General features: G+C 42.0%; 4 protein-coding genes across 9 annotated transcripts in view; 2 read left to right on the forward strand and 2 right to left on the reverse strand.

Moving 5' to 3' along the window:
• LOC133384977 (P2Y purinoceptor 8-like) overlaps positions 1-4,197 on the reverse strand; it is a 19,441-nt gene extending 15,244 nt beyond the window's left edge. For all 3 annotated transcript variants that reach the window (XM_061627022.1, XM_061627016.1, XM_061627021.1), the window contains exon 1: positions 4,131-4,197. The gene's annotated coding sequence lies outside the window, so the exon portion shown is untranslated. The remainder of the gene's footprint in view (positions 1-4,130) is intronic.
• Positions 4,198-39,375: 35,178 nt separating this feature from the next.
• On the reverse strand, positions 39,376-53,560 carry LOC133384978 (P2Y purinoceptor 8-like). Of its 2 annotated transcripts, XM_061627025.1 has the most exons (3): positions 53,347-53,560; positions 41,774-41,855; positions 39,376-41,119 (listed from the first exon to the last, which is right to left on the reverse strand). In XM_061627025.1, exon 3 carries the CDS (start codon positions 41,076-41,078, stop codon positions 40,011-40,013), a length of 1,068 nt encoding a protein of 355 aa, XP_061483009.1. In that variant the 5' UTR covers positions 41,079-41,119; positions 41,774-41,855; positions 53,347-53,560; the 3' UTR covers positions 39,376-40,010. The 2 variants fall into 2 exon arrangements, with proteins under 2 accessions (XP_061483009.1, XP_061483010.1); XM_061627026.1 differs by lacking the exon at positions 41,774-41,855.
• Positions 53,561-73,881: 20,321 nt separating this feature from the next.
• Positions 73,882-82,723, forward strand: AKAP17A (A-kinase anchoring protein 17A). Of its 3 annotated transcripts, none has more exons than XM_061627029.1 (5): positions 73,882-73,986; positions 76,493-77,650; positions 80,036-80,184; positions 81,032-81,272; positions 81,790-82,723. In XM_061627029.1, the coding sequence occupies exons 2-5, from the start codon at positions 76,889-76,891 to the stop codon at positions 82,684-82,686; spliced, it is 2,049 nt and encodes a 682-aa protein (XP_061483013.1). In that variant the 5' UTR covers positions 73,882-73,986; positions 76,493-76,888; the 3' UTR covers positions 82,687-82,723. The 3 variants fall into 3 exon arrangements, with proteins under 3 accessions (XP_061483013.1, XP_061483011.1, XP_061483014.1); XM_061627027.1 differs by lacking the exon at positions 73,882-73,986 and adding an exon at positions 73,998-74,154; XM_061627030.1 differs by lacking the exon at positions 73,882-73,986 and adding an exon at positions 74,332-74,907.
• Positions 82,724-92,000: 9,277 nt separating this feature from the next.
• Positions 92,001-107,764, forward strand: ASMT (acetylserotonin O-methyltransferase). The gene is made up of 8 exons (XM_061629417.1): positions 92,001-92,081; positions 93,910-94,084; positions 97,781-97,910; positions 99,805-99,873; positions 100,193-100,311; positions 102,921-103,061; positions 104,834-104,956; positions 106,762-107,764. The coding sequence occupies exons 1-8, from the start codon at positions 92,010-92,012 to the stop codon at positions 106,971-106,973; spliced, it is 1,041 nt and encodes a 346-aa protein (XP_061485401.1). The 5' UTR covers positions 92,001-92,009; the 3' UTR covers positions 106,974-107,764.
• Positions 107,765-144,179: the final 36,415 nt, after the last annotated feature.

The following is a 144,179-nucleotide window of genomic DNA, read 5'->3' on the forward strand; positions in this document are numbered from 1 at the left end:
GACTAAGGTCTTTTCTGTCCCATCCTGTGTACACAAAGAGATCATGCTCCTTGTGAGAGAGCCTGCACACTTGAGCCTTGGAGTGAGGCAGGCCACAGAATAGCTCTGTGCTAGGTGCTGAAAAGCCTCACATTCCTGGTAATAGCTAGAAGGATTGCACTATGCCCAGCTGATGGACAGTGGGGTAGGAGGGGCTCCATGTACTTATTTATTTATTTTTATTTATTTATTTAATTAAGCTTATATACCGCCCGACTAGCAACAGCTCTCTGGGCGGTGAACATTAAAAATACAATAAAAATAACACAAAACTGTACACAAAACTGTACAGTCTAAAATCAAAATATAATAATTTACAATTAACAGGAATTAAAATGCCTCAGAGAAGAGAAAGGTTTTAACCTGGCGCCGAAAAGATGATAGTGTCGGCGCCAGGCGCACCTCCTTGGGGAGACCATTCCATAGTTCGGGGGCCACCACTGAGAAGGCCCTAGATCTTGTCACCACTCTCCGGGCTTCCCTATGAGTCGGAACCCGGAGGAGGGCCTTCGTAGTAGACCGTAGTGTACGGGCCGGTTCATATCGGGAGAGGCGTTCCGACAGATATCGTGGTCCCGCGCCGTATAAGGCTTTATAGGTAAGTACCAACACTTTGAATCTGGCCCGGAAGCATATTGGAAGCCAGTGCAAACGGGCTAGCACAGGTGTTATATGCTCAGACCGCTTAGTTCTTGTTAGCAGTCTGGCCGCCGCATTTTGCACTAGCTGTAGCTTCCGAATCGTCTTCAAAGGTAGCCCTACGTAAAGCGCATTGCAGTAGTCCAGACGCGAGGTTACCATAGCATGTACCACTGATGAGAGGTCCTCCTTACTCAGATAGGGACGTAGCTGGGCTACCAACCGAAGTTGGTAGAATGCATTCCGGGCCACCGAGGCTACATGAGCCTCAAGTGTGAGGGAAGAGTCTAAGATGACTCCCAGACTACGCACCTGTTCCTTTAGGGGGAGTGTAACCCCATCCAGGACAGGGTATATATCCACCATCCGATCAGAGAAACCATCCACCAACAGCATCTCAGTCTTGTCAGGATTGAGTCTCAGTTTGTTAGTTCTCATCCAGTCCATTGTCGCAGCCAGGCAACGGTTCAGCACATCGACTGCCTCACCTGAAGAAGATGTAAAGGAGAAGTAGAGCTGCGTGTCATCAGCATACTGATGACAACGCACTCCAAAACTCCTGATGACCGCCCCCAGCGGCTTCATATAAATGTTAAAAAGCATGGGAGACAGAACCGAACCCTGCGGGACCCCACATTGGAGAACCCACGGTGTCGAGCAATGTTCCCCAAGCACTACCTTCTGGAGACGACCCACTAAGTAGGAGCGGAACCACTGCCAAGCAGTGCCTCCAACTCCCAATTCCGCAAGCCTCTCCAGAAGGATACCATGGTCAATGGTATCAAAAGCCGCTGAGAGGTCAAGGAGAATCAACAGAGTTACACTCCCTCTGTCTCTCTCCCGACATAGGTCATCAAACAGGGCGACCAAGGCAGTCTCAGTGCCAAAACCAGGCCTGAACCCCGATTGAAATGGATCTAGATAATCGGTTTCATCCAATAGCGCCTGGAGCTGGTCAGCAACCAGCAACTTCTTTGGAGGTTCCTCCTCCCTCCCCCTCTGGAAGGCATATTGAGGGCTTTGAGGAAGAAGTATGGTACATTTCCTAAACTCCATTCTCCAGTAAATCAGGAGCTGGGTTTTGAGACAGGTGGGGAGAGAAAAATACAGTATTGAGCATGTGGGTAGGAAGATTTTGAGTGGAGAAGCAGTTTGGGTGGGGTGCTCAATCCTTTCCCCACCTGCTGCTTCCCCTCCTTCACATAACCTCATGCCACTTTGTTATTTGTTGCTGTTAACCTGCCTTTTGAACCCTATATAAGCAAAAGCCAGTGTGTGTGTGCGCGAGTGTAATTTGACGTAGAAAAGAAGCTTCTCTCCACTTAAAATGCCCCTAAAATAGCCTTTCTTTTCTTTCTTTCTTGATAGCTCTAGTTAGCCAAGATGAATATACAACTATACTGCAAAACAAAGAAAGCTAGTAGTAATGAATGAGACAACCACCATGTCTCTGGCAGTATTATTACTGAGAAATCTCCACGCTCCTCTTCCTTGATGATATGTCAAAAAATATGTAACAAAAAGATATCATGTTTGATTGTAGTTCAAAAAGAAGAAAACTCTTCTTTGACTGATATCAAAGAATAAAAGTAGGGTTGCTTCCAGACCAACTGTTTACGGAGCATTCATCCTGATAGTTTGTAGACTAAAGTTTGCAGGGAGATTAGAGGCCATTAGCTATTTATTGGGCATTCATTCTGATTTATCTGCTGCATAGAGGTTATATGACATTGAGTCAAGGAAGTGTTATTCCTCACTTTTCAGTGCATTTCCCCATCATTTCCCTATTGCAAATAATGAGGGTGGGGCAGTGAGCAGGGTTGTTGCATAAAAGCACCAAATCAACGTTAACTGTGCAACCTGAATTTACTCATATGTTATGGAATCCCACCCCAAAACAGTGACAATCTATAAGTGCCCTAAAAATAAAAAACTTCAATTTTGACGCACATACAGCAGCTGCTATGGGAAAGCTGCAATGGTTGGATGATTTCCTCCACAGCACCATAAGAGCTCATCTTTGAGGTCCAGTGGTGTCACACAGGAAATTTCCTGGTCTGTGGATGGCATCACTGCACAGAAAGAGCTTGCCGTTTGGAAGCAGTCACCATGTGGCGTGATTTTAAAGTTGCCTTTACATGATAGCTGCATGGGCTCAGGCCTTTAAATGCTGGAGGTGTTGTAAAGCAGAATTTCAAGCTGTGAAACAGGGGAAATAAGGAAGTGGTTGAAATGATTTCCATCAAAGGGTAGTGCAAATCGGAGAGCACATTGCTAAAACTTTAAAAATATGTACAAACAGTGGAGCAGAAATTTGAAAGTAACCTTCAAACACTGTCCAGCTAATAAATATGGCTATAAACTATAGCAGTAAAGAGAAAACACCCTACACACACCCAATACTATAGGTGACATCCATTGTTAGTCATATTTAGAGTACACCCATTGAAATCAGTGGACTTAAGTACATTTATTTCAATGGGTCTATTCTGAGTATCACTTTAGTTGGATAGTACCCTATGCATGTTAATTCACAGGTGAATGCCATTGTGTTGAATGGGACTTATTCCAAGCAACTGCGTATAGGATTATAACCTAAAAGCACAATTCTAAGCATCCCTACTTCGAATAAAGCATCATTTAAATAGGTTTGGGCTTATTACACATATTCACACTTAGAACAGTTGTTACTCGATTATAGTGGCATAAGCTCTTGAATTTAAACATTTTTGTAGATTATGTTATCACGGTTTAAATACCACAAGCACTCAATGATAATGAAAGAGATTTTGTTAATGTGAATTACATTTTATATAAATCAAAGCTGTAGTTTCCTAAACCACAGAATGAGTGGAGATCTATTTAGCCTTTTCATCTCAAGTGGAAATTCTGAGGCTGGTTCTAGATCAGAGATGTTGAACCTCAGGCTCAGGGGGCGAAAAGCAGCCCTCTGGGCCTCTTTAACCCTCAGGACTCCCCCTAGGCCACATTAGCTCCTTGACCACACCTCTCAGTGGTCTTGCTCCCTATCCGCTAGAACAGCAATTTCAAAATTACTCCAAGTCATCATATTGTGTGTCGGCCTGTCTCAAGTACAGAAACATTTTTAATGAATTCATTTGTGCTTTTAACTAAAATGCAACTTCACTTAAACATAGGCAGCTTATATACAACTCACTTCTAACAGTCATTGCTAATTTAACTTTTAATAATAGTTATAGTTATTTCATAACACACCTCCTCTCCCCGAGTTAGTTGTTGCTAGCAAGCTGTTAGGCGAGCAGCTTTGATAATAATTTACAATTGGTTAAGCAATCAGTAGTGGTCTTACATCAGTAGGTACAATATAATTCATTGTAAAAAAAAATTAGAATCAAACAATGACCTTGAAAAATCACACATATTTTACAGAATTCAAATATTATTCTGACGAAAGATAAAGTAGTAGTTACCTGCTCCAGTGTGTAATTCATAGCATGCAATAACCACATGTGATGGGATGAGAAGTCTGCTAGAAGATATTGTTTTGGCAGTACGTGTAGCTCAGGAAATGACCATACATATGCATATATTTTGCAACGGTTAACTGTTTCCTCTTACGTGCTGATCAGAAATAACGTAAGACCCCAGTCTATTTAGCTTGCTACTAGACAGGACCTCATCACCCATAAAGGACAGAATGTTGATTATCAAAGTAGATCACAATGTTTGGTACAAACTTTGAAGGAGGAAGATGATGGGCAAATTAATGTTTTACTGTACAAAAATGATGGAGCGAACCTAATATTTTGCAAAGTCCCCAACTATTCCCTGTATAATAGTGATTTAGGGTAGCTTCAGATGTGTGTTTACTTTGCATGTATCTGATCTTCTGATCCAATACCTGTCATTTAGTGGTGCATTGCCTTTAAGGGTGTCACTAGAAACACCCTTCAGACATGTATTTGAATGCATGGTGGAGAACCACATACCAAAACATCAGAGACTCCATCATTTATTCATTTAACAGGATTTATGTACCTTGTGAGCATCACAAACCTCTAAGTACTTTAATATTCATTAAAATAAAATGACAAACACAAAAGTAAGCCTGTCTTTATTGAGTGACTTGATTTCCTCACAGACAAAAAGGTTGATGGAAGAGGAATGAGACATGGATAAGCCTGACACATAATCAGCAAGCCTTGAATTTGAATTTTACCCACTGTGGTTGAGTTTCTGTGCATTAAGAAAGCAGGAATGGAAGGAATGAGAAGGCGGGTAGATATAAAGTATGATGTTCATCAGGCCTTCAGTGATATGCCACAATCTGCAATATATTTTGGAAAGTGATGTGCTGGTTCACTATGCATTTGGTCACCTCTTAAGATATAGTAACCATATAGTAACATATATTAACCAAATTTGGCATGATGGTTCCTGCGATCAAGGAACAGGTTTTGCTCTATGTTTGAATACAATTGGATACTATTTTGAATCAAGGTGGTGGACTGAACCTTTCAAAACTGCACTGGTTGTAACTACTGATTTCAAAACTACACTGAGTTTTTGGTTTCTTAGAATTCCTGAGCAACATTGCAAACAAGGTTACTAGTACTACATACAGTAGGTATCTGTCATGATTTTGCTAGAGGTGTTGATGTTTTTCTTTTTTTTAAATTTGGATCACTTGTGTCATATCTTGAAGGTGGTTTTTATAAAAATTAAAAAAAAATTAATATAATCAAGGAAATTAAACAATAGTTGTGATCAAATCAAGCAGTTAAAAGACACAGTGGGCAGATATATGACCTTACTTTGACTTCTGCTGCTGAATGTAAGGCTTCAGTCTTATGCACACTTACCTGAGAGAGAATAAGGCCATTGAACTCATTATAAGATTGCACTGTAAGAGATTTTAGTGTCTTCAGTTTTGAACGTCACTATGATTGTTTATGCAGCCTTCTATAACATGTATACAGTCATAGTTGTCAACTGAAGGGTTCCTTTTTTATCACTTCACTGCCCTGGTTTTGCAAAAGAAAAAGAAATCAGTGAATCAACTCTATATACCGTTAAACATGAGTTACTCTCCTTTAGCATCACTGTAGAAGTACCAATTATTCTGATAAAGTAGCTTGAGTCATGGGAACTTAATTTTTTTCAAGTCATATTTCCAGATCTCAAGACTACAACATTAAAATCCTGAAATTAATGCACATTGTGAACATTGTCTTAGTTTCTTTCAATAGAAAATGCTTGCATTTTACAGAATTAAGGCAGGATTTCTGGTGATCAAGAGAACAGGATGTAGTTATTTGCACTGCACTGAAAAGGGTCCACATATGCATGTTAGAGACAAAGCAAAAAGTCTAGCAGCCATGGGTGAAATGTTTATGAAATGCAGCCATTTGAGCATCAGAAGATCTACACAGATCATAGTATACCAGAATATATTTTTATCAGGTTCTCAAATCTTTTAAAAAATGGCAGATTCCATCTCACTATTCTATACGTGTTACAGTTCAGATTCCAAATCTGACAGATTGGATTCCATCAATCAGATGAATTCTGCATATTTTTTAGATAAATGTTTATTCATTTCCATAGCAAACACTGAGAAGAGAGGGAGGAAGTAGAATTGTTTTCTTTCCAGTTGGGTCAGACTTAATTACATTCACTGAGAAAGAGTGGAATGGTTTTAGGGTGACCTTAAATGGAGTGTGATGGTTGTTGCCTCCATTCAGTCAGTAATTTCCAAGAGGGATTCAAGCAAACCTGGGAAATTTAGGTTTGCATAATTAAAGTGGATTAAAATATTCTGTCGTCCTAGCACAACAAACCCACTTTAAAAAAGAGACAGACTTTCTGCGGTTAGGAAAGTGATGGGGAAATGCACTTAAAAGTATGGAATGAATAAATGATGAATGGGGAGACATATAAACACCCCAAAAGCAAATCAGGATGATTGTAGCATGAATGCTGATTGTCATATAACCTCCCTGCAAACAAATTAGAACAAATGTTCAGTAAAGACTGCATACAATCTAATTTCAGTGTAAGCTTTGTGCAAGCAAATCAGGACAAATGCTCCATAAACAGGTTATCTGAAGGAGCCCTGTACCTCATCTCGTCCTACCCACTTTAAGCACTGGCAGCAATGAATTTTCTTCAAGATCCAGTCTGAGGAGAGTTGGAAGAATGGCAGGCCAATGATCTACTCAAAGATGGCCCGAGACATGGTGCTGCCTGAAGCAAAACAGAAAATAGCAATCCCTCATCCCAGTCAAGGTGCAGAGTACTCAAAGGCAGTCAAGTTATTTTGGCACAAGAGACAGAAAATGCCGCAAGCACCTCTCTTCCTTCCTGGCAGTAAAAGTACAATAATAATAAACTACCAATTTGGTGCCCAAGGCAGCTACCTTACCCTTCCTAATGGTAGGAAGAGTGTTACCATCACAGGTGGATCTGCTGCATGTCTTATGACCATGTCACCTGTTTACTTCTGGATTGGCAACTACGAGCTAAGCAGCATTCCTCTGGGCCTCCAGCTGCTGCTATAATAAATATACTTATTTTGTAGATATAAACAGTTTTCTCAGGGTAGATTACAAATAATTTAATATGTTTATTTAAACAATCTTTGAGGTTAGAAATCTCAAAATGCGTTGTTATAGACTTTGTTGGTTTGTCAGTTCACAACAGCCCCGTGAGGTGAGCTAACGTTGTACTGATTTTACTGAGGAAATCTGGGTACAAATGCCTGGACCAAAGTATTCCACACAACCCTTGATGAGGTGTGCTCTCTCTTTCTAAGCTGCAACAGTCTGCTGGCACAACCAGTGAAAAACTGGTGTGAGTTTACACCTTGGCAACAAATTCAAACAGCCTTTAAAGTTATAAAACATTCAGATAACAATTCTTGGTTAATAATACTTTAAAAATGTTTTTCAAAATAATACACAAGGTAGTATACAAGATAAAATGATCTATAAAACTTTTCCTTTAGTGTGCCTTCTTTCAGATTCATCAGTATAAACCCCTAACTGTGCTGCATTTTCCTTCCTGAGCAATTGCTAGCCAAGCCAAGCAGATTTCAGTTTGATAAACCCACCACCTGCTGAAAATTGTAATAGTTATTTCCTTGACTATTTTTAGTACATATCAGAGGCTGTGAGTCTCATTTTCACCCAATTCCCTTTTCCATGCTTAGCAACTGCAGAGGGACTTGTAAGCTGTGACAGTAAATGCTGATCTTCCTATATTTGTTGTAGATATTTTATTAGTTATTTATGTTATCACTCCCTCTATTAGCAATGTTTGGGGTGAGTGCCAATCCTCATGAAACAAATGCCCACATGCAGCAGGGAAGTAATAGCAGGCTCAGAAGCATCCAAGAGTTTGCAAAAGTACAAAAAATGGGGGGGGAGGCAAAACAATTTAAAAAAAAGCTAAGTGAGGACTGAGCATGCTCAGTGGGCAATGCTGGACACAATACTTATTGATTGTTCAGGGAGGAAAATGGAAAAATAGAGGTGAGGTGGAATGGAGTTTCCTAGAAGAGGGACGCTTCATAGAGCAACATTTTGTTGCAGGTCCCACTTAGTATATTTATATCACCCAAAAATGTTCAATTTTTATTTGAATGTATGCTTTCCGCAAAAAGCTACCATACACTGAACAAATGTAGAGAAGACTACATTTCCTAAATAATCTAAGGAATTAGCCACTCTAGTGTCACAGGAAGAAACAACTCTTCAGAACTCTAGGATCTTCTTGGAAATTAAAAACACATGACACCCCCCTTAATGCTATGTGAAAAGAATGACGAAGCGGTGGCAACACAGAAGATGCACAAACATACACAACTTTAATACAAATAACTTCAGTAGAAATTGTGGTGGTGAAACTCATGCAGCAACGTGCTACAATACAGTGCAGAAACTAAAAGCACAGAGCCCGAGAGCTGACTCAGGCAGTTCAGATATGGCAAGCCAGGAGGCCCTATACGCTACACTTTACTGAAAATGCCTGTTAATGGAGGGCAGTAGTCTTGGTACAGTGGGATAACCTGTTCTCTCAATCACGTCCACACACCTCTGTGTGTCTGGCTCCTGATGAATCCCTAGAGAGACAGCTTTAGAGTTCTGAGGAGACAAAGCACTTGGGTGAATGGGAATGGGAACAAAAGAAAATTAGGATAATATTGGAAGAATGTATCATGAGCAATACAACCAAGTGGAGAAACTCAGGACCTAGAAAGGAAACAGAAATTGCTGGGACAGGAAATCCAGGAGAGCCCCCCCCCATGTGCTCCCTTCAGCTTCCTCAGTGCAGACTGATGTGTGAGCCCACTCAGAACTGAATAAAGATCTTACCTCTAACCTAAAGCCTGCAAATGCTTTGTCTTAATGAAACAGAGAGAACTTGGAAAAGAAAGAAGAGCCATCCAGAGAAGAGCTGTGAGAAGAGGCAATGAAGGAGACAGAAGCTGCCTTCTGACTTGCCTTTGTCCAGCTTACAGCCTGCAGGAGGAACTCTACAGCTAGAAATGCTGGAGGTCTACAGCAGCATCTACCCATGGATTCTCAGTAGTCTCACATCTGAGAAGCCACACTCACTTCTAAGCTTGAGAGAAAATACTTTACTAACTAGTCCTCTCTTGTTATTATTAACTAGATCTTTATTTTTAACTAGATCTTTTTTATTCTTCCTCTCTCATCCTACCCCTTGTTTTGTTAAGTAAATCCTGTTTATTCTGTGATCAGTGTAAAGGGGATAAACTTGAGTTGCCTTTTTAAACCAGGATTGAGTGAAAATGGCATCCCCCAAATTACCACCCTGTTTGTGTGTGGTGAGATCAAAAGAGGGAAGAGGGAAAATATTTTGCTAAATAGGCCGGGGGGGGCAGAATTCTCCAACAGTTGAAGGAGGGGGGGGAAATTGCCTCAGAATTCTGCATAAAACTATATGGCAAGTTCATACTTGCAGTATGCTACACTTTACTCCGGAGCTGAGAGCGATGAAACAAGAGAGGAGGAGGCTGGAGTGCAGATGGAGGAAAACTCCCAGTGGATACAACTATGCTTTGGTAAGTGCCACCAATAAGTTGTATACAAAAGCGGTAAGGACAGCAAAGAAGCTCTATTTTGCTGCCTCTATTAGATCATCTTTATGCCGCCCAGCGGAGCTTTTTAAAGTCGTGCGAGGGCTCTTACACTCTGGCCCCCACGATACTATGGAAACATCTGAGACCCGCTGCAACGAAATTGCTGGACACTTTCAAGATAAGATCGCATGTATCCGCAGGGACCTTGACTCTGATGTTGTGACAGATGAATCCATTGAAGTGTCCGGAGCACAGCCTTGTCCTTCTTTATTGGATGAGTTTCAGTTGATGCAGCTCGAGGAAGTGGACAAGGTGCTTGGAATGGTTCGGGCAACCACGTCTGTTCTGGATCCTTGCCCATCTTGGCTAGTGAAAGCTAGCAGGGCTGGGACCACCGGTTGGGCCAAGGAAGTGGTTAACACCTCCTTGAGGGAGGGAGTAGTCCCTGGTAGCCTCAAGGAGGCAGTAGTGAGACCTCTTTTAAAGAAACCCTCCTTGGACCCAGATAATTTGAATAACTATAGACCGGTGGCGAATGTCCCTTTTTTGGGCAAGGTTTTGGAGCGGGTGGTTGCCAGCCAGCTCCAGGCGCTCTTGGATGAAACCGATTATCTAGATCCGTTTCAATCCGGTTTCAGGCCCGGTTTTGGCACCGAAACAGCCTTGGTCGCCCTGTATGATGACCTTTGTTGGGAGAGGGACAGGGGGAGTGTGACTCTGTTGATTCTCCTTGATCTCTCAGCGGCGTTTGATACCATCGACCATGGTATCCTTCTGGGGAGACTCGCGGAGTTGGGTGTCGGGGGCACTGCTTTGCAGTGGTTCCGCTCCTACTTCGCGGATCGTCACCAGAAGGTAGTGCTTGGGGAACATCACTCGACACCATGGACTCTCCATTGTGGAGTCCCCCAGGGATCGGTCTTGTCCCCCATGCTTTTCAACATCTACATGCAGCCGCTGGGTGCCGTCATCAGGAGTTTTGGAGTGCGTTGCCATCAGTACACTGATGACACGCAGCTCTATTTCTCCTTTTCATCTTCCTCAGGTGAGTCTGTTGATGTGCTGAACCGTTGCCTGACCGCGATAATGGACTGGATGAGAGCTAATAAACTGAGACTCAATCCAGACAAGACCGAGACATTGTTGGTGAACGCCTTCCCTGCTCAGATGGTGGATGTTTACCCTGTTCTGGATGGGGTTACACTCCCCCTGAAAGAACAGGTACGTAGTTTGGGGGTTCTTTTCGACTCTTCCTTGTCTCTCGAGGCCCAAGTGGCCTCGGTGGCACGGAATGCGTTTTACCATCTTCGTCTGGTAGCCCAACTATGCCCCTATCTGGACGGGGACAACCTCGCCTCCGTTGTCCACGCTCTGGTAACTTCAAGATTGGATTACTGTAATGCGCTCTACGTAGGGCTGCCCTTGAAGACAGTTCGGAAGCTTCAGCTGGTGCAGAACGCAGCTGCCAGATTATTGACGAGGACCAGTCGGTCTTCGCATATAACACCTGTCCTGGCGCGTCTGCACTGGCTTCCTATTTGCTTCCGGGCGAGATTCAAGGTGCTGGTTTTGACCTATAAAGCCTTACACGGCGTGGGACCTCAATACCTTGTGGAACGCCTCTCTCACTATGAACCTACCCATTCACTTCATTCAGAATCTTTTTTTTTTTACAATAATTTTTATTCAAATTTTCATAAAACGAACAAAACAAAATCATAAAACATTCAAAGACAAAAAACAAAACAAAACAAAAATGATTATACAAAAAAAATAAGATGTTGACTTCCCATTTGTCGCAGATCAGTTATAGATCTACAATATATAACAATCCTGTCTCTTAAATTATATTATAAAATCACTTTCCTCCAGTAGTTATCTTAATTAATCATCAAATCTCATAAACATTACTTTATTCTTTCCACAAAAAGTCAAAGAGAGGTTTCAATTCTTTAAGAAATATATCTATCAATTTTTCTCCAAATAAACATGTCAATTAATCCATCTCAATAATAATAATAATCTTATTGTCATAACCATAGTCCAAATAAACATATCGATTAATCCATCTCATCAAAATCTGTTAGGTCCAATAATTTCAATAGCCATTATTCCATTATCCATATTAATTCCATCTTCTATCTTCAATAGTCCTGTTAAGTCCAGTAATTTCAGTGTCCAATCTTCCATTATCAATATTCCATAATAATCTTGCTGTCATAGCCATAGTCATATAATAAGAGTCTGATGGGAATTTCCTCTATCCCAAATATTTTCTTGCCATCGATTCTGAATAAGTTGCTGAAATATTGTTGTAAAGTCATATCTCTGTTCTTTTTTACAAAATGCACTGGCTCATCTCTTGACAGTTTTTCCATTGTCACATGGCTGCAGTTAATTCCATAGATTTTCTCTATATCAAGCTCCATCACGTCATTCCAGTCCAGAAAATTATCCAAGCCATTGATAACTTTATCTCTAATATCTTCATTAATTTCTTCAGAGATAACGTTAAATTCCAAACAGTAGATTTTATTTCTAATAACCATAAACTCCAGATCTTTTTCCAATTCCACATTTGTTCCAATCTCCAAGGCTTGTATCTTCCCTTTATTTTTTCTTTTCTCATCTCTGATCTCATTCTCCTCTCTCACAGGATCCCCTATTTCTTTAAGCTCCTGCGTCATTTTGCTCAGTTCAATTTTCAGCTCCTTACTGCCCTGTCGCAGGGTTTGTTTCGTTATCTCAATCTCATCCATTATTTTCTGAAACATAATTACTTCCAGATTCTCAGCCACTTTCTTGATTGCCATTTTTAAAACCACGAAAACAAAACAAAACAAAAATAAAGAAGAACCACTTCTTATTTCAGCAACAATTGGGTTAATATTCCAGGCTTGATGACATCACAGTATAAACAGAGCAGCCTGCCTTATCTCCCTATGTTCAAGAATACAAAACAAATTTAGTTCCCAGCATCAAAACAGTTAGTGGCGTCGTGAAGAAGCAGATTCGTCAAAATAAAATAGACCAAAAAGAGAATAGTCCCAGACAATATAATGTTCCAAAGTTCATATTTTTTATTTTTTTCTCCTCGGAATAGAAATCCCTCTTCTGTTTATATCTTTAGAATGCACTTCCAGGACAGCTTTTTGCAATAGAAACAGAGATAAGCTGTTAATTTCGTGAATAACAGAGAAGAGTTATAGCTCACCCAGAAGTTCTTTAAAGCTGATTCATTTGACAAATCTCTTTTTGCTGCAACAATTTAAACCAAGTAAAAAAAAGAATAGAAAGAAGGGTGCTTGCCTGTTAGTCCGTTTTCTCTTTGAAGAAAAGATAAACGTGTCGCATTAATCAGATAGAGCTTGTTCGGAAGTCTGTCCGGCATTGCTGGCTGGACCTTTTCTCATAAATTAATGAAATCCAGTCCTCCCAACAAAAACAGGCTTTTGAGGTTGATCTCTACGTTTCTCCCTGCCCGGGAGAAATTTCATCAGTCAAAAAAAAAAAAAGTTCTGACTGATTTATATCTGAATAAGCTTCTTCTGAGGCGGGAGCCCGTCTCAAAAGCAGGCACAAGCAAAGTCACCCTTCCCGGAAGTCCTCCACTTCGTTCAGAATCTAAGGCCCTCCTCCAGGTACCAACCTATCGGGAAGCCCGGAGGGTGGTTACGAGATCCAGGGCCTTTTCTGTGGTGGCCCCTGAGTTGTGGAACAGCCTCCCCGAAGAGGTACACCTGGCGCCTACACTTCCATCTTTTCGGCGCCAGGTAAAGACCTTTTTATGCTCCCAGGCATTTTAATCTTCTTAACTTTTTAATCTTTTAATCTGTATTTTTAATTTTTGTAGTATTTATTTTGTTTTTGTTGCGTTTTTTGTTGTTTGTTCGTATATGTTTTTGTATTTTTATTATGATATATTGTATTTTATCTCGTCTGTTCACCGCCCTGAGAGCTATTTTGCTAAGGGCGGTATATAAATTGAAATAATAAATAAATAAATAAATTTACTAAGTTCAATGTGGATGAAGAAAGCAATGGGCTAATTAAAGAAGACTCAAGAGGGCAAATTTAAGAGGCAATTTCATCAAATATTCTCTGTGGTGGGGAAGAACTGAAATTCTCCAACAATTAAGGAGAACCTCAATGAAGAACATTTTTAGAAAATTAATCTGAACATTCTTTTGTGAGAAATTTTGCCTCAGTTCTAGGTGTTTTACCCCAGTAATTCCATTTCACTGGTTAATCATACCTGTGTTCAGGCATTATAGGGATGAAGCATGCACGCAGGCCCTGTCTCTAATGTTTCTGATCATGAAGAGAATTTATGTGTGTTTAATCAAAAGTACCTAGATCCTCTTCAGCCCTTCCCACTAATTGTGTGAAGATCTGAAGACCACTCTAAATGCCAGGAGACATTGGGGTAGGGCTTGTGTGTATGACCCTGCCCCATCCACAATTTAATCCTTGGGATGTTCAGAAAAATACCTGAATACAGCTAGTGTTTTCAGACATTCAGACTTGGGTTCTGCACAGAAAGCAAGACAAGTCTCTGTGTCTCTTTTCCAACTGCAAATCCAAATCACTTGCAAAAATTGAAGGTTTAGTTTGCTGCCTCCTTCTGGCCAGGCCCAGGAAGAAAGGATGAGCCATTTCCCCACATTTCTTGTCCATTTGCAAAGGTAGCAGCTGAGTGTAAACACGCCTGGACATCCCTGAACAAAGATCTTGCCAGACCGTATCCTATACCCTTGCTAGTTGCTCACCCTGAGCCTTTACAGTCAGAACTACTGAGTTGAGGGGCAGAGGTTCTTTCAGAGATCATTCAGACTCACCCCCAAACCCCAATATATCTTCTTCTCCATCTCAGTAAATAATGCATCCTTGAAAGTACCAGCATTCTGTAACTGGAAACAGTGTCTGAAAAAGCAATGCTATTTTGCAACTGTTAAGAGTTGTCATTCTTCAAGATTCAGCTCCCTCACCAGAGTTGCTAGAAGTTTAGATTTATGTGAGAGCTTGTGGATGTACCTTGTATTTATGTAAGTGTGTGTATATATAAATACTAGAGCAGCATGCAGTGCATAGTCTACCATTTCAATGCTGGTGAAACCGATTTGAACTTCTGACAACATACTATAGTGTAGAATAATTATGCTGTTCAAATGTATATTTACCCAACAGAACAAATAGCCTCTTGGATTTTAAATCTATGCGGCAACAAGACAAACTATTGCAGGGCAAATAAACATAGCATGTAAAATGGAGCCTTCAGCAGCACATAAATAGTGTGTGAGGGAAGGAGGCAGTATGGGTCACTGATCCTTGGTACTGGAATTGGGGAGCTACAAGCATTGACTTATATGCATCTATGAAATGTCTGAAGTTAAGATTTAGCAATCCATACAAATGAAGTACAAATATAAGTATCATTATTTACATTACTGGAACTGAATCTTGGATCTAGCAGTTTTGCGGTAGCGTAATTGGCTGTAAAAAGTGTTTCACTCAGTCTGACAGAAAAACACACACATATGGGTCCTCCAAAACAATTAGGAACAGCCTGCTTTTTTTCTAGCCACCCCCCTTTTTGCCAAGCAATCAAATATTTAGCACTGTCCTTTTATTGTAGGATTCTGCCTCAGTACCAGATTTGGGGGAGGGGGATCATTCAAAAGGTAGCAACCATATGACATTGCCAGTCCCACCTTCTGACATCATCAGGTCCCACCTTGTGGGGCTCAAGGACTGGGGTGCTGCCGACTTGACTATAGTAGTTAGGAAAGGTGGAAGCCAGTGAGCTTAGCAGTACAATGTGTTAATTTTGTGGGCCTTGGACATTATTCTTCTGGCCCACCTCACTTGATTAATGGATCCAAGTTGCATGCTTCCTTCACAGCAAAGGTTGCAGGTGGGGAGAGTGAAGACTATGTTTCCAGCCTTCAAAGTACTAAATCCAGCAAAATGTGTATTCATTGTGTCAGAGGACAGGCAGCCTTACTGTGTTCCATTTCTTTAAACAAGGATTACAGAGCATTTCATTGCTTGAATAGTAGAAGCAGTGCTCTTCCTCTAAAGCGGTGGTGGTGGTGGTACTTTTGGCCTGCAGGCCAATTTTGGCCTGCAAAGCCATTCCCCCAAAACCATGCCCACCTGTCTGTCAGCTGATGTAACTGAGTGATGTCAACTGATGGTCAGGGGACAGGGTTCAGTCCTCCGGGTGCTGCTTCACTAGTGCATTTCCTGTGGGGAATGTGCTTGTAAAGCAGACCTCTCTCCCCCCCCCCGTGGGTGACATTTGACGTTAGAAGGGGATGTGGAGGGAGGGGTGAAGGAAGGGTGAGGAAAGTGGCAGGAGGGAGGAGAAGGGATGGTGGGTCTGATCATTTGTATACTTTTTGAGTTAAATGGGATTTTTTCTGTGCAATCATGTTTAGGATAGGTGAAACTGATCGATGGGAGGGGAGGAGGAGGGGAGGAGGAGGGGAGGAGATTGGGTGTGTTGGCACTGGGCAGAGGGGAAGCCCCTTTCCAAAAGGAAAACATTGTGAACAGTTTCATTGCTTTTCAGGGTTTCCCCCACCTTTGTATTCTACAGCAGGCACATGTAGCCTCCCACCCAAATTTAAACCAATCCTGGGAAATGTAGTTAGTGAGTGGTGCTGAAATCAAAGTCTAGTGTGAGTGTGGCCCCCTGATTAGCCAAGCCAAGCAGCTGGGAGTCTGGCTTTTAGAACACTGACAGTTGGGTTATCATTGAGTTCAAAGTAATTTTTCTTAAATTAATTAAAAATCATCCAGGCATTTTTTAACTTTTAAAAGTTGACTGCAGTAGATGAAGGTCAGAGTATAGGTCAACATCAGTAGGATTACAAGTACTCAGTGAATATGGCTGATTTTTAATTAATTTCAACAAATTATGAGAACTCTGACAGAAAAAAGTCCAAAAGAGGTCTGGGTTTTTCCCCCTCTCTTTTTACACTTTGAAATCTCGATTCTCTCTGACTGTTTTGTGTATCACCATGAAAATTTAGAGGGCTGTTAAGCAAGCATTTCTGAGTTCAGGACTCTAAATTTTGTAAGGTTTTGTTTTGAAATGAGCTTATGGGAAGCATCAGAATGGCATGGGGGTATTTTCAGTTTAACAATTCGGAATGCGAAAAATCCACACTGGTTATAGTATAAAGCCACTCTCATGGCTGTATAATTTATTGAAGAATGGTGTGTCCTGGATCCATCTGCTCTTCCACCTGTAAAACCATTCAGAGGTAAGCTCTTTCTTCCTATCACCTTTTTTTGCTCCTTACCTCTTGTGGGTTAGACTTTCAATACATATTTCATGTGATGTACCATGACTACCCCAAGGAGACGTTTGTATGGAGGAACAGAGCAAATATATTGTAAACCGCCCAGAGAGCTTTGGCTATGGGGTGGTATATAAATACACCAATTAATTAAATTATAAAATAAATATATTGTCCACAGATGGTCCACAGATAATCACTTGCTAGTAATGATTCACACAGTCATGGCTGCATATTGTTCAGCTGCTGAGATCACATAGTCATAGACAGGCCCAGCTTCGCAGTCTCAATGCGTGGATGAGATGATGGTGTCGGGTGAAAGGGTTCAGATTTGTTAGGCACTGGGGAACATTTTGGGACAAGCCAGGACTGTACAAAAGGGACGGGCTCCACTTGAACCAGAATGGAACCAGACTGCTGGCACTTAAAATTAAAAAGGTAGCAGAGCAGCTTTTAAACTGACTGAGGGGGGAAACCCGACAGGAGCTGAGAAAGGTCCGGTTTGGAATAAACCTCCCCCCTGGGATAAAAACCAAAGAAATGATGAAATTTTAAAAGGGGTAGGCCTAGAAGTAGGCATTGTGAGAGCAGGGGCACAGGATATAAATTCAGAAGAGCAAAATTACCACAGGCCTAACCACAAGTGCCAAAGACACTTGAAGAGAGACACTGCTTACAAGTGCCTGTACGCTAATGCTAGGAGCCTCCGAACCAAGATGGGAGAACTGGAGTGCCTGGTCTTAGAGGAGAGCATTGATATAGTGAGCATAACGGAGACCTGGTGGAATGGAGAAAACCAGTGGGATATGGTTATCCCTGGATATAAACTATATCGGAAGGACAGGGAAGGACATATTGGTGGCGGAGTCGCTCTATACGTGAAAGAAGACATTGAATCCAGCAAGCTCGAAACCCCAAAAGAGGCAGACTCCTCCACAGAATCGTTGTGGGTGGTGCTACCATGCCCCAGGAGGGACTTAATACTGGGAACGATCTATCGTCCCCCTGATCAAAATGCTCAGGGAGACCTTGAGATGAGATATGAAATTGAGGAAGCATCCAAACTAGGAAATGTGGTAGTAACTACCTGGACATAGACTGGCTGCATATGTGTTCCAGTCATGACAAAGAAGCAAAGTTTCTAGATATTCTAAATGACTATTCCCTAGACCAGTTGGTCATGGAACCGACCAGAGGGATGGCAACCCTGGACTTAATCCTCAGTGGGGACCGGGACCTGGTGCGAGATGTAAGTGTTGTTGAACCGATTGGGAGCAGTGACCACAGTGCTATTAAATTAAACATACATGTAACTGGCCAATTGCCAAGAAAATCCAACACAGTCACATTTGACTTCAAAAGAGGAAACTTCACAAAAATGAGGGGATTGGTAAAAAGAAAGCTGAAAAACAAAGTCCAGAGGGTCACATCACTCGAAAATGCTTGGAAGTTGTTTAAAAACACTATATTAGAAGCTCAACTGGAGTGCATACCGCAGATCAGAAAAGGTACCGCCAGGGCCAAGAAGATGCCAGCATGGTTAACGAGCAAAGTCAAGGAAGCTCTTAGAGGCAAAATGTCTTCCTTCAGAAAATGGAAGTCTTGTCCGAATGAAGAAAATAAAAAAGAACACAAACTCTGGCAAAAGAAATGCAAGAAGACAATAAGGGATGCTAAAAAAGAATTTGAGGAGCACATTGCTAAGAACATAAAAACCAACAACAAAAAATTCTATAAATACATTCAAAGCAGGAGACCATCTAGGGAGACAATTGGACCCTTGGATGATAAGGGAGTCAAAGGTGTACTAAAGAACGATAAGGAGATTGCAGAGAAGCTAAATGAATTCTTTGCATCTGTCTTCACAGTGGAAGATATAGGGCAGATCCCTGAACCTGAACTAACATTTGCAGGAAGGGATTCTGAGGAACTGAGACAAATAGTGGTAACGAGAGAGGAAGTTCTAGGCTTAATGGACAATATAAAAACTGACAAATCACTGGGCCCGGATGGCATCCACCCGAGAGTTCTCAAAGAACTCAAAGGTGAAATTGCTGATCTGCTAACTAAAATATGTAACTTGTCCCTCGGGTCCTCCTCCGTGCCTGAGGACTGGAAAGTGGCAAATGTAACGCCAATCTTCAAAAAGGGATCCAGAGGGGATCCCGGAAATTACAGGCCAGTTAGCTTAACTTCTGTCCCTGGAAAACTGGTAGAAAGTATGATTAAAGCTAGATTAACTAAGCACATAGAAGAACAAGCCTTGCTGAAGCAGAGCCAGCATGGCTTCTGCAAGGGAAAGTCCTGTCTCAGTAACCTATTAGAATTCTTTGAGAGTGTCAACAAGCATATAGATAGAGGTGATCCAGTGGACATAGTGTACTTAGACTTTCAAAAAGTGTTTGACAAGGTACCTCACCAAAGGCTTCTGAGGAAGCTTAGCAGTCATGGAATAGGAGGAGAGGTCCTCTTGTGGATAAGGAATTGGTTAAGAAGCAGAAAGCAGAGAGTAGGAATAAATGGACAGTTCTCCCAATGGAGGGCTGTAGAAAGTGGAGTCCCTCAAGGATCGGTATTGGGACCTGTACTTTTCAACTTGTTCATTAATGACCTAGAATTAGGAGTGAGCAGTGAAGTGGCCAAGTTTGCTGACGACACTAAATTGTTCAGGGTTGTTAAAACAAAAAGGGATTGCGAAGAGCTCCAAAAAGACCTCTCCAAACTGAGTGAATGGGTGGAAAAATGGCAAATGCAATTCAATATAAACAAGTGTAAAATTATGCATATTGGAGCAAAAAATCTTAATTTCACATATACGCTCATGGGGTCTGAACTGGCGGTGACCGACCAGGACAGAGACCTCGGGGTTGTAGTGGACAGCACGATGAAAATGTCGACCCAGTGTGCGGCAGCTGTGAAAAAGGCAAATTCCATGCTAGCAATAATTAGGAAAGGTATTGAAAATAAAACAGCCGATATCATAATGCCGTTGTATAAATCTATGGTGCGGCCGCATTTGGAATACTGTGTACAGTTCTGGTCGCCTCATCTCAAAAAGGATATTATAGAGTTGGAAAAGGTTCAGAAGAGGGCAACCAGAATGATCAAGGGGATGGAGCGACTCCCTTACGAGGAAAGGTTGCAGCATTTGGGGCTTTTTAGTTTAGAGAAAAGGCGGGTCAGAGGAGACATGATAGAAGTGTTTAAAATTATGCATGGCATTGAGAAAGTGGATAGAGAAAAGTTCTTCTCCCTCTCTCATAATACCAGAACTCGTGGACATTCAAAGAAGCTGAATGTTGGAAGATTCAGGACAGACAAAAGGAAGTACTTCTTTACTCAGCACATAGTTAAACTATGGAATTTGCTCCCACAAGATGCAGTAATGGCCACCAGCTTGGACGGCTTTAAAAGAAGATTAGACCAATTCATGGAGGACAGGGCTATCAATGGCTACTAGCCATGATGGCTGTGCTCTGCCACCCTAGTCAGAGGCAGCATGCTTCTGAAAACCAGTTGCCGGAAGCCTCAGGAGGGGAGAGTGTTCTTGCACTCGGGTCCTGCTTGCGGGCTTCCCCCAGGCACCTGGTTGGCCACTGTGAGAACAGGATGCTGGACTAGATGGGCCACTGGCCTGATCCAGCAGGCTCTTCTTATGTTCTTATGTTCTTATGCTGGATAGCTTACTACATTCAGTATATCGGCCAGGGACAGGGAACCTCTGGTCTGCAGGCTAAATTAGGCCCACCACCAGCTCTGAATTTGGCTAGTAAGGCTATTTTTTTGGCCAGCAACACCCACCTCCCCCACAATTGTTGTCATCTGACATCAGGAGCAAAGCAGGTAAAGCTGCATCTGCAGAGGAACAATCAAGAGCCTTAAAGTGTTCCTTGGCAAGTGGAGTTGCTTTTGGCACCTTTTTAATCTGATGTCAAATGCAAGCCCCACAGTGATTGGTTTCACTCAGGAGCTCCCAAATGCTCCCAAGGGGAACTGATCCCTGCCTAAAACAGGCTTGTAGAGGGTGCTGACATACTGACTGCAAGTCCCATTTTCTACGGCAGTCTGTACAGCCATGGCTTTAATTGAAGCAATGGCTCTAAAGATTCTTCCTGTCCTTAAAATGCAGGGAAGAATATGTAGAAAGAGGCAAGTCCTCAAGTATGCTAAATTTAGATCATATATGGATGAAAAAGTCAGATCATGATGGATTGTCTATGCAATGTTTGGCAAAACAGTGCCAAAAGTAGGATTCTGTATTTTGGGGGAATGCATGTAAACAGTCCAATATATGCAGGTTTTTCAGAGAGTTCTGTTGGAAAGCTTGACACAGCATCAACACTTCTATTAGGGTAGAAACACACTCACTATTCTGCCCATTCCAGTGTGTCTTTACTTCTCTCTTCTGAAAACAGAGGCACACGATGCCAGTCAAACCTTGCCCCTTTTTACTGTAAAACCTGGTGGGAGCAGCTTGAGTGCATTTTTAAAAAATTCAGCTTTAAAGAGACCTTGCAACTGATCGGCAGATCAACCCATTCTCCTCCAGGTATGGCTAGTGGAAACACTTTGATCTGGCAACTAGTGTGTTTGCAGCCTGATTCTCTTTTCCTTTTCCTTGAACTTTCTTTTTATCTTCAAATGAGACTTGAACCCTTGACTCAATAGGTATCCTTATGTAATCATATACTGACTGACAAGGCTGGCAACCAGGCAGTTGCCAGGGCCCAGGGCCATGAAGGGGCCTATCAACTTAAATTTTCTCAGTATCTATGACATGGCTAGGCTCTCTACCAAGTGAAAGTTTATCATGGAATCCAATGCAAGGCCTTAGATTAGCTGATGTTCCAGTAGCAAGGCCATAAGTCAGGATACAATGATGGAGAACTCCTACCCTTTCCATTGTGAAGACATCGAAGGTAAGTAAGGGAAGGAGAATCATGCTTGCTACCTATCAGAAGAACAGAGACAGACACAGCTGAGAGTGTCATGGCACTTTTTAATTGGAACTATTTTTTAAAAAATTGAGCTGGCCTTGCCTACAGATACAGGCAACATATTGGTGCACCCCAGTCTCTGAGCAGTGAGAGACTTCTAGGGGTTCCAGCGCTTTCCCAAGGTTCAGTTTGCTCAGAATGAAGGTTAGCAGAAACTGTGGTATCTTTAAGATACATGGTTTTATTTACAAATACAATATATACAAGCTAAGCATAAGATGGAAAGGCTCACAGCATTAACACTCCAACAGATCTTCCTTTCCCATTAGGTTCCTAGAGACTCCCAAAGCCATAGCTGCTTTGGATTCAGCGCAGAGAGCAAGACTCTCTTTCCAGGTCAGATTAACTCAAAAAACACACAGGGTACCTCTTGGCCTTAGCTGGAGTGGGTGGAGAGGAGCTACCCTCCATCACTGGCCATTTGTTCCTATGGCAAGACATCTGCTCTTGCACAAGTCTTTACATGTGTAGATTGGGTACTTAACAGACTTGGCCCGAACCCATTACCCTAACACAGGTTTGACCAGTTCAGCAGATTCCTTTTATACAAACTCCATCTCTACAAACACAGAATTACAGGCTTAGAGGATACCCACCGACATCATCCAAACCAACCCCCCAATCGTATAACAATATGAACATGCAGAGAGAGACAGCATAGCACAGCAAGTACCACATGGTAAAACTAGGATCCAGACATTTCTTGGTTAACATGGAGTTGTTTGCTTAGTAAAAATGCATATTTGGAAGTTTACAGGTTAACCACTTTATGGTAAAGAAGCTAACAGATAAGCACTATTGAGTGCCAGACTATATATTCTGTGGCTATAAAAAACATTACTGATATAGTGAAAAACAGGCTCCGTTGCGGGGTGTGGTATTTCCTTCCTCCTGCATGGTTTTTTCAATAAATGAAGTTGTATATTAAGAATCAAGTAGGTCATGGGAGGGGTATGTTCATATGCAGAAACAAGCATTAAAGCATTTAAAAACCTTATCAATCAATTTCTATTCTGCAGAGACTCTGTAAAGATTTTAAAATTTTAACAAAACATTTTTATTTATTAAATTTATATCCCGCCCTTCCTCCCAGGGCAAACCAAAAAACTAAAAACACTCTTAAAACATCTTTTAAAAAAGCCTTTAAATACATTAAAACAAAATGTCTTTAAAAGCATCTTTTTAAAAAGAAACCTCTTTAAAAACATCTTGAAAAGCAATTCCAACACAGACACAGACTAGGATAAGGTTTCTACTTAAAAGGCTTGTTGAAAGAGGAAAGTCTTCAGCAGGCACTGAAAAGATAACAGATTGTGCCTGTCTAATATTTAAGGGGAAGGAATTCCAAAGGGTAGGTGCCACAACACAACAGTCCACTTCCTATGTTGTGTGGAACAGACCTCCTGATAAGATAGTATCTGCAGGAGGCCCTCACTTGCAGAGCGCAGTGATCAATTGGGTGTACATCTTTCAGGTATCCTGATCCCAAGCTGCATAGGGCTTTGTACACCAAAACCAGAACCTTGAACTTGGCCCATGAAATCCCAAGGTTTTCCAGTTCACTTTTAGTTATAGTGCTTATAAATATCAGGGGATTAGACAAGTTCAAGGAGGAAAAGGCTATCAATAGCTAATAGTCATGATGTTTCTATACTACCTCCAGGTCAGAGGTAGCATACTTTTGAATACCAGTTGTTGGGGAACAACAGCAGGAGGGGGCTATTGCACTCATGTTCTGCTTGTGGGGTACCCACAGGCATCTGGCTGACGACTAGGAAAAACAGGATGCTGGACCAGAGCTTGGAAAAGTTACTTTTTTAAAACTACAACTCCCATTAGCCCCAGCCAGCATGGCCACTGGATTGGGCTGATGGGAGTTGTAGTTCAAAAAAGTAACTTTTCCAAGCTCTTCGTTGGACTAGATAGGACTTTGGTCTGATCTAGCAGGGCCCTCCTTTTGTTCTTATATATGTGACTGATTCTGAGAAATGTTTAAAAAAATGCACAAACAGAATGGAATAAAATTATATATAAGGTCAGCGTTAGTTGATTTTAATAGTTAGATCTAGGAGGGGAGGAGATGTGTTGACAGTGTCCAACAGTAGTGATTGGCGGAGCAGTGATGGCTTACCTGACCTCCCATCACAGCAGGCACTGTGGTATACTGCGAGGGCAAAGAAAGGGGAGAGGCAGCAGGTCAAGTGGTGCAAATGCAGCAGAAGGAGCACCAGATTGGCCCCACCAGTGTAACTGCATTGTGCTTTCACCACTGTGCCTCTTGCCCTCCCAGTATGCCACAGCTATGGCAGTGATGGGAGATCAGGTAAGCAGCCCCACTCCAGCAACCGCTCCTGGGGTTCACACACTGAAAAGAGGCAAAGCAATTGGAATTGATGGGGAACATGTCATGGGCATGGACCCAAGTGACTACAAAAACCCATCACGAGTCTTTTATTCTGTGTGTTCTGGTGGCCATGGGGTTAAGAGTGTTGCTAGAAGGAGCAGGATGTTCTTCTATATGCTCAATAATGCTTTCCACCAGTCTTCCCAGAAAAGATGTTAAGCTAACCAGCCCATATTTATAGGATTCCTTTTTAGAAATTATATTGTTGCGCGCCTCCCCCAATCTCCGAGCGGTGAGATTTCAGGGGGTCCCTGCGCCCATCCAGGGTTTGGTTTCCTTTGGGAAGAAGGCCAGCGGAGACTGCGGTGTCTTTATGAAATATGGTTTATTTATGTACACACATTCCAACCTGAGCTTAGGATGGAGGGGTTCAAGGCATCAGCAGTCTAATATCCAGCTTTTCCATCTAGGTGCAGGGGCATCCTATCGCCACGATGCAGGGAGCCAGCCTCTCTGCATGCCTGCCGCCCTAGTTCTCCAGTACACCCACTTCCAGTTCCAAACACACTTCTCCCCGCCCAGGAGTGGGGGGGAGACTCTCCTCCAGTAGAATTTAAAATGACAAAAAGGATCTTCCTAGCCCCTTTCACCAGTTGCCTGGGCAACTAAATAGGATCATTAACTACCTAGCCACTCTATTTGATTAACAAAGGAGATTCATCTGGCTAGCAGAGCCAGCCTCCCAGGCATAGGATTCCAAATCAGAGGCTGGAAAGGTGACCCACAGAAATCATCCATTCCAGCCCCCCCCATGCTCATAACACTACACCCTTCTCTGAAAGAGGTCTGTCCCAGACCTGCAAAAAAACAACAGAATAACAACTTTTCCTACAAAGAAATAACAGATACAGGTTAGGAAGACATTGCAATATACATCATTAAAAGCATAGTCATATTACAGTCTCATTTCCATACAAGTACAAAAACAGTCCATTCCCTTACAGCACCTTTTTCCATTAATTACTCTCTCTTTGGGCTTCCTCTTCTTTCTTGGAGCTCCCAGTCACAGTTCTGCATCCAACAGCTTACCCAGTCCTCATAACTTGGCAGTTGCCTGAGTTCCTGACATGTTTAAGCATGCCCTCAACCACATGTACATTTACTCCTTGCTCCCCCAAACAGTTGTACATACACCCACAATCCAAGTCACAGAATAACAAATCCTAAACATTAAAATCTTATTACAAAAAAAACACCTATCAGCATGATTCCTAAAAAACCATTAAACAGCTCATATCCCCACCAGCATGCAGAAAGGCACAAATCAACAGCATTACACAGTCCCATAAGCACAACCCCCACCCCGAAGCCATGCGGTTGCCAACATGGCCCTTTGTCTTGGGGCTTCATGGTGTTCCCAGTCCAAGCTGATCCCTGCTGCTGCCTGCAGGGGGTTGGGACTCCTTTCCAGGAACAGATTTGTTTCCTCCCCAGCACATGGCAGGCTGTAGCCATGTTCTTGCCACTCTCTGCTCTGGGAAAAGTCTTCAAGCCAGTCCACTTGGTCTCCTGCCCCAAACGCCAAATCAGAGTTCTGCCACAAGTCTTTATCCGGGGGGATCTTCTTAAAGATTAGCTGGCCTAGTCCACCCAGGCTGGCAGAAAGAAATCTTCTCTGTCCTCCCTCACAATCTCCAGTATGAAACATGGGCCCAAACAGAGGCAGGAAACCCTCCCAGTGTCTCTTACCCTCCAAACTCACTGGGTACTGGGTGCCTCTCACTGCTGGAATTCGCCCAAGGACTCCACCCATCATAGGAGCTGCATCCCACCCCACAAGACCATTATGGGGCACCCAAGGGACAAAGGCACTTGGGGATTTTATCTCACCCATCTCTCCAGGCACTGGGAGCTTCTCTTGGACTTGAACTCCCTTCTCAGGTTTCTCCTGCTGCACCTTTTCTTTCACAGCCATTTCTCCAGGCGCTGGCAGCTCCTCTCCAGCCTCTAGTTCACCTTTGTCTGAAGCTTTTTCTTCCTCCTGCACTTTCTCTTCCACAGCTGGCACACAGGGAGCAGAGAAATCTATCAGCAGCATCTCTTCTCCAGCCTCTATTTTACTTTCTTCGAAGGCATCTTCCTCTTCTTTTTCCAGCCTATCCTCCTTCAAATCTTGGGGCTTCACTTCCAGCTCTCTGCTGTTCCCCCCCCCCCGGCAGGCTCCTGGACAATCAAAACTTCTTCTTCCTCCACTACTGACTGCAACTCCTTACAGCCCACTCCCTCCAGCTGCCCATCCACTTTCTGGATCTCTTTAGCCACCTCCATCTGGGTGCTCTGCAGCTGGACTCCTGGGTCACCCTCGACCCCTTGTAGTGGCTGATCAGGCAGGGCTCTCACCTCCTCACATGGGGTCTCTTTTTTCTCTCCAAAGATGCTTTCATATATCTCTCCCATTCATTTACAATGCTCCTGCCGCTCCTGTTGCCTTTGCTGCTGGTCCTCCTGGCGTTCTTTCTGCCTTTGCTGCTGGTCCAGCTGGAACATCAATTTCATCTGTTCCAGGAGAAATGCTGTTCTCCCCTCCATCTTGACTCAGGCACACCTTGCTCCCAAGGCTTCTTCTAGGAAACTCAATCCCACTTCTTCCACCAGTGTTGCGCGCCTCCCCCAATCTCCAAGCGGTGAGATTTCAGGGGGGTCCCTGCGCCCATCCAGGGTTTGGTTTCCTTTGGGAAGAAGGCCAGCGGAGACTGCGGTGTCTTTATGAAATATGGTTTATTTATGTACACACATTCCAACCTGAGCTTAGGATGGAGGGGTTCAAGGCATCAGCAGTCTAATATCCAGCTTTTCCATCTAGGTGCAGGGGCATCCTATCGCCACGATGCAGGGAGCCAGCCTCTCCGCATGCCTGCAGCCCTAGTTCTCCAGAACACACACTACCAACCCCAAACACACTTCTCCCCGCCCAGGAGTGGGGGGGAGACTCTCCTCCAGTAGAGTTTAAAATGACAAAAGGATCTTCCCAGCCCCTTTCACCAGTTACTGGGGCAACTAAATAGGACCATTAACTACCTAGCCACTCTATTTGATTAACAAGGGAGATTCATCTGGCTAGCAGAGCCAGCCTCCCAGGGATAGGATTCCAAATCAGAGGCTGGAAAGGTGACCCACAGAAATCATCCATTCCAGCCCCCCTCCCATGCTCATAACAATATTGATCACTTTCCAGTCCTCAGGTATGGCATATGATCTTACAGACAAGTTACATATTTTTGTTAGAAGATCAGCAGTTTCAGATTTGACTTCTTTAAGAACTCTCAGATGGATGCCATCTGGACCTGGCAATTTATAAGTTTTATTTTATAAGTAAGTCTCTTGTCACCACTCCTTTTCTGTGCAAGTTAGTTTGGGCACCAGGATCTGCTTTGGAGACAGATGCGAAGTATTTATTCAGCTACTATACAATCTCCTTTTTCCCTTTTACTGTGCCTTTGATTCCCTTATCATCCAAAGGTCTAACCACCTCCCTAGCCGATCTCCCGACACTAATGTATGTAAATAAGTTTTTGTTGCTGGTCTTTATGTTTTTAGCAATGTGCTCGCTCCTCAGATTCTCTTTTTAGCAGATTATAAAGCAATCAATCTGTAAGCACCTTGAAAGCAATGCAGTGATTACTAGGAACCAGGATTTATGAAGAACAAATCCTGCTAAACTAATCTCATCTCGTTTTTTGATCGGTTAACCTCCCTTGTAGACTGTGGGAATGCTGTGGACATATATCTCGACTTCAGCAAAGCTTTTGTCAGAGTGCCCCATGATATTCTGATTAGCAAGTTAGCCAAATGTGGGCTGGATGGAACAACTATCAGGTGGATCCACAGTTGACTCCAGAATCATACTCAAAGAGTGCTTATCAATGGTTCCTTCTCAAACTGGGCAGAAGTAACAAGTGGGGTACCACAGGGCTTAGTCCTGGGCCCAGTGCAGAGCTTGGAAAAGTTACTTTTTTGAACTACAAATCCCATCAGCCCCAGCCAGCATGGCCACTGGATTGGGCTGATGGGCGTTGCAGTTCAAAAAAGTAACTTTTCCAAGCTCTGGCCCAGTGGTCTTCAACATTTTTATTAATGACTTGGATGAGGAGGTACAGAGCATGCTTATCAAATATGCAGATGATACAAAATTGGGGTGCACAGCTAATACTGTGGAAGACAGAAACAAAATTCAAAGGGACCTTGATAGGCTGCAGCATTGGGCTGAAAACAACAGAATGGAATGCAACAGGGATAAATACAAAGTTCTACACTTAGGAAAAAGAAACCAAATGCACAGTTATAAGATGGGGGATACTTGGCTCAGCAATACGACATGCGAGAAGGATCTTGGAATTGTTGTTGATCACAAGCTGAATATGAGCTAACAGTGTGATGTGGCTGCAAAAAAGGCAAATGCTATATTAGGCTGCATTAACAAGAAGTATAGTTTCCAAATCACGTGAAGTATTAGTTCCCCTCTATTCAGCACTGGTTAGGCCTCATCTTGAATACTGCATCCAGTTCTGGTCTGGATGCAGAGAAACTTGAACAGGTTCAGAGGAGGGCAACAAGGATGATCAGGGGACTGGAAACAAAGCCCTATGAGGAGAGACTGAAAGAACTGGGCATGTTTAGCCTGGAGAAGAGAAGACTGAGGGGAGATATGATAGCACTCTTCAAGTACATGAAAGGTTGCCACACAGAGGAGGGCCAAGATCTCTTCTCGATCGTCCCAGAGTGCAGGACATGAAATAATTGCTCAAGTTGCAGGGAGCCAGATTTCAACTGAATATCAGGAAAAACTTCCTACCTGTTAGAGCCATATGACAATGGAGCCAATTATCTAGAGAGGTAGTGGGATCTCCAACACTGGAGGCATTCAAGAGGCAGCTGGACAGCCATCTGTCGGGAATGCATTGATTTGGATTCCTGCATTGAGCAGGGGATTGGACTTGATGGCCTTATAGGCCCCTTCCAATTCTACTATTATATGATCCCTTATTGTTTACTTACATTTCTTTTGCCATAGTTTGTCTTCCTTTTTGTTCTCTTCATATGGACAACACTTCCATTTTCTAAAGGAAGCCTTCTTGCCTCTCTTGGTTCTGCTTGTTAGCCAGACAAGCATCCTCTTAACCCTGGTGGTATCTTCCTTGATCTGCAGTATACATTCTAGCCAAACTTCTAATATTGTTGTTTTAAACAACTCCCAAGCATTTTGAAGAGATTTGTTGACGCTCTTTATTTTGCCTTTCAACTTCCTTTTAACCAATCTTCTCATTTTTGGGAAGTTTCCTTTTTTAAAATCAGATATGACTGTGCATGTTTTTACAAGATTGTTTGCATTTCTTATTATGACTAAAGACTGCACTTATGCTGAATGAAGATATTTTGTTAAAGCTCAGTGTGTTTTACAAGTTAAACTTATGCAGACATCACTGAGTTTAGCAGAACTTACTCTCAGGAAACTATGCATATAGGATTGCAGTCAGGCTGACTGTAATAAATTGGGTATTATGTTTAACTGGTTATCTTCAGGAGGAGTGTATACGGATCAATACAGGTGCCAGCATTTTTTGGAGTCTCATTAAGAGTGTGGCTTTCGGGAGGGCTCATGATGAATTTCTGCACTTCAAAAATTTACCACTACACCATTTAATGTGATAGTTAATCAAACAGAGTTGTGTATGGACCAATGGTTATTGTCTGACTCATTTATTCTTCAGGATGCCTTTCATTATGTTCAAACCCTTTTAGCCCATCTAGCCATACTTCTCCAATATTCATCTGACTGACTGACAGTATCTGATATCGTTTGTTTGTTTCTTTGCACCCAACATCACAGGTAATCAAAGACCATCTCTTCACTTCATGGCAGCAACAGTGTTGGGTTCATCTCACTAGCAGTAATCATGTTAAGAGGTCAGATGTTGACCTGCAGGTATCTTCTCTCTCCCCTACCTCCTGTGTTCTTCATCCTTGGGTCCCCAGAAGTTTTTGGACTATAACTTCCCTCATTGCCAGCCAGTGGTCAGGGATGATGGGAGTTGTAGTGTAACAACATTTGGGGCCCAAGGCTGAAGAAGATTGCCCTAACTGGAGTTCCAGTAGCAAGCTATGGGGCAACATGCAGTGAAGGAGAACCCACAAGAGGCAGTGATGGCCACCAACTTGGATGGCTTTAAAAGAGGATTAGGCAAATTCATGGAGGATAAGGCTACCAGTGGCTACTAGCCATGATGGCTATGCTCTGCTTCCATAGTTGGAGGCAGTAGGCTTCCAAATACCAGTTGCTGGAAACTGCAGGAAGAAAGAGTGCTCTTTGCACTCAGGTCCTGCTTGTGGGCTTCCCACAGGCATCTGGTTGGCCACTGTGAGAACAGGATGCTGGACCAGATGGGCCATTGGCTTGATCCAGCAAGTTCTTCTTATGTTAACTCCCTATTCTTCACATTGCAAAGACCTCTAATGTAAAGGGGAAGTATTCCTTGTGTTTAACCTATAGTGCACCTTGATTAATAGACTCTGTATTTTTCAAAGATAAAACTTTCAGTTACAAAGAGCAAACAATAATGATGATCACACAAACACAATATTTTTACCACAATAACACAATAATAAATATGTTGTTTTCATCATACTAGTTTTATTTTAACCGCAAACATTTTAAATATATCTACACTTCGTTGAAAATGTTCATTTCAAAAATTAACAAGTGCCCTTTTAAAATAAATCCCCTTTAATAAGAGACATGCCTCTTTTTATTAAACAATTTTTGTGGTCGAGTCCATTCTGAAAACCCTGGGGTTGCCAACTTTTTCATTCTTCCAGGGTCCCTATGCCTTTCAAATCTGCATGAAAGATAGCAGGGTAGCAGGTGCAGCTTTTCATTTCACTGTATCTCCATGGTAAATACAGCTCTGCCTGTTTCAAATCCATTTGTCATGAACTTTCAAAAAGCAATCGAGCCCCAAGAAGAAAATGGTGGCAACCCCACAAAAGGAAATCTGGCTTCCCATTGATCACTACTACTGCTGTAAACCTCAATAGAGATTTACAGGGAGAGGTGACTTCAGTGCCCCTGAGAATGTTGGAAGTTTGCATGATTGCTGTGGAGAGATCTCTGAAAGTTTAGGCATAATGAATTACAGCTGCAACCTACAGTACCTATGAGGAAAGACTGAAGGAAGTGGGTATGTTTAGCTTGGAAAAGAGATTATTAAGAAGCAATATGAGAGCCACCTTTAAATATCTGACAGGATGTCACATAGATGATGGGCCAAATTAATTTTCTATTGCTGCAGACCTGAACCACTGAGTTAAAATTGCAAATAAACAAACAAGATGAAACATTGTAAAGAACCAAGCAGTTTGACAGTGTAATAAAGTGCCTCAGAAGGAAAAAGCCTCTCCTTTGCCAGAGGTCTTTAAACAAATGCTGGATGACCATCTACTAGGGATGCTATGGTAGATGGTACTGTGCCAAGATCTGTCTCCAAATTTCTCAAATGTTTTCTCTGTGGAAAAGGGAAAATTTCAATTTTTCTGCCTCATTCTCATACCACTTTAGAATTTGAGTCATTATGAGGTTTTGAGCTTGCCATTGTGAGGTGACTGAAGATGTGTGTGTGCGTGTGCATCCGGGTCCAGTTGACCCTTCTCCAGCATTCTGCAGTCTCCCTGGCTGCCCATGCTTCCTGATCTGAAAAGACACATGAGGGGAAGAGTTACCACATGAAGTCTGAAGTGGAGGCACATGGAAAGGTTGCAGAGTGAAGACCACTGATGACATGATTTGTAAAATGAAAGAAGGGGCACTCACAAACACCCCTTGACCACCTCAAAAGTGAGGTAAGCACTACAAAAACCCAGCACCTCACCCATGACAATTTTACTGAAATTCTCTCTCCCTCTGATGAATTTTGAATGCAATTTATTTTCTCATTAATTGATGGGGAATAGCTGAAAAAACCTGGAGAATGTTTTGGCACAGCACTGGGAGTAGTGGGCTCATTGCATCAGCAGGAGTTTGGGCTAGATGAAATCCCTTCCAGTTCTATGATTCCACCTAGGATGGTGTGCTCACTGGGAATAAATGGCTGAGAAGAATGCTTTTCCCGTGCTGCATGCCTCAGCCAAGCTTCCTACTCTCTACTGAGTTAATTAACATGGTACTCTCCTCATCCTGTCCCTGTCTGGAGATTCACCTATTGTGGGAAATAATTGTATCATCCAGTGAGGGGAGTTGCCATGGAATACTGCTATCTGCAGTGCCTTGGCTCTGATTCTGCAAGGAAGAATGAGTCAGAACTAGAAGTGTTGGACCTGCATTACTCGGGAGTGGAGAGCTTGATAGTGTTCATCAGCAAAGCTGGTGCCTCTGCTTCTTCTTGCCTTCATTGGTCTATGATGGGAGCTTATTTGCATGTGTAAGCTTTGGGTCACAGGGTTCCCTTTATGCAAATTGCATACTTGTCATGTTTTCTCTGTATGGGAGACACTACTACAGCCGGAGTAACAAGAGAGTTGCCAGATTCCAGAGAGTGAGATGACTGGGATATTCAAGAAGGAAGTTGAGTTCTCCTCCCCTGCAGATGCCAGGAGGTGCTAGAATAAGGAATTTGCTCCTCCTAGTGGGGACATCAGGACAGACCCTATAAGGGCATACCACATTTTGACCCTACATATTGCTCTAGGCACTCATACACATACTTCTTGTCACTGGTCTGGGTTTCCCCCTATGCCCCACAATCACCCAATGGCGAACTTGAACACTTTCCTGGCATTACATATTCTCCCTTCCCCAAACTCTGCTCCTGAAGATAATTCCTGATGAGTGTTTCCAGGATCAGGACCTTCACTGAAGGATCAGGAAGGGTGGCATTACAAGCCATACTGTTTAAAACTCTCAATGGCTGCCTGGTTAGTACTGCAGCGACACTTATCCTTGTCCCAATAGCCTTAGTGATCTTATGGAGGCTCAGTGGCTAACTAACGGGTGATCCTCCAGATGTTATTGGACTCCCACTCTTATCTTCCCCAGCCGGCATGGCCAATGGTCAGGAATGATGGGAGTTGGAGTCCAACAACATCTGGAGGGCAATAGGTTATCCATCCCTGTTATAGAGATGTAAGACCAGTGATGGTCAACCTATGGTCCTCTAGGTGTTGTTGGATCTAACTCCTATCATCCCTGGCCATTGGCCATACTGGCTGATTGGGAAATAGCGTCCAACAACATCTGAAGGGCCATATACTTGCTATTCCTGCTGTATAAGCAGCACTCTCACTGATTAATCACTTTGTCCAGAACTGTAACCTTTTGCTGGTTTTCTCCTGGCTAGTCAGCGCCCTCATCTCTCCCTCAAAGCCATTGCTGTTTCATTCAAAGCTACAAGTGGAATTGCAATTGACCTTCTGGACTTATAGGAATGTTGTGCTTTTTTCCCTATGTGCACATCCTGTTACATTCTGCCCATGCCACTTGGCAGAAAATAACTTTTGTGGCTAGTAGACATGGACAAATCTGTTAATGTTGGTTTTTCTTCAGTCTAAAGTTTTTTCCAGTCTAAAGTTCAGTTCGCCATATATCCCCATATTTTACAACTTTGTAAGGAAGTCCTCGTGAGAATTCATCGGCATTTTAGTGTGAATGTCTCCTATTATACCCAGATTTATATGCAATTTTGCCTAATATACACATTTTTGCAAATTTCCCCTTAAATAATGCACTTTTGTATATTTTCACTGATATATGCATTTTATGCACACATTACCCTAGTATATGCATTTTAGTACACAACTTGATGGGAGAACTGCATCGCAAAATTTGAAGTACAAATTTTGAAGGATGGTGCATTTTCCTTCTCATATTGCCTAGGAACCTGCAAATTAGGTAGGTTTGCTTTTAAATGTGAAGTGAATCAAATTTCTCTCCCATCTCTAATGGGTAGGGCTGTCTGCCTATCAGCACATGTTCACTATTGACCTTGTGGTGGGTGCCATTTTATGGCACTCATTTTTATTTATATTTGTAATCTGTCTTTTAAGTATCACTAAAACATTTTCTGACTATTTTTTGTAAAAATGAAATAAAGAAATAGCACTGTAACCCCATGCTACAATACTGCTATAGTGCTACTATACGTCAATAATACTGTAGCACTATTGTCTGTTAGCTCTATACCAATCTTTCATTAAAAACAAAAACACATTATAGCTGAAAAGCATTTCAGTGATAATAAAAGATTCATTCAAAGATCAAAAATGGATCCCTAAAATGGCACCTACCACAAATGTTGCAATGAATGTGTGGTGCTGAGCATTGATGGGCTCACTTTCCCAATATGTCATTGCCCATTGTCAAAACCCCACCCTTTAAAAACATTGAAAGAGTAGTTCTAAAGGCATCTACACCTTTGGCAATTGCGCTACACTTCTGTACTTCTGAAAAAAACTTGGACTTTTCTGCTGTCTAAAAACATATAGAAGAACTGCTGGGAAAATACTGGATGACAATAATTGGTGGACAATGTTGGGTAGATGCCCCATAAAAGGCAATGCTGTTTCTGCATTAGCGGGGATCTTATCCACTGATGAGGTTGAAGGAGAGGGTCAGAGGTTATGGCACAGTTGCTGTAGTGATTGCTATGGATGTGCGTTTCCTTAAGACAGCTTATTTGCTGTTGTAATGTTATGTTGACAGGGAGGCTAATAGCCCACCTAAGCAGGCCAAGTCTCAAGTCTTCCCCCAACTTCCTTCCCTTATGCTGTAGGAGTTACAGCAGCATAGCCCTTTCATGGACAAAAGTGACAGCTTGAAAACATCGTCGTAACTAGGCATACGTCAAGTATTCAAAAGTGCACCCACTCTCTGACTCACACACCTTTCCTCAGATTGATCAGCACCATTTCAAGTTATGTCTAGCTTCCATCAAGTTGGGCCAGACTTGGAATGGGGCTTGCACCCTTCTGTCCTACTCTCCCACCTGTCTGTTGGTCACTACTTTTCACCCAAGGGGGGGGAAAGGGTGTGGCCCCTCTGTGAGGAGTGGAGGCCAGGAGGATCCCCGTGGCTTGATTACAAGCCCCATGATTTTCAGCTTGAAATCATGTGTGAAGGGTGCAGAGCTTGGAAAAGTTACTTGTTTGAACTACAACTCCCATCAGCCCAATCCAGTGGCCATGCTGGCTGGGCCTGATGGGAGCTGTAGTTCAAAAAAGTAACTTTTCCAAGCTCTGGAAGGGTGTCATTTGCCAACAAGGAAAGGGCCTATCTTTTCCCCTAAGGTAAGGATTTTCCCCCCTTGGGGGCGTGGGGGAACTGGCAGGAAAGAGGAAGGGGAACTGAACTGCTTGATTGTTCTCTCTCTTCTTTTCTTTCTTTTCTGAGGGTTTGGTTTTTGGGATGAGTCGGCAGGTGTTTGCCCATTTCTAGTCATAATTTCAGTAAGTCAGCATAACTTGACATTGCATCAGGGTAAGGAGTTGAGTAACTTTCCTTTTCTCATCCAGCCTGCATAACTCAAGGTCAGGATTGCATCATTAAACTACCATAAGGTTGAACTAGTTTTATATTAGGGGAAATGTCTGAACTGTAAAAACAGTTGAGAAATAAGAACAAACTTACTAGGACACACTTTGGACTCTTCTACTTTGCAGAGTTTCCGGGAAAGGAAACTGGTATAGATATAAAGCAGTAGTGGGCAACTTCTGGCTGTGGGCCTAATTAGGCTAAGCAGGCCTTCCCATTTGGCCCACAAGACTGTTTTCACAAAGCCAAGGCCATCTGCTCCACATGCATGATGTCAGGTATGGGGCAGGTGAAGATGTGGCAAAACAGGGTTTGTAAGCCCCACCAACCAGCTCCTATGAAGACATGCTGTCAGGCAAGGGCTTTGCAAGCATCAGCACTTGTAGGCTGGTGCCAGGCATGCCGGGGCCCTTGGACACCACCCGGCCCCGTCACCCGCATGCATGCCCCACCTACCTACATTCCACGATCCGCAGCAGCGTCAGCTCCCAACCCTGCCACGGATCATGGAGCGGGAGATCCCAGACACTCCCTACTGCCACTCAGGCCAGCGATACCCACCTGCATGCCCCATATACCTCTCCCTTGATGCAAATGTTGGTTGCACCATGGGCACAAGCCTGCCATCAACCAAGATGGCGGCTGAGCTTCCCTAAGGGGCTGATGCCTCCACCGCCATCTTGGTTGATGGCACACATGAGTGCTACATGTGCACATCCCTGCCATCAACCAAGATGGTGGAAGGGGATTCAGTCCCTTAGAGAAACCTCGACCGCCATCTTGGTTGATGGTAGGCTTGCACTCGCAACACAGCCAACATTTACATCAAGGAAGAGCTAGGTGGGGAATGCAAGTAGGTGTTGTGGGCCTGCGTGGCAGTAGGGGGGTGTCTGGGAGCTCCCTCTTGCGATCCATGGTAGGGTCGGGAGCTGATGCTGCCACAGATTGTGGAAGGAAACGCTACGCACCCACTCTAAGGAGGACCCTTCAGGGGTCCCTTGGGACCTAGGCACCCTTGGCCAGGGCCTGACCTGGCTGCACTCTGGCGCAGCCCTGAGCACTTGCAAAGCTCTTCCCTAACAGCACATCTTCATTCTATCAGAAAAGAGCTTTGCAGAGTACAAATTCAGAAGTGCAGGGTTCCTACATGTCATACCCCCTCACAGCCACACCCCCAGGATTCACCATCACTTCTAAAATTACAGAATTATAGAACCAGAATAAAACTGCTGTGTGCATAATCTTCCCCTCACTCAATCTCTTTCTCTAGGGGCTAAGTACTGCCAGAAACGTTTTGATTTTAAGAATTCTAAAATGAAGCCAGGACTAAGATTTGGGAGAGCAAAGTATTTTGCCTTGAAGGTCATTTCTCATTTACCCTGGGAGCCCATCAGCATGAAAGGGGAGGTATGTGTTAGTTACAGAGAAGAGTCTTCTCAGTGACTGGCTTACCTCTTTCACTGATAGGCTCCAATCAGCATGAAAGGACAAAGAAGCATACTGTTTGCCAAATGAGAAGACTTGTACATTGGGATCCCATGGCCCCAGACAACTACACCCCCAGCTTTGCAAGCACTGATTCTTGCCTTCAAACTGTGTCTACAAATTGACATTTTTCCTCTCCATTTGTAAGAGTGATTTGATTGCAAACTATGCCTGCAAGCAGGCTTCAGAGGAGCTCATACTCTGCCCCAATTCACTAATCACCTTTGAGAGCCAACACTTTTGAATCTGTCACCTGATGATGTCAGGTTATTGACAGGTGGCCAGCCCCACCGACCAGATCCAGTTCCCCACCCCTCATATAGAGTCTCCTGTCTTAGGATAAGAAATTGAAATAGATGCGTAACTGCCCCTCAGCCAGGTGTCTTTAAATGTTACGATTCTATTCCAATAGGTGTATGCCGAGGCTAAATCTCACATCAGATTGAAATCAAAAGCAAAACTTTCATTGATATTTGTAGTTGTGCCTACCCTCAGAAATCTAAAAGTATGTCTAGTCAAGCTGGTTCAAAACAGATGAGCCTCCCTACAAAAACTCAAGTTATTTGGAGGAGAACTTTGGAACATGCAGTATTATCTGTAATCAACATCAGGCTGTAGAAAAGAGAAGCAGAGCTGTTCCACCACCCCTGGGGAGAAATAGGCTGCCTTTGGCCTGTCCTGAACTGTCATCTAATGGCAGCCATTCCATCAAGCTTCTTGAACTATTTCCATTCCACCTGGTCTGTAACATTAAGGTCTGGTCCCTGACCTTGCTTTCCCCCTCTTCTTTCCCATCTCTTTCCCTTTGTGTGTCACACAGGAATGGGCAAATATTTCAATTTCTCTACATTTCTCATTTTTCCACTGTTCAGTTCTCCACATTTCCACATCGGTTTGTGATTTTTTTTAAAAAAAGTCCTCATGAAAATTTACCAGCATTTTAGTGCAAATTTCTCATAATGTATACATTTTTGCACAGCAATTTTCCTTAATATAATGCATTTTTGTATGTTGTGTTCATGAATGTATGCAATTTGATGCACACTTTACCCTAGTATATGCTTGTTTGTACACATTAGTTAGTGGGAGAATTACATTGCAAATTTTGATGAACTACAAATTTTGAAGGATGGTTATATTTCATGTATTATTTTGGTTTGTGTATTGCTTCTGAAAGTGCAAATTTGGTAGGTTTGTTTTCTAATACGAACTGAATTGAATTTCCTCCCCATCTCTAGTGTCATGACTTCTGGATTATAATCCCAGGAGAACACTCTTGGAGCCCTTATGGCTTTAAGAGTTGGGGGAAATGCTACAAATAAAAATAATCACTGTGTAATGTCAGCCTTGGTTGATATAACATACATGAGTGTCCATTACAGAAATGGCTGTCATACCACATATACGGTTAGAAAAGTCACGCCTTTGTTATCTATAAAGTGTTTTTTCTCCATGCAGCTCACAGCAGGATACATATGGTTCCTAGAAAGTCCCTTGTCTAGGCACTGCTGAGGGCCAGACTCCTCTTTCATCAACAGGGCAGGGCTACTTAGCAAAGAGAGCATAGGTAACAAAATTGGAGATAAATGAGAAAAGGCCTGAACTAATCCAAGTGAACTATTAAACTTCCAAATTAAGGCCTGAGACAAACATATGTTGGGCTCAAACTTTTTAGCAATAAATTAATTAATTAAAAAAGTGAGTTCAACACAGAACTCCTCCAACAATAAAGTGCCTTGTTCTTCAGTATTGAGATTCCTCCCCATCTCTTCCCAAAAGTGATAAGATGCAGGAACAGTTTTGTCACTAGCTTCCACTGACTCTATAAACTGCCTCTGAGTTCTCATTGATATCCCAGATCTAAGCATTCCAAAGAAGAAGGTTAACTTAAGATCAGGATGTAGACACAATACACATTGTTTATTTAAACTATATGACTGTAGCCTTTAAGAATGACATCTGCAACATAATTACATGAAAGGGCAAGCACCATAACAAATATGCTTCACACGGTATAGCAGGACTTGTCTATACATAGCTTTGTCAGACTAACATCAATATTAAAAAAAAAAAATTACAATAGAAGATTATAATGACCCAAATCTTAAAACTCCAAGTGGCTACATTCTTTGGTGGCTGAGTGGCATGGATAATTCATGACATTCAAGGAAGGCAGTCTGAAATTATGCCTGCCTCCAGTCAACTAAATATTTCTGTAAATATTTGTTCCATAAATTCTGGACAGTCAAAAGTGGTTAAAGAAATGTTCTCCCGGTCATACTACTTTTGTAGCTGCATCATAATCAAAGAGGTGTCTCTCAGTCACACCAATTTAATTGGACTTTGACAACAATTGCCTTTACTCAACACGTGGAATCATGGACAATAATTGTTGTCCATTTGATCTCCCAGAAAAAAATGGCAACAGAATTCTGTGTAATTTGCAGTTGAAGTTCTGCAATGAAATGGCCCCTCATTTTTCTTGATGGCAATTCTGTGCAATGGCAAAGTTTATTATATTCCAGAGCAATGCAGGCTATATCTTTGGTGCCTTTTGTATTGGTGTTATTTGCATATCATGCTCTGAAAAAATTGGAGTATTTTCACTGAATCCAACAGGCACACACCTGCAGAGTTTCTTTTGTATCTTTCGTCGAAATTCTTTGGAGCCAAAGTAATAAACCAATGGGTCAAAGCAACAGTTTAAGCTAGCTGTTGCAAATGAAATTTTATATTCCACATAAAATGATTTGTCTTGAAGTGTGAGGACGTAATGGATAATTGACATGATAATGTGAGGGAGGTAACAAATAGTGAGCACAAATAGCAACACTAGTATCAAATAGACTGTTTGCTTCTTAGTTTCTCTGAGCTGTGTAGAAGAGGAGTGCAGAAGGGTCAAGATGATAGAGAAGTAGCAAAATCCCATGATGAGCAAAGGTAGGAAAAAGAAGAAAAATACCAGAGAGCCAAAGTAAGTGATGAAGTGGATGGTTGTGCTAAACATCTCTTTAGGCAAAACGTCAAAACAGGTGATTATTGGCAGCTCTTGTATATGAATTGATAGGTTAGTCTTCATGAGCGGGATCAGTGGCAGTAAAACAAGTAACCAAATGACTGTGCATGACACGAGAGAAGTTCGAATGGGTCTTATGCCATTGTAGCGCAAAGGGTGAACAATTCCCAGGTAGCGTTCTATACTGATGCTCATCATGGTTAAAATGGAACAGTGCATATTTCCATAGGACAGAACAGTGACGATGCGGCACAGAACATCCCCAAAGGGCCAACTGTTTCCCTTTAGATGGTAAATGATGTGAAAGGGGAGGATCATGCTGTACATCAAGTCACAAATGGTTAGATTGATGCAGAACACAATGGTGGGATTCCAAGGCCTTGAATATCGATAAAGGAACCACAAGGACACAAAATTGAGTGGAATGCTGATGCTGAAGATAACTGAGAAGAGGACAGGCAAAGTGATCTGCAGCACATGGCTTTGAAGCATCTCAAGTGTGACATTTGACACAGATCTTGTCCCATTTACAGGAGGCAACGCCAACAAGATTCTTGATGTCAGGAGAAGCGGGATATCTTGAGGCATCCTCCTTCTGAAAACAACTTAAAGCAGGTAGAGACCTAGTACTAGATTTAAAAATGAGACATATATGAAACATCCTTCAATATAAGCAGTATGACAACATTTGTACTTCAACCATTGTTGATTAGGCAAATGTTTTTTAAAAAAAACACCTAAAAGCATATACAAAGTAAATAACATAAAAAATCATAAATATAAATTTTAAGTACAAAAAAGGTTGTAATCATTAGTGATAGTGAATTAGCACAGTGGACCATTTTACTAATAAAAAGGGAATGTTTTTGACGCTTCATAAGATTAGACCTGGTTTGCCCCAGCATGCAAGTTAAGAGGGCTGGTTTCATGACATGAAAAAACAGTAGATAATAGGGAGAAATGGGATACCTAATGGAGCGCAGATCCTCCGTGGTGCAGAGTGGTAAGCAGTGGTAACGCAGTCAAAGCTCTGCTCACGGCTGGAGTTCGATTCCAATGGAAGGAGGAAGTCGAATCTCCAGTAAAAGGGGTCGAGGTCCACTTAGCCTTCCATCCATCCATGGTCAGTAAAATGAGTACCCAGCCTATGCTGGGGGGTAAAGAAAGGCCGGGGATGGAACTGGCAATCCCACCCTATATATACGGTCTGCCTTGTAAACGTCGCAAGACGTCACCCTAAGAGTCTGAAACGACTCGCACTGTAAGTGCGGGGACACCTTTACCTTTACTGGAGCAAACTGCAGTTGCAAAAGATAGACATGAGGTGGCACCAAAACCTTCAGCTCAACAAGAGAGAAGCAATACCTGCACAAGAAAATGACAGTAGCACAATAGTTTGTGCTATTTAATCGTGATAGCCAATTGGTCAGTTTCCTAATCCTAAAATTACAGTCTTTCAGTAGAATTAGTATGACTTCTTCAGGAGAAGAAAAACACGATAATGAATGGTGCAGATTGAAACTCCTTAAGAAAAGCTCTTGGAAAGAAATAAGGTTGCCCCAAATCATCCAATAGGCATGGTCCATATATATTTTTAATGGGCTAAAACATCACAGAAAGCTGTAACTGCTGTGTTTCTTGTTCCTCCTTTGGCCCACCTTCCTCCCTGGAGGCTATGTACAAAATTAGAACTGTGATGGTTGCAACAGGCAAGGGAGGAGGTAGGGTTGACTTTACTCCCCCAAACAGATGTCTTTTTAAATCTCCATATAAATCAGTAGAAAGGGCAACTACATATCCACCTGCCCATTCCCTTCCAGTTTTTATCATCTGAACTCCTCACTTGATATGGCAAGTAGGTCTCCAGGTGTGCTACATGGAAGGTGAGGGAGCAGGTGGATGGCAGGACCACAAAGGGAATGGACAAGAGGGGTTTCAGCTTCCTTTACCTCTATTTTATTTTAATGAAGATACAAAGGACAATGCCCAGCCTCCAGGGGAAGAGATAGCAACCTGCAACATGGGTGAAGTTTCAGTCTGTTTAATGATATATATGGGTACAGGCCAATGGACAATGTGACAAAAAGTGCAGCGGCTGTAGTCTGTGTCTATGAAGACAGAGACACACCTCCAAAGGATCACCTAACAATCAACTGCATCCTAACCTAGGTTTTACTTTAAAGTTAATAAAGTGCAACAATATGAGACTACATCTAAGCTGGCCTGATAGAGGGCAGGGCTCTTGTGCTTTTGATAGTGAGTAGAAGAGGGAATTTCAGTAGCTGCAGCTTTTCTCATTGATCCAGCACTATGTCACAATGAGCTGCATCTGCCAAAATCTCTTCTGCACACAGGTGTACCTTCTACTGTATATAGCTGAATCTACTCTTTTCTGTAAAGAGTACCAGCATTTTGTTTTTAAATGCATACAGAACTCTGAATTTGATTGTAAATTATCTCCACAGGTAGAAGCCATCAAAGCTCCTCATGCATGCATGAAGGGTTTTTTTTTTTTTTTGCAGCATCTGCCTGACGTTGTTGGCATCCAAATGGCAGCCTGTATTTCCCCCCATTTAATCCAGATATTCACTTTCTGGGGGAAATCTAATAAATTAAAAAACAGTACCCTTTTCCCAGCAACCTGTTTGGGTTATCTCGATGACTCATTTGCAATGTTAAGCCCCTAACTGGGATCACCAGTGGGAGTGCACTATATGCCTAAATATTCCATAGATTCACAGGCCTAGAAAACTGTGTGGGGACAACTTTTCCTTTGTTGTTGTTTCAATGAGCTCAGTCTCATTGCCATTCTGTACTGGAAATCCACGTATGCTTCTGAACAACAGAATTGTATTATTTTGGATTAATGTAGGAATTGGTGCTCAGCCTTCTTTGCTGGTGATTGCTCACATAGAGGGGGAAGAGCAGGTGAGAGAGGAAAAATGGGGGCAAATTGCTTGTGCAGCTTGCATCTGTTTGCTGGTGACAACAGTATGAGAGTAGCTGCTAACATGACAATGTTAGGAAATGCACCCGTCTTTCCCTGCTGTGTGTGTCGCTTGCAAAAACAAAGCAGGAACTAGCTTCTTGTGACATACCCTTCTTTGCATGGTCATCTTTCCTCACTGCTGTTTTGCAACTGTGAAAAGATCAGAGAGCCCTTCTTCTAAAGGCTTGTTCTCCACCTTACTATCAAGCTCTCAGACAGAAGGTTGGAGAAATTCTTGGCCTGCTCACGCACTTCCTGTTACTGAGCACTTCCTTACATGCGTTGTGTTGCTTCTTATATTTGAAAGAAAGGGTTGTGTTTCCTTGCAGAGTGTCTGCATGCACTACAAGAGGTGGGTGGGCACAGGACCCTGTGTTCAAGTGACTAATAGCTAACGTCTCAGCAAAAATAACTGGGATCATCCAGAGGGGTGCTGTTGGTTTAGTTATCCCGTGTTACAGAGACCTGATTAGCCTCAACTAGAGATCGAGTGATTAGTGTTCCCCTCCTGTGGAACACACTTCCAGCAGAGATTCAGCAAGCATCCTCGCCTTTGACTTCCAGTCATCTCATGGAGATCTTTTCATGCCAACAGGCCTTTGCAGCTGTTTAATTTTTATTTTGTTTTGCCCGTCACCTTAACGATTATCTGTATTTTTTTTTAAAATGGTGTTTCATGTTTTAACACTGTAAACCGCCTTATCCTGATATTTTATGACATGGTGAGATAGAAATACTTTTGGTAAATAAATAAATAATAGAGCCCCCCAACCATTAGGGTGGATGAAGCAGCCCACTTCAGATGACAGATTTTGGAGCAGGGGTGGGATCCATTGGCCATGTCAGAAGCAATCTGTCAACCTAACAGGCTGGCATTGATTTGAGTTCGTTCTTTATCTACTAGATACTGCTTTTACTGATCCGGGGGGGGGGGGTTGCTCAGAAAAAATATTGATATTAATATTTTTCAAGGAAATATTGATAAATTATCATCCTTAGTCAATATTTTAGAGGCAGATTTTTTTTTTAAAAAAAGTCCATTTTCAAAATTAGCAGTGGAAATTCACTACGTTAAAATCAGATCCTCAATGACTGAGAATAAGTGAATTAATGGAAATTCAGTACCAAATTTGAATTGGGCAGAATTCTAGCACATCTTATTACTGTGGTTTTTAGCCCAGTCCTGTTTCTGCAGTCACATCCAATTAGATAACAATGTCTATATAGTCTTGAGAGAACTCAATAATTCATTCCTGGTGGTCTTCTCTGACTGTGTTTTATTCCAGGATATATAAATATTAGTATTTTCTCATGACCTACGGTTTTGAAAAAAATCAATTAATGGGAAATGCCTATAGTCACTTAACAGTGAAGAAAAGGCACTCCACATGCTTACTGTGCAATCCTAACCATGTCTAATTAGAAGTCTATTGAACTCAGTGGGACTTCCTCCTAGGTAGGTGGGTTAGGATTGCAGCCTTGGTTATTCTCCATTCCAGTCAGCCTGATGGTGTGGAAAGACAATGATCCCTTAATCAGATTGGAGATACAAGTCTCTGCACTGAAAATAGTTCTGCTGGTGACTTCTAAGAAAAATTAGATGTGTATCATGTTCCTTGAAATAGGAAATCATCATAAGTAGTAGTGACTGAGAAGATTCCACAAGAATACCTTGGAAAAATACTTGCTACCAAGGAATGTGTGTTTCAGTTTCTGTCTCAGGAAAAGACCGAAGGTGGTAGAGCAAATGTGCTGTTACAGAGCATCTGCTTTACGTGCAGAAGGTCCCAGGTTCAAACTCCAGCATCTCCAGTTAGGGATGGAAGAGAACCCATCTGGGGAGTCTGAAATCCTGGAGAGCTGCTGCCAGCTAGATGGACCAATGGCCTGACTCAGTATAAGGCAGCTTCCTATATCTGTAGTTAGTTTGTGAAGAAGCTCTAGCATGTTCTGAGGTTTTCATAGTAGGAACCAAAGCCTGTTCTGTTACATTCTATATCTGCTGTCAAAGAGAAAACCAAATGTGATCATATTTCTGGATCTTTCTGCTAGCTTCTGAAACATAGTTTAGATCACATTTCCTTCCAAGCAAGTACTAGCTCCACATTTCAAGGAAGCTAGTTTTCAGTCAGTAGCTCTGAAGGTTAAGAAGGGTGGGGGGAGCATCCTACCAATATTCCTGCAATTCTTATTGGTAGAGTGGACAAAGCAGGAGAAGACGACATACTAGAATGAAGAAAAAGCAGTTCTAGTCCAACACATTTGGAATTCAGGAATAAGAAAGGAAACTAGAGAACAGCAGGGCTAGTGGGTAAATTGGTTCCTTTTGGCACTAGGAAGCTCTCAGCTGAGACCCTCCATTGCACCTTCACAGTCTCCAGTAGGTAGTTGAAGCAAATCAAATGCTGATTGGTACATGTTGTCTCAGAATAGATACTGCTCTGAATCTGATTGTTGTGAGCAAGCTCATCACTATGGTTGGTCCAAAACTGTCACAAACTGGAGTTGTGGATTATGGATGTTTACTAAATGGACAAGTCGCCTGTAGGAATAGGGTCTAAAGTCAGTGCTTTGCATGTTGTGGGGGGGGGGGGCGTGCTTTCACCAGCTTCTACTGCAACCTAGTCATTACTCTTCTGGTGTAAGCTACAGGCAGAATTACAATAGACTTTCCACACTTTTGAGTAGTCTAGTGCTTTGGGTCTAAATCCAGTTATGTGCCATCCACATCAGTGAGTGTGACACCGTTGTGTGGGTGGAAAAGGAACAATTTGCCCACAATGCCATTGTACCCCCCCCCACGGGTTTTTTTGCTTAAGCATGTATATTATGTAGGGCCTACTGCACATTAATACACCATGTTAAAAAGCAAAAGACAATATTTTTTACAAATGAGCCCAAAATGAACAACTATGGTATAAGGACACTGACTATAAAGATTGCAAAGGCAGTAGATTTGTTTTTAAATCATTTTCTGAAAATATGCAAAAAATACTTTGGCATTTAAGAGCTATTGTGTGAATGCTTTAATTTTTTTTACATAGCAGGAAGGCAAAAACTAAAAGTTCAGTTTTTAAGAAAGCATGGATAAAATGACACTAACTGTAAAGGTGATAGTGAAGGTACCGTAGGGCCCCGCTTTACAGCGCTTTGCTTTACAGCGCTTCGCTAATGCAGTGGTCTCAATTAGATGCAATTAGACTAAAGCCCCACTCATACGGCGCTTGTTCCGCTTTTATGGCAGTTTTCGGGCATTGCGCACCATTCTATTCAATGAGTTCCGCTTTTCAGCCGTTTCTGTTTTTCAGCGGGGGTCCAGAACGTAACCTGCCATATGAGTGGGGCCCTACTGTATAGATGCATGGCAATAGGCTCACTTGTCAATAACATCCCTGTACATATCAAACTTAACATGTGAATGAACAACACATTGCTGTTCTACAATAAACACCTAGGGTGTCTCTGGATGAATGTTTATTGTGGGATCAGTGGTCGTCATGCATGCACTTTGTTTGCAACATCTACATGATGATATTGTCATCAAAACGCCTGCCCGTATTTTTCTCTGCATTTAATCTGGATTTACCCTTTCCAGGCAAAAAGCTGATGTTTTAAAAAAACATGTTGCTAACTCTGATGAGGGCTTTGAGATATCACAAATTTGTGATAATATCTAAAACCCTCATCCGGAAGCACTTCTAGTGTGAACGTATTAGATAAACTGCAGTTTGTGGTTTTGGAGAGAGTTAAAATATTTCTTTATAGAGATTGGTGAAAACTGGTGTTCAGCCATGGGTGTTTGTGGGTGCTATATATGTTGCACGCAAAGGATGGGGGAACTTGCTACCTGCTGAAGGAATGCCTGTTTGCCTTCATTTGTCTTTTGATTGTATATTTATACATAAAGAAAATATTACAAACTTGCCTTGAGTCTTGACACTCACTCGTCCATGGTAAATTAAACCATGCAGTGCTGTCCCTGGCATCTCTTAGCAGTCACTCAGAGAAGTAAAGAGCATGCAGCACTATTATTTACAGTCAGTGTGGTGTATGAAACATGAGAGAATAGGGTTCAAATGCTCTCTTGGCCCTGAAGCTCAATGGGTGAGTTTGGGCCAATCACTGTTTCTCAGACTAAACTGTCTTTCAAGATTGTTGTGAGGATAAAATTAGGAGGGGGAGTACCATGGTTGTACACTGTCTTGCGCTCTTTGGGGAAAAGGTGGGATATAAATGTAATAATAAATAAATAATAAAGTATTTGGTACGTTTTTGCAGCATTAGCCCAAACATACTAAGAGATTTAGCATCTGTACAGTTCACTTGTTAATTTTTAAAGACTCAGTTGGTCAGATAACATAAACAGAGTGGGTGCAATGATGGCCCAAATGTTTTTGGGGGCCCTGAACAAAGAGTCATTCTGGGGATTCTTAAATGTGTAAAAGCAAATCAGGCATAAAATTTCACTTAATTCTATGCATGAAGCTACAATGAAAGTATGAATAAATGTATCATAATACATTCAATAGGGGAACACACTGACTGACCAAGATGAAATAAAAGGAAGATGGAAGCAATACACTGAAGAACTATATAAAAGAGATTCATTCACAGAGGAACCATATGATGAAAAACCAAAAATTTTAGAATGTGAGGGAAAAGCTGCTTTAAAATACATGGAAGAAAAACCACTAGGAACCGATGGCATACCAATAGAGTCGCTACCAGTTACTGAGACTGAATCTGTCCAAATTTTGACAAAAAATTGTCAAGAAATATGGAAAACTAAGCAATGGCCCACAGAATGGAAGTGTTCCATATCCCAATGCCAAAGAAAGGGGATCCCTGGGAATGCAGTAATTAAACGGTTGCCTTAATATCCCATGCAAGTAAAGTAATGCTCAAGATTCTACAACAAAGGCTCTTACCATATATGGAGCGAGAAAGGCCAGACGTCCAAGCTGGATTTAGAAAAGGAAGAGGTACCACAGATCATATCGCAAACATACGTTGGATAATGGAACGCACTAAGGAATTTCAGAAGAAAATCACCCTGTGCTTTATAGATTACAGCAAAGCCTTTGATTGTGTAGATCATGAAAAACTATGGAATGCTTTAAAAGAAATGGGGGTGCCACAGCATCTGATTGTCCTGATGCGCAACCTATACTTTGGACAAGAGGCTACTGTAAGGACAGAATATGGAGAAACCAATTGGTTCCCCATCGGAAAGGGTGCGAGACAGGGGTGTATTTTATCACCCTATTTGTTTAATCTATATGTAGAACACATCATACACAAAGCAAGACTGGACCAAGATGAAGAAGATGTGAAAACTGGAGGGAGAAATATTAATAATTTAAGATATGCAAATGATACCATACTACCAGCAGAAATCAGTAATGATTTGAAACGAATCCTGTTGAAAGTTAAAGAGGAAAGCACAAAAGCAGGACTACAGCTGAATGTCAAGAAGACTGAAGTAACGACAACAGAAGAGTTATGTAACTTTAAAGTTGACAGTGAGGACATTGAACTTGTCAGGGATTATCAATACCTCTGCACAGTCATTAATCAAAATTGAGACAATAGTCAAGGAATCAGAAGAAGCCAGAACTGGGGAGGGCAGCTGTGAGAGAACTAGAAAAGGTCCTGAAATGCAAAGATGTATCACTGAACACTAAACTCAGGATCATTCAGACCACCGTATTCCCAATCTCTATGTATGGATGTGAACATTGGACAGTGAAAAAAGTGGATAAGAGAAAAATCAACTCATCTGAAATGTGATGTTGGAGGAGAGCTTTGCAGATACCATGGACAGATAGACAAATAATTGGGTGTTAGAACAAATTAAACCAGAACTATCATTAGAAGCTAAAATGATGAAACCAAGGTTATCATACTTTCGACACATAAGAAGATGTGATTCACTAGAAAAGACAATAATTCTGGGGAAAACAAAAGGGAGTAGAAAAAGAGGAAAGCCAGACAAGAGATGGATTGATTCCATAAAGGAAGCCACAGACCTGAACTTACAAGATCTGAACAGGGTGGTTTATAACAGATACTATTGGAGGTTGCTGATTCATAGGGTCGCCATAAGTCGTAATCGACTTGAAGACACATAACTACAACAATAACACATTCATTGTGGTCAATCTTTTATTACAACTGGAGTGGAGAATATGAGTTAATACATTATATCAATGCTACACTGTAAATGCATGGATAGAACTCATAAACAAACAGAACAAAATATTATCTCCATACATGATGCTCTTACGTAAACAGAAACAGCCCCCCATCAACTTAAAAAGCAAATTATATAATGATATGGGACATATGGTGAGTTGGTGACAGTTCACTGATGAATAATGGTATATTGATTAATCATTGAAGAGTCAATTCTCTAGTGCCCTATTTAATGAAATGAACTTTTTGAAGCCTTCTCAAAGCAAAGCCCTCAATCAAATCCCTCAATTTTATGTTCAGATGAAGTGATGATCCATCTAGGTGTTCTTGTTACATAGAAGAGTGCGGATAATTTTTTAAAAATCAGTTTCAACTTTGAAAATGACCTCTTTCACCAGATGCAACAGTGACAGGTACAGTGGGAAGAATGCAAAGCACTGTTCAAGAACTGAGTTGCCACCTTCCAGAGGTACCTCGTTCTTCCTCTTCAGCTTTGAGTCAGAACCAGCAGAAAAGGCTGGAAGACATTACTTTCGCCACTCTGCTGAGATTTCATTGTGAAACAATACCTGTAAAACAACCTCTTCTTTCCCCACTTACTAAAACAAAATGCCTGCTGCCTCCTCCTGATGTCCTGAGTGAACAGAGCAATTGGGCATGTGTGTGGGGGAAAAGGCATACGGGCAGTTCCCAGCCAAGGACCTAGCATACTACTGCTGTGAATGGGCCTGGCTTAAGGGGGGAAAGACCTTCTGTCTGTGTTTTGGTAAGCAGGGATCTCCTTGCCTGCAGTGCTGCTGAGTTAGACAAGGCAAACTGAGACTGACTATAAAAGCAGCAGGCACAATTTTGTACAACATCCCACCCCAAAAAAATTGTGGGGGCCCAGGCGGTTGCCCAGTTTGCCCCTCTCAAAATTCACCACTGATGGAAGATATTGTAGAGAAGTGGATAAACCAGGAAGGAATATGGTGAAAACCTAGAAACCCTGTACTGTTGAACATAGATCTGTAGGGCCGGTTTGGGCCCAGTCATCATCTATTGTGAACCCCTCATGCATGCATATACTAAGGGCCAGTTCATCGAGTCTCTGAGTGCTGCATCTGCCATATTTGCAATGCTGAGACCATGTAGAGAGTTTATTTGATGTGGTTACTTCCTGCACCAGTGCCACCCCTCCCTGGGAGTCGATGGCACTGCCATGAGGAGTACTGGAGGGGGGTAGGGAATGTGCCCCTCTCATGTGTTCATAAATACATGAAGTGGGAGCAGGATTATACTTGCCAACCGTACATGCCAACATGCACACTGGAGAAGTGCCCCCACCTGCATGTTCAGTGTCAGTGTGACTCCATAGTAAGGACACTTGTTTTGGGGGGTATCAATATTTTAATAAAATAAATACAAATAAAACATGTGCATGCAGTTGTTCAGGAATGCATGGAGGGGGAAGGGTGTGTAAACCCCCCTCAAGTCATCCACTCCTCCCACATGGTATTCATACATCAACCATTGATGGGGCCAGTCCAAAACAAAGGAGGGCAAAGGACAAAATTGCACCCCTTTTACCCCATTCCATGTACAGAAGCTGAGCAGGCTGGCTGTTGAATCTCATTTCGACACTGGTAACAGGACAGTGCTCACCACTGCACCTGAGGGCAGCAAGTTATCTTAGGGGACACAGGGCACACTACAGGATACATACAGCTTTATCATCCAATGGAGGAAAATGGCTGGGACTTGCAGGAAACAACCAGGAGACAACTGCTGCTCCTTCCCCCAGCACCTGTCACCTGAGGTGGTCACATCACTGTGCCTAACAGTAGGGCCAGCCCTGACCAAAGATATGGGACAGCCTTACAGAAGTGACAGTCGCACCACTAGCTCAAAGTCACAATCTTCCATGGATCAGACCACATCCACAGAATGCACTGATCTTTCCCCTGCAAAACAGCCAACTAACCAACCAGTGTCATTTCAATAATATGCTGTGAACACAACACACTAGTCCTTACAGCAAAGCGTTTCCATTGGCCACATCTGGAGGGGCAAGAGGTTGATCTGCTGATCAGTTGTAAAATCTGTGTGAAGCTGAATTTAAAAAAAAATGCACTCCAGCTGATCCCACCAGGTTTTACAGTAAAAAGGGACAGGGTTTGACTAGTATTGTGTGCCCCTATTTTCAGAAAAGAGAGGTGGAGACATACTAGAACCAGCAGAACAGTAAGTATGTCTCTACCCTTAGTGTGCCACAGAAAGAGAGTGGGAGTAAACATGGCACTTAGAGGATTTTACTTTCTTACAGACTAAGTTTAGCAAAGCCAATTAGAGGTCCAACAGGCATACTGCAAGGGATGGCAACTTGTGCCTCTCTTCTTCCCTCCCAGGGTTGCAACAAGCCAATCTGAACTGGAAGAAAATTCTTCTGGACTCCCAATATGAATTAGATGATGTGAAACAAAACCGATCCACTAATCTTCCTGGGAAGAAAACTTCCTTGGTTAGGTAGACAGAGGAAGTCCACCCAATCCAGTTCCAAGTTCCTTATGGACTGGGTGTGAGAAGAGGGCTACTACCATACTGCATACTAGATTTAAAGTTGTGCTTCATCAGAGGGCCCAGATGCTACAAACACAGTTAGTACACCTTTAACCTCACAATTGCAGCAAAGGTTCATAGGATCTCCTTTCCAATGAGGTTTTTCCTATTTTTCTCCAGTATATGTAAACCAGGGATAGTTAATATTCACTAATCTCATTCACATAATTAATTGCCCCCTCCCACAATTTTCAATAAATTCTGTTTTTAATGAACCAAGTTTACTCCTGGGAAGCTTTGAAAGGGGGGGATGAGTACAATTATTGTCCATGGCATATAACTATTAAGAACCTTTGGAGGAGGGGGAATTGGTAGACCTGTAGAAATTATCAAAGATCCTTAAACCTTAGAAATCATTTCCATAGCCCTGTAGTGCAGTGTTAAGAAATACTGTGTTCAAAAACCATATTTTCCTCTTACAGAATCTATGGTTTTAATGGGTAAACTTATCACAATTAATGCAAGTCAGTCTCCAATGTATAGAAGAACTATTAACTGGCTGGGAATAAAACAGACCCTCCACGTGGTTAGTAAATTAATGTCAGGTGTAGTGGTTAAGGTGTTGGACTATGACCTAGGAGACCAGGGTTCAAATCCCCACACAGCCATGAAGCTTACTGGGTGCCCTTGGGCCAGTCACTGCCTCTCAGTCTCATGAAAACCCTATTCATAGGGTCGCCATAAGGAGGACTTGACTTGAAGGCAGTACATTTACATACATTTAAACTTTCACTAGCACCCAAATGCCTGAATACACACACACACACACACACACACACACACACACAGAGATATCTATATGAAGCTATTACTGTTACTACGCAGACACACACAGAAGCACATGCAGTAAATATATTAGGAAAACATATAAGTGTGCTCCCCTTTAAGATAAATAACTCTCTGTTTGAATTCCAAGGCAGCTTGCCTGAACAATTTAGCTGGACTTTGCAATACACTTAAGTGCAAGCTAATTTGCAATGAAAACTAATACTGTCTAATAAATAAAAACATCTGTTAGTAAAAATAGCAATTACTTCTCTCAAGTTATTTTTTAAAAGATAATAACTAGTTTACCTGTTTACTCATTCACATCTGCCCCTCTGAAGGTTTGTTGCTCCAATGAATTCATTTTCCCCAAAGTGTTTGAATGTTAACGGCACATTATATTGCAACACCCACTTCCTTAGTCATTTTCATGGTTTTGCCCACTTAAAAGAACACAGATGAAGAATGAATTGGTTTCACTCTAGTAATTGTTTTCCAGTCACTAAAAAGCCAAAACAGGTGTGATGCAGGAGATTAGCAAACTAATCACCCAGCTTTTTTGTTTGTTAATATTTACATTAGCTATGGGGAGGCTTTAATTATAATTGGAACAGTAGCAGCAAAGAGGGTGTGATTTCGCCTCATGTTTTTCCTATCCTGAATTGTCCTCCTGAGGCTGCTATAAATCTCTCTTGGGGGGGGGGGTAATCTTGATCTCTTGATACAGTGATATAGATATGGTGATTTCCCCCTTGGGAATAATAGCTTCAAGGTGGGTCATTTAAATGGGAAAACAGCGCAGAGAGAAAAGGTTAGACACCCCCTTCTCCAGGGCTGGTGGCAGATTTGAGAGGGATGTCTCCTAAAGTCTCCCCCCAAGTTATAAACATTCTGTTGTGGGTTGGGGTTGAAATATTATTTCTGTGAGTCCCTGTGATGCCCCTGTATTTATAATACTGTAAATATGGTAAGTGTAGGTTTATTAGAGTAAATGAGGTACATGGACTGAGTGAGAGGGGGGAGTACATGGGTTGGAATGTTGATGCATGTTGTATTATGATTGGCTGAGCGCTTGAGGGTCTGAAGGTATAAATGAGAGGATGACAGTTCATTTGTTTGGTTTTAGTTGGTGGGTTTAGGAGTTCGTTGGTTGGTTGGTTCTGGGTTTTGGAGGGTGGATTGAATTAGGCGGGTAGTGAGGCAGGTTATTTATGACTACAAACATAAAGAGTAATGCATCTTATGAAACCACACGCTTGTTGACTATACCTTTAAGTAATCTTGTTATTCCCTGTGTATATAAATAAATATTTCTTGGTTTACCTAACGCCTGATCCTTGGCTGAGTTTACACAGACCAGAAGGGTGGGCAGGGCATATACCAAGGTTGGGAAACAGTATCAATGGTGGCAGTGGTGAAGATATAGTGTAACATCATCAGATATCCAGAGAAACCCAGGGCTGTATTCTTTATAGGCACAAAGATACAGGGGGGTTGCGGCCTGCAAGTGCACCCAGACACAATGTAGCAATAAGCCAGGAGGAGATTAAGGTACAGTCTCAAGGCAATATTGTTTTACAGGAAAGTCTGGTGGTGCTGCCTAGCAGTAAGATCTTGAGAGATCTTTGCTAGAGCTGGTGAGAGAACTGTTTAAAGACCAGGACCCTGAGGTGGGACTGTGACAAGGCATTGACCACAGGCGGGATCCTAGCAGGTAGTGCCTGAGGTGGGATCCTGACAGGAGGGGTCCTGACAGTCCCTTTCCAGCCTGAACCTGGAGGTGAACTCTGTAGCTGACACACGTGATCCGCTGGTCAGATGAGTCTCCTTTGTTAATCTAATAGAGTGACCAGCTGGTCCACTCTATCAGTTGCCCATTAACTGGCAAATGGGCCAGGGAGATCCCGTTACTGAAACTCTTCAGGAGAACGCCCCCCCCCTTGGGCCAAAGAGAGGGTTGTGTTTTTAGTTGAATCTGAGGAAAGGCTGGGAACTGGAGACACACAGAGAGCCTGGTTCCCTGCACCATGGCTTTAAGATGCTTCCTGTAAGCCTGATGGAAAAAGCAAGATCTATTAGACTGCTAATGCTTTGAACTCCTCCATCTTCAGCTCAGGTTGGAATGTGTGTAAATAAAAACCATATTTCCTAGAAGACATCACAATCTCCGCTGACCTTCTTTCCAATGAAACTAAACCCTGGGCAAGCGCAGGGACCCCTGGAGATCTCTCATTGCTCAGAGATTGGGGTGTCACACAACACTGGTGACAGCAATGGGTTTGAGTTTCCTGGAAGAAGAATTGGGAGTAAGGTGGGCCTGAGTCAAAATGGAGGGAACAGATAAAACTGATGTTCTAGCAACAAGCAGAACAGATTGAGAAAGATTGCCAGGAGGACCAGCAGCAAAGGCAGCAAGATCACCAGGGAGACCAGCAGCAAAGGCAACGAGAGCGCCAGGAGCACTGACAATGTATGGGGGAGATATTTGGAAGCATCTTTGAAGAGAAAAAGCAGACCCCATGTAAGGAGGTGAGAGCCCTCCCTGATCAGCTGTTACAAAGTGTTGAGAGTGATCCAGGAGCCCAGCTGCAGAGCACCCAGACTGGGGTGGCGAAAGAGATCCAGAAAGTGGATGAGCAGCTGGAGGGCTTGGACTGTGAGCAGTTGCAGTCGTAGCAGAGGAGGAAAAAGAGGCCTTGATTGTCCAGAAGCCTGCCAGGGGGAAAGACACCAGAAAGTTGGAAATAAAGCCCCAAGAACTGAAGGAGGACAGGCTGGGAAGAGGAAGATGCCTTGGAAGAAAATGGAGTACAGGCTGAAAGAGAGATGCTGTTAATAGATTTCTCCATTCCATGTGTGCCTGCTGTTGAAGAAATAATGCAGGAGGAAGAAAAGTCCATGAAGAATGGTGAACTACAGGCTGGAGAAGAGCAGCTGTTGATAGATTTCTTCACCCCGTGTGTGCCAGCTGTACAAGAAAAAGTGCAGGAGGAGAAGCCTGAGGTGGGAGTGCAAGTCCAAGACGATCTCCCAGTACCAGGAGAGATGGGTGAGATAAAATCCCCAAGTGACTTTGCCCCTTGGGTGCCCCATAATGGTCTTATAGGGCTGGATGCAGCTCCAATGATGGGTGCAGCTCCTGAGCACGCTCTAGCGGAGAGAAGCATCCAGGGTCCTGAGAGTTTTGAGGGCAAGAGACACTGGAAGGGTTACCAGCCTTTGTTTGGCCCCATGATTTACACTGGAGATGGTGAGGGAGAACAGAGAAATATTTCTTTCTGCTAACCTGGATGGGCTAGGCCAGCCATACCTGAAGAAGATACCCCCAGACAAAAACTTGTGGCAGGACTATGATTTGCAGTTTGAGGCAGGAGATGAAGTGGATTGGCTTAAAGACTTCTCCTAGTGCAGAGAGTGGGAGGAAGATGGCTACAGTCTGCTGTGTGCTGATGAGAAAACAAATGTGTTCCTGGAGGTGTGTCCTAAGACCCTGCAGGCAGCAGCAGGGATCAGCTTGGACTGAGAACTCCATGAAGCCCCAAGACAAAGGGCCATGTGGGCAACTGCATGGTCTGGGGGTGGGGGCTGTGCTTATGGGACTGTGTACTGATTTGCTGTAGGAATTCTTCCTGGTCGTTTTAGTATTGCCTTTTGAAATGTTTTTGATTTGTGCTTTTTGCATGCTTGTGGGGATATGAACTATTATAGATTTTTTAGGAATTATGCTGATAGGTTTTTGCAGTAAGGTTTTAATATTTGAGATTTACTACACCACGCCTATTAGATTTTATGTGTGTGCAACTGTTCAGGAGAGCAAAGGCAAAATATTTATGTTTTTGAGAGCTGCTGTGCTATAGCGACACAAGGCAAGACAAAAGAGCTCAGGTACTGAGGCTATAATCTGTCTTAAACATGTCGGGAACTCACTATCTTGGGCACTGCCAAGTACAAGGACTGAGTAAGCAGTTTGGATGCAGAACTGTGACTGGGAGCTCCAAGAGAAAAGAGGAAGCCTAAAGAGAGAGCAATTAATTGAAAATTTGCTGTAAAGGAATGGACTATTTTTGTACTTCTGTTGTGTGGAAAAGTACCTGTGCTATGACTGTGCTTTTGATTATGTATATTTCAATGTCTTATTAACCTGTACCTGTTATTTCTTTACAGGAAAAGCTGTTACTCTGTTGCTTGTATGCAGATCTAGGACAGACCTTTTTCAGGCAAGGGGGTAGTGTTATGGGTTGGGAGTTGAGACAGATGATTTCTATGAGTTCCCTTCCACCCTGAACCTGGAGGTGGGCTTTGCAACTGAGAAACCTGCTCTTCTGGTCAGATGAGTCTCCTTTGTTAATCTAACAGAATGGCCAGGTGGGCTAATGGGTCTGTCCACTGCCCATTAACTGGCAAATGGGCCAAGGAGATCTTATTGTTATTGAAACTCTTCAGAAGAGCCTCCTCCCCTCCTGTGGCCAAAGAGAAGCTTGTATTTTTAGTTGAGTATGAGGAAAGGCTGGGAACTGGAGACACACAGAGAGGCTGGTTCCCTGCACCATGGCTTTAGGATGCCTCCTGTAAACCTGATGGAAAAGTAAGGTCTATTGGACTGGTAATGCTTTGAACCCCTCCATCTTAAGCTCAGGTTGGAATGTGTGTAAATAAAAAACATGTTTCCTAAAAGACACCACAGTCTTTGCTGACCTTCTTTCCAAGGAAACCAAACCCTGGGCAAGGGCAGGGGTTCATGGAGATCTCTCACCACTCAGAGATTGGGGTGGCACACAACAATACTTTGCAGCAGCAGCTTCCCTAATGCCCCTGAGTGAAGCAATATTGCATGATGCACAGGCTTCCCAGGCCCAGCTACTGCCACAGAAAAGTTCATGGCTGGGAGATATGGGTGAGAGTAAAGTGTAATCTCAACACTGGTGGGCCCTGCTGCAGGGCATTTGAGTCTTGGCACCTGCCTGAGGGGTCCTGACACCAGCCCCGCTCTCTCCCAGTGTCTTTGCTGTGATCAAAATCAGATGCTGTTTTAAAATGAAAAGGATTGAATAAGTTGTCCCCTGTTCTTGTGGTTCATTTTTTAAAATAAAAAAACCACAAACCAACACAAAAACCAACTGAAAGAGCCAGTCAGTGGTCACCCATATCATCTCTGCTTGGGCCCTCATTATGTTCCTTTTGTTAAGCAACTTTTTCAGCCACAGGATTTTTAATTCTTTTAAATCTTGGAGGGGGAAGACAAGTCACTTGGTGCAGTTTAAAGTGGGGAAACAGCAAGGAAAGTGTTAAGCACCAGTTCTTTCCTCCATTACTGATCTCTGCAGTCTGCACCCAATGGCTCCCACCAGAAGTGGCTTTTCCTGAATTAAATGGGTCTTTTGGGCTACATTTACCCACATTATCACATAATGTGTTATTTTGGCTTTAGCAAACATATTAAGAGAGCAGGGATAAATAGCTCTAAGAGCAGCAGCCCCACTTAGAGCATCTACGTGTGCAAGGATAGATTCTCAGGACCTTCTCCTTAGTTGAGGTATGTTCTTTCCATCAGAAACTTGTCAAAGCTCAATCAATCATTATAGATAAAATTAAATATGACACTAAGGACGCATTTAAAGGTTTTGAATATACATGCAACCAGTTACAGAGTAAAAAATGGAGGAGTCAGTGAGACACAAACTTGTTGACAATATTTTGTCAAATATTGCCTGACTGACAGTATTTTTCTGTTTTGTTCACAGAAAACTTGGGAACACAAGGCTGAGTTTGCCACCAGAGAGCCCTTGACATCCTCTGGATGTTTAATTATTTACCTTTTCACAAGTCTCAAATAAAGGCATATTGTGTTGGTATATTTGTCCAGCTGTTTTTATCATTTACAAAAAAAAATCAATTCACACCGGACTGCATAGGAGGAGTCCACTTCAGCTGTTCTTAATATCTGTAGATAGTGTGTTAAGTTTTCCATTGCTAATATAGGCCACACTTTGTTATACCATTTTCCTTCCATGTTGAGCTCTTTATTCACTAATAGGCAAGAACCCTTGCAGTTTAAGAACGTATCTATAGCCCACCGATATTTCTATCAAACTTTAAAAAGCAGGGAAATTGGGCAGCTATAGTGAATGCACCAGGGGAGCAGGAGACCTGACCTCCTCTCTGAGATATTGTACTGCCCTACACATTTGTCAAAATGCAAACACAATTTGGGTTGGTCTTTCACAGTCCAATCCACTTCCTGTGTAGCTTGGAAGAATTTGGTAAGATGTGCCTCTGAACATATGGTGAGTGGTGGCAACACCTGCAATCAGCCCAAATAATGGGGAATAACGGGATTGGAAGGGGATTGGATGGGGAGGGAGGGGTGGAGGGAAGGGGCAAGAGGGAGGGGATAGGAGGGAGGGTTTGATCATTTATATAGTTTTTGAGTTCAATGGGATTAATTTCTGTGCAATCATGTTTGAAAATGGAAATGGACTGCCTTCAAGTTGATCTCGACTTATGGTGATCCTATGAATAGGGTTTTCATGATAAACGGTAGTCAAAGGTGGTTTTGCCACTGCCATCCTCTGAGGCTGAGAGGCAATGACTGGCCCAAGGTCACCCAGTGAGCTTCATGGCTGTGTGGGGATTCGAACCCCGGTCTCCTAGGTTGTAGTCCAACACTGACCCGGGGAGGGGGAGGTGGGGGGAGGTGGGGGGAGGTGGGGGGAGGTGGGGGGAGGAGGGGGGAGGAGGGGCAAGGTGGGGGAGGAGGGTCGAGGAGGGGCGAGGAGGGGTGAGGTGGGGGAGGAGGGCCGAGGAGGGGCAAGGTGGGGGAGGAGGGGCAAGGTGGGGGAGGAGGGGCAAGGTGGGGGGAGGAGGGGCAAGGTGGGGGGAGGAGGGGCAAGGTGGGGGGAGGAGGGGCAAGGTGAGGGGAGGAGGGGAGGAGAGGAGATTGGGTGGGTGGGCACTGGGCAGAAGGGAAGCCCCTTTCCTTTCCAAAAGGAAAACATTGTGAACAGTATCATTGCTTTTCAGCGTTTCTCCCACCTTTTTATTCTACAGCAGGCACATGTAGCCTTCCACCCAAATTTAAACCAAAGCTGTCCCTGACCACATCCACACCAGGCCTTTATTTCACTTTGGACAGTCATGGCTTCTCTCAAAGAATCCTGGGAAGTGTGGTTAGTGAAGGGTGCTGAGAGTTGCTAGGAGATGCCCTGTTCCCCTCACAGACCTTCAGTCAGAGTAGCTGACTGTTAAACCACTCTGGCCACTGGAGCTCTGTCAGGGGAATCGGAGACTCCTCTCAGCACCCTTCACAATACACTTCCCAGGATTCTTTGAGGGAAGCCATGACTGTCTCAAGTGAAATCAAAGTCTGGTGTGGGCCCCGATTAGCCAAGCCAAGCAGATTATGAGAACTCTGACAGAAAAAAGTCCAAAAGGGGTCTGGGTCCCCCCCCATTTTAGACTTTTAACTCTATATTCTGACTGACTGTTTTGTGTATCACCATGAAAATTTAGAGGGTTGTTAAGCAAGCATTTCTGAGTTCAGGACTATAAGTTTTGTAAGGTTTTGTTTTGAAATGAGCTTATGGGAAGCATCAGAGTGGCATGGGGGTATTTTCAATTTAACATTGCGGAATGTGAAACATCCACACAGGCTATAGTATACAGCCACTCTTGTGGCTATATAATTTATTAGATTTCTTACCTGTCCTTTACCATAAGGTCCAACAGTGGGTTATAACAATTTAAAAACACAAGCAATGGGGCTGAATGATGTGGACATGAGACTGATATTTCCTTGTGTCTTTGGAATGGTCCATAAGGCCATTAAATCAAGCCTGTACACTTTATGACTACAAGCCAGCAAGGGTCTAAAAAGCCTCCTGTTTTGCTGCCTCTTTGGAACTGAAAAAAGAGACGGGTTGTCAAACATCTAGCAGACCACAATGTGGTCTGGTATGCTGTGCTTGGTTTGGCAGTTACAAATTATTCAGGCCTATAATTAATATATTCATTCCATAAGGAGTGCCAAAGAGTTCATAAATGAACTCTGCTATAAGGGAGCTGTATTTTATTTCTCCAAACTGTATAGAAAAAAGAAAAAAGCAGAACTTGCGCAATGGTATAGACTGTTGTTGTCCATATTTTAAGATAACCGCCAGTGTGGTATGACAGCAGTGTTGGTAATACTGCACTCTGTGCCTGGGACATTCCACAGTGGTTTGCATCCCCTCCCTCCATCAGTTTCCAGATGCTAAAATAAGAAGCACAGTCCACTAGTGTGAAAGGCAAAAAATAAAAATATATAGGGTCTGTATGAAAGACCATTGCATTAGTAAGGGTTTCAGAAACACACCCAGGATATTGCATGGATGCAACATCACACATGGGCGGTGGTTGCACCAGCAAACACTTTGCATGAGCAGAGTGTGGCTGCGATGGGGGTAGGAGAGAGGCATGGTAATATTTAGTGCAATCCTATTCATATCAACAGGACAAGGGACCACTGCAATCCTAAAACATAGGCCTCCATTTCCACTACACATTTATAGTATTATCACATCACTTCAGTCATGGCTCCACCCAAAGAATCCTGGTAACTGTATGAGTTGTTAAGAGACCCCTATTTCCCTCATAGAGCTACAATTTTCAGAGGGGTTTAACAATCATTCCTTCCTCCCAACTTCCCCCTCCCCCCAAGGAAAAAAATGGACAGTGGGTTATCAGAGACAGAAAGTAGAAAATCAGACATAAATATGGACCATGAGTGAATGCACAACTTTCTTGTACTGAACATCCAGCAGGAAGCCAGAACAGATTGCGAGGAGTTTTGAATCTCTGAAAAGAAGGATGTCTTCTAGGGCATGTGAGGACTCCACACCCGCAGTATTCTGGACCTCAGACCAAACAGCAGCAGTGCAGTGATGTGAGCAAACATTTTAGTATGCCATCTACATCTCCCATATCAGTGCATAGTGGAAGGGGAACTAAGCTGTGGAAACCAAACCGCTTCTCTCTCTCTCTCTCTCTCTCAGACACACACACACGCTTCTGCTATTATTCTGTTTACTCAAATCTCCCACTTCTACAAAAAATCTAACGAGTTTCAGTGTAAAGCAGGTTTAAGGAAACTTATGAAGACTTAGCAGAACTGTATTTTGTTTCGTTTCATTGTTTATTATCACTGCAGAATTTTGTGCGGGCATCCATTATTTCTTTTGTTGTTGCTCATGTTTACCCTAGGTTTCTTCTAGGAGGAAGGGCAGGATGTAAATATAATAAATACATAAAATGAATAAATAAAATGAAAACATTAAGAAGAGCTCTGCAAAGGGAATGCAAGGGATTAGCCCCCACCCCTCGACAATGTGCATGCCTCCCCAGCTGATGCATGATCAGCTCAGTCTGCAAGGGGTCGTCTTCTACAATTGACAACATGTGTAGGGCTTCCAGCACAGGGATGGGAACCATGAATGAGCAGAATTCACAGCTCATTGAGGAACCCCTACACTAGGATGGGGCAGAAATTCAGTTCAATTCACATTTAAAGCTGAACTTACCTAAGTCACACTTTCCAAAACAATACACAAAGCAAAATGCGGCCAGTTTTCAAAATTCACACGACTCCAGATTTTGCAGTGCAGTTCTCCACCCAAGTAATATGTAAAAAAATGCTTATGTTAGGATTAAATGTATATATTAGTGAAAATAACACAAATATATTCTATTAGAGAAAATTGCTTGCAGAAGTGTGTGCATTAGGCAGAATTGCATACAAAAATGTGTATATTATGAGAGATTCACACTAAAATGCTGATGAATATTCATGAGGACTTTTAAAATGGAAGCTGATATGGAAATGTGGAGAACTGAATTTAAGATTGGGAAAATGAGAAACCAAGAGACATCAGAATTGACAGATTTCCCCATCCTTACCCTTCAGGCTGAACCAATCATGCATCGGCTGGAAGATATTGTTGTTATGTGTGGCATCACTGAAGGGGCAAGATTAGCTCATCTTTTGTAACTAGTTTCTTCACACATTCAAAAATGAATGCCTGAATAAGACTATGATATCGACCGGAAATGGTTATAGTTTGTTCAAAGATGCTGTTGAAACTCAAGCTTGATACAAGGAGTGGCAAAATGTTATTTGCTTAGTTTTTAAAAAAATGCAAATACCACTTTTTCATTTATACATTTATCAAGCAGTTCACAATATACATAAAACCATTAAAATGAATCAATAGCCAAAATTAAAATAGTCAAACAATTTCAGTAACTACATCAGCCAGACCAAAAAAACCCCAACAGTTAGGAAACTCTAGGGTAAACAGAAAGGTCTCCAGCTGTCTGCAAAAGCTTCCCATTGTCAGTGCATCCCAGATCTCCACAGGGAGTTCATTCCACAAAATGGGTGCCAGAAAGGAAAAGGACCTCCTTTGAACCATGGCCAAGCAAACTTCAGTAGGTTATAGTACTGTCAGGAAAGAGTCCACCCAAACATCCCAGTGTCCTGGGCAGACTTAGGGCTCATCCAGACGACTGTAAAATGTGTGACATGATCGCTTTGTGTTTTCATTATTTTTCGGTCGTCCATATGACTCCGCGAGCTTTTGCACATTTTCACGCGGTTAAATCCTCTCCTGCAATACCGCAAATCATGCGATTTGCTTTTTTAAACCGGGAATTATCCACTGTACCTTCAGGCGTTCGGATGCAATACTGCGGACTTTACAGCTGTGGGCGTTTGATGGGTGGTTCTTGGGCGGCTCCCCATATCCCTTCCCTCATTCTCAGCCAATCACGTATTTCCACTGTTGCGCATGTGCGCGAATGTCCAGGGAAAGCCCGGGAAAAAGGAAGCTATCAGAGCAATGGTGTGGTGTTGGGGGCCCCTCCTGCAACTTCTACTGCACAGATGCAAAAATGCGCATTTGCGCAGAAGCAACAGCGGTTAATTTTTAGCCAGCCTGCAAACTGGGCAGCCGCTCAGGGTGAGATCTGCAATTGTGGTTGTTTGTAAACTTTTTCAAGGGAGAAAATATTTATCTTTGCCTAACCTCCACCTCCCACACCTCACCCCCCCCGCATCAAATGCCCTTCTTGAAGGTATTGGCCTTTGCTTCCAGGCATCCAGAGTCGAGGGAGGGGGGGGAGAAGAGAAATAGAGGCTTTCCTCTTGGATTACAGACACTCACCCACCCTTAGTCAATTTCGCCTTCCTGCCCGCAAGGCTAATCCCTTTGAGTCTTGTCAATTTCAACCACAGCCTGCAGGTGCTCCGCAGCCCATCTGAGCTGAAAAGCATACAGTCGCTTTTGTGAAATATCTCAAATACAAGCAAAAAACCCACAGGAATTATTGGCATATAAGTGGTTTGCTAGAGCGTCTCAGCCACCCGCAACCATAGAGACTGGTGGTCTACCTTCCTAGACATGACACATCGTTACTTGCTGTTCTGGAGAAATAAGTGGAATTGCAATCATGTGTATCTCCAGAAACGGTAAAGGTAAAAAAGCATACAGTCGGTTTTGCGAAATATCGCAAATACAAACAAACAAAAATACAGGAATTATGGGCATATAAGTGGTTTGCATGTTTCTTTTATCAGAGGGAACACCGCAAAGCCTGTGCTGGTCGCTTCAGCGCAGATTGACACAGCAGCATGCGGGGCTGTTTGCCCGCATTCCATGCCTGAGCCAAGAGTGGCCACCCGTGGGAGGGGGCTGTTTGCTTCCCTCAGGGGCAGCATTCCTGCCGCCAAGCCACATAACGGTCCGGGGCTGAACCCTGCAGTGAATGAGCCCAAGGATTACGGGGGGATTCGCCTGGCGATTACAAGTGCTGATCCCTTGCACTGCCCACAATCCCCCTGGATGGTCAGGGGCACCTGGAGACACCCCCCCGGCTGGTGCTGCTTCAGAGTGGTGAGCGACACGGAATTCCATTACAGCCACTACTACCAAACCATCAGGAAATTCAAACTTTCGTGCTCATACGTTCAAGCGCATGTGCCTTGTTGTGCTTTGTTGCAAAGGGGGAGAGGAGCATACGTCATATTTTTGCGGACCAATTGGCTGATAGGGGTAGCGTTATGGGTGGAGCTGGGAAAAAGCGAGAAGAAGTACGGGTCCTCTCGCTGCGTGTGTGGGTGCAAAAAAGCGGGGTTTTTTTATTGGGAAACAGCGAACAAACAGGCAAAGTGAGGACTGTCAGATGACGAACCGGATATGGAAAACGTGGATTATCCCGCTCCGTTTGGATGAGCCCTATATGAAAAAAGGCAGTCTCGGAGATAACCTGGTCATAAGTTGTCTAGGGTTTATCGGTCAAAACCAACATCTTAAACCTTGTTTATTACACTTAAGCTGTTAACACACCAGTCACCAGATCAAAGTGTTTCCATTATTTATTTATTAGATTTATATCCTGCCCTTCCTACCAGTAGGAGCCACACCTGGAAGGGGAATGGGTTGATTTGCCAATCAAAATCTCTTTGAAGCTGAGGTTTTACAGTAAACAGGGGCAGGGTTTGACTAGTCTCATGTGCCCCCATTTTCAGAAGAAAGAGGTGGAGACACACTGGAACTGGCAGAACAGTGAGTGTTTCTACCCTTATATAACACTATACCATCAGGCTTCAAAGTGGTTTACATTGCATCATGCTAAACCAAGATGACATAGAAACATAGGAAGCTATCTTACCTGGAATCAGACCATTGGTCCATATAGCTCAGTATTGTCTACACTGACTGGCAGCAGCTCTTCAGGGTTTCAGGCAGGAGTCTTTCCTCAGCTGCCTGGAGCTGCTGGGGATTGAACCTGGGACCTTCTGCACGTGAACAGATGCTCTGCTACTGACTACAGCCCTTCCAGAGATTGTCCTTTGTTGTATTTTTCTCCCAGATCTCTTGTTTAGTATCAAAACTTCATGACAGGATCCAATCTCAGGGGAGGACTGAGGAGAGAATATCTAAAGTGCATGAATGTGAAAGTCTACACGAGAAAGCGTCTCAGGCATGCAGCCATTAATTTTGGTGTAACAAGTCTCTGATGTATTTCTTACAGAACATAAGAGCAACCTGTGCTAGATCAGACCACGGGTTGATCTAGTCCTATGCACTCTTTCCAACAGCTGTCTCTATAAAGCCACAAGCAGAGAAAGATGGAAATTGCCTTCATCTTTTGTTTGTTCCCAGAAACTGGTGCTGAGTTATACTGTCACTGACTATTGAGATGGCATTTAATGGTCATGGCTAATAACTATTGATAGCTCTATCTTTTTTAAAATTGCCTTTTGTCAAAATGTAAAGTGAGTCTACGATTACAAAGCAGCTCCAGAAATTTAAGTCCCGCAAAACTTTATCTCTTGGCAACAGCTTCCTCTAGTGGAGTTCTACAATATTGCTAGGTTTATACTGGATGGTATATGTAATAACATTCAACACAATCAATCCTATGAATGTTTACTTGGAAGTAAGTTTACTTGGAAGTAAGTTCCATTTTTTCAATTGGGTTTAATCCCTAGTAAGTGTGTTTAGGACTGTAGCCTTAGATGAGTAACAGTGTGATCCTATGCATCTTTATTAAGAAGTCCTATTACATTAAATGGGTCTTATTCCCAGGTATTCAGGATCCACTCTGCTCACCCCGTATGCGGAGGGGGCTAGAAAAGGTGCCCTAAACATAGTCTGCCTCATCTCTCTCCATGACTGGATCACTGCATCCAGTGGGGTAACCACTTAGAGGTCACAAAAGACAATTCAATTTTGGAACATGGAATATACAGACATTGCTGGACAATACAGATAGTGAACGTCCTGAACGCAGGACTGCCATCATTGCGAGGGAGTTGAAACATTTTAATAGTGACACAGCAGCACTCCAAGAAACTCGAAGAGCAGGAGAGGGACAATTGAAGGAAGAAAAAGGTTACACCTTCTTCTGGAAAGGACTACCTGAACAAGAACAACGAATACGTGGAGTAGGCTTTGCTATTAAAAATGATCTTGTGAAGCTCTTGTCAGAAGTTCCTATTGGCATTAATGAACGACTCTCAACTCTCCGATTAAAACTCACCAAAAACCAGCAGGCAACTATTGTAAGTGTTTATGCACCAACATTAGATGCTGATGAAGACATCAAGGAAAATTTTTATACCCATCTGGACACCATCTTATCAGAGATACCTAAGGAGGATAAAATTATCCTCCTGCGCAATTTCAATGCAAGGGTTGGGCGTGATTTTGATTTATGGCTAGAAACCACTGGGAAAGAAGGAGTTGGCAATAGCAACCTGAATGGCATTCTATTTCTGACTAAATGTGCAGAGCATAATCTTGTTATTACAAACACACTCTTTCACCAGAAAGATACATTTAAAACATCATGGAAGCACCCTCGGTCAAAGCACTGGCATCTCCTGGATTACATAATTGTCCGTGCCAGAGATCGTTGTGTTGTACTCCTCACTAGGGCCATGATGAGTGCCGATGACTGCTGGACAGATCACCGATTAATTCGATCCACTATGGCCATTAATATTGTTCCTCAACTTAGGCTCCAAGGAAGAAATCCAAGGTGTAAAATGAACATCCACGCCCTTCAAGATCCTATTAAGTGAGCTTACTTTCAAACAACTCTCAAGAAACATGTGAACAAACTATTGGATACCAAACTAAGAAACATCAGGATTGGTTTGATGAGAATGATAGTGAGATTGAACATATCATCGACAAGAAAAGGAAAGCCTTCCAGATATGGCAGAAAGACATTAACTGTGCTGCTAAGAAAAAATCTATGCCAGTGCAAAGGCTGAGGTCCAAAGAAGAACTAGAGAACTTAACAACGGCTGGTGGATAAAGAAAGCTCAAGAAAACCAGCATTTTGCAGGTGCTCATGATGCACGGGGCTTTTTCAATGCCACAAAGGCCATCTATGGGCCAACAAATTATGGCACAAATCCCTTACGTTCAATAGATGGTACCAAACTTCTAAAGGATAAAGAATCTATTGCACTGTGTTGGAAAGAGCATTACTATGACTTCCTTAATCATAACTCTTATGTGGCTGGTGATATCTTCTTGCGAATCCCACAACAACAAATTAGGAATGAGTTTGCAGTATCCCCTAATTTGGATGAAGTCAGTAAAGCCATCAATCAAATGAAGAATAACAAAGCTAGTGGACCTGATGGGATTCCTGCTGAAGTCTTTAAAGAAGGTGGGCCTGAACTTACACAACAACTTCATAAGCTCATTGAAAAAATCTGGATGAGGGGGGAGATCCCGGAAGACTTTAGGGACGCCATAATTATCACTCTTTTCAAGAAGGGTGATAGAACAGATTGTGAAACTACCGAGGCATCTCTCTTCTAGCTACCGCAGGTAAAATCCTTAGAGGATCCTCGCAAATCACCTCCTACCTATCTCAGAAGACATCCTCCCTGAATCCCAAAATGTTTTCTGCCCTTCCAGGGGGACAGTAGACATAATCTTCATTGCACAACAGCTTCAAGAAAAATACAGGGAGCAAAACCGACCTCTGTATATGGCGTTTATTGATCTGACTAAGGCCTTTGATACTGTAAATCGAACAGCTCTCTGGACCATCCTTCTGAAAATTGGATGCCCTGATAAATTTGTGAATATTTTGTGACTCCTCCATGACAACATGACGGCGACAATTTTGGATAACAATGGCTCTCAAAGCAATCCATTCAAAGTGGGATCAGGCGTCAAACAGGAAAGCGTCATTGCTCCAACCTTATTTGCAATTTTCATTGCCATGATTCTACACCTTGTCAAGGGGAAACTTCCCACTGGTGTGGAAATCACATATTGAACAGATGGAAAGCTTTTTAATCTCAGTAGGCTGAAAGCTAAAAGTAAGGTAATTACAACCTCTGCTGTAGAACTTCAATATGCCGATGATAATGTAGTCTCCGCACATTCAGAGGAAGATCTTCAAACTATCCTATAAGTCTTTGCAGGAGCATATGAAAAGCTTGGCCTCTCGCTTAACATCAAAAAAACCAAAGTGCTTCATCAGCAGATGCGAACCAATCCCTCTGGAGCACCATCAATCCAGTTTAATGGTGCAATGCTGGAGAATGCTGATCACTTTTCTTATCTTGGCAGCCATCTCTCTGTAAAAGCTGACATTGGCGCTGAAATTCAGCATCGTCTGAGCTCTGCGAGTGCCATATTCTCCCGAATGAAGCGTAGAGTGTTCGAGGATCAGCATACTCGCAGGGAGACCAAAATGCTTATTTATAAAGCCATTGTACTACCGACCTTACTGTACATCTGTGAAACATGGACCATCTATAAACGCCATTCCCAACTTCTTGAAAGATTCCACCAACGCTGCCTCCGGAAATTACTTGGGAAGATAGGTGGACTAATGTTAGCATATTGGAAGAATCAAAGACAACCAGTGTTGAAACAATGATCCTCCAACATCAACTTCGCTGGACCAACCATGTTGTTCGAATGCCTGATCACCATCTTCTAAAGCAGTTACTTTACTCCCAAGTTAAGGATGGAAAACGGAATCTCAGTGGACAGCAAAAGAGGTTTAAAGATGTTCTTAAAGCGAATCTAAGAAAATGTAACATGAGCATCGAGAACTGGGAAGCTTTGGCCCGTGAGTGTCCCAATTGGAGGTCGGCCATTATCAAAGGTGCTATGGACTTTGAAGAAGCACGAGTACAGGGTGAAAGGGACAAACAAGCTAAGCGGAAGGCATGTCAAGCAAATCCTCATCGTGACCATCTTCCATCTGGAAACCTATGTCCTCACTGTGGGAGGCTGTGTGGATCCAGAATTGGCCTCCACAGTCACTTATGGACCCACTGTTAAAGACCTTATCCTGGAAGACAATCTTGCTCGGCCACGAGTGATCGCCAATGAATTCCCGGGTAAATGTAATAGAACTGCGGTCTAAAGTTGTTTTAGAGTAAAACATGAAGGCTTCTGAGCCATTCTCAGCCATTTGTACAGTACTAGGAGCCTCTGCTCTTGCACAATTTTCACACCAATTCCATCAGGTAAACCCAGGAGTGACAACCCCAGGTACCCCTAGGGGTGGAGGAGAAAATTGATTTGGTTTGCTTTTAAAGTAAAATTTATCAGATTTGTACTTTTTGAAACAACATGAGAACCACAGTCATCCTTCAAAATTTGCACTTATCTGAATTTGATGATGCATTTCTCCAATATTTACAAAAAATGCATGGGAAAGCGTGCATAAAAATGAATAATTTGTGAAAATAGCATACAAAATGCTATTATCAGGAGAAAATACATTAGTCAAAACTGCAAGTTTTGTCGGAGAATTTTGCACTAAAATGCTGAAGAATTTTCATGAGGATTTTTTTTAAAAAAGATGCAAATTGCTGCAGAACCTAATTTAAGATTTGAAAAATGAGAAATTAAGAGAACCAAAACTGACAAATCTTTCCATCCCTAGGTACTCCCAATCCCCCTCACCAAACTCCCCAGGCATTGACAGGTGGCCACCACCATTTTGCTCACCTGATGCTGGCCTGTCTTGCGCCCACACACACTCTGAAGTTGGTCGTTCACATAGCTGCCTGCCCACCTTGCCACCACCTGGTCAATTAGGATGAGGAGACTGGACTGGTAATCTGCTGCTGGTGATCCTGACGGTTTGGTAGGAGGAACACATTGCAAGGAGGAAGGCAACAAGAAGCAGTGAACAACTGGCCTGGTCATCTGCCAAGGCTGGCCATTGCTTCTGGCTCTTTTCTCCTTCCTGCGCTGCTTCTTTTGCTGGCCTGTCTCTTCAGTGCAATGGGCCGGGTGGTGGCAGCCACAGTGTAGTTCACAGTGCCGTCTGTCTGTGGCAAAGTAGACTGTAGTGTGACCATTTTAATGTATATAGAATAAACTCCGCTTCTGGATAATTTTTGTGTCTAGTCTGACAAAGCACATACACAAACACAGAGACAGATTCAAAAATTGTGGTCTTTCAACTATTTTTTGCAAAGGACATAGCACATGTTAAAACAGTGCTCTTTATTGCTGTAAAATGAAAGACACTCAGTCCTAGGATAGTATGATTCTATGGTACAACTACAGGGAAAAAATCCTGTGAATAATAAGATATTAATGGGGCAACCAGAATAGTCTGTTCTTCTTGGGAAATGCATCTGACAGAACTAACTCAGACTTTTTGTGATCTATAATAAATTTATCCAGAGTTGCTTGATGAGTTCACATACATGTGCTTATATGTGATTGATGACTTGCACATGAGATGGAAATAGACACCACAGACAGATAGCAATGTGCAAAACCATTTGGCCTAGGAAAGCAAGGTTAGACTCTGGCCTGTAATTACCCAAATCGTGAGGATCTAGGGAGGACTCTTCAGTAACAGTCTCACTAACGTTTCGCCAAGCAAAATGGAGCACAGCTTCCCTAAATGAGGCATTTATTATATTCAATATACATGGTTCTACATCATCCAAAATAATATTTTTCAATGGAAACTGCATGTACGCTCATTTGTGAGCTGTTGTACAGTAATTCATTGAAAATACAGTGCTAGTGAAAACAATCAAGCTGGCTTTAATGGCACAAACCTAGCAGCTGCTAAAGCATATGTAAGCTCATACACTGAATTCCATGGGACACCAGGCTTCAAATCCCCACTCATCATGAAGCTCACTGGGTGACCTTGGGCCACTCGCCATCACTCAACCTACTCTACCTCACAGGATTGTTGTGTTGGGAGAGAAGCATGTATGCCACCTTGAGTTCCTTGGAGGAAAGGTGAGATGTAAATGTTATAATAAGATAAAATAAACCCACAATGATACAGTGGGATGTATGTAGATACTGCATTGTAGTGACATGATAAATGTGGGTCACATTTTACGTTGAATAGATACAGAAGCCCTACCACCAACAAAAAAGTTTACATTTAAAAAAAATTCCAATATATTGTAAATAGAAATATTTACACAGAAATAACATTCTCAGCATCTTTTCCTCTGCTTCATAAAATACATTGAGATTTGCATAAAACCACCAGGTGGCGCCCCACCTTTGCTACAGGAAGACCTTGATTTTCTATTCTTTTGAAGCCCAGTCCTTTTTATTTCTGTGAACAAATTCCCATAGATTTATACATTATCAAGATAAGGAAAAAGAGCGGCATAGCTTTGTCTCAACAGGTAATATTCACGTATTTATTTTATTTATTTATGCAATTTATTTGTCGCCCATCTGGCTGGAGACCCAGCCACTCTACGCGACGTACAAAGTAAAGGTATATAAACATCACAACATCAAAAAAACAAGCAATAAAACTAAAACAACCAGGTAAAAGCTACTAAGGTTCAATAAGGCTTCTAGCCTGTATAGTCCAAAAGGTGCATCATTTGTGAAACCGAAAGCGGCACCGCCTCTCAGCATCCAGCGTCCATTCATGATAATAGCAAGGAAGTTATTTATATCCCTGGGTGGTAAGGAGAACTTCCCATAGATTAGAATCCAAGATTTAAATCCATGTTTTATTTTATTTTTTACCACAGCTATAACTAGGCATCCGTGTGTAGCTCACTCAAAACAAAACGTAACAAAAAAAAGAGAGGCATTTGTGTTCTTTAACTGGGGCCTTATTTTGTTTAGTTTTAAAAATATACCCAGCAATGCAAATTCTAGCAGAAATGCATTACCACAATATGTAGAGGGGGATGACTGAGAAAATGGCTTTATATAATAATAATAATAATAATAATAATAATAATATCTTGCCCTTCTACCCAAAATAGCCCGAGGCGGCAAACATAAACAAAACAATTTAATAAGGAAAAAAATACTAAAACACAGTTAAAAACATTCCAGAACAGCTAAAAATATTCCAAAACACAGTTAAAAACATTCATCTTCAGGTTGCCAGAAACAGTCCTCTTCAGCCATCAAATGTCTGGGTAAACAGGAACGTTTTCAAATTCGTCCTGAAACTTAATGGAGACAGATGCACCTCACTGGGGAGGGCATTCCATAAACAGGAAGTCACCACTGAAAAGGCCCCACCGTGGGTCAGCGCCAACCTGGCAGCACTCAGTGGTGGCACCACCAACAAAGCCTCACATGATGATTGTAGGGTCTGAGATGGGTGATACGGGGAATGGAAATGGACTGCCTTCCAGTTGATCCTGACTTATCAAAGAGGGTTTACCATTGCCTCCTTCTGAGGCTAGTCCTCCCCAGCTGGTCAGGGCCTGCTCAGCTTGCCACAGCTGCACAAGCCAGCCCCTTCCTTGTCCACAACTGCCAGCTGGGGGGCAACTAGACTCCTTGGGACTATGCAGCTTGCCCACGGCTGCACAGGTGGCAGGGCACATAACCCCTGAGCCACTCACTGTGGGGGTGATCTTTAGCTGGCCCTTGACACCCAGGAGACACGAGCGGGGATTTAAACTCAGACTCTGGCCTCCCAGCCAGGCTCTCCTCCCCACTGTGCTATACCAGCTGTTGATACAAGGAAGGCGCACTTTTAGATACGTAAATTCCCTCAGACAAAACATGTATCAGATCATAGCAAAAGTCTACTCAAATTGCTCTCAGACCTCCCCTCGGTCTAAATCCAGCGCAGAAGTCGCGTGTTCTATTGACCTGCAAGCGAGTTAAAGCATTTCCCTTGAGAAGGGAAAAAAAGGTGTCTTGAAACAGAATGTGCACACAATATGTGAGTCTGCCTTTGTATCTCTGTGTATAAACGTTTACGCATCCGGAGCTCTATGGCTTTTGTTTTTCTCAACTCTATGGATGATCAGGCCCGCCTTCTTTTTCTTGCCCCACATGTTAATAACTTCCTCTTTCTCGCTCTCGTTATTCTTTGGAGGAAGCGGAAGTGTTTTTGTTTTGGTGGCGCTGGGCAGTGTGGGAACGCCGGTGTCGCGCGTGCGCGAGCAAGGTAACCGTAGCTTATTCTGTAGAGGTGGAAGAGGGCTGGTTGATGGGGGAGCAGGGAAAAGGTGGCGGCGTAACGCGGACTGGTTCCTCTTCGGTCGGGGCTGATAAATCTCTGAAGTGCCAGAAAGCGGGCCCACGCGACGCTTTTTTTCCCAATGAACAGCACGTGGTATGTGTCTCCTTTCTCGCTCTCCTTCTTCCACCCATCGTGTGCAGCCTAAAGCGTCTGTCCGCGCGGGCGCCTCTGTGTTAGTCGTAAGGACTGACTCCGCTTAGTGGTTTGTGTGACGTCAGCCTGACGTTGGGCAGTTGTGACGCCTACTGCTCCCCCCACCCGCCTGCCTAAGGGCGAGTGAAGCTAATGCTGTGGAGTTCTCTACTATGCGACCATCTCCACTCTTCCATTTTTTAAGTGGGAGACGACGCCTGCTTCGCTTCCTTCTCTCTCATTCGTTCTTTCCCTCCCACCCCCTTCTCTTTTCACTTTCTTGAACTGGCTTCTTTATACCTTCGTTGTAACCTTCCTTCCAGGAGCTTTTCTTTATCCTTCCTCCCGTTTTATCTTCACACCAAGTAGTCTAGGCTGAGAGTGTTTGACTGGCCCAGAGTCACTCACGGCTGAGCGGGAAATTGAACCCGGCTCTTCCGGGCCTTCGTCAAGCCCCCTATACCACACTGACAGTGTTGCACGTTGTAGAGTCATGCTTTTCAGACCTGAAGCCTTTCTTTAACTCTAGACTGAAAACTGGATGTGCCTTTAAGCTTTTTATTCTAGATTTCTGCATTTTTTCCTCTTTTCTATCAGTCTATCTGTTTTCTTCCCTTTCTGCTTGTGTATCAGATGCTGGGAACAACTGGAGAGAGCTGTGGCCTTTGTGCTTCCCAGAAGCAATCTGGCTGCCTACTGTCAAAAACAAAATGGGTTAGACAGACTTTGCTCTGAGCCAGCAGGGCTCTCCTTATGCTCTTTGACTCTCTCTCTCTCTCTAACCCTTAAAGGAAGAAAATAAATGCCAGTAGTCCAATGCAATTTTGGTCAGGGTGTGACTGATCTGTGGGTACCAAGCCACTAGTTAAAGTCATGGATACACTTAGGATTGCATCCTTCCACTCTAATATCCTATATAGATGCTCGCCATGCGGTGGGGGGCACAACAAAGGATGTGATCACCATGTAATCGTGTGTGTGTGTAGCTGCATAATTTTATTATTAAATGTAAAGACTGAAAACAAGTCACCAATGCTTAGCGATCAGTGTAGATCCTTATTAATGTCTGCACTGGTTTCAGTTAGAATGCTTTGAGATGACAAAATAAAACTAAGTATACTTCTGCAAATTAGCTTACCATTAATCCTTTTTTTTTTAAGTGTGATTATTCTTAGCTGCATCCAGAAGCACCCTATGTTTTTCTTCAAAACATGTTTTAGGTCACACAAAATACAAAAAAATTAAAAGTCAACAAATGCTATCTGTAACAGGATTCTTACCTAATATGAGAAGATATTCCAAAATATATGTTTAAAAATCCACTAGAATTATGAATAACTGGAAGTCTAGGTACACTGTGTCTGTGCTTTTTTAATCCTAAAACACATGTAGTGGATGCAGGTATAATGGAGAAAAGGTCCATATCCCTGTTGAACGTTACTGAGATATAGTGTTATGTAATGTGTCGAATTTCCTGATGGGGGCTATACTTTGAAATCTGTGCAGCTTGAGGGGAAGTAGGTTGCTCTAATATGCTGTGCAATAGCTATCATTTATATAGGCTTAGATCCAGACTTTGCTCTCACCACTGCACAAACTGTTTTGGAGGGTCTCCCAACAATCCAGAACAGATTTTCAAGGGTCCTAAGGGACTGCTGCAGGAGGGGGGAATCTGCGAAAATTGCTTCCTCCCTCCTTCTCTAGTGGGATTTCTCCATTGAATCAAAAGCTTTCCACAGACAAAGCCTTTCTATTCATGGAAGGCAAAGTTTGGATCCAACCCATAGCACTTTTAATTTTGCAGTTCTACAATTTTATTATATTTGCTCTCGCTGTTGTCATGTAAGATAGAACACATTTTACAGAGGATAAAATAGTATAACTTAGATGACATATGAGTAATTCCCTTTTTTATCTTTACTGGTGCAGTTAATTTGTGGGTTAGGTTTGCTGTAACTTTTTCATGCAGTTATACTAATAAAAATCTTACCAAACAATGCTAACCTTACTTATCTGGGAGTAAGTCCTATTGAATTCAATAGGACTTACTTCTGAGTAGACATGGTTAGGCTTGCACTGGTTGTTAATGGAATGTGTACTCAGTTTGCAACAATAGTTTATAAAATTTGTGTGATGTATGTGCTTAATTGTATATTTTCACAAATAATTTTATAGTTATTTTGGCTTTTGGGTGTTTGATGAATTTCAGTGCTGCATTACCTAGAAATAATATCATGTTTGGTTTGGTCTAATAAGATGTAATGTAAGACTCTAATTCACTTGTTTCCATTCCATGCAGATTTTCTGGTTTCTGTATCCACTCAAATTTGATACATCTAATAACCTGCAATCAATCTGAAGCAGAACAGTCTTAGAAGACTACAGCTGTGTCTCCACATCTTCAGTTAACTTTTTTGATACTCATTGCACTGCTTTACAATTTCTGTGCAAATGTAATTTATATTGCTTGCAATTGGAGTACACTACAATGTAATTAGGAAAGAGAATGAGCCTTCTTTACATATCGTTTTGATTAATTTTAACAGAGAGGACTTGCTCTTAGGCCTATGAATGCTTTTAGGAAATTGTTAAAATGATCATTTATTCAAAGAAGGGAAACACTTTCTGCTGTTGTCTCAAATATAGATAAGCCTACTTTATTTTCGTGCTTTTGCTTCATTGTCTTTCTGTCGCTATGGCAGCTGCTACTATAGTTCATGACACGTCAGAAGCAGTAGAGCTTTGTGCTCCTTATGGGTTGTACCTTAAGCCCATTACAAAAATGACTATCAGTGTGGCGCTTCCTCAGTTAAAGCAGCCAGGAAAGTCTATTTCCAACTGGGAAGTGATGGAAAGGCTGAAAGGAATGGTGCAAACACATCAGTTCTCAACCTTACGGATTTCTAAAAGCACCATGGATTTCATCCGCTTTGAAGGAGAGGTAGAAAACAAGTGTCTGGTTAAATCCTTCCTTGCTTGCCTGGATGGCAAAACTATAAAACTTAGTGGCTTTTCAGACATTTTAAAAGTCCGTGCTGCAGAATACAAAATTGATTTTCCTACTCGACATGACTGGGATTCATTTTTTCGTGATGCAAAAGATATGAATGAAACTCTGCCAGGAGAAAGGCCAGACACTATTCATCTGGAGGGCTTACCTTGTAAATGGTTTGCACTGAAAGACTCTGGCTCAGAAAAACCAAGTGAAGAAGTTCTTATTAAGGTGTTTAGTAAATTTGGGGAAATACGGAATGTGGACATACCCATGTTGGACCCATATAGGGAAGAGATGACTGGCAGAAACTTTCATACGTTCAGTTTTGGAGGTCATTTGAATTTTGAAGCTTATGTTCAGTATGAGGAATATGCAGGTTTCATCAAGGCTATGAACGCTTTGCGAGGAATGAAGCTGATGTACAAAGGTGAAGATGGCAAAGCAGTGGCTTGTAACATAAAGGTGAGGTACTGTTAAGCTGTTCCTAGTAGATATTTTCAAAAAAAAAGTTGCATGCTCTTTTCCTTTATATTTTGATGAGTTGTCCCTAAATTATCAGTTTTAGGTATATAATTCATCCATTTTTAAAAACCTTATCGACTAACCATTGGGTAGGGGAAAATACAATAGAAGCTGTTTTCTTTGTAACACCCCCAGAGAATATTTAGAAGCATTTATTTAAAACATTTCTTTGCCACCTTTCCACAAATAGTGCCCAAGGAGTTGCACAATAAAATGGGGGCAAAGGAAAGAGATGTAACTTCAAAAAGTGTAATAACAATACATACGGATTAAAAATACAATAAAAGAAGAAACAAAAAATATCACAAATTATCTTAACAAGATGTAGGCATACTGTTTATATCCTGAAATAATGAAACAGAAGTCTGAATGATGAAATATGTAGAGCAACTTCCAGTGATATCCACATCCCTGTGCAGTAGAAATCCACTTGCATAACAGAACTTCGAATTTTCTTCTTCCTCTGCCAGCACCCTCTGCCCCCTCCCTCAACATCTCCAGGAGGAAGGGAATCCCTGTTGTACGATTGGATGCCCAACATTGGATCTCACCCACAGTCAGATGACTTCAACATTTACATTAATTAAAATAACAAATGTGGTGGCCTCTGAATGTTTGGCTTTTTTGTAGCTTCCCACACTTAGTTCTGTGTTTGGAGTGGAGGAGTGCTATTAGGCTTACTAAATGCCCTGTTCATGCATACAATTTCTCCTCTCTCACCTTAGAGAGTGGGGCCACATTGACTACCCCCTTCTCTATTATATCCCAGTGCCCACTCTTGTTCCCCCTCCTACCTACACTGGAAAGGAAATGTGTATAGCAGGCAGCTTGCTGTATTCATAGAGGCTTCCTATGTGATTTAAAACCTCACATGATTCTAAATTGCACAAGGACCTCCATTAATGCAGCAGCCTCACAACTGTAGATGTTTATCATTCAGACCAATAGCGGGGCCAGGCATGGGACACAATGGTGGGGAGGACCATTTAGTGTGTCCTCAATCTCCCTTGCATGATTCTAATTGCATTGGGGAATTGAACACCTGAATAGGGCTCTAAGATGAAGATTACATTTTGCCAGTCTACAGTTTTGTGCTATTCATGTAATAATTACACTAAAATAGTTAATGGTTCTTGCATTATTCATGTTATTTTCTATGTGTTGCTTTCCAGTTGAAATTTTGCAAAACAGTGCATAATTTCCTGTTTAATATTGTCTGTTAAAGAATGTAAAACAAGATAAGCATTTAGAAGGGGCAATATTTAATCTACAGTTTAGCTAGAAAGGGTTGTAGGTAAGTCAGTGGTTCTGAAAGTATGACTGGGCCTCTATAGAAAAAAGCTGGCTCAGCATCTCATTTTGTGGGGATTTGGTAATATATACATTAGTACTGTATGTGGTTTCAGGCACAAAGCCTTGGTGTTCCAGTCAGTTGCAACTGTGATCCAAAGCCCTTCATGAGCAGGGACTTGCCATTCATTTTTATAAAGATACATTCAAAATTGGAAACTTCATATACATGAAATGTTTCAGTCTCACAAAAAAGGATGAGAAACTTCTGCACTCTCACATATCCACGTGCACATTTGAAACTGCTCAATTAGGGCTAGAGAGTACAGTTTCAGAAATGCAAGACAATGAATGACTCATCCCTTGTGTCAGTGCAGTGACTTGCAGCATTGACTTAACAATTATGGCAGTTTTTTCCCTGAACATTTTTTATTTCCTAGGGTCCATTTCTCCTTCCCCCCTCCCCCCAACTCCCCCACCTTTAAGGCTACAATCCTGTACACATTTTCTTGGTAGCAAGTCCCATTCAGTTTAGTAGGTCTTACTTATAAATAGGATTGCACTCTCAGGCAAGCTATAGGTCCATTTGTCCCCATTTTATTTATTTATTTATTTATACTATTTATATACCACCCAGTCAGCTATGTTCTTTGGGTGTCCCTTGTCCTTGGCTTGTTTTTAGAAAGAACAAATACAAAGAGTGAACATTATGAAGCATAGCTTATGGGTATTGTTGTTTCATTTACAGTTCAAAAAGCTTGGAAAGCTTTTTTGGTTATGACTGGCAGAATTTGAGATCTACTATAGTTCAGGACCATTAGAGATTAAGAATATAGAGAATTAATTTTGAAGAATATACAATGTCAGAGTGTCCAGTAAGCTGGTGTGGCTGTAGTTTTTAGTCTTCTGTAACTAGTGACCACCAATGTTTACTGTTGTGTTCTAAAATGCACAATGAATTGAAAAAGAACTCTTAAAAATCTGTTAAGTTTATATACTTTAGCATGAATACTTTTTCTCCTGTATCTATAAAAGGTTTCATTTGATTCAACAAAACACCTGAGTGATGCTTCAATTAAGAAACGTCAGCTTGAAAGGCAGAAGCTCCAAGAGCTTGAAAAACAGAGAGAAGAACAAAAACGTAAAGAAAAAGAAGCAGAAGAAAGACAAAAAGAGGAGGAAAGGTAGACTTCATTCCTTCCTAAGAAATGACAAGCACTTTAAACTCTTTTAATACTTTTAAAATGTAGGATTGTTATACATCATCATTTCTTTTGACATATTTTAAGCAGTTTATTCAGAAGCATTCAAAATCCTTTGGATCTTTTAAACAATATTCTTCAGCTTTATCGAAGTATATTTTAAGGAAACCTGCTGGGGTATAAAAACTTGGGAGGTTACCATTCCATGTATTCTTTTGAAAATTCTGTCCTTTCTCAACTAGAAAGCACAATAATAGGCTGTTGTCTTTTGTTTCTAAAATAAATCTCAGAAAATAACCATTTTCAGCCTGTGTCAGCATGGCCAACAGTCAGGGATGATGGGAGTTGTAGCCCCACAACATCTGGAAGGCACAGTGTTGGCTACCCCTGATCTAGTGCAGTCTGAGATTGAGGACACTGGGCTGCAATCTTCGATGAAATTAGTTCAGAACAGTCCAATTGGCAATGAACTCTTGTAAGTGGCATGATTGCAGCCTCAGCTTCTCTTTAAACTTCTCTTAACATTTTATTTGTTAAAGTATTAGCTAGTGTGTTATGAACAAGATGTGTTTAAATAGCTATTACTGAGTTGGGGGTAGAGATAATTAATATATACTCCATTAATTTCATTCTTAGTTGGATATCATTGGATGGTTTTCAGTAGGTCTTGGAAGACAGAGGAGTCCATTGAAATTGGTGTGGTTTAACCTTCAAATGAAGATGCTTTGATGTTTAAATGGGAATAAATTAGCAATAGGTTTTTTTGTTTGAAGTGTCCTTCAAAATAGGAAATTATGCCTATAATGACTAATGTAATGTTTATCCTTAGGAAACAGAAAGAACTTGAGGAATTGGAGAGAGAGAGAAAAAGAGAAGAGAAATTACGCAAAAGAGAACAGAAACAAAAAGATCGTGAAATCCGTAGAAACAAAAAGAGGCTTGAAAAACTACAAGCTGAAGAGCAAAAGAAACTGCAAGAAAAAATAAAACTTGAGGAGAGGAAGCTTCTCTTAGCTCAGAGAAACCTCCAGTCTATTCGATTAATCGCTGAACTGCTGAGCAGAGCCAAGGTAACTAGTGGATTTTTTAAGTTTGGACATGTGTGCATGGAAAAACAGTATTAAAAAAGTTAACAGCAACTGTTAAATGTATGGAAGAAATTTATATCAACTGCCCATTACTTCTCCCTCTGTTTCATAATTTGACTGTTCAAAGGTCTCATCACATGCCTCCCCCTTCTCCAGGAAATGTGCTCCCCTCAGCCCATCAAACAGCTGTTCAGTAGGCTGAGGAAAGTGCAATTGCAATAGAGAATAAGGTGTATGGGGAGAGAGATCCCCATGCACCTTCCTCCCAATGTACGCTGTGTTCCTTGCAGACCACCTGGGCTGAGGGGGAGCATGAACTGGGCTGGATGGAAGGCCTACACATGCTGCATGTGGGCTGTAGCTTGCCTACCTTTGGTCTCTGTAGGTCCCTTTTGAAATGGCTACCTTTCGAGCAATTCTCTGAAGTTATGGAAGGTTGTAGAATGAGTGTGTTTGATGTAGGAATAAAGTAAATCTCCCCTTCTCTCTATATTCTTAGGCAATAAAGCTTCTGGAGCAGGAGCACAGTGAAGAAAAATTCCGCCTTCAGCAGCTGGAAGAGAGGAGGAGGCTGCAAGAAGCTGAACTCCGACGGGTAGAGGAGGAAAAAGAGAGGGCTCTTGGCCTGCAGAGAAAAGAGAGAGAGTTAAGAGAGAAACTGTTGAGCAATCTCATGAACAAGAAGATAGAAGCCAGTGATCTGAAAAAAATTGAGCCTAATGCACTGCAGTCTATTCCTTTGAAAGCTCTGGTAGGTATTCCCCATTCCATCACATCTGCCTCTGTACAGCCCCTCTTGGCCAAACCAATTCAGCTCTGTCAAAGCGGCACAACAGCTAATGAAAGAATGAGCCCTCAGCCAAAGTACTTAAATGGGAGCCTTCATGAGGAAGTTCTCATCAAAGACCCTAAAATTAATGTCAGTAACAGGGACACCGTTTCTGATGAAAGTAGTTCAGGTGTCCTTTTATGTATCCCTACAAATCAACAACACCAGACCACACCAGACCATGAGCAGAACATCCACAAGAAGGACTTGCTGTCTGAGCAAGGCAAGTGTAATAGAGAGCCAAGCAAGGGGAAGACTCATTCATGCAGAGACATGGGTAACCTTCATAGCAAAGATAAAATTGAAAAAAGCAGGCACAGAAGAGACTTGAGTAGTGATGATGAAAAATATAGAAAAGAAAGGCGCCTCCACAAGAAGTACTCTACAAAAGGTAGCAGTCCTCACCAGAGGAGCTTAAGTCGAGAACATGCACGACATAAGAGATCTTCTAGTAGTGACAGGGAGCAGGATAAAAGAGGACGCAGTCATGGTCACAAAAGTGCAAGCAAGAAACAAAAACACCGCAAGAGATCTTTGAGCAACCAGAGAAGCACTTGGAGTAGGTAATAAAGGACTTGGCCTTGTGTAAGGGCTATCTCAGAAAGGACTGGAGTAGAACTCTCTTTTTGTCCAGGGAGGGGGGAAAACCGATCGGGTTTTTTTTTTACTTGAATCTTGTTTATGAAGTCAAAATACATATAAGTACGCTTTTCAGTTTTGTTTTGTTTTTGGTGACTTATCTGTCAGCAGTGTGGTGGCTTACTGTGGTATCATAAATTCTGATCATTCTTGCTCACACTTTATCCATGATTGCATGATAACCAGCCTAATTAGGCATTCATAGTTTCCCTTTCCCCCCCTAAATTCTTCCATTGGGTACCTTTTAGTTTCCAGTGATTGCTGTCACAGCAATCTTTTGTTTAGAGATTGGCATTATTTCTATCAAGAAATGTAAAAACTTGATACATTGCAACATGATTCATAGGAACTCAGTAATTCCATACAGAATTTTTTGCTATCTGAATTGGTGCTAGATGCAACCATATTTTTATATAATGCTGTGATGCCGCCTTTGCTATTTTGACAATTGCAAACTTGATAGATTGCTACAGGACCCGAATAGTCATTGTGTTTTCTATTTTACATGTTTCAGAGTTTTGTTCCATTTCAAAAGAAATACGCTGGGGTTTTATAGCTTTTGAAAAGTAGACATACAGGCTGCTGTAGTATTAATATTTGACTTTTTTGTTGTTGTTCAAACCATTGGTTGAAAGACTCCTCTACAATTTCACAGACATCTATATTTTGAAAGAGGGGCCTTTCTGATAAATTATTTTTACGTGCAATGTTCAGGTTCAAAGCTGTACTTTCTCTTAAGTAACTTTTTATAATACCTTTGCTTCTGAAAATGAAGCTCAGGAATTTTCCCAATACATTGCAATGCAAAATCAGCTTTTACCATCTAATGGTAAAATTGCAAAAGCCATTGCCAGTGAACCCAAACTACTGTTTCATATTTCAGTACATTAAAGATATATACACCATTAAATCTGATTTGGTCTGTGTTTTGTTCTAAGAACTGACTTGATTATGCAGAGTGCGGACCACTGTAATACAAAGACCACTTTAATACAAAGTGGTCATATTTTAAAGTTACCTACCTTTTGCAAGATAAGGAATATTTCATTTTTGTTTGCTATTGCTTATTTGCTTTTCCCAGAAGCAGGAATGTTCAGATAAGTCTTTCACGTTGATGAAGAGTTTTTTCACTTCATTGCACAAAAACTGTACCTCACATTTGACTTTCAACATAGGAATTCAATAAGAATTCCTGGAGTCCTAAAGAATTGATGTTCCCCCTCTCTTTTAGTGTACCTTTCCTTCCCCCCCCCCAGTCCTTGGAATCTCCATAGTTTGCCCTTCTTTTTCCCTAGCAGCCAGGATGCGTCTTTCCTTTTCTAGGTTCATCTGAGATCAGGTGGTGCCAAGAAATTACTTTCTGCAAATACTACTACACAGTAAACGAATGTGAGTGTTAAAGAACCCCTCTCCCCACAAAAGGGAAATGTGAAAACTTTGCAAACAGCCTTAGGCAGGTCTCCTGCTTTCAAGGAACTAAAGACCAGGGACTCATTAAGAATTCACTGTATAGTTAACTTACAGTACAATGATATACTTGTTACTTCTGAGTAAACATAGTATCTTTCTGTTTAATGGGGCTTACTTCCAGGTAAGTGGGTACAGGATGGCAGCCTAGGCTTTGGTTTAGGGTTAGCATTAGAGAAGAACAGGGTTCTTGTGCCTTTAACAGCTGTATGGCAGGCAGAAATTCCACCAGTCAAGCCTTTTCTAGTATGGAAATACAAGGAGAAACCATCATGACTACTTTAATTTTGTATTATGCCATGCCCTCATGGGAGCCATTTTAATACTGATGCCCCAGTACTCTGAAAATTTGAAATGTGCCCTCTGGTCCCAAAAGGTTGGTGACCCTGTTGTATAGGAAGATCATCCCCTTGTGAGTGGTTTTTTAGAAATCCATGGGCTGGTGTGGTAAGAGGGGACTAGAAATATCCTGCTGTATGCCATGACGTCAACTTGTGGGTCTTTTGGATTCTATTCATGGTTGGCATTTGCACAGTGGTTTGAAGAAGGAATCCAGAGCTCTAGGTGTCCCCCTTGATGAGGGATAATATATGTCCTAATGCTTCAGTCAAACGTAGACATGCTTATGTTTTCAGAACATCTGTGCACATGCATTTCTGAAATGCCTAAGAGATCATACTCTGCTGATGGTGTTCTGCACACTTCTTCTTTTTGTGTGCTATGAACTGAAGAAGCAATATTTAAAACTATTGGGTTTTTAATGGTTTTTGAAAGCAATCACTGCTAAACTGCTGTGTAAATAGTTTTGAGAAGTGAATTCGCCCTTAGAAAAATAAGACAGCCTTTTTTCCTTTGCCATCTCTGATGGCTTTAAAATAGATACACATGTTAACACAAATTTAGCTTTGAACCCGTAACTTCAGGGTGATTGGGCCAGGTTTCCAAGAGGCTTTAGCATGCATGTGTTACTTTCATACAATGCATTTACTGTGGAAAACAATTGCATAACGCTGGTGAGTTTTGCAGCAGTCCTGATGTTTAGCGCTATTTTAATTAGGGTAAGAATTTTATCATAGATTGTAAACATGTTTACTTTGTTCTACAATCTGTTCTATGTACTTTAGATACAGAGTGCATGTACCCAGTGTTGCATAACCAGATGCAGATCAGAGCCAAGTATAACAGTAGTTTAGATTTATAAAATGGAAGTAGAGACCAAAACCATTTAGTAAAATCAAATTGAATCCAAATATCCATAAAGTTAGGAACCCAAATAGTAGCTTACTGTGGAAAGATGCTTTAGTCTAGGTGTGGGGAACTACAACTCCCATCAGCCCCAGCAAACCTGGTCAGTGGCCAGGGCTGAGAGGAGTTGTAGCTCAGCAACATCTGGAAGGCCAAAAGTACCCCACATCTGCTTTGGTCCTTCAGCCTACTAAAACTTATGTTTGTAGTCTCTGGCATTTGACCACCAAAGAGGCTAGGGTTCAAATCCACACTTAGCTGTGAAACTGAGCAACTATACACTTTCTCTCAGAGCTTAATCTATCTTACACAGTGGTTGTGAGGATAAAATGGAGCAAACTGGACACACTGAGCTTGGAAGAAAAGTAGTATACAAATGTGATAACTAGTCCCAGTGTTACCTTCCAGAAAATGATTGTTTATCTCTAAAAGATATCTGGTAATGTGCTGCATGCATATTCTGTGATTCCATTGTGCAGCAGCACATTTTATTATTGCACCATTCAGTTTCCTGAGAAGAGCGATAACCTGCCCCAGTGAGCAGCCTTGCCGCCGCATTTTGCACCAGCTGCAACTTCCGGACCAACTTCAAGGGCAGCCCCACATAGAGCGCATTACAGTAATCCAGCCTGGAGGTTACCAGTGCGTGAACAATAGTGGTCAGGCTATCCTGGTCCAGAAACGGCCACAGCTGTCTTCCAAGCCGAAGCTGGTAAAAGGCACTCCTAGCCACAGAGGTCACCTGGGCCTCTAGCAACAAAGATGGATCCAGGAGCACCCACAGACTACGAACCTGCTCTTTCAGTGGGAGTACAACCCCATCCAAAGCAGGCAACTGAACAGTTATCCGAACTCGGGAACCACCAACCCACAGTGCCTTCATCTTGCTAGGATTCAGACTCAGTTTATTGGCCCTCATCCAGCCCACCACCGAGTCCAGGCAGCAGCCAAGGGCTTGCACGGCCTCTCCCGATTCAGATGTTATGGAGAAATAGAGCTGGGTATCATCAGCATACTCCTAACACCTCGCCCCAAATCTCCTAATGACTGCTTCCAAGGGCTTCATATACATGTTAAACAGCATGGGGGATATCTCAGAGAGGAGGTCAGGACCCTGCTCCCCTGGTGCATTCACTATAGCTGCCCAATTTCCCTGCTTTTTAAAGTTTGAGAGGAGTATCTTGGTTATTTTGCCTTTTAGTGAATTCTAACACCTCGCCCCAAATCTCCTGATGACTGCTCCCAAGGGCTTCATATAGATGTTAAACAACACGGGGGACAAGATGGTACCCTGCGGCACCCCACAGCACAACTCGGGGCTGAAAGACAGTCACCCAATGCTATTCTCTGAGTACGACCTTGGAGGTAGGATTGGAACCACTGTAAAACAGTTCCTCCAATACCCATCCCACCAAGTTGGCCCAGAAGGATACCATGGTCAACGGTATCCAAAGCCACTGAGAGATCAAGTAAGAGTCGCACTCCCCCTGTCTTTCTCCTGATAAAGGTCATCCATCAGGGCAACCAAGGCCGATTCAGTCCCATAACCAGGCCTGAACCCAGACTGGGATGGGTCAAGATAATCTGTTTCATCCAAGAGTACTTGCAATTGCTGTGCCACAACCCTCTCAATCACCTTCCCTAAGAAGGGGGTATTTGCAACCGGTCGGTAGTTGTCACAATCCAATCGGTCCAGGGTGGGCTTTTTCAGGAGTGGTTGGATTACTGCCTCTTTCAAGGTGGCTGGGACCACTCTGTCTACCGCAATGATGTGTTGACCACACCCAGGATCCACTCGGTCAACCCCCCTTGGCAAGCTTTAATAAGCCAAGAAGGGCAAGGGTTGAGAGGACATGTTGCTGGCTGCATCATCACAAGCACCTTGTCTGTGTCATCAGGCTGCATCAAGTTGACCTTTACGAAGTTGACCTTTACAGCCTTAAAAAAGAACATGTGATTATTCCTCAAAAGCCTTTGTTTTTGGTTGTCCTCTGCCTATACGCAATGAGTGAGGGTTGGATTACCCATTGTCCAAGGTGGAGAACAGATTTTGCCCTATGGGGAAAACATTCACTTGGCCTGTTTTAGTTTTCTTCATAGGGAAGGTGTTCCAATCCCTTAATTATTATCACTGTCTCTTACCGAACCTTTTCTGTCTCAGCCATATCCATTTTGAGATGGACAACCAGAAGTGTCCACAATATTCCAAATGCTACAGCCCCATAGGTTATAAAAGGAATTATGATACTAGTCTTATTTTATGTTTTTGATTTATTAAATTTATATCCCACCCTTCCTCCCAGTAGGAGCCCAGGGCGGCAAACAAAAACACTCAAAAACATCTTAAAAACAGACTAATGTAAAATACATTAATACATCTTTAAAAACCTATTTTTTTTTTAAAAAAAAGTGTTAAAAACATCTTAAAAAGCAGTTCCAACACAGATGCAGACTTGGATAAGGTCTCTACTTAAAAGGCTTGTTGAAAGAAGAAGGCCTTCAGTAGGCACTGAAAAGATGACAGAGATGGCACCTGTCTAATATTTAAGGGGAGGGAATTCCAAAGGGTAGGTGCTCCTTTCTTAATAGTAATTGGCATGAAATTTGGCTCTTTTAAAACTGACGCACACTAAGTTGATATTTTTGTCGAGCTACCCAGCATGATGCCAAGATCTGTCCTGAGTCACTACCAGTTCAGACCTCTTTGGTATATATGTGAAGTTAAGCTTTTTTTACAGTGAATCTTACTTGTGTTTTGGTTGTCCGTTCACCCAGCTTTGTGACATCATTTTTTAAAGATTTTCCCAGTCAGTTTAGTTTTTCTGTACCCAGAATACACTTGCTGTCTTATGCAAACTTGCCTTTTTGAATAGATATCCCTGTTGGACTTCTCTGGACAACTTTCCACATATACTGAACTCGATCTTTCTGTTGTGATCTTTGTTCCATAACCATTAAACAGCGTAGTGTACCAGCTCCTGGTACCACTCATGATTATGCCCTTTTTCTTATCTTCCTGAGTAACTGTTCTTTGGCACAGTCATTTATTGTATCAAGAAGGTTCCCCTCCTTGTTGTGACCTGTACTGTCAACATGAGGATTGTAGTCGAATCATTACCACAATATTTTGTCATGTGGTTACTTCCCTGTTTTGTGTTTATATTTCAAGATCATGCTTGGAGTTTAATTCAGGGGAGTTTGGTAATGCTGGCCTGGGGTGGGGTGCTTTTGAGCCTGGAGTTTCTATGAACAGCAATTCTGTGGGAGAGTTTGTTCCTATTTTATTAGGCACTCGACATACAGATGCGCACACCTTTCCCTTTCTTTTCCTAGATACCATATCTAGGATTTTCTTGATTCTCTCTATTCCTAGCTGCTTCAATTCCTGTGTTAACCATGTCTTCTTTCAGCACCAAGAACGTCCAATTCCCTCAGCTTGGCCTGGAGGCTTCTAATATTAGCATACAGATGCCTATACATTGTATCCCTCCAAATTATCTATGCTTGGAAAATCTTTTGTGAGGTTTAATAAGGAAAAGAACATTCTCTTAAAATACTATGTTCTTTAAGCTTGAAAGTTACCAGGAGCAAGACAGTACCAAATATTCTTCCCATCCACCCATGACTGAGGTTATGGCCTTCCCAGAAAGCTAAGTAAAAATCAGCCAAAATCTCATTTTGAAATCTTTTCTGAGAAGCCTGAATTCAGATGACAACTTAAAATATTTTGCATTCGTATGTCTGACAACTGTTGCCTGTTCAAGAAGCTTGTAGATCTAACAGTAAAAGATTTTTATAACAAGCACCCCTGACCATTAGATTTGAAAGTACCTTAAAACATTATTGGCATATGAAAACAATCTCAGTTTTATCCTCTTCATATTCTAATGAGAGCTTAGATGGTAATAATCAAGAACTAAAAATAGAGCTTGTGCAGCATTTGCAATGTGTTCAATCAGTTTAGTTACTGGAGCCTTCAATCCTCTTCATCAGTCAAATGCACTACTCTAGTAAGTCTCCTCAGCTGATTATCTTGGATATTCTCAAGAGACAGCTGCTATCTGAGCCATCATGGGAAAGTATTTTTGTATCTGCCTTTAACCAGTTACATTGCTTTTAATATGTAGATTGATTTTTTAAATTACAGAAATATTTTACTTTCTTTTTACTGAAAAGTGGGAGTTGACTCTTACAAATGCTACTTACCTATATATTCATAAACTCAGTCTGCTGTGTGGAATAATAATATAATAATGAACATCTGTGTAGTACTTTTGATCATTTGAAATGCTTCATGTACATGTATAATACTGGTGAGGATGGACTAACCATTGGCTATGCTGGCTGAGGCTGATGGGAGTTCAACAACATCTGGAGAACATAAGAAGAGCCTGCTGGATCAGGCCAGTGGCCCATCTAGTCCTGCATCCTATTTTCACAGTGTCCCAACAGATGCCAGTGGGAAGCCCGCAAGTAGAACCAAAGCACAAGAGCACTCTTTCATCCTGCAGTTGCCAGCAACTGGTATGAGGAACTATATTGCCTCTGACTGTGGAGGCAGAGCACAGCCATCATGTCTAGTAGCCATAGATAGCCTTCTCCTCCCTGAATTTGTCTAATCCTCTTTTAAAGCCATCCAAGCCGGTGGCCATCACTGCCTCTTGTGGGAGCGAATTCCATGTGCTGTGTGAAGAACTTTATTTTGCCTGTCCTAAATCTTCCAACATTCAGCTTCATTGTATGTCCACAAGTTCTAGTATTATGAGAGAGGGAGAAGAACTCTCTATCCACTTTCCCATGCATTATTCCAGGATGTCACCTCTTACTTGCCTTTTCTCTAAACTGAAAAGCCCCAAATGCTACAACCTAATTGTTGTAAACCACCCAGAGAGCTTTGGCTATGGGGCGGTATACAAATGCAATAAATAAATAAATCATAAACCTTTCCTCATAGGGAGTTGCTCCATCCCTTTGATCATTCTTGTTGCCCTTTTCTGAACTGTGTTGGCTATCTATGGCATAAGGTAACTCTATTATCCCCTTTATTACAGTGGGAGGGAAGGTACTGAGGCTGAAGTGTGGCTTATCTATGGCAATCTAATGAGTTCATGCCAGAGATGAAATTTGAACTTTGGACTTTCTGATTCATAGCTCATTTTTAGTCTGATTAGTCTATTGAGATAAAGCTATTTGGGGGGATCAGGCTGGTTAGTCTGAGAACCCTACTGATTACTTCCAGAAATGGGGGAAACAAAAAGTCTCCATCATTCCTCTGCCTCGTTCTTTCTACTCACTTAATGCTATCACACAGACATCTATTTTGGTATTTGTCATGTCAGTGAGCAAAACTAAAATGCATTTGAATCACTAGATCTTCCTTTTTGCAGAATTTTTAATTTTAAAATTTTACACCAGTTTTCAAACAAAATGCTTCCCAAAGCCGTTTACAAAAATGTACACAAACCATAACATAATTATAACAGCAACTAGAGGCATTTAATTACACTTTAGACCAGCCTTTCCCAACCAGTGTGCCTCCAGATGTTGTTGGACCACAACTCCCATCAGCCTCAGCCAGCATTGCCAATGGTCAGGAAATATGGGAGTTGTGGTCCAACAGCATCTGGAGGCACACTGGTTGGGAAAGGCTGCTTTAGACAATACAAAAAACTACTAAAGCCAGCACAAACTAACATTACGCTGCACAGCACAATCATATAAAAAACCAATACAGAGCCACAGTAAAAAACAGAGGCCGTTATGACCCTTTTTTGTTTTGTTTTATCCTTAAGAACTGTTTAAAGATGTTGAGAGATGGAGATGGCCTGACTTTAGTCTGGGGAGCAAGGCCCTGTTCCCTGAAGAATTCTGTGGCCAGCCCAGCATGCAGCTGCCATGGAAAAGGAGCGGAATATATGGTTTGTATCCAACAAAGTCATTCCATTAGAGCAAGGCCTTCTGCTTGCACAACAGAACTTCTGCTCCCTCTCCTTCCCCTGTGTGCCCCCAATCTCATCCAGGGGCTTCCCTAACTCTCCAGATCAGATGGGGGGGCATAAGGAAAAGAAAAGGGGGGAGTTCTGTGGCACAAGTGGAAGTCCTTGTGCTAATGGGATGACTTTGCTGGACACAACCCGTTGTTTAAATTGCTCTAAACCACCCTGAGCCCTTGACAGGATAAGCTATAAATAAAAAGAATACAAAATGTCACTTTTGCATAGTCAACTGATCTTTCAAACTTGAAGCTATTCAGTGGTCACACTTTAATTCCTAAGCAATATAGTTAATAATAGTTCAGGCCTTTTTTTTCACTTGTGGCATTTTTAGTAAGAGCAAATGAGCCCACTACATTGATGACAGCATGCTGTTGTGCAAAAGAAAGCTTACATCAGCACATTGGTGGTAATCACAGTGAATATGTCTGGAGTGGCATTAGTACAGTGAAACTGGACTACCCAGAATCATCTGTGCCTACAGGCAAAAGGGGCTTATTTAAATGAAGAAGGAAAGAGGATTTCTTAAGAGAGCAGTGAAGAAAAATGAGCTCCACAGAAGACCTCGAATATCCTGGTATCCTAATTCAGTATCAGAATGGATTTTTAATTTCAAAGGTAAGGCTCCAAATGATCCCTTCAGAATATTAAAATTAGGAAGTGATTTTTTTAAATGGATGTATAATCAAAAGTAAAAACACTTTACACAGTATCAACAGGGGCAACCTTTTAACCAGCATGTCTTAACAGTTTTAATTTAGTGTTCAACAGCTAGGGTGAACAGGTGTTAACAGAGTGTGTTGGGATGGATATAATCTTTGAGAGTAGGCCAGCATCAAAATAACTAATCTTAAGACCCACAAATGCAAATATCTTTCCACACCAGCACTTGTATTGGTAATCTGAGATCCTTAAATGTTTAAGTTAAAAGCATAAATTGTTTGAGTCCTCCAGATAGCAAAATCCCCCACCAACCAAAGATGTTGTTACAAGTACATCTCCCATCTAGCTCTCCACCATTTCAGTGGTTACTTGTAGAAAGGGTTCAGTTGCCTAGTGTTCAACAGCTTGTGCCCTCCAGAAAAAAGGTGACCTTGTTTCCAAATAGCATTTGGCTGTGCAAAGAAAGTAAGATGTATCGCACCATTCTGTTTTGATATAATTTTTGATCCACTCTAAAGGATTTTTCACCGTTGTAAAATAGGAGATCCCCAAGTTTAAAATGTTTTTTAAAACTGTGATTTTCTTCTGTAAGTGATATGCAGTGGTGGTGGTGTTTTTAGTAAAAAAATAAATGAGGTACTGGTACTCATACCTTGATAAAAATGTGTTGGGTGCCAGTAAAATATGTTTGTCATGGGGAGCATAAAAGTGGGGATGTTACTCCATACTAGGGATGGAAAAATCTGACAATTTTGATTCTCTCTGTTTCTCATTTTTTCAATCTGAAATTCATTTCTGCAGCAATTTGCAGTGTTTCTTTTTTAAATCCTCATGAAATTCTCCAGCATTTTAGTGAGAATTTCTCCTAATAAACACATTTTTGTAGGCAGTTTTGACTAATGCACACATTTTTACAAGCTTTCTCATTATATAATGCCTTTTTAATGTTATTTTCACTCAAATATTGATTTTTATGCACACTTTCCTCTAACAAATGCACTTTTGTAAATATTATTTGGTTGGCAAACTGCATTACAAAATCCGAATAAGTGTAAATTTGGAAGGATGGCTGTGTTTTGGTTCTCATATTGTTTCAGAAATTGCAAATATGAGAGATTCAGCTTGAAATGTGAACTGAATCAAAATTCTCACCCATCCCTATTCCATACTAGTAATACTCCATTCTGTCCATTCATACTCCTTACTACCACACGCAGAAAAACACTGATGATGTGCAATTCCAATTAATAGAAAAACACAAAGATTTTGTAAAACCACAAGGAAAGCATGAGCAACTTATTAAAGTATCATTTTCAAACATGCTAGAAAAATAATAAATACATTCAAACTAGTCCTATCTAAAAGAGAGAACTCATCCCTGAAATATTTATGATAGAGCAAGATACTGAAGCAAGCATCTAATTGTTCTCTTTAAAGAAAAATCGTGAAAGAGACAAGTCTATTGCCATGATGAAACAATGAGGGAATCTGCTTGCAGCTGTGGCTTCAATATGTTAGCTTTTATTTTAAAAGGCAGCAACATCAAAAATACCACAAGATGTATTTAGATTATGCTTTATTTAATAAAGGTTTGATTGAAGCTCAATACTGCCTTGCATTGGTGGGTTTAAAATTCTTTCCGACTTGCTTATTTTGACTGTAATCCTAACCCCACTTAGCACTGAATTCCATAGGACTGACTTCTGAAAAGACATTGCATGTTAATAACTGCTGCACTCTCTCCCTGTTTGCATGTTTCATTCCTTCATTCCTTTGGCTTCAGGTTATGTTTGCTGCCTGTGAGTTGGGAGTATTTGATCTGTTGAGAGAGTCAGAAGAGCTCTTGTCCTCAAAGACCATTGCGGAACGCCTGGGCAGCAGTCTCCATGGAATGGAGAGGCTGCTGGATGCCTGTGTGGGTTTAAAGCTCCTGAGAGCAGAGGTGAAAAAGGAAGGAGGTAAAAATGCCGGGGGGAATCCAACATGACCATTCTACCTTCCTGTTGGCTTCTGTACATTCTTGGCCTTGAGACTGGTCATAATGGGGTTTTTTTGGGTAGGGGGACATAAGATGCCTATACTAAATCAGATCATCTGGCTCCATATTGTCTACATCAGCCATCCCCAACCTGGTGCCCTCCAAATGTTTTGGTTCATAACACCCATGAGCCTGAGCCAGAATGGGTCAGAAGGGTCAGGGATGATGGAAGCTGTAGTCCAAAACATCTAGTGGACCTCAGATTTGGGGAGCTGGTCTACAGTGATTGTTGGTGGTTTCCTACCTGGAGATGCCAGAGACTTCACCTTCAACCATCTGCATGCAAAGCATGTGCTGTACCAGTGAGATACACCCTTTTCTTCAGAAAGTTGAAGGTGGTTTGAAAGAGAGAGTGCTGCTTCTGGCATGTATGCTCATCCACCTTTCAGCTTGAGTAAACAGATTTTGCCCATTCAAAAATCTGTAAACCATGTTTGCCATAAGCAAGAGAGGGACAAAATAAATGTGTGTATATACCATGGGAGGAGATGCCACTCTCTCAAAAATTGTATGTTTCCTGCCTGCAAAACAAAACATCCCTTGTGATATCTGCAAGAACTAGTGTGTATGTGTGCAAGAGTGCTTCTGTTCTTTTCTGCTTCCAAGCAGTATCTGTTTGTGCTGCATCAAAATACTGTTCAGTCCTTAGAATTCAAAAATAGTCTGTCAAACGGTAAGTAGTTCTAGTGTTAGGGCATGGATGGAAAACCTGTGCCCCTCCAAATGTCGTAGGGCTCAAACTCCAATCATCTTTGACTACTGACCATGCTGGATGGGGCTGATGGAGGGTCACAGGGTCCTCATCCCTCCATTGTGGGAGGGAAGACTTCAGAAGGCTCCCTCTCTATGGGGAGTTTGACACATGATCCTCTGGAACAAGTGCATAGTTATCACTAGAGAACATACCTATCAAGACTTAGGCCCCAACTGCACTATACATTTAAAACAATATCATATCACTTTAAACAGTCATGTCTTACCCCTAAAAGAATTCTGGGAATTGTAGTTTGCTGAGACTTGTTAGGAGACCCCTATTCCCCTCACAGAGCTACAATTCCCAGAGTCGTTTAACCATCAGCCCCAGTCCAAGTGAGCAGCCAATTTGGGCAATGACTGTGGTCCCCTGTTGCTGAGAGGGCCCCTGCTGCAGGGGCTGGGTGGATGTGCTCTGTGATCTGTGCTAGCATTGGGTCACGGAGTGTGCACCCCATGACCTGATACCGGCATGGATTGTGGATTGGCAGCCACCCCTCCAGACAACCCCCAAACACCGCTGGTGTAGGCTGGCTGTACAACTTGCTGTGGTGCTGTGCACACATGCTTCCCATCACCCAAGATGATGGTGGGGCATCAACACCCTCGCCATCTTGGGTGATGGCAGGCATGCACATGCAGCGTGCTATTCTGCTGATGTGGCCAGGCATTTTTAAATCCCCGGTGGTGGCAGCTGTTACTGTGCATTACCATTCCCTGCCGCCACTGCCAAGGGCCCACTGCAGTCTGGTGCCAGCCCTGTAAACAATCAGTCCCTCTTCCCAGAAAACTCTGGAGATTGTAGCTTTGTGAGGGGAAGAGGGGCCTCCAAAGAACTCTCAGCACCCTTAACAAACTGCACTCCTCAAGATTCTTTAGGGGAAGCCATGTCTGTTTAAAGTGGTATGATACTGCTTGAAATGTATAGTGCAGATATGGCCTGAATTTGGAATCTTTTGAACTTAATTACTCTGTCCATCTTATGTTGCTTAAGAGATGGGGGAGAAAATCCCTTGCAGTCATTTAAACCCAATTTTGAGACCCTTGGACTGGGTCCATGATGCCCAAGAATACATCCTGTGACTGCATAAATGTGCAAAATATTCTGCACATGTTGGTTACACAGTAAACCATCTGCAACTTGGTTTCTGGACTGTTGCCATTCCAGAGTTTGTAGGAATTGTCAACAGCAACAATATTTTCTGTGATGAGTCAGCACACACAAACAGCCACAACATGGATGCAAGGATCAGGGCAGGGACAGGGAGACTGATTTCTTGGCAAAGGATGAGAGGTTTTCAGAGCGTATGACTTTATGGAGAGGTAGTAGATGGGGTTAGTGAATTGATTTCTTTTATATATTTATTTAATTGTCATACTTGTAGGTAGGGATGGAAAAAACTATCAATTTTGGTTCTCTCACTTTCTTATTTTTCTAATCTTAAATTCAGTTCTCCACATTTCTGTAGCAATTTTTGATTTTTTTAAATCCTCGTGAAAATTCTCCAGCATTCTACTGAAAATTACTCCTAATAAAACACATTTTGTAGGCGGTTTTGACTAATGTAAACATTTTTGCAAGCAATTTCTTGTTATATAAAGTATTTTTGTATGTTGGTTTCACTCATATATTCATTTTTATGCACACTTTCCCTTAACATATGCATTTTTCTAAACTTTGGCTGGCGAACTGCATTGCAAAATTCATATAAGTGCAAATTTCAAAGATGGCTGTATTTTGGTTTTCATATTGTTTTGGAAAGTGAGAATTTGATGGATTTGGCTTGAAACGCAAACCAAATTGAATTTCTCACCCATCCCTACTTGTAGGTGACTTTTTTATGGGGGTATCTGTAATTCAAACTTTCTCCCAAGAAACCTGTGCAATATACATTGACTGAAATTCACATGTATTGCACATTTGAGCATGTACTGAAGGATTTAAATCACTGCAGGAGTTAACCTGTGTCTGAAAAGTGTGGGCAAGATAAATTAACAATTTGTGTGAACAAACTTCCGTACATGCAACAAGACTTCATCTACCTCTCCTACCCCTGCAATCTCCTACCCCTGCAATCTCCTACCACTGCTATCTCCTACCCCTGCAACATGCCCCCCAAACAGGAGTCCCAACCCTGAGCAAATTTTGAAGGCTCATTGGGGGGGCTGCAGGGGGGAGGGGAGGAAGGTGAAATTCTGTTTTGTAAACAGAAGTCTGTTCAGCTTGTGCATGGACAGTGTTGGATAAAACCCTTAAATTACAACTCTAAAAGGAAACCGGGGGGGGGGCAGGGCGGGGGAGAGGCAGAGAATGAGATCTGGGCCAAAATATTCTCTCTTGGTCTTTGTCATAAGTAACCATGACTTTATTTTTTAAAGGGCTTCTTAAGTATCTTACCATTCTCTGCTTTAGGACACAAGTGTATTGAAAAAGAAGTTGTGATAGATTAAAGTGAGCTACATTTCATATACTTCCTGTGAGAAATTTTCCCAAGTGTAGTTTCCTGATTTTCCCTTGTTGTTTTGGTTCTCTTAAACCAAACATCTTGTAGTGGGTTCTCCATGTGTTAAAGATTCATATGCAAATACAATTCAGCATGCAACCACCTGCCACCAATGTGATCACAAAGGATAAAAAGTAAGTCTTAAACCAGTCATATCGTGAAAGTACTAGCTGAATGAGTGTTTGAGCCCATTCACTAAAACCAGGTTCAGTGTAGACTTCTAAGACAATGGTATCAGCAATCACTTTGAGCTGGGCAAAGGAATTATGCAGTGCATTTTGTTTCTTCCTATTGATAGTGACTTAACAGATATTGTTACAACTGTGTAAAATATTGACTTTTTCTTCTTTCCTCTTTAGCATTCTATGGAAACACAGACATTTCCAATCTCTACCTCACAAAATCAAGTCCAAAGTCTCAGTATCATAATTTGATGTACTATTCCAAAACTATCTATCTGTGCTGGCACTACTTGACAGATGCTGTGAGGTGAGGTGAATGATGAGAGAGCTTATGCTGCTAATTGAAAAATTATACTGCTGCAAAACTCCTTGCACTGAACCGTTGCATTCTCTTTACATGGATCTTTTTTTTAGGAAAACTAGGAAAAATAATTGTGTTGCTTCCTACTGATTACTAGGCAGGAATACTGAAGTGCTAATTGTTCGCACAGGGCTGCTATAGATTTACTATTGTTATACTACTACTTGTACCTTTTTAATGCCACACACAAAGCGCTAACACTGTAATTTTGTTAATGCTTCAGAGGATTAATTTATTGCAGGTGTGAGGAAACCACCTGGGGAATGCTTTGTCATAACAGCACTATTTGTTGAAAGGATTCCCAGGGGGGGGGGGATACTTGACAGTGAGGAACTGGCAAGGAGGTGTTGAGATACCAGTTAATTCTGTTGTCTGTGAGGGAAGAAAACAAAGGAAATCTGGATGCATTTTTCAGCTAGGGAAAACCACCATATGACTATTGACTTCTTTGAAGTTCTTGTTAGTAATAATAAGTTCTCCATCAGCTATTGTTGGACTGAATGGGAGCTCTGCAAGACGATTTCCCAAGTTTATATACCTATATAAAGAAATGCAAATTTAAGATTGTCCATTTACGTGGTTTCTAAGTCTACCCTTTAAAAGAAACCAAACAAGTTTCTATTATCTTCACGATCTGGTCATTGGTCGTAATCCAGAGGAAGCAATAAAAAAAAAACGGGAAGGTATCAAATGGAGGAAAAAAGCACAAGGAAGCCTCTGGGTACACTGAAATAAATGAACTGAGCCCAACATATTTTTTGGGGGGGGACAACAGCAACAACAACAACACCGTATATCAGATGTTGGGGAGGAGTAGAAGGTTGGATTAAATCTAACTTTGCCTCCACTCCTGAACAGCTGACTGGCGTATGTAGCTCTGATGTCTGAATCAGGGAGAAGCACCCTGTATGCAGCACAGCACCCACGTGCACAATGATGGAACAATTCCCTTTGGCACAATTAAGGGATGTGCTTGGCAATTACAAGCTTTCTCAGCAAGTGCTCGGGGGGAAAAACACATCTTGGCTTATGATAGCACGTGTATACTGATGGTGCTGTGGCACCTTATCTTCTTTATGCTTGGGAAGAAAGCTGCTTTGAAATTCATCTCCACAAGTTCATACCCAAAGCAGCAACAACACTGTAAATACATCCATGGGGAGGGGGGAGAGTTTTTAGAGCTGGATAAGAAATGTCAAACGTACAAAGCCTTTGCAAGAAGCAAATCAAGAGAATTAAGCAATTAAGGATGATACTTGAAAAACAAAAAGCTGCTTGGTTGCATTGTTTGTCCACATCATTCAGAAAAATTGGTGAGTTTCACTGAGCATAATGGTTATGCAGGTGCCTGCAAAGCATCTGGCTGTGGGTACCAGGGCTACTAGATTCTGCACATGTGCAGAATCTTGTTTTACATTCCAAGTCAGAGAAGAATCTGGGGAAAGGAACAGAGCTTGGTTTGTAATATTTTCAAGAATTATAACTGGGCAAATTTGTATTCCAAACAAGGTAATTCTGAACTTTATCAGTATCACTAAATTGTACAAGTGACTCTTAATCCAGCTAGGGATGTAGGCAGATATAAGCCTACTTCCATGTCTATGTTCCCCAGAAGGATGGGGGCTCCTGAATGTGTTGCATATTTTTTAAAGCCTGCATGCTCTTTAGGATCACTGCAGTTGTGAAAAGTTGTACTCTGTAAGCAACATAATAAAAACATTCTTAGCCATTCATCCAGTGTTGGAATCTTCTTGGGGGTGCCAGTATTACATAAATATAAATGACACTTAAATTATCTGGCAACCTAACTTTTATCAACCATTTTTCACCTTAATTTAAGGGAGGGGAAAAACCAACACGAGAGAGCATTTGGCTTTTCATCAAAAGACGTCTTTGAAGGTCTTTACAGGTAAGACTTCCAATGCAATCATTTAATATAAAAAGGGAAATAGAACAGATTGCCTTCAAGCGTAAAAACAAAACAAACAACTATCCAAAACCTCACTGTCTATTTCACAGAAACCAATACTGATAATCTGATATATATATTTTCCAGTGCTACTGTTTTTAATAGCAGCACTAAGGCCACTGTGTGTAAAAAAACACACACAACCAAACACACACACAGTGTTTTTCATTAGGATGGCAGTAAAATTGTTAATATCCATCACTTAGTGTTAAGTCACTGTGGGCATCTGCAATAAGCTAATGCAATTTCAAAATTCTAGATCAGAAGAAGAAATGATAAAATTTATGTATGGATTGAATGCAGTTTGGAGCATATGTGGCAGAGACGTGATTACTGCATTTGATCTTTCTCCATTCCCTGTGATCTATGATCTTGGAGGTAAGTTCCATTTCAGATGTTTCAGCAATCTTCCTTTGACAGACATGGACATGTTAAAATCTTGCATGGAACAGCTTGCACTATTAGGCACATGACTGGTTGAATGAAGGTATTAAAAATATGGGCAACCTGTTTTATGGATTGACTTTGCAAGCAGCTACTTGTATCATAGCAGTTCAAGGACAGCCCAGTGCTTAGCAGGCCATGCCCCTTCCCTGGATACATTCCGCCGAGCCTTAAAAACTTGGCTCTTTGGACAGGCCTTCGGGATCTCCGGGGTGGGCTAATTTTTCATGATTGTTTAAAATTATTATTGATTGCCCTACATTGTTCTATACTGCTGCTATTTAGAATGGTTATTGTTGACTGCATTGTATTTATTCTGTATTTATATTGTATTTTATCGAACTTCAATGTGTATGTCGCCTAGAGTGGCTTCGGCCAGATAGGCGACACAAAAATTAAATTTTACTTACTTACTTACTAGGTTGCCTTGCTAGGCAGATATCCCAGTGTGAACTTGCTATAGCAGTTAACAATGTTCTGGTACATAACTGTGTTGGCCTCAATAGTGCCTATACGCTCTGAAACCCCATTTTTCATCAATCCAGAGGCCTTCGTTTGGAGAACCTAGGCTAGGTGCGGGGAATCCGTGGTCCTCCAGCTATTGCTGAACTACAACTGCCATCATCCCTGACTATTAGCCATACTTGCTGGGGCTGATGTGAGCTGTGGTTCAACAACATATAAGGTCAAAGGTTCCCTATCAATGGCTGAGGCAAGATCAGCATGTGAAGTGCAGTTTTTGACCTGGCAGGCAACCGGTGCAAAGTGGCAGCATACACCCAGGGTCTTTTGAGGTGGTGCAGAGACCTCATTGGTATGCTCTGTTCATAGATGTAAGCCCTGTGATATGAACTCACTCCAATGCACTTGGGTTTCAAGGCACTCTCCTACCCCAAATCCCCAGTCTGGTGCCCTTTAAACATTCTTACAACCATATGGGTTTTATAATAATAATATAATAATAATAAAATTTTATTTCTAGGCCGCCTATCTGGCCGAATTAACGGCCACTCTACAGACTGAACTGTAAAAACATAATGCATCTGAAGGAATTTCATTCAGTTCACGTCTCAGTTGTATCCTTTATTGTCTTCCCTCTGACTGACTATTTTTAACACCTGTCACAATCCTCACATAATTTTCAATTTTAATTTAAAACTATGGTTTGGGCCTTGTTCTAGAATCAGTACCTGTTATCTGTGAAACCTTTAGGCAAGTCATTTAGACAGGCCTGGCATCCCCATGTGGCATGACCAGGCAGATTCCTGGGCTCACGCTGCTAATGATATCTGTGGGCCTCCCGGCTGCTTCCTAAGCCCCCCCCCCCAATTTGGTCCCCTCAGCAGATATGGTTGTGAACCTTATTTTTCCCAAAATACGATGCACCAGAAGTTCAGTTACTGACTTGCACATTGTGGGTAAACAATTAAAAATGGTAACTAGAGGCTCTTCCCCCCCCCCCGCCGCCCCATGATCAACTGGAACAGTAGCTTTCCAAGTGTTGCATTTCAGGAAAATAAATATTGCAGATGCAGTTGTAATGCTGAGAGGACCACCCATCCAGGTAGGAGGGGGACCAGGACTGCATCTTGCTAAAGGTACCCCAAAACCTCAAGTTGCCCCTTTCATTTTCAGATATCACTAATATCAAAACGTCACTATAATGTGGGTATCTCAATTTGTCACAATGTGCATTTGATATATTATGGTTTTATTCTATTATGCTATTGTTTTATAGGTCATTTTTGAGATTTCCAATTGAGAATTAGGTGTAATTAAAATAATAAAAATATCGTAAGTGGAAACACACAATTCACCCAGACACTTGTGCGCCTGGTGAGAATAATCATGCATTCTCTCTCTCTCTTTGCTCTAATGTCTTAAACACAACTTTGAAGTTATCCTAGTGTGTTTGGACTTTCAAAGAAGTTAGACAGAGGATACACATGTAGGGTGGCTGTGTCCTACTTTACAGAGGAGAGTCCTCTATTTGAAGAGCTGCCTGGTTTAAAGATAATGTTTGGTGCCCTGGAAAGTAGAATGAGCAGGCTGACAGGCCACCTGGGCACAGTCTTCCACCTTGTGGTGAGAGGGCTTGCATTTCCATTTAAATTATAATAATTCTTAATTTATATCTATAAATATAAAATAATTACCAATTTTATGCAAATCTGAGTCTTTTATTTTGGTGGTGCATAAGTGGCCACCCGGTGCATGAGAGTGATTTGTGCTTACACTTTTCATGTAATGTTCATGTGGAACATTCAAAGAAGGAATTTGCATATCACCTTTGGGGAGAGACATATATTCTGTAAACATCTGAAACGTGCCCATGTCATCCTACTGTAGAGGACATATGCACAGATCCCCACTTTAGATGTTACCCTGAATGCATATAAGAAGAACAATGACTTTACTCAAGCATCTTCTGCTGATGTGAATTGGCTCATCCAACCCCATTAGCCTAGCGCTATCCTAGGGTATCCTATCCTACGTGGGTTTTGTATGTCTGAACTTTTTTTTCTTAACTGTTTCCAAAACAGGAGGTGCTGGAGCCTTGGCCCAGGAATGTGTTTCACTCTATCCAAATTGTACAGTCACCATTTTTGACCTACCTAAAGTCTTACAAACAGCAAAGAAGCATTTTGTGTCTTCAGAGGATCAGCGGATCACTTTTTATGAAGGTAAATGTGGTTTCTTCTAGGTTCATATTGCCAGTACATCTTGTTTCAGGGACAGGTGGTGGCCAGCAGCTGGGATGCTGAGGAAAACATTGCTCCCATCTGTAAATTCCTTTCCCCTCTCCATAGACAGTAGCTTCAGAACTTAACTCTGTGCTTTCTTAGGCTAAATTTCAATTTGATGATTGAAATATAATTGATTTGTTGGATGCATTGGATGCTTAAATATTTCTTTACATAGCTCTGTGTGGGACTGCCTTTGAAGATAAATCAGAAACTTCAGGCATTTCAGAGCACAGCTGCTCAAGCTTTTGTTGGAGCTAAATGATCGGATCATATTACACTGATTCTATACTACAAGGTTAGCCAATGTGGTACTCTCCAGATGTTGTTGGACTACATATCCCATCATCCCTGACCACTGGCCATATTGGCTGAGGCTAATGGGAGTTGGAGTTCAAGAACATCTGGAGGATACTACATTGGCCACCCTTGCTGTACCAGTGGCACAGGTTGCTGGTGTATTTCTGGTCCTAACTCAAATTTCTGGTTTTTAACCTTTAAAGCCCTTGATTTTGACTGTTTGGGTTACAGTTAAGTTGACTGTTTTGGTCAAGGTTATTTGAAACACCGCCTTTACTCATATTAAATTACCCATGTTTTAAGATTGGCTCTGAAAGCCCTTCTGATGTGCTCACTTTCAAGATCAATTAGGTTAATGGGCTCTAGAGACAAGCCCTTTTTAGTGGTGGCCCTACTCTGTGGAATTATCTTCTGAGAGAAATATTGCTGGCTGTATTGGTTCAGGTTTCTAAGAAAGTTTTGAAGAACTCATCTGTTTTCCCTGGCTTTTAACTAAAGGTTTTATTGATCATGATGCTGATGGAGTTTTTAGAGCATTTTAAAATTTATTATGTTCAGTCTTGTTTAATTTTATGTATTGTTATATTTATGTTTATATTTATATTCTATATTATATTTTTATATATAATTCTATTTTACATAGGTTGCACATCACCTTTATTACTTTTTGATGAAGGGTAGTATGAAAATATTTTAAGAAATAAATATATAAAATGTCTTTTTATTCTTCATGATTGCTAAAACTGAAGAAAATGCAGTCACTTCTGAACAAATACAGATGTCTCAAACTCACCGCTGTTATCTTAACTGTGAATCTACATAAGAGTATAACCTGGAACTAAAAGAGAGAGAGAGTGAGAGAGAGTGCCAAGTCAGAGCTTTGCTATTTATTTATTTACTGCCACATAAATTCTCACTACCTAAGAGACAAGTCACTGTACAGTTTAAAACCTGACTTGGCTTTTCCACAGTGGAAACTACTATTACAAAATGAACAAATCAAAGGTTTGGGTTGCTTGCATGAATGTTTCTTCTTCAGATACCAGACTCTATGTTCAAGAATGAAATAGAACAAAGAACACATGATATTTGATTCTCTCTTCTTCCAATTAATTACAACAAAGACAATCTTTATACCAAAAGTGCCCGAGGTTTACCTTTTTGCTTAGGATAACTGTTGCTTCTTTCATTTGTGCCTAGTTCCCCCCACCCCAAAATGAAAATATGTGGTTTAACTGCTTTTCTTAACAAGGTGCAGCATCTCAACAGCCACTTCAGCACTGGTACAAGCATGAAAATTAACACCAGCAAATCTCTTCTGATCTCAGTTACTTTGCATCCATTTTGTACCTTTTTGCCACACTGAATGCTTGGTGAACCAGATATCAATGTTCATTTTATTTGTGATACAGGGGACTTTTTTACAGACCCAGTTCCAGAAGCTGACCTGTATATTTTAGCAAGGATCCTCCATGACTGGGCAGATGAGAAATGTGTGCAGCTCCTCACAAAAGTGCAGAAGGCTTGCAAGACTGGTATGTATATGCATATAACATATAAGATGCTGGCTATGCATTACATTCACCATTTCAAAAAGAAAGTGCCTTTATCTCTTTGGCACTGTTTGGTGTGCGCACAGGGCTTTCCCTGAATTGTGACACCAACTGTGGTTCTAGGTGATAAGTACATATGGGGTGATATTCAATGTAGTGCCAGCAGGTATCCACTTTGTAATTAACTTTCCTCTTCTCCCCCTGAAGCCCCACCCTGTTCTGGAGGGTTGGGGGACCCTCAAGCTGGTTTGGGTGTGTGTAGAAGGCTGGAGTTGGGGGGTGGGAAGAGAAACTAGGAAGTCCCATTTAGGGATGGAAAGATCTGTCCATTTCAGTTCTCCCAGTTTCTCATTTTTCCAATCTTAAATTCAGTTCTCCACATTTCTACAGCAATTTGCAATTTTATTTTTAAAAAAGTCCTCATGAAAATTCGTCAGCATTTTAGTGCAAATTTCTCCTAATAAATACTTTTTAATGCACTTTTGAAAGCCATTTCTCATTATATAATGGATTTTTGTATGTTGGTTTCACTCATGTATTCATTTTTATGCACACTTTCCCCTAACATGCATTTTTGTAAACATTGGTTGGCAGATTGCATTGCAAAATTCAAATAAGTGCTTTGGTTCTCATATTGTTTCAGAAAGTGCAAATTTGATAGATTTGGTTTGAAATGCAAACTGAATTGAACTTCTTCCCCATTCCTAGTCCCGTTGCATAAGTGGGTGGACATAACTGGATGTCACCCATGGTCCACATTTCAAGGAAACTCTTTATCAGTGAATATGATTGGGTGCACTGCAGTGGAAAACTGTGTCCCAAACAGGTTTTATTCTATTTATACTAAAAAAAAATATAACCAAGATTCAAAGATTCAAGTAGCTAGTCCCAAGTGCCCAATTAAGCTTTTGGATTTCTAATCTCAAAACAGACATTTCCCTTTCTACGTGACAAACTATTTTTGAAGCTGAGAAGTGTTTTAGAAATGGTTGTGATATGCTGTGGAAATCTGCTTTTTAAAAATGCATTCAACAATTCTACTGGGCATGCACAAACCCTTGAGTTTGTCCACATAGCTTTCCTTGTCATTAGAAATAAAGGAGCTGAAATGCTTGTGACAAATGTAGTTGTAATCCCTTTTGAGAAATTAGGGAAGGGCTATATGAACATTCTGGGGAGAGGGAAGGGCATTGTGATGGCAGGCTGTATGTAGTGAGGGCTCTCTATACATGTCATAATGTTCACATGTATGGAGGGATGAGCCTGGCATGCCACCCTCCCCCAATATGCATTAAGTCTTTCTATAACATCTTGAAAGGACTATGGTCTTTTCATCATGGCAGCAATCATACGACATTTTACATTAGTAGCAGCAGCAACAGAGTAGTATTCAATATATTTCCCAAGCTTCCTCCAGAAGGAGCCCAGGGTAGAGGTTTAGTTTGTAGTAGGGATATCCAACATGGCACCCTCCAGAGGTTTTGGACTCCAACTCCCACCAGCCCCAGCCAGCATGGCCAATGATCAGGGATGATGGGTGTTGTAATTTAACAATATCTGGAAGGCACCACATTGACTAGCTCTAGTTTATAGAAAGAGTATAGAAATCAAAACCTTGCTCACTGATCCAAACCTTTGTTGTTCTGTTTCATGTAGCTCCATGCCAGCTTTATTCCTGGGCAAACAGGGCTCTCTTTTTATTGAATTCCTCAGTTGATGTTACAGATTCACATGAAGTTGGACAATGTGTTAAAATGCTAGCTTCGTGGATCTTATGTCTCAACTAGGTGGTGGAGTTTTACTGGTTGAAACACTTCTGAATGAAGACAAAAGTGGGCCTTTGGAAAGTCAACTCTATTCCATTAATATGCTCGTTCAGACTGAAGGAAAAGAGCGGACCCCAACAGAGTACAGCAAACTCTTCACAGCAGCTGGCTTCAAGGAGATTCAAATCAAGAAAACTGGAAAGCTGTATGATGCCATTTTAGGGCGAAAATGATATAGTCTCTAAACATTTATTATCAGATGTGCAAAATAGTAACAATAATAATGACAGAGTTTGGTGGAAGTTAAAAATATCTATCCAACTCACAACATCAATTATAATATCAATAGCAGTCTAATAAATATAAAACATTACAGTACTAATGTATTTAATTGCAGTCTAGAGTAAAACAGTGCCTACTTGGCCTTTTCTGTCTAGAATTCTTCCACTAAGCATGCCCTGTAATCCACATAGTGCATATTTGTAGGTAATTACCGTAGCCATTGCTTTGAACCTCTGTAATGTCTTGTGAAGTGTGAAAGATCAGATATGGAATGCTGATAAAACAGTTCAGTTAGAGTGAGGGAAAAGAAAGTGTCACACAAGCCTTAAATGGTAGAAGAGTTCTTAAGAGAGAAGTACTGAGGGAAGATGGGGCCTGTGAGGTGATGTGTCAAGAGAGGGCTAGAACAGAATTCATGGCCAGGGACACCACACCCATATGTTGTAAGGCAAATTACAAGTCTGCTGTGGTGTCTGGGAATGGTGATATGCATTTTGCCCAGTTCAGTTAAGTAGTCATTTGTACTGTTGGTTTAGTGAAAGAAGCCAAATCACCATGTCTTCTCCATTTTGGCTCTAAAGCCTCTTCCTGCCAAGGATGAGACTGAATTCCGCTCTGGAGTAGAATGATTCACACCTTAAACAGCATTACAGATATTGGAGGTAGTATGCTTCAAAAAGAAATGGAACAAAAGAAATACACTTGATAGATAGCAATATCTTCTATTTTTGTTCAGACTAACCCTGCCCTATAATAAAATTGTGTGAAATGAATTATTTTTCAAATGGCAACTTGCTAATAACAAAAAGAAAAGGTGATCAATTAACATTCTGACCCTTGGATTAGTTAACAGAAATATCTGATAAACAAGATATACTTAAATGCAAAACAGTCCCAGAAAACTGATTTTTGTAGTCTCTCTGCCTGCCTCCTGTTCCCAGCCATTCTCTGACTTAACTAAAAACACAAGCCTCTCCTAGGCACCAGGAGAGGGGGAGGCTCTCCTGAAGAGTTTCAATGACAAAAGGATCCTCCTGGCCCATTCACCAGTTGCTGGGCACCTGATAGACCCAATAACAAACCTGGCCACTCTTTTAGCTTAACAAAAGAAACTCATCTGACCAGCAGAGCTGGTTTCTCAACCCAAGGCACAGAGTTCCAAATCAGAGGCTGGAAGGGGACTCATAGAAACTATCCATTTCAACCCCCAAACTTACACATTAACAATAACTACAGTACAACAATGTTTAATGATTTACATTAAAATATACATAAATGTATCCATGTCCATAAAAACAATATCAGTATAAAGTCAGAAACATTACAAGTCAGCTTAATGTAGACTCCTAAGCAACATAAAACACTATTCATACAACCACTCACCCAGTCTCCTTTTCACCATCCATTACCCCTGCCACTACAATCATTCACTACCTCATTCATAATCAACCAACTACTCACACTCAACAATATTACAACACACATTCAAAGATTGCTGCCAAGTATGCCCATCTAAGAGACTTTCCTCCTCTCACTAATGGGCTCATGCCCCACACCCACTGCACCATTATATACTCCTCTCCCAACTCTCACCTGGAATGGGTCCAGAGGGGAGATAAAAAAACTACTTCCCGCCACTAACTCCCAACTATATAAGCGTACTGTAAATGGATACTGTACAACTCCAACTCCTGACAACTTAAATAACCAGTCAGCACAGGTGGCAGACACACACATCCATCTTCACACCCAAAGTGGCCCTGTTGTTGTTGTTATGTGCCTTCAAATCGATTACAACTTATGGCGACCCTATGAATCAGCGACCTCCAAGAGCATCTGTCACGAACCACCCTGCTCAGATCTTGTAAGTTCAGGTCTGTGGCTTCCTTTATGGAATCAATCCATCTCTTCTTTGGCCTTCCTCTTTTTCTACTCCCTTCTCTTTTTCCCAGCATTATTGTCTTTTCTAGTGAATCATGTCTTCTCGTGATGTGTCCAAAGTATGATAACCTCAGTTTCATCATTTTAGCTTCTAGTGACAGTTCTGCTTTAATTTGTTCTAACACCCAATTTTATTTTATTTTTCGCAGTCCATGGTATGTGCAAAGCTCTCCTCCAGCACCACATTTCAAATGAGTTGATTTTTCTCTTATCCGCCTTTTTCACTGTCCAACTTTCACATCCATACATAGAGATCAGAAATACCATGGTCTGAATGATCCTGACTTTGGTGTTCAGTGATACATCTTTGCATTTGAGGACCTTTTCTAGTTCTCTCACAGCTGCCCTCCCCAGCCCTAGCCTTCTTCTGATTTCTTGACTATTGTCTCCATTTTGGTTAATGACTGTGCCGAGGTATTGATAATCCTTGACAAGTTCAATGTCCTCATTGTCAACTGTAAAGTTACATAAATCTTCTGTTGTCATTACTCTAGTCTTCTTGACGTTCAGCTGTAGTCCTGCTTTTGTGCTTTCCTCTTTAACTTTCATCACCATTCGTATCAAATCTGGTTTCTGCTAAGAGTATGGTATCGTCTGCATATCTTAAATTATTGATGTTTCTCCCTCCAATGTTCACACCTCCTTCATCTTGGTCCAATCCCGCTTTCTGTATGATATGTTCTGCGTACAGATTAAACAAATAGGGTGATAAAATACAACCCTGTCTCACACCCTTTCCGATGGGGAACCAATCGGTTTCTCCATATTCTGTCCTTACAGTAGCCTCTTGTCCAGAGTATAGGTTGTGCATCAGGACAATCAGATGCGGTGGCACCCCCATTTCTTTTAAAGCATTCCATAGTTTTTCATGATCTACACAGTCAAAGGCTTTGCTGTAGTCTATAAAGCACAGGGTGATTTTCTTCTGAAATTCCATGCTCCGTTCCATTATCCAACGTACGTTTGCGATATGATCTCTGGTGCCTCTTCCCTTTCTAAATCCAGCTTGGACGTCTGGCCTTTCACGCTCCATATATGGTAAGAGCCTTTGTTGTCGAATCTTGAGCATTACTTTACTTGCATGGGATATTAAGGCAATAGTTCGTATAGAGCGGAGTCGCTCTATACGTGAAAGAAGGCATTGAATCCAGCAAGCTCGAAACCCCAAAAGAGGCAGACTCCTCCACAGAATCATTGTGGGTGGTGATACCATGCCCCAGGAGGGACTTAATACTGGGAACGATCTATCGTCCCCCTGATCAAAATGCTCAGGGAGACCTTGAGATGAGATATGAAATTGAGGAAGCATCCAAACTAGGAAATGTGGTAGTAATGGGTGACTTCAACTACCCGGACATAGACTGGCTGCATATGTGTTCCAGTCATGACAAAGAAGCAAAGTTTCTAGATATTCTAAATGACTATTCCCTAGACCAGTTGGTCATGGAACCGACCAGAGGGACGGCAACCCTGGACTTAATCCTCAGTGGGGACCGGGACCTGGTGCAAGATGTAAGTGTTGTTGAACCTATTGGGAGCAGTGACCACAGTGCTATTAAATTAAACATACATGTAACTGGCCAATTGCCAAGAAAATCCAACACGGTCACATTTGACTTCAAACGAGGAAACTTCACAAAAATGAGGGGATTGGTAAAAAGAAAGCTGAAAAACAAAGTCCAGAGGGTCACATCACTCGAAAATGCATGGAAGTTGTTTAAAAACACTATATTAGAAGCTCAACTGGAGTGCATACCGCAGATCAGAAAAGGTACCGCCAGGGCCAAGAAGATGCCAGCATGGTTAACGAGCAAAGTCAAGGAAGCTCTTAGAGGCAAAAAGTCTTCCTTCAAAAAATGGAAGTCTTGTCCGAATGAAGAAAATAAAAAAGAACACAAACTCTGGCAAAAGAAATGCAAGAAGACAATAAGGGATGCTAAAAAAGAATTTGAGGAGCACATTGCTAAGAACATAAAAACCAACAACAAAAAATTCTATAAATACATTCAAAGCAGGAGACCATCTAGGGAGACAATTGGACCCTTGGATGATAAGGGAGTCAAAGGTGTACTAAAGAACGATAAGGAGATTGCAGAGAAGCTAAATGAATTCTTTGCATCTGTCTTCACAGTGGAAGATATAGGGCAGATCCCTGAACCTGAACTAACATTTGCAGGAAGGGATTCTGAGAAACTGAGACAAATAGTGGTAACGAGAGAGGAAGTTCTAAGCTTAATGGACAATATAAAAACTGACAAATCACCGGGCCCGGATGGCATCCACCCGAGAGTTCTCAAAGAACTCAAATGTGAAATTGCTGATCTGCTAACTAAAATATGTAACTTGTCCCTTGGGTCCTCCTCCGTGCCTGAGGACTGGAAAGTGGCAAATGTAACGCCAATCTTCAAAAAGGGATCCAGAGGGGATCCCGGAAATTACAGGCCAGTTAGCTTAACTTCTGTCCCTGGAAAACTGGTAGAAAGTATGATTAAAGCTAGATTAACTAAGCACATAGAAGAACGAGCCTTGCTGAAGCAGAGCCAGCATGGCTTCTGCAAGGGAAAGTCCTGTCTCAGTAACCTATTAGAATTCTTTGAGAGTGTCAACAAGCATATAGATAGAGGTGATCCAGTGGACATAGTGTACTTAGACTTTCAAAAAGCGTTTGACAAGGTTCCTCACCAAAGGCTTCTGAGGAAGCTTAGCAGTCATGGAATAAGAGGAGAGGTCCTCTTGTGGATAAGGAATTGGTTAAGAAGCAGAAAGCAGAGAGTAGGAATAAACGGACAGTTCTCCCAATGGAGGGCTGTAGAAAGTGGAGTCCCTCAAGGATCGGTATTGGGACCTGTACTTTTCAACTTGTTCATTAATGACCTAGAATTAGGAGTGAGCAGTGAAGTGGCCAAGTTTGCTGATGACACTAAATTGTTCAGGGTTGTTAAAACAAAAAGGGATTGCGAAGAGCTCCAAAAAGACCTCTCCAAACTGAGTGAATGGGCAGAAAAATGGCAAATGCAATTCAATATAAACAAGTGTAAAATTATGCATATTGGAGCAAAAAATCTTAATTTCACATATACGCTCATGGGGTCTGAACTGGCGGTGATCGACCAGGAGAGAGACCTCGGGGTTGTAGTGGACAGCACGATGAAAATGTCGACCCAGTGTGCGGCAGCTGTGAAAAAGGCAAATTCCATGCTAGCGATAATTAGGAAAGGTATTGAAAATAAAACAGCCGATATCATAATGCCGTTGTATAAATCTATGGTGCGGCCGCATTTGGAATACTGTGTACAGTTCTGGTCGCCTCATCTCAAAAAGGATATTATAGAGTTGGAAAAGGTTCAGAAGAGGGCAACCAGAATGATCGAGGGGATGGAGGGACTCCCTTACGAGGAAAGGTTGCAGCATTTGGGGCTTTTTAGTTTAGAGAAAAGGCGGGTCAGAGGAGACATGATAGAAGTGTATAAAATTATGCATGGCATTGAGAAAGTGGATAGAGAAAAGTTCTTCTCCCTCTCTCATAATACTAGAACTCGTGGACATTCAAAGAAGCTGAATGTTGGAAGATTCAGGACAGACAAAAGGAAGTACTTCTTTACTCAGCGCATAGTTAAACTATGGAATTTGCTCCCACAAGATGCAGTAATGGCCACCAGCTTGGACGGCTTTAAAAGAAGATTAGACCAATTCATGGAGGACAGGGCTATCAATGGCTACTAGCCATGATGGCTGTGCTCTGCCACCCTAGTCAGAGGCAGCATGCTTCTGAAAACCAGTTGCCAGAAGCCTCAGGAGGGGAGAGTGTTCTTGCACTCGGGTCCTGCTTGTGGGCTTCCCCCAGGCACCTGGTTGGCCACTGTGAGAACAGGATGCTGGACTAGATGGGCCACTGGCCTGATCCAGCAGGCTCTTCCTATGTTCTTATGTTCTTATGTTCTTACTGCATTCTCTGGGATCCCCTTTCTTTGGAAGTGGGATATATATTGAAAGTGGCCCTAGGTCACTATAAACTCAGTCACTGCAGCAAACCAGCAGCTCTGCCGTCTTTCTCCATCTCAGCATATTGGGTTATAACATGAAAATTGCTCATGAGGTCCAAAACATTTGGAGAGCACCAGCTTGGGAGAGGCTGTCTTAAAGCTATTTGTTATAGCAAAGGCTTTTGTGGACTAGACTTCACTTTTTTTTTCTTTTTATCATTAATTTTTATTCAAATTTTCTAGACTTCACTTTTTCAATGCATGAAGTGTTAACCTAATTTGGCAGGTGTGTGTGTGTATATATATAAATGCGGTTGAAGACTGGGGGGGATTATAAGCAATGAGGTCAGGGAGGAAATCAATGCAAATGAAATTGTGTAAGGACCTAGTGAGCATGTTTGTATTGCAATTAAAAAAACAAATCAGTGACTCCCAGAACAATATCACATTTGCCATTAGATGGTGCTGCTATTCTGCACTTCAGCTCTAGCTGGTTCTGAAACTTCTATATCTGCCTACAGTTTTCCACTTATGTAATAGAGTGAAGTTTAGCACTGAGGTCAAGCTATCAAAACCCAAGACAAATTCATTGTAAATATTCTGCCCCTTAATTTTGCAGAGCAAACATTCCATTTTTATGGAGTATTTTCTTGGGAAGTATGCATGGAATTTCATCACATAGGAAGGAGGTTTTTTTTTTTTTTAAAAAAAGTAGAATGCTGTCTTTCAAGGTTACAGTTTTGGTTATGCAGATGGAGACATATATTTTTCAGATATTATTTATTTGATTATAGAACTCTTCTACAGTGTTAACAATAATAAAGATATATAAGAAACTGGCTAAAGCAAAGTAATGTTGTATTGGTTCAGCCAGACGTAGATAACGCTAGAATAATTTTCAGACAGATATTTTATATTTTGGAGTTGTCACATACCTTCATCAGGAATGGGCAGCATGTGAACTATATGGCAACTCATTCATAGGCTTGTAGTTCTGGATGAAAGTAGAGGGGACATTTTCCTTAGTGAAGAATTCTTGGTGATCTGGATGTAGGGATAGATGAATCTGTCCATTTTATTTACTTATTTATTTATTTTATTAGATTTATATACCATCCTTCCAGTAGGAGCCCAGGGTGGCATTTTGGTTCTATACCTTTCTCATTTTCCAGTCTCAAATTCAGATCCCCACATTTCTGCAGCTATCTCTGAAATAGTGTTTTGAAAAATCCTAATGAAAATCCTTCAGCGCTTCAGTGTGAATTTCTCCTAAAACATAATTTTGTATACATTTTACTAATATACACATTTTTGCAAGCAATTTTCCTGAATGTAATGCATTTTTGTATGCTAATTTTACCAATATATGCATTTTAATGCACATTTCCCCCAACTATGTGGGTTTTTGTACATATTATTTGGTTGGAGAACTGCATTGTAATTGTAAAATCTGGAGAAGTGCAAATGTCAAAGGATGGCTGTGTTTTGATACACATATTGGTTCGAGAAGTGCAAATTAGGTTATTTCTCATTAAAATGAGGACAAAATCGAATTTCTCCCCCATCCTTACTTGCAGGTGGTACATTTCCTATGCTTGATCTTGTCCAGGGTATGTGTGAGGCCAGATTTCTTATGACATTAGGAAAATGGTAAAGTCCATTTGTTTTCTGCAAGTCTTTGAGGGGTTGTGAAGAGTAGCTTTTAAACTGAAAGGTGGCCGCCTATTTTTTTAATGTTTTAGTTGCAATTCTTAGATTGTTACTAATCCTGTCCCTGTAATAGACTTCTGTAGGTACTTTATGGCTGGCAATAATTTCCAGCTATATGAGGCAAAAGACCTGGTTTGAAACAAAATAAACTTAGATATCGTGAACAGGTTGATGGAGTCTATGGAGGCCATTTGCCAAAATGGCTGCCAGTCATCCTCCCACAACACCCATCTCATGAACCATGGAACCTACATATATTATTATATTAATTTATTATATGCCCTTCACCCTGAAGTCCCAGGGTGGGTCGCAACAGTTTAAAATACATAATTAAAAACAATTAAAATCACAACATCAAGAAAAAATAGCGTGGGTCCCCAAAAAATAAATCTGAAGTGTCAAAGGCTAGGGTAAAGAGGTATGGTTTAATATATTTGCTGATTAATATACAGTAAAGTAGCCCTGCTAGATTCAGGATGTGAATGAAACAGGCTTGCATGTCAGTTAACAAGTCATTTTAGAGGCTTGCCACAGGTGTGGACCCAAGCAAAAGGTGCTAGCCAATTATTTGTTTGTGCATTGCCAGCTGGCCTGAAATGAGAGCGTGGCTGGAATTCAAACCTAGAAACAGCATGCTGTTTCTAAAACTGTTAAAATTCAGCAATATTGCTTTGCAATGATTGGGAGTTTTGACTGGATCAATAAGAGTGCTGAATGCAGAGTGGAGGCTGATAACAGTGCCAGGAGATATCCAGGCAGACAAGGAACAGGACGTGATATATAAGCTATATACTAATGGCAAAATTGTCAGTGTGAATGCACTGAAGTACTTCCTTTTGTAAAAGCAGTTAATTTGGGGTTTGAAACAACTTGAAAGCTATAGAGGTTTGGAGATATTTTTAAAGATCAAATGAGAACTAGTCCAGAACTGCAATTTGATAACATTGCAGCTTCAGACTGCATGCACAGCAATCCACCACAGAAAACAGAAGAGGGGGAACAGAAGGGATATATTTCCTTTCTTGTAACAGAGGCAGGGCAATTTAAGTTGCCTTATGTTAGGGCAGGGGAACCTGTGGCTCTCCAAACATTGTTGGACTCCAGCTCTCCTCGGCCCCAGGCAGCATGGCCAATGGTCAAGGATGACAGGAGTTGTTAACATGATTTCCCATCTCTGCTCTGTGTGCAGATCTAAAACAGACATAACATGGGAGACACATGGTGGGATCCCTCAGTGTTTTCTTTAATCTTATTGTGAGGTTCTGTTTTCGATGGGAGTAGTGGTGCTGTGCAAGAGCTCTTACCTTATCCCGCTATAGCATTGTCCTGATCTAAACAGCTATTGACCCCACAGTGTATCTCTAGCAGGCCTGTATTTTTTCTGTACTGGGTAGGATTCACATCACAGAAGATAGTGCAGGAGAAATTTTCCCCCTCCTCCTCTAGAGCTGCTGATCCAATCAAAATCGATTGGTAGCCTTGGTAGCTTTAAGTTCTTTTTAAAAGAATCCTCTGTCGTTTTAATCACATCAGTTTTAGACTCTGCTTCAGTTCCCAACACCCAGAAATCTCACATTAACAGCCTACAATTCCTCTCCTACTGCAGCTGCAGATCTTTTCTCAAGTTTGTGGGACTGGGAAATAGTGTTTGGGTGGTTGGGTGGTGGTTTTTTAAATTCTCAAGCATGTGCAGGTTTCTGGGTGTGCAAAAAGGCAATGTTAATGCCCCCCAAAGTGCAAGCAAAATAAATGTCTGGGTTGTTACATATAATATAATACATACTAAGGATGGGAGCCACTGGTTACTCCCGATTCCACTGAATTTGTCGAACTGGGAGGCAAATCCCTTTTCGTGTTCGATTGTTTCCCACTATCTCCTGCTGTTACCATTTTGAAAGGGCTTACCTTCTGCCCAGTGTACCCACCAAATCTTCTGTTCATGTCTCCCCCTCCCAAATTGTATTAGATCCTCCACCACCAATCACGGGAGAAAGAAAGAGATCATTTCTCATTCAGTTTCAAGTTAGCAAAAGGAGGACCCAGATTGGTCAGTTTCAGGCTTGGAGGAAAAGAACACATCTTAAAGTGTGTGTGCTCACACACAGAGACACTGACACTAATCTGGCTGCCTGGAGAGAGAGAAGCTGTTCTACCTTCCTCTCGTTCCCTGATTTTTGGTTCTGGTATGTTTGGCTTCCCCTCCCATCGCAATCAGCTGTTGGGCAGGAAAAAAGAGTCTTTGCCTGCTGCTGGATTGCCTGCAAGTTCAACGCCACATTAAAGTACTAGAGCTTGCTCCTCCCCCTCCCTTTCCCCCTCTTAGCCCAAGGAAGCTCAGTTAAAAATCTTCTCCATGTTTTCAATGAATTGTTTGTGTAACATCGCAAAATAGCTTTTAAGTGAAAATATTATTTAATTAATATATAATATTAATAATATGTGATTTTACATTTGATAGCAAAATGGTAGGGTTTTTCTTTTAAAAAAAACACCCAATGAGATACAGTTACAGAAAGGAGTACCCCAGTTCACTGCCAGAAGCAGGAATGAACTGTAAGAAAGGAGGAGGAGGAGGAGGCATGGATAGAGGGTGGAGGGAAGGAGACGGGGCTTGGCATATGATGGAGGCACATTCTTGCACTTTCCACCTACTTTTCTGAAATGCACCTTCAAGGTAATATCTCCTTTGATTCCTTCTTGAAGAAAGCAAAGTGTTGGCTATGCGTCACTTTTCCTCTGAGGGTCATCAATGTAACCTGGCTTTCTCTGCCAGTTAATGGAAGGATTAAAGATCAGTCAAATTGAGTTGTCCTTGTTAAGGGAGAAGAATATAATGTGACCGAAACTTGAAATAAGATCATGTCTTTTGATCTGGCTTTTGATCTTTGGAGATTAAACTCAGGTTATTCCCTAATCATTCCCTTTGGATCCCAGTTGCTGTCTACAAAAAAAAAAAAAGTAACCTAGGCAGCACGTAGCACTGGTTGAGAGCTGTTCCCACTTCAGAGATGTACCTGTAAAGAGGAACAAGTGCAATTCCCTCATCACCAGATCAGACAAAGAGAACCTGCTTTTATAAGTTTGAGCAGGAGCCAGATTTACAGTGCTGATTGGGCAGCCATGTTATTTGTGAAGCAGTTTTCGCCATTCAAAGTGTGGCACTGATTTATTGGCTCTTGTATCAGTCAGAAAGCCACTTCCTCTTCTCACAAAGCAGTTAAAGCGTGTAACTGGTCTGGTTAGCATTTATAAAACTGTCAGATATTTTTAGGTGAATAACTATGGAGGGTACAGCACAACTATAGCTGAATGTCAAGAAGACTAAAGTAATGACAACAGAAGCTTTATGTAACTTTAAAGTTGACAATGAGGACATTGAACTTGTCAAGGATTATCAATACCTGGGCACAGTCATTAACCAAAATGGAGACAATAGTCAAGAAATCAGAAGAAGGCTAGGACTGGGGAGGGCAGCTATGAGAGAACTAGAAAAGGTCCTCAAATGCAAAGATGTATCACTGAATACTAAAGTCAGGATCATTCAGACCATGGTATTCCTGATCTCTGTGTATGGATGTGAAAGTTGGTCAGTGAAAAAGTGGATAAGAGAAAAATCAACTCATTTGAAATGTGGTGTTGGAGGAGAGCTTTGTGCATACCATGGACTGTGAAAAAGACAAATAATTGAGTGTTAGAACAAATTAAACCAGAACTGTCACTAGAAGCTAAAATGATGAAACTGAGGTTATCATACTTTGGACACATCATGAGAAGACATGATTCACTAGAAAAGACAATAATGCTGGGGGAAACAGAAGGGAGTAGAAAAAGAGGAAGACCACATAAGAGATAGATTGGTTCCATAAAGGAAGCCACAGACCTGAACTTACAAGATCTGAACAGGGTGGTTCATGATAGATGCTCTTGGAGGTCGCTGATTCATAAAGTTGCCATAAGTCGTGAATGCAACCACTGATTGTTGTGGTGCTACCAGGAAAAATGTTGGGTTTTTTAAAAGACAATACAGTTCTCCCGTTTGCCATTGGGTGTAGCTATTGTATTTATCTATGACAGAATGCCAATTTGTCACAGTGGCTATTTGTAGAAGGGCTTAAGCAGAAGAACTACATAGTACCTTTTAGGGAAAACAGAAATCCTACTTAATTATTTGAAATGATCAACAGTGGAAAACAAAACAAGCCCAGTGGCACATGAACAGTGCTTTCTGACACACCTTTTAATCATTAAGTTTCTTTGCTAAAATATCTACTGGATTTTCAGTTTTAGAGTGGCATATTTAGGATATAGGATATACAGAAAAACCTATCTGAATACTCAGGCTTCATTCTATAATCCTTAATTCTTCACACAAGAACACAAACAAAACCTGATAACTTATATTCTAATGCAGTAGATAGGATTGTCGAACACAGGAATAAGGCCCCATCTGCACTGTACATTTAAAGTAGTATCATGCCACTTTAAACAGCCATGGCTTCCCCCAAAGAATCTTAGGAACTGTAGCTTGTTAAGGAACCCCTATTCCTCTGCCAGAGCTACAATTCTCAGTAGTTTAACAACCAATCCTTCTTCCCAGGGACTGTGGAAATGGTAGCTCTGTGATCTTGGCAAATTCTGAAAGTAGCCAGCACTGATCTTGTTTTTGTGTGTTATGAAATGCTTGCCATCATGACATGTTAATCACCAACCATGGTCTTTTACCTGTGGTGAAGCTTTATCTTGTGCAAGGGCTCCTGTGAACATCTGAGGATCATAGGAGGTGCAATGTCATTACAGCAATGCCACAGTTAATGAATCCTCCAGGAACAAAGCTTCTTTTAAGGAAGGCTTTTTAAAGGTGAAACTGACCCGCCTGTGTCTTTGCTTTGCCATGGATAAACTTTCAAGCCTGTGCCTTTGCTTTGCTAGGGTAAAACTGACAAGCCTGTGTGTTTGCTTTGCATTAAAGAGATCTCAGGGTTGGGGTGGAAAGGATCCAAAAGGATTCAGAGGAGGAGAAGGAGGGGAGTGGGGAGGTGGGGGAGTGGGTGGGTGCCAGGTAGGCACCATTTAAACCCCCTGTTGAAGCTGCCCCCACCATCTATGAGCGGGTGTAGGAACCATCATCATCATCATCATCATCAATAATAATAATAATAATAATAATAACAACAACAACAACATTTATATCTGGGTCTTCCTCCCAGTAGGAGCCCAGGGGGTCAAACAAAATACTAAAAACATCATAAAAATAGATATTATAATATATTAAAACAAAACATCTTTAAAAACATTTTAAAAATCTTTTAAAACTTTTAATTTTTTTTTTAAAAAAAATTGAAAAGCAATTCTAGTGCAGACTGGGATAAGGTCTCTACTTAAAAGGCTTGTTGAAAGAGGAAGGTCTTCAGTAGGTACTGTAAAGATAACAGAGATGGTGCCTATCTAATATTTAAGGGGAAAGAATTCCAAAGGGTAGGTGCCACTACACTAAAGTCTGCTAAAGGTTTTTCTTTCCCTGTTATTCCTACCTCTGATACCAAAGTTTTTGTTCAAAAAGTAATGTCCAGGAATGCATCTACTTTATTAGCTGTGGTATTACTGTACACAGGACACTCATGCAACATGTTTATTTATGTATTTATTTTTTTTATTGTACTTATATACCGCCCCATAGCCGAAGCTCTCTGGGCGGTTTACAGTAACTAACATGTTGGCATCATCCATCCTATTGCTATGTTCATTTGAGAGCATTTCACAGACACAGAGCAATATCTGCCATCTTCTCTGTTGAGGATGAGACAAAATGAAAAACAAACAAACAAAACAAAACCCCCACACACATTCAGAGCACGCTACAGCGAGTATAGGTAAAGGGATCTTCACGGGACAGCTACACATGGTGAATTTTTAAATCACCATGTGTAGACTCTTTCTGCCATGGAAGAACAACAGAAAGAAGCCAGTGCATACTGGAGCTAGTTAGGAATTGTATGCTGTGGAGCTGGAGTCTAGTTGTGTTTGTGGCATCAGCATAGCATAGTGGTGGCAGACAATAAACAGTGAGCCAGGAAGTCCCTTGTTCAGATACCACCGCAGCCATGTTTGTACTGGGTGGCCTTATGGAAGCAGCTTTATTTTTAGACTCTCTTCTCCAATTTGGAGAGTAAAACAGCCTACCACGCAGCTGTTCTAAAGTCTACTGAATTTGTTTATATATACATAATTTTGTTCCTACGTCCTCAAAAAGTAAGATTATTTGCGAATCTAGCAGGTGCTCTGGATAGAAGTATGTGTGATTACAGCTCAAACTGAGATTGAGGCTCGAGGTAGCCTGAGGCCATCATGAGTAGAGCAAGTGACTAAACAGTCCCATCAAGGCTGTTGGGGAACAGCAAGAAAAAAATTGGCACTTTGGAGGAAAAATGAGCTGTTAAGAATGGAGTTCTAAATGGGCACAAGTGTCTGGCAGTAGAATCATATGGTGTGTTGGTAAATGCTAGACCCCTAGTGAGAAGATGGAGAAAACAGGTACTTGAGGGCTGTTCACATGTTACATTCAACCAGTATACAATATGTGTACCTGTGTTGGGGAATGGATGAATCTGTCAATTTAGGTTCTCTAAATTTCTAACTTTTTCAATCTTAATTACGTTCTCCACATTTCCACAGAAATTTGTGATGTTGTTTTTTATTTTAAAAAGTTTTCATGAAAATTCATCAGCATTTTAGTGTGAATTTCTCCTAATAAACCTATATTGTATGCAGTTTTAACTAATATACACATTTGTGCAAGCAATTGTCCTTAATATAGTGCATTTTCTATTTTAGTTTCATAAATATATGCATTTTTATGCAATTTCTCCCTAATATATTCTTGTACATGTTACTTGGAGAAATGTGAATTTTGAAGGATATCTGTGCTTTGGTTTGTGTATTGGCTTGAGAAATGGAAATTAGGTAGTTTCTTATTAAAATGCAAACTTTTAAAAAATTATCTTCCATCCCTAACCAGTGTATCCAAACAACTCATACAGTTACACATATGTAACATTCAACACTGTCTACAGTCCATGTACACAATAGCTGAGCTATACAAATAAAGAAGTGTGCACTCTTTCACATGGAGAGTTGCATGTGTTCCATGTAATGTGTGAACAAGCCATTGGTGTCTGATACACTGGCAAGTGATCTGAAGAGGGGGATATGTCACTTGCACCTTAGATCAACAAAAGAAGCGATTTAGCAAGGGTGAGGAAGATAGCAAGCAACATTTTAGCATTCCATTTTCTGCTGGCTAGTGAACAATACGACTACAGTAGAGACATGCATGTCTGGTAACTGAAGATTTATTAGAAAAGGCCTCGAGGCATCTGGTATGGGGAGAAAATATGGATTTCTCTTATCCTCCACTGTGATTTTCTCCACTGCCACAAGTATACTGTGCCATGTGCACTTGATGGAATGTCAGCTATGAACTGCTTTGAGGTTTCCTAATGGCTCCTGGCAGGTAGAAGCAGCAGTCGCCGCTAAAAAACCACAAGTAAATCAGTCTTGCAGCGAGTCTCAGTTTATATACACCTGGGTCATTTTGTCAATGCACTGGAAATATCTCAACATCTAAGGGAGCACATAAATCATGTCTTCACGTGGCGTTTCTGTGGTGTGTCTTGATGATGGTTTAATTAACAGGAAGATCCTTGATGAGCCTGTAATTTGTCTCTGAACAATGTCTCAGGATAGAAAGAATGTGTGTGCGTATGTGCACGTGCATGTGGGAAGGATAAACAGAAACAATTTGTGAGAGAATCTCTGGAGTGAGTTATGAGAGAGATTAGTATTGCTATCCTTTTGTACCTGCAGATTTCTTGCACAAAAATCTCCAGATCATTTGGTGTTTTGACTTTACAAAATTGCATGATTTGTTGTGGGCAAACTTTTATTGGTGACTCAGAAGCAGTGACACTCTATGATGCATTTAATTAGAGGGATAATAAGGAATGAGTCACACCTGTGTGTACGTCACTCCATGCTTATTTGCTCTTTGGCTTTTCACTCTGTGCCTTGTATTTGAGCATGAGAACTTCATCCATTGAAAAAGACCATGTTTGAGGTCAGGTCATGGCAGGTGATTGAAAGCAGCTTTGTCTACAGTATTTGGTTTGTGATGGCAGATACAACACATGAATGTCATGGCTTGATCATGTGGCCATGGAACAATGCTGTAGAGCCAAAGGGAAGGATTGAGGAGGTCAAAATACAATGCCATATAACGCAAGGTAAACCATTAAAAAGCTCATAAATAAGACTGAGAGGTAGAAATGGACTGGTACAGGGGTGGCTAACCTATGTTCCTCCAAATGTTATTGGACTATCATTCTCAACATCCCTGACCATTGGCCCTGCTGGCTGGGGCTGACAGGAGTTTAAGTCCAAAAGCATCTGATGGAACATAAGGAGAGTCTACTGGATCAGGCCAGTGGCCCATCTAGCCCAGCATCCTGTTCTCACAGTGACCAACCCAGATGCCTATTGGAAGGCTGCAAGCAGGACCTCCTGCAGTAACTTATATAGCCCTGTGCTTTGGGTCAATCTGAAACTAAACTGAGCTCAGCTTGAGCTACAAGAGCTATGGCAATTTGTCTTTCAGAAGAACTGTTTTCATACCTTATTTTGATATAGGATTGTGCAAATAAGAGGTATTTGTGGGATGGTTACTGATATTTTTTTCCTAAGTAAAGTATGGAATTGTTTTTCTACATTTCATAGACTTGTCAGAAGTTATACAATACTTACATTGTTTTGTTAGAAGCATTGTATTATACTTCAGTGATGCCTTTTAATAATCTTTTATATTTTATTTTGTTAGGAGATTTATTTCAATGAAATGCTGATCTTTGTTGATATGGTCATTAAGCACATTAAGCAATGAATATACATAAATAAGCTCACTCTTATAAGCAATTCCAAATGGCATTTTGCTCCAAAAGATTTAGCTTTTTAAATAAACATAATTCCTATCTTTTCAATTTCAAAAAAAGTTTGTAAATGAGAAATGAAACCAAGAAGGTAATATGACATGGGAAGATAGGCCAGTTTTTGCAAGTGCATGCTAATCAGAAATATGAGTTGAGTTTCTGGTGAAATTGCCATATCATGGTTGCTTGAACGTACACCCAGCTCACAGATCAACTCATAGTTGCCATGCCCAATCAGTGTGGATTGATGGTCCTGTTGTAGTTTGAGTTTCAAGCTTGGGCCATCACATGACCACTTCTCCATGGCAACCAAGTGCAACAGAAGACAAGGCTTCAGTTTCTTTAAGAACTGAACAGAAGTCTGAATGTTGAGATTTGCAGCTTTTCTCACTCCAGGGCATGGCTGCTATGCCTCACCCACTAAAATTACTTCTACTACACAACTGTTGAACTGTGCTCCATTGTGGATTATACTGGACATGTGATTTAAGCATGGTAACAGTTTGTGAACAGAAAAATATATCTTTCAATTGGAATGAAATATTTCATACATTTGCTTGGGGAATTTGACTGGTTCAGTTTGGTAGGCCACGGCATTTGTGCTATCATTACCAAAAGCCTCCTTTCTTCTAAACAGGTTGGCGTCCCCCCTGGCATCCTTGGGTTTTGCTAGTGGCCTGGCAGGACATACCACAGATTCCTCCCTTGGGTCCATTTTAATTTTTTTCCCCAGACTAGCACTCTGAGTAGTACCAGTGGTTGGGCCTAGCCATTATTTACATTTCCCACAATGCCCACATTGTAGTGCTGCTTTGGGGCATTGTGGGGAATTTAAATGGCAGCTAGACTCAATTGTCTAGTACTCCTCAGAGAATTGCCACTGCCACCAGGTGAGTCCCCCAGGACCTACTGAGAGAAGAGAGGGCCCACAAGAGAGCACGTTTCTCAGGACCCCCTCAAACAAGGACTTTGTTTCTTAAGGTTTGAGGGTGGCTTTAGATATGAGTTGCTGCTTAAGAAGGGAAGGGACAGCAAGAGCAAGGACATTTTCACCCACAGCTAAAAGCATTTCTTGAATTGCTTGACCAGAATTCTTTTTGTGCATTACAGATGCCTTGCCTCTGCATTAGTCTCTTAACAGGGATTGGATGTTAACATAAATAGCCCAAGAAGGAGATTCAGATACAGTTAAACTATAAGAATGTGAGCAGAGCCTGTTGTGAATTTTTATTTAGTTTGTGTCTATCCTCCATCCAGAGACGTAAGAGGCATTGTCCCAGTTCACGGACACATGCCAGCCAGCCAAAAGCACTCCAGGAGGGCGTTGGAGCCAGGCTGGTGAGAGAGAATCCTGAGAGCCAGTTATAGAGGCCCAGAAGGCCACATTTGAACAACGATCTGGGGTTCCCTACTCTTACTTTAAGGATACCTTTCATCATGTGCTTTACTAGTAGCTAGGGTTGGGGGAGAATATCTGCTAAATCAGACTTAGTACTGGATTTCTACTGAATCCAACAGTCCGCAGTCTATTTGGATTGGCACTGATTTCTTGCTGTTGGCCTCAGCTGTAATGGGCATGGACTTCCCCCCCAATTATACGTAATTATCTTCATAATTTCCTCTAAGTCGATGCATTCATAACAGTGTGTAGGTGTGATAATGATCACCATTACCATCCATTAACTTCACAGGTATTGCACACAGCACAGCAGACACCAGCTACTAGTAGTACTCAGCAAGCCAATTTGTTTGGCTTTGGCTTTCTTTCTAAGATATATATTATATATAGATGAGTGCTGCTGCCAGAGAGGGGATGATGATGTTTATTTGAACTGAAGTACAAAAAGTTCAAAAATTGTTTTCCTGATTGTAATTCTACTTGCTCCCTTATTTCCTTGGCTTGGGTTATGTCCCCTCTTTGGAAGAAAGACTTTCGTTCCTTGGGACTGGTGGTCAGCTGCATTCCAGCACCAAAAACATATATTATGAAAAAAAATGCATTATTATTGCCATATAATGCAAAAAACCCTTCAATTTCAATTACTGTTTAAAAGTATTTGTCACTTTATTTTTATTATTAAGGAAGCTTAAAATTTAGCATGAAAAAAGGCATTAAAATAGGCAGTGGTGGTGGTCGACTTTTCAACAGTAAAAATCAAAAGTACTGCAAACAAAACAAGAATAGTGAATAGCGAAAGGGGGGGGAAGCAGCACATCATTTAGCCCAAGGCACGAGACAGACTCAAAGGCGATTATCTGCTTCACTGATATGTAAATAGGAAAATTTACGTAAGCATTCATGTTAAAAACTACACAATTTTTTCCCGCTACCAACAAAAAATTAACAGAGAATCGAATTGGCAAGGGCAAAAGCAACCGGGAACAAAAAGAAAGGGTGGATCAGGATGAAACAACAAACTATTGGAATACAAGCGGATTGGAAGTAGGCAGTGAACTCCATCGCTACTAGGGGCTGCTGTCCCTGTGTGCTTTGTGCACCAACCCCAGCACCTAACTCCAAAATGGCAACTCCAGGTGCCCCCACCGCCATCACCAACCCCCCCGCCAGTGCTGCCAGGATTTAGTGTGCAATTGCCACCCCCTTGCCAGATGCCGACTCACTTTGTGTGACAGCTACTTATGCTGGTTGGTCAGTAGGCTCTCTTACTTGCTTCATGCCGGCCTCACTTGCTTGGCCAATATCTCGCCACCTGGCACTATCACTTCTCAGCACACTGTAGTTCACAATGCCACCTGTCTGCTGCCAAGCAAACTGCAGTGTAATGACTTTTTACATGTTTATATATATATAGGAATAAATATCCTTTAAAATAATTTTTAATCCCCTAGGGTGATTTCAATCAGTCCACCAATCATTATCCCCTATGTGTCATTGCTCATCAAGCTAGACAAGAAGATAAACTGAAGGAATGATGAAAAGGAGTAAATAAGTGAATGTATTTTGAGGGCAGTGATAGAATTTGAATGTTAAGAGTGTGAAGGGAATGAGGAATCTGCTATTACGTTTCCAAAAACAGGAAGGGAAATCAGGCTGTAATTAGAAACCAAATTCTGTTAGCTGTGCTGAGCACAGTTTTGATCTCTTAACCAAAACAGGAATATCTGTATCAGATGCAACATATATACATCTCTAAGACATCAGAAGCTGATAGTAAATAATAATGACAGACAAAGTACTGGGAGTAGAAACATTTTAAATGACAGCTTAATAATGTTCATGAATACATAACCAATGGAGTCTCATTACTTGGGACTTGAAGGAAGGGCTGTAGCTCAGGGAGAGAGCATCTGCTTTGCATGCAGAAGGTCCCAGGTTCAATCAACAGCATCTTCAGGTAGGGCTGGGAGAGATTCCCTGTCAGAAATCCTGGACAGCCGCTGCCAGTCAGTGTAAACACTGAGCTAGATGGGTATAAGGCAGCTTTCTATGTTCCTATGACTTCATATGCCTGCTAGTGTCTAAAAAAGAATGCAAATGCATTTTTTTTAGCTGTAGGTAGTTTCACTTAGTTACCACTTTTGATAAATTAATCCAATCCCCTCTTATTTTAGAACTGTTTTCTAGCATAATTCTAAAAACATTTATGATATGTTATTCATATCTTGGGCATATTCAAACCCAATGCATTATTCATTGCATGTGATCTTATCTACAGCCATTGCCTTTGGAAAATATTTTGGTTTTGTTTCCAAAGGCCGCAGTGAAAAAACACATCTGCACAGCTAATGCTCTTTTGCAGTTTGTAGGCTCATAAAATAAGTATAATTTGCATAAACATGGTGCATGTCAAACTTTATAAGTGTAACCATCTGAAGATATATTAATTTTATTCTAAACAATGTTAAGAAGATTGAATTGCCTCCTTAAAAACCCACATATTCATTTTATCATCTACCCAATAGCAACAGTTCTCCTGGCTATGTACAACATAAAAGTATAAAAGGATTGGGGAGCTGGCCTAGATGAGACCTTAGGATCCCCTTCCAGCCATGATTTTGAATCCATATAGTTGTGCAGCGAAACCTGATGTACTGGTCAAGCCAGGTTCTTTGTTAGATTAATGGGTCTGTCAAGTACCCAATCTACATATCTAAAAACTGTGCCAAGAGAAGTTGTGTTGCCATAGGAACAAGGGTAGCTCTCCCCTTCATCTGGTTGCAGCCTGAGGTAGATTTTGTGTTTAATCTGAGGTGGAGTGGGGAGGTGGAAAGATACAGAGAGGCTTCCTCACCCTAAGGTATGGCTTTGGGGACTCCCCTAGAAACCTAATGCTGGAAGCAAGATCTGTTGCAGTGTTAATGCTGTGAGCCCCTTCCATCTTGTGCCTAGGTGGTATATGCATGCAAATAAAACCATATATCCTAAAGACACCACAGTTTCCGCTGACCTTCATTCCAATGAAACCAAACCCAGGGCAAGTGCTGGGACCCCTGGAAGTCTCATAATGCTCAGAGGTTGAAGTGCATTGAATTAAAAAGTCACTAATGTGGATTGCTGTTTCTCTGCTTTCCTTCACTTTTTGTTTTTTTGTAAATTTCTGCTTGTCAAAACTTGGCATTCCAGTCATAGATAAGTCAGAGATTTTTATATATCTCACTATGTGTGTGTGAACATATACCTCTTCATCCAGGATGCAATAGGCATTACAGCAGTTCCCAGACACATTCCAGCCAGGCAAAAGCACTCAAGGTGAGTGCACCGTAGGACCAGTGAGAGGTATACGCTGGGGAAAGGCAGTGGCCTGGGATTAGTTCCAAGGACCAGACAAAGAAACCTTAAAGTCTACATACACTCCTCTCAGTTCCCCCCCCCTTTGGCTCACAGCATAGAATTCCCAGTTTTCCAGTATTTGCCAATATTCCCAGCATTTGAGAGTCTGGCATAGAAGTCCCAGTATTCCATGGGGGAAGTCATGTGCTTTAAATGTAAGACGTTGGTGTGACTTTTTAGCCTGAGACAGGGGTTTCCAAACTATGGTCTGTGGACCACCAGTCATCTGCGAGCTTCATTCAGGTGGTCTGCAGCATGTTTGCACTAAATATTCATACTGGTATTTAATAGCATTTTTTGGCTTCTTTTATTTCTTATATTTATTACCGTTTGAATTCCATGGAATGCAAATTGTAATACAGTAAAATACAATATAAGAAATAAAGGAAGCCATAAAAATGCAGTTAAAAATCATGCAGCATCTAGCACAGTGCATTGCAATTGCTACCATGGGGAGAAAGATCAGTTAAGTGCTCTGCCAAGACCACCAGCAATTTTCAAGTGATCCATGGGGGGAAAAGTTTGGGAACTGCTGGCATAGAGAATGCAAAAATAACTATAGAGGAAGCTGGTTATACTTATTCATAGCTCGTAGTGGTGGAGCTTGTATTTATTTGCATAGAAAAGAGTTTAGTCTGGTATCTTCAGGAAGGAATGGAACTTGGGTTGGCAACAAGGTTAGGGAAGAACTTTGAAAGCTGGTACCTCATCACTGGAAAGGAGTGGCTCAACCCAGTTTGAGAGGTTGGATGGATCAGGTTTGGGATCTAACTTTGTCAGAATGTTTAACACAGCACAGGCAAGTAACAAAGGGGCAAACCAAGTGTGATCACTCTGACGCACAATGTGGTACCCATTTTTTAGTTTTATTAACAGCAATGAGAGAGAGAGTAGGAGGAGCATCTGGGGCTGATGGCATCAACCCCCATATGCCTCGATGGGAATCAAAAGAAGATGGCAGATTCCGGCTAAGCTCCAGTAGGCCAACGACATCCCACTTTCATTACAGTTACTTCCAGATAAGCTATTTCACAGAGGCTGCCAAGGTTTCTTGTTTTGAACTGTGAGTAGCCCATTTCCACCTAAGCTGGTCATAAGAAGAACCTTGTAACATTAAGAAGTTGGTGCCTGAGTTTGCTTGTTTTCATCTTCTCTTCCCATTCCCTTTTCCTTTTGTGTTATGTCTGTTTAGATTGTAAGCCTGAGGGCAGGACTGTTATTTTTATTGAATTGTGAGCTGCTCTAGAACCTTTTCTGGCATAAAGCAGCTTTGAAAAATGGAAAGAATAAATAAATAATCCAGAGGAGGCACAGGATTCAAGAAGTCTCTGAAAAAAATAACTGCTCACAAAAAGGATTTTTAGGTTAGATATGCTAATAGTGACTCTCCGTGGCGCAGAGTGGTAAGCGGCGGTAACGCAGCTGAAAGCTCTGCTCATGGCCGGAGTTCAATTCCAACAGAAGGAGGAAGTCGAATCTCCGGTAAAAGGGGTCGAGGTCCACTCAGCCTTCCATCCATCCGTGGTCGGTAAAATGAGTACCCGGCATACGCTGGGGGGTAAAGAAAGGCTGGGGAAGGAACTGGCAATCCTACCCCATATGTACGGTCTGCCTAGTATACATCACAGGACGTCACCCTAAGAGTCAGAAACGACTCGCACTACAAGTGCGGGGACTCCTTTACCTTTTTTATGCTAATAGTATATTTTCTAGTAGGTTGAAAGGACTTAAACAGACTTGGTACATCTTTTCTTGTTTATGCCTCAGCTATTCTAGACCATATTAGTGTCAAAACAAAAGGCTTTCCCCTGCTCTCTTTGAAATCAGTGACAAACATCTTTTTAAGGGACAAAAAAACTATAATAACTAGACTTCACATAGTAAGAAGATTATTGCATCTCTCTCTCTCTCTCTCTCTCTCTCTCATGTTATGTGGGTGGAATTATTTTTTGAAAGGATTATAGGCCCCAATATATTAACGCAAAGCTGTGATCTCCAAATTATTTTTCAATAATCCCATTGACTTTTAAGGGACTACAACAAAGCAAGAGAAGAGAGAACAAAAGATTTTGGAGAAGCAGTTGAATGTCATTGACAGCCATAACTTGAAGGAACCCATTCTGAACACAGTTTAGCCATACTGAATGTGCATCTCCAAGCAGAGCCAGGCTATGTTGCTGGGTGGGGTGGAACAACAAATGGCTCCCTTGCCCCTCCTACCAGTCAAGGTGCAAGTACCAAGTTATTTTGGCATTTGAGACAGAAAATCCCACTAGTAGGATTACTGAAGAATTTCATTGAATCTGCAGTTTTAAGTAAACCAACATTACTGATGCTTTCTAGACCAGTGGTTCCCAAACTTCATGAGTACGGGACCCCCTTTGTAACTTCAAAAAAATTTCTGACCCCCACATGTTAATTGTTGCTTCTCTTCCTGCTGCTACTCTGGCCACCACCATGATTTCCATGAATGTGGAGAAACAGAGGCAGAAGAGAGAGAGAGAGAAATCCGCCTGGCATGAAATTAAAGCACAGTATACAATTTATTTATTTTATTTATTTTTAAAACTTATATACCGCCCGACTAGCAATAGCTCTCTGGGCGGTGAACATAGATACAATACAATACAATATAATACAAAAACATCAGTCTAAAATCAAATTTCACAATCTAAAAACAGCAAAGGCTAAAATCAAATTACAAACATTACAATCATTAACAAAAAATTAAAATGCCTCAGAGTAGAGAAAGGTTTTAACCTGGCGCCGAAAGGATGATAGTGTCGGCGCCAGGCGAACCTCCTCGGGGAGACTATTCCATAGTTCGGGGGCCACCACTGAGAAGGCCCTTGATCTTGTCACTGCCCTCCAGGCCTCCCTATGAGTCGGGACCCGGAGGAGGGCCTTCGTAGCAGACCGTAGTGTACAAGCCGGTTCATAGCGGGAGAGGCGTTCCGACAGATATTGAGGTCCCGCACCGTATAAGGCTTTATAGGTTAATACCAACACTTTGAATTTGGCCCGGAAGCGTATTGGAAGCCAGTGCAAGCAGGCCAAAACAGGTGTTATATGGTCAGACCGCTTCGTTCTTGTTAGCAGTCTGGCCGCCGCATTTTGCACCAGCTGTAGCTTCCAAACCGTCTTCAGAGGTAGCCCTACGTAGAGCGCATTACAGTAATCCAAACGTGAGGTTACCAGAGCATGTACTACTGATGTAAGATCCTCCTTACTCAGGTAGGGACGTAGCTGGGCTACCAATCGAAGTTGGTAGAACGCATTCCGTGCCACCGAGGCTACATGAGCCTCAAGTGACAGCGAAGAGTCTAGAACGACTCCCAGACTACGAACCTGTTCCTTTAGGGGGAGTGTAACCCCATCCAGGACAGGATATGTATCCACCATCTGATTGGAAAAACCATCCACCAACAGCATCTCAGTCTTGTCAGGATTGAGTCTCAGTTTGTTAGTTCTCATCCAGTCCATTGTCGCGTCCGCAACGGTTCAGTACATTGACCGCCTCACCTGAGGAAGATGAAAAGGAGAAGTAGAGCTGCGTGTCATCAGCGTACTGGTGACAACGCACTCCAAAACTCCTGATGACCACACCCAACGGCTTCATATAGATGTTAAAAAGCATGGGAGACAAAACCGAACCCTGCGGGACCCCACATTGGAGTACCCACGGTGTCGAGCAATGTTCCCCAAGCACTATCTTCTGGAGACGGCCCGCCAAGTAGGAGCGGAACCACTGCCACGCAGTGCCTCCAACTCCCAACTCCGCAAGCCTCTCCAGAAGGATACCATGGTCGATGGTATCAAAAGCCGCTGAGAGATCAAGGAGAATCAACAGAGTTACACTCCCTCTGTCTCTCTCCCGACATAGATCATCAAACAGGGCGACCAAGGCCGTCTCAGTGCCGAAACCGGGCCTGAAACCCGATTGAAATGGATCTAGATAACCGGTTTCATCCAACAGTGCCTGGAGCTGGTCAGCAACCACTCGTTCCAAGATCTTGCCGAGATATGGAACATTTGCCACTGGTCTGTAGCTGCTGAAATCCTCTGGGTCCAGGGAAGGCTTTTTCAGGAGAGGTCTCACTGCTGCCTCCTTCAGACAGCCAGGGACCACTCCCTCTCGCAAGGAGGCATTTATCACTTCCCTGGCCCAGCCAACTGTTCCCTCCTTGCCAGTTTTTATTAGCCAAGAGGGGCAAGGATCTAGTACCGAAGTGGTTGCACGTACCTGTCCAAGCACCTTGTCCACATCCTCGAACTGAACCGACTGAAACTCATCCAACAAAACATGATAAGACTGTGCACCAGACACCTCACTAGGGTTAACTGCTATAAAATGAGAGTCTAGGTCCCGACGAATGCGTAAGATCTTATGCTGGAAGTGCTCAGCAAACTCATTGCAGCGGGACACCGAAGTATCTACAGTGTCCTGAAGGCCTAGATGGAGTAGCCCTCGGACAACTCTAAAAAGCTCTGCTGGGCGGGAGAGAGATGCCTTAATAGTGGCGGCGAAATATTGTTTTATCGCCGCCCTCACCGCTCCTATATACCGCTTGGTGAAAGCACAAACCAGCATATAGTTGCATTCATCAGAAGTTCGTCTCCATCTCCGCTCAAGCCGCCTCCTATCTTGCTTCATCGCCCTCAACTCTGGAGTATACCAAGGAGCTGAATGAGCTCTGCAAAGGAGAGGGCGCGCAGGAGCGATCATGTCGACAGCCCGGGCCATCTCCGCATTCCACAGATTAACCAGGGCTTCAACAGGAGCGCCGGTCCTATCAGCCGGAAAATCCCCCAGAGCCCTTTGAAAACCTTCAGGATTCATTCATTTCAACATACAGTTCACACAATCCTATAGGCAAAATCAAAATAAAAAAGAGCAGCTGCAGCACTGGGGGACTAGAGAAGACCTGCCCTGGGAGTGAGCACCTGAGCATCTGTGTGCTTGCTTGCTTGCTTGCTCCTCTGGGTTGGTGTCTCTTGAGACAGCTGAAGTCCCTGGTAAGTGCTGCAAGGACTGGGACCCCCTGCCTGGGAGTCAGGGAGGCTGCAGCCAATCTTGCAGCCTCTTGCATCAGCTCCTGGCTGGGTCAGGGGGCATAAATTACAGCTGCCCCTGGGTGGCAGGTCTGCCACTGCCGGGATCACCACCAAAGGGGTGACTCCGAAGGGAATTTCCCCTTGGGGAGTCTCTTAGGGAGTCCTGAGGTTGAGGGTGCTACCCCCTTCTATTTTTAAAAAAACTAATGTGGTGGAATTAATAGTGGAGCATGTCTAGTTCCTGTGCAGGGTGAGAGCATGTAGAGTGAACTGAAAGACAGGAGAAAGTTGCCAGATGCCTTCAGAGTGAGAGTCTGTAACTGGCAGAAGGCTGGCCCTCCCTGGATATGAGATGGGGGGGAGTAGATGTGCCCTGTGTGAAAAATATTGAGTGGCTCTGACTGTTCCCAATTTTCTCAGAGGCCTACTGGGACAATTGGTTCAAGTAGGCTTTGTTGGTGGGCTCTTGTTGGGTTCATATCATGTATTTAGGAGGAGACTTAGTAAGGAGGAACATGAGTGATGCCATCCCAATTTCAGTAATCATGGGTAGAGGGAGGTAGAGCCATGGGAAGGTGGTGAACTACCATAGAAGATGAGGGCAAGGCTATCTACACCTTGTTCCACTCCTCTCATGGATGGGTTCCTTGTTGCGCATCTGCTGTGCCCACTGGCCTGTGTGTGCTGTTGTTTAACACCAGATCGGTACACAATAAGACCACACTCATCCATAATTTGATCATGGATGAAGGTGCCAATTTGGTGTGCATTACCGAGACCTGGGTGGGTGAGCTGGGAGGAGTTGATCTGACCCAGCTTTGCCCACCTGGATACTCGGTGCAACACCAGCACAGGCTGCAGGGATGGGGGGAGGAGCTGCTGTGGTCTACAGAACTTCCATGTCTGTCAGCAGGAAACCACTCTGTCTTGGAGCTGGCTGTGACAGCCTGCACCTGGTATTGAGCCAAGGAGACAGTAAACTAGGGTTGCTGGTGGTGTACAGTCCACCCTGCTGCCTGGCAGCTTCTTGAGCTGGTGGAGGCTATCTCATCTGTGGTATTGGAGGAGCCCAGAATGATAGTCCTGGGTGATTTCAATGTCCATGCTGAGGCTGCCTCTAGTGTTCCAGCTCAGGACTTCATGGCCTTCATGATGACCATGGGACTGTCTCAAGTTCTCACAGGCCAGACGCATAGTTTTGGGCACACCCTCAACTTGGAGTTTGCTCCAGATAGAGGAAGGGGCGTTCTGCAGATGGGGGGGATGGATGTCACCCCATTGTCACTGTCAGACCACTTCCTGATGAAGTGTAGACTTATGGCTCCAATCCTCCCCATCAAGAGCGATGGACAGATTAAGATGGGCCTTCCTCAGAGACTAATGGAATCCACTGGGTTCTTACATGCCCTGAGGGAGTTCCCAGTAGATACAGCAGGTGACCCTGTTGAAGCCCTTGTCACACTGTGGAACAGCGAGGCGTGTTGGGCTCTTAACACTGTTGCCCCCGAGCACTCTCTCCGGCATTGTACAGCCCGGTTTGCACCCTGGTACACCAGTGAGGGAAGGGCAATGAAATAAGCTGGATGACGGCTACAGCGCAAATGGCAACAGATGTGCTGTGAGGCTGATCGGACACGAGTAAAACCTCATAGCTGTGCCTACTGTGGGGCAGTGAGGGTGGCAAAGAAGGCCTACTGTAGCTGTCCAGTGAAGCTTTTCCATATTGTTAGGGGTCTGTTGTCATCAATATTTTGCTGCCACTAGGAGACGGCTTGAGTGCAGATGGAGACGAACTCCAATTATACACTGGGAAGTGCCTATAGTAAGCTGTAATTAGGGGCAGTGAGGGCAGCAAAAAAACAATATTTTGCTGCCACTATCAAATCATCAATCTGCCGCCCAGCAGAGCTCTTCAGAATTGTCCGGGGACTATTACACTCTGGCCCCAGGGACATGGTAGAACCATCTGAGGCCCGCTGTAATGAATTTGCTAGGTACTTCCAGGATAAAATCTTTAGCATCCGCCAGGACTTAGACTCCAGTGTTATAGCAGGTGAATCAAGTGGGGTATCCAGAACACAGCCTTGTGCCTATTTCTTGGATCAGTTTCAGATGGTACAGCTTGAGGACGTTGACAAGGTGCTTGGGCAGGTTCATGCAACCACTTCTGTGCTGGATCCTTGCCCTTCTTGGCTAATAAAAGCTAGCAGGGATGGAATAGGCACCTGAGCCAGGGAAGTGATTAATGCCTCTCTGCGAGAGGGGGTGGTCCCTGGCTGCCTGAAAGAGGCGGTAGTGAGACCACTCCTGAAAAGACCCTCCCTGGACCCAGAAAACCTTAATAAGTATAGGCTGGTGGCAAATGTTCCATTCCTGGGCAAGGTCCTTGAACAAGTGGTGGCAGGCCAGCTCCAGACACTCTTGGATGAGACCGATTATCTGGATCCATTTCAGTCGTGTTTCAGGCCTGGTTTTGGCACGGAAACAGCCTTGGTCACCCTGAAATTTGGGTGCCAGGGGTGGGGGTGGGCAAGTACAAGTGGGCAGAGAGAGAAGAAAAAAAGAGATAGAAGTAATGCAAAGGGAGGGGCCAGGGTTAGAGGGAGGAAAGGCATGTCAAGTTGTGGGTGGGGGAGAGGTTCGGTGGGTCAAAATAAGGCAGAGTAAGAGGCAACAACAGCTTGAAGAGTGAAGAGGAGCAACCATGTGGGAGGAAAGGCACTCGGGACATGAGGGCAGGAAGGGGGAGGGAGGATTGGAGTCAAGTGAGCTGTGTGTCCATTCTAGATGCTTCCTTTCTCGGAGTAACCTGTGGTGGCAGTGAGACCTCAAAACAAATGTACATGGTCCCACCTCTTCTTTCCCTCACTCCCCCCTCCTGTCCCCTTATACCAAAGGGAGGGTGTCCCACAGGAGGGAGAAGAGGAAAGTAGATGGTGAGCGTGAGGGTGGAATCCTCCTCAACTGCTGCCTCTTTCTCTCCCTCTCTTTATAAGGAAAAGGGATGAGGAGTGACCTTCCCTTCTGCTTTTCTCACCCTCACCCCCCATCACCACCACCTTCCCCTTAACCTAGTAATGGCCTGTGTGGGTCTACAGGATAATGCACAGGGAGGGGGGGAGTGTGCTGCCACTGCTGCATGCCTCTTTCCGTGTCATTCACATTGCAGCAGTCTAGTGGGTTGTGGAGGACCCCCCTTCCCTACGTACATACACACACACACACATCACCCACTCAGTACATGTTGGCCATCATGTCTGCGCTCTCCTTCTGCTATTGCCGTTGCCACCACCAGTCTGTGCAACATGCAAAGGCTGGGGCTACCCTTCATAAGGGGTTAAGGAGCTGGGAAGTCAGGAAGAGCAATCAGCAGCTGGTCTTCTTGGGGGGCAGGGTGAGGAACCAGGAATTAAAGTCACTCACACTTGCTCAGTTCATTTCAGCTATCCTGAACACTTAATTTTTTTTAATTCCTCTCTTGACTCTTCACGCCATCCCCCCCAGGATAACTTCTCAGCCCCTATGGGGGTCACAGACTCCAGGTTGGGAACCACTGTTCTAGACTAATATGCACATTGGAATGCTGCTTCTTTGCACTTTTCCAGAATTTGTGGTACAATTCTCAGCTTTAAACCAATATGAATCAACATGTCTACAACAATGAATAATTTAGAATGAAATGTGTGGTTTTTTTGGTGCATTTTAAAAACCCAGATTATGGTGGAAACCAGATGTAATTGAGTTATGAATGAACACATGCAAAGCTCACATGGACAGAAATTAATCCGTTCACCCCATCCTCAAGTATCCTTGGTTATAAAAATACAATAATAATAATAAAATAAAAACCAACAATTTGCTGCCCTTTTATGAGGTTGGCTGCCTGAGGTGGCAACCTCACTCTACCTTTTGCCTTTCAGATGTTGCTGAACTGCAACTCCCATCTTCCCTGGCCATTGACCATGATTGCTGAGGCTGATGGGAATTGTAGTTCATCGAGTTCTGAAGGGCCAAAGATTCCTCGCACCTGCTCTATCTAATGGTAAGGAACATGTGGGGAGATAGTTGTCCTTCTTCCATTTCTGAATCACAGCTTCCACGATGCTGGGTATATGTGCTTAGGTACAGATTGGTTGCTCTGGTAAGTAATATTTTGAGAGCAGATAGAGTTCACAGTATGAAACAAGGTGTGACTAATAGCAATGCCAAGCTTGGTGAAGGTTTGGATTGGTGTGAAATGGCATTTCTACCCAGGTTACATGAAGAATCTTCTTGGAATACCTTCTTTTATTGTACACTGGTTAACCTAGCCTCTGTCTACTCTCAGTAAATAGTAATAGAGATTAAAGAGCAGTAAATAAAAAGAACAATGTGTTATTGCAAAAGGCAAATTCTCTCTGCTGTTGCTAATGTTCAGCTAACTAGCTTGTACTCAGATACCGTGGGCCATGGAGGTAGAACGTAATTGATCAAGGACACATGTATTAATCATTAATCAGTGCCAAGAAATTGATTACTTTGTTATTTATTCATAGATCTTTTCAAAGAAATGTGGATTTAATGTTCTCTGTAAAAGCAGTGTTCAGCTCCAATGGGCTGTAAGGTATCCAGCAAATTTTAGATGCTGTACCAGTGCATAAGAACAACAGCAATGGCATAGTTGTGCCCATTCCAGCTGTTTAGCTGCTTGCTTAATATAATTTGAAAATGTAATTTCTTCAATTACTTTCTCCAAAGGAGAAAATTCTTCTTGTGTAAAAATTAAAGAGTATTGTACAGATGTAAAATAGTGGATTGAATGCATTGAATTAAAGGAAAATTTCTGACCCAAATCATGTATATATCCAGCCATGTCTATCAATATGAACACATTTATTTAAGTACCATAACAGTTGAAATTTAGAATCAAGTTTCATTATTAGTTGTAGCATTTATTAATCCCCACTATTTTTTTAATAACAGCCCAAGAATGGAAAACTGAGGATTTGTCCAAGATGCGTCATCTCTGTCTTTGCACTTTTTCCCCCTTTTGCATAATTGTCTTTGTTTTGAAATGAGGTTTAATTAAAAGTTTTCAGGAAATTAAAAAGGGAAATCTTTAAAGCAGTTTCCCACAGGAAAGAAATCTTGATCTCAAAGGTGTAGCACATTTCCCCCTCCCATTTGCAAATTAGATGTAACCTGCATTTTCACAGCGTCCTTTAAATAAATATTGCACATGCACATTTTGAAAGAGAAGATATAATATTCTTATGACTGTGGCAGCATTCCTATTTTTGCTATTATCCCAGTGAAATCCCTCTTTGAAAGAAAAGGCAGAAGAGTTCATTGTCATCAGATAGTCTGTCACATTGAGGAAACAGTGTGGATGGCCTTGTGTAAATAAAATTCTCTAGGTTGAACTTCTGGTCTAATGTGCATCTTTTATATGTGGTGCTAACTGCTGATGGCAACTTCAAGGCCCCCGATCTTCTTTCTTAGGCTTCTTCATCTTAAACAAGACTTGGACCAATAGGGGACTGTAAAGTAGGACACATGCCCCCCCCCCAAATCACCATGCTCCTGACCTATTTGGACATTCTGGGAAGAGGGAAGGTAACATATGCCTTCTCACATGACTGGAGCCTACAGATTATTTATTTATAAAATAATTTCTATACCACCATATCATGACATATCAGGGTGGTTTACAATGTTAAAGCATAAAACACCATTAAAAAATAAAACTACAGATAATCATTAAGGTGACTGGCTAATCAAAGTAAATAAAATTTAAACAGCTGCAAAGGCTTATCAGCATAAAAAGGTCTTCATGAGATGCCTGAAAGTCAAAAGTGAGGATGCCTACTGAATCTCTGCTAGAAGAGCATTCTACAGCTTGGGACTGATGACACTAAATGCCCGACTTCTAGTTTGAATTCAGTCAGGCCTCTGTAACACGGGGACAACTAACAGCGTTCCTCCAGATAATCTCAGTGATCTAGCTGGAATATAAGGGCTCAGGTGGTCCTAAAGGTATGATGGATGCAAGTTGTTCAAGGCTTTGTATATCCTCACAAGACCTTTGAACCTGACCTGGTAGCATATGGGTAGCCAGTGCAGATGTTTTAGCAGAGGTGTCACATGCTATCAGCTGTCTTCCCCATCAGCAGCCTAGCCATTGCAATTTCTGCACCAGTTGGAGCTTCTGCACCAAGCCCAAAGGCAGCCTCTACTGCCTCTCCATGCATCAGAGTCACCAATTGATCCTAGCCAATGAAGTCCTGTGATATTTCTTTTTGAATTATTTTGGCATCTATTTGCAGACACCTCACTGTTATGACTGCTGTCAATACTGAAGCAGCTAATAAATGTTTTAAAATATTAACAGTATGACATTACTAGCAGGAAAACACAAACATCTGTTTTGAATCCATTATTTATTATTTGTCTTTTAAAAAAATCTAGATCCAGTTTCTGAGTTAGGTATATTTAATAACTACAATATTTATAGAAGACTAAAAGAAATCATATCCATAATTTGTGCCTTTCTCAGCTAAAGGCTACCCAAGTAGTTTGTTGCAGAAATTTTTGCTCATTTGGGTTTGATGCTGTTATGCTTGGCCAAGTCTATCCCATATAATAGAGCCCTTTCACCGTGAATAGTTATTCTACTCTGGCTATAGCAGGGATGACCAACTTCTTGGGCATCATCAAGGCAGTTCTACCAAAAAAATAAGGGGAGGGGGACAAAAAAGGGACAAGACAGATTTCTAAACAGAAACAAGTCTGCAATTCACAGTCTATATTTCTAATTAATACAAGGTAGGAGGAACAACACTTTTGGTGCTGCGCTCTGATTGGGTCAGATCGTCTTGCTTCTCATGCCAGGGGGATGCACAGAGGAGGGTGAGGGCTGTAGGCTGCATGCAGTTTGCCCATCTGTGGGCTAGGGGACAGGAGACCAGGCAATTTTTATGGCTGGTATCCAATGCACTCATTCCATTAGCGCAAATATAAATCCTTGAGAGAATAAGATAAAATGTGTTACACAATAATGACTACATTAACACCATACATTTTATTCCACTATTATTCCAGTTTAAACAGTCATGGCTTCCCTCATTGATTTCTGGGAATGTAGTTTGAAGGTGCTGAGAATTGCTAGGAGACTCCTTTTTCCCTCATAGAGCTACAATTCCCAGTGTTCTCTGGGAAGGGGGACTGACTGTTAAACCATTCTGTAAATTGTAGCTGTGTGAGGAGAACAGGTGTCTCCTAACAACTCTCAGCACCCTTCACAAATCACATTCCTCAGGATTCTTTGGGGGAAGCCATGACTGTTTAAAGTGGAATAGTGGAATAAATGTATGGTGTGAATGTGGCCAATGTTATTGTCTTGCTTATCTCATGTGCATTCAGGAAAGACAGAAGTCCAATGCCAATCTACTGATTAAAGGGCTCTTTTGGGAAGCACATTTACTTTTCAGCACCCCCCCCATCAATGACCTCACAAGCAACTAGAAAAGCCAATGGATTGTTTCCAACGTAGCACTAAATAACTTGTTTAGTTAGCACAAGGATTTCAGCTTCCACAACAGAACTTTCCCTCCCCTTCCTGCCCCCGCATACCTCCATAACCAGTTCCGTGTTTCCCCCTAACCCTTCAGAGCAGGTTTGACAAGGGTGTGGGATGTACATGGGGGTGGAAATGGGGAAGTTCCATTGCACAAGTCCATTGCACATTGCCTACAAATCTGTTTGTTGGATACCATGGTTAAAATATGGTAGTCTCTTGGGGATAGATACAAGTACTCTCTGTCAGTAGTGGATAATGTGGTGGGGTGGCAGCACTCACCTGACCTCCTGACAGCTGAATCTCTACTCCCCACTGAGAGGGAAAGGGAGAGGGAGAGGGGGAGAGGCAGGTGGTGAGGAGGTTGGCACAGTGCAAATGCACTAGCAGGAGCACTGGATGAGTGCTGCTGTTGTGTTTGTACCATACCAACCTTCCCACTGCCTTGCCCCTTCCCTCTCAGCAGAAGCAGCAACAGTAGTTCAGCTGTTGGGAGGTCAGGTGAGCACCTCTGCCCCACCATGCTGTCTGCTACTGCTGTGTGTGTGGGACACAGCAGTTGGACATCCTGGCTCTATGGCAAATTAGGTTGATGGGGTTACAGATTCTGGCTAGAGCCGCAACTGGAAATGTTTGCAACACTGACCACATAGTAAGTGATTATTTGTTTCCACCCCAATCTCAGAAAAGTGGACAGCACACAACGAGCTTACTCAGAGTTAGGAATCTGGATTTGCTACTCTAAACTAAGAAGAAAATAACATTCCTACATCAGAACTCACCAAAGCTGACCTTCAGAAATATTCCACTGTAAAAGAGAAGAGCTTCCAGACTTTGATGCATGAAAAATTCATTTGGCCAGCATTTGAAAATCCAAAGGAAGTAGGTTGAGGCTTCTTCTCCTGAAACTGAACCTCATGTTCTCTGTTCACTCTTATTGCATGTTCAAAATAAAATTAAGAATGGATTTCCATGCTTACATTTATTGTGATCACATCTCTAAAATCTTAAGGGAGCTTCTCAGTGCCATTGTGACAAGCTCATTCACCTTTTCTCTGGAATGCCAGGGAAAATAGCAACAGCAGCAACAAAAACAACATTTTTATATCTTTAGCAGTGCAAAGTGCTAATCTTTATCTTCTTTAACAACAATCCTGTGCAATATGTTGGCATTGTTTACTGAAGAACAACTGAGGCTGTGAGATAAAGCCTTCACCACCCAGTGAATTCCCAGCTGAGCAGAGACTGGAAGACCACTTTCCCAGGTTGTGCCACCTTAAGCACAAAATCTAGCTGGCTCCCTGGAATCTGTTTTGGGTCTTCTTGAAAGTCAGGATCTGTTGGTTTCTTTAGCTTGTTACAGGTCCCAGCATTTCAAAACAGCTCCTCTGGACTTTCAGCTCATCTTTAGACCAATGAAGTTCCTTACTCAGGTATGTTCTCAGAGAAGGAGGCAGAAGCATAGTGCCAAGCCACCAAAGAACCACAGATTTCCACGCTGACTGAAATTACACGTTGGGCTGCTCCCTTCACAAGTTAAAAGCCTCCTGTCTTCTTGTGAAATCTCTCTGTTTGGATTTAGGAAGGCAGGTGCTATTGCTTAGCTCCTGGGAGGAGTCAGGCTTTGCTGTTCAGTTCCAGCCATCTCAACTGTAGTATCAACTTGTCTTTGTTCCTCTGTTCAGCTTCTGCTTCAGAACAATCGTTTTCTGAACACATGCCTGCCTATGTGGTTCAGAATCAATAACCCACCACCCATAAAAACAAGCTTGTAACAAGGTTTCCTGTTATTAAACATCTATGAATAAAGTAGGACCATTTTTTTTTTATGGAGAAGATACATATATCTTCGGAAAGCAGCCTGTGATCACCCTTGAAGTGTGTGTTCTAATAGTACAAGAGTGTCGCTGAGAATGTAGTAAATGCTTTTCCCCTGAGGAAGTCCAGGTACCCCACACACATATGAGGTCAGGGGCCATGGTTTACAAAGTTCTCTGATCTGTTACTTGCCTCAGCCAGATATTTTGCTTCTTCAAAACAGGACTCTGCCATTTGGTACTTGGCAATCTTTCTACACAGTCACTGACAATATGCCACAAGTACATTTTCACCATTGGGAAAGAGTGACATTTCATGGGCAGTTCTGTGCTATCCCATTTGCACCCAGTTGTCTTTAGACAGCCATTCACTTCAAAATAGCAACTGTATTACCTGCTCTTCACCTGTAGGTCCACGGGTCACAACAATATAAAATGCATTATTAAAACAAATTACATTCATAAGTAGAGAGGGTCCTAAAATATATAAACTCAAGTGTCAAGAGCCAGAGTGAAAAGGTGTGTCTTCAGCATATGACAAAAGGTATGCCAGAAACACCTCTATGGGGAGGATATTCCACAACTTAGAGGCTGCCACAGAGAATGACCTCTCCCAGGCCACCCCTCCAAACTTCTGAGAGTGGTGGAACTACCAAGAAGTCCCCTTCTGCTGACCTCAACACCCAAGAGGGTCTGTAGGGAAGGGGGTGGTATTTCAGATATGTGGGGCCTAAGTCATTTATGGCTTTAAACACAAGCATGAATACCTCAAATTAAGTCTGGAAACAAACTGGCAACAAGTGGAGACCGGTGGCTACATATCAGCGGGGCACTGAATTCACTCCAGTTTTTAATCCCAAAATAGGTTCTGCACTTTGGACAGCTCCTTGAACGTTTAAACTGAAACCCGGAGCTGATTCACTGCCACACCGACGTCAGAGCCACCAGTCTCCACTGCTGGCAACCAGTGTGGTAAGCCAGCCTTCCTGGATTGTTTGGGAGCCTCCTGCTCATGCTGTTGTGTGGGGCCCTGGACTTCTGCCTCAAAGCCCTGCCCTGATTACACCACAGCCTCTACATCTCAAATGAGGAGGGATAATCCCACTGTGAGTGAAATATGTTTGTGTGTATGGGTAAACATGCAGTCTTTTGTCAGTATCATCTATTCCATATACTAAAGGTATACTCTACTTTCCAGTTTGCACTACTCAGGGTAGCTTACAACAATTAAAAACCAACAAACCCCATAAAAGGAAAAAAGAAGAAAAAAGCAGCATAAAAATGGAAACTGGATCCTTAGATAAGAACATTCTAAAATAAGGGTTT

The sequence above is a fragment of the Rhineura floridana genome, chromosome 5, assembly GCF_030035675.1.
Source record: "Rhineura floridana isolate rRhiFlo1 chromosome 5, rRhiFlo1.hap2, whole genome shotgun sequence".
In the NCBI taxonomy this organism is placed as follows: Eukaryota; Metazoa; Chordata; class Lepidosauria; order Squamata; family Rhineuridae; genus Rhineura; species Rhineura floridana.

Bases quoted from the DNA above. Each gene is read 5' to 3' on its own strand.
- LOC133384978 (XM_061627026.1), bottom strand. From the start codon at position 41,078: ATGCCTCAAGATATCCCGCTTCTCCTGACATCAAGAATCTTGTTGGCG.
- AKAP17A (XM_061627029.1), top strand. From the start codon at position 76,889: ATGGCAGCTGCTACTATAGTTCATGACACGTCAGAAGCAGTAGAGCTT. The intron at 80,185-81,031 runs GTAGACTTCATT...GTTTATCCTTAG, and splicing joins AGACAAAAAGAGGAGGAAAG to GAAACAGAAAGAACTTGAGG. The intron at 81,273-81,789 runs GTAACTAGTGGA...CTATATTCTTAG, and splicing joins AACTGCTGAGCAGAGCCAAG to GCAATAAAGCTTCTGGAGCA.
- ASMT (XM_061629417.1), top strand. From the start codon at position 92,010: ATGAGCTCCACAGAAGACCTCGAATATCCTGGTATCCTAATTCAGTAT. The intron at 92,082-93,909 runs GTAAGGCTCCAA...CTTTGGCTTCAG, and splicing joins ATGGATTTTTAATTTCAAAG to GTTATGTTTGCTGCCTGTGA. The intron at 94,085-97,780 runs GTAAAAATGCCG...TTTCCTCTTTAG, and splicing joins AGAGGTGAAAAAGGAAGGAG to CATTCTATGGAAACACAGAC.